General features: G+C 46.4%; 8 protein-coding genes and 5 pseudogenes across 10 annotated transcripts; 6 read left to right on the forward strand and 7 right to left on the reverse strand.

Moving 5' to 3' along the window:
* Positions 1-5074: 5074 nt before the first annotated feature.
* Positions 5075-7416, reverse strand: LOC120702193 (annotated as a pseudogene).
* A 6758-nt stretch (positions 7417-14174) lies between these two features.
* On the forward strand, positions 14175-15311 carry LOC120702195 (annotated as a pseudogene).
* Positions 15312-26662: 11351 nt separating this feature from the next.
* Positions 26663-28530, reverse strand: LOC120702196. The gene is made up of 3 exons (XM_039985933.1): positions 28181-28530; positions 26923-27164; positions 26663-26703 (listed from the first exon to the last, which is right to left on the reverse strand). Exons 1-3 carry the CDS (start codon positions 28528-28530, stop codon positions 26663-26665), a joined length of 633 nt encoding a protein of 210 aa, XP_039841867.1.
* Positions 28531-32536: 4006 nt separating this feature from the next.
* Positions 32537-33553, reverse strand: LOC120702197 (annotated as a pseudogene).
* Positions 33554-36300: 2747 nt separating this feature from the next.
* LOC120703906 (65-kDa microtubule-associated protein 1-like) lies at positions 36301-42089 on the forward strand. The gene is made up of 10 exons (XM_039988108.1): positions 36301-36440; positions 38570-38655; positions 38860-39063; positions 39371-39628; positions 39989-40204; positions 40308-40463; positions 40554-40865; positions 41065-41152; positions 41325-41473; positions 41561-42089. Exons 2-10 carry the CDS (start codon positions 38584-38586, stop codon positions 41864-41866), a joined length of 1761 nt encoding a protein of 586 aa, XP_039844042.1. The 5' UTR covers positions 36301-36440; positions 38570-38583; the 3' UTR covers positions 41867-42089.
* On the reverse strand, positions 36613-38160 carry LOC120702198 (annotated as a pseudogene).
* Positions 42090-42212: 123 nt separating the features above from the next.
* On the reverse strand, positions 42213-50261 carry LOC120703907 (protein IQ-DOMAIN 1-like). 3 transcript variants are annotated; one of them, XM_039988110.1, is made up of 12 exons: positions 47088-47343; positions 46760-46890; positions 46416-46566; positions 46151-46313; positions 45949-46073; positions 45325-45825; positions 45155-45220; positions 43707-44051; positions 43366-43584; positions 43145-43258; positions 42654-43046; positions 42247-42542 (listed from the first exon to the last, which is right to left on the reverse strand). In XM_039988110.1, the coding sequence occupies exons 8-12, from the start codon at positions 43983-43985 to the stop codon at positions 42438-42440; spliced, it is 1110 nt and encodes a 369-aa protein (XP_039844044.1). In that variant the 5' UTR covers positions 43986-44051; positions 45155-45220; positions 45325-45825; positions 45949-46073; positions 46151-46313; positions 46416-46566; positions 46760-46890; positions 47088-47343; the 3' UTR covers positions 42247-42437. The 3 variants fall into 3 exon arrangements, with proteins under 3 accessions (XP_039844045.1, XP_039844043.1, XP_039844044.1); XM_039988111.1 differs by having other exon boundaries at positions 42213-42542; positions 46151-46566; positions 47088-50261; XM_039988109.1 differs by lacking the exons at positions 45155-45220; positions 45325-45825; positions 45949-46073; ... (2 more) ...; positions 46760-46890; positions 47088-47343 and adding an exon at positions 44306-44751 and having other exon boundaries at positions 42213-42542.
* LOC120703908 (pentatricopeptide repeat-containing protein At1g03540-like) lies at positions 48072-50210 on the reverse strand. Its single transcript, XM_039988112.1, has 2 exons — positions 48386-50210; positions 48072-48230 (listed from the first exon to the last, which is right to left on the reverse strand). The coding sequence occupies exons 1-2, from the start codon at positions 50185-50187 to the stop codon at positions 48140-48142; spliced, it is 1893 nt and encodes a 630-aa protein (XP_039844046.1). The 5' UTR covers positions 50188-50210; the 3' UTR covers positions 48072-48139.
* Positions 50262-57707: 7446 nt separating the features above from the next.
* On the forward strand, positions 57708-59376 carry LOC120705207 (exopolygalacturonase-like). The gene has a single exon (XM_039989678.1). It carries the CDS (start codon positions 57715-57717, stop codon positions 58957-58959), a length of 1245 nt encoding a protein of 414 aa, XP_039845612.1. The 5' UTR covers positions 57708-57714; the 3' UTR covers positions 58960-59376.
* Positions 59377-65170: 5794 nt separating this feature from the next.
* On the forward strand, positions 65171-66585 carry LOC120705208 (exopolygalacturonase-like). The gene has a single exon (XM_039989680.1). It carries the CDS (start codon positions 65171-65173, stop codon positions 66413-66415), a length of 1245 nt encoding a protein of 414 aa, XP_039845614.1. The 3' UTR covers positions 66416-66585.
* A 2478-nt stretch (positions 66586-69063) lies between these two features.
* On the forward strand, positions 69064-70780 carry LOC120702200 (annotated as a pseudogene).
* A 14-nt stretch (positions 70781-70794) lies between these two features.
* LOC120703909 (lipid phosphate phosphatase 2-like) lies at positions 70795-72897 on the reverse strand. Its single transcript, XM_039988113.1, has 6 exons — positions 72334-72897; positions 72101-72210; positions 71870-71963; positions 71581-71769; positions 71385-71444; positions 70795-71198 (listed from the first exon to the last, which is right to left on the reverse strand). Exons 1-6 carry the CDS (start codon positions 72665-72667, stop codon positions 71014-71016), a joined length of 972 nt encoding a protein of 323 aa, XP_039844047.1. The 5' UTR covers positions 72668-72897; the 3' UTR covers positions 70795-71013.
* Positions 72898-76180: 3283 nt separating this feature from the next.
* Positions 76181-96852, forward strand: LOC120703911 (DNA-directed RNA polymerase I subunit 1). Its single transcript, XM_039988114.1, has 21 exons — positions 76181-76589; positions 77981-78150; positions 78766-78925; positions 79004-79300; positions 81244-81465; positions 81550-81729; positions 81797-81956; positions 82603-82790; positions 86452-86715; positions 87347-87435; positions 87513-87660; positions 87876-88085; positions 88191-88529; positions 91003-91147; positions 91266-91468; positions 91564-91766; positions 92970-93168; positions 93273-93571; positions 93792-93932; positions 94137-94980; positions 96057-96852. Exons 1-21 carry the CDS (start codon positions 76566-76568, stop codon positions 96603-96605), a joined length of 5034 nt encoding a protein of 1677 aa, XP_039844048.1. The 5' UTR covers positions 76181-76565; the 3' UTR covers positions 96606-96852.
* Positions 96853-117392: the final 20540 nt, after the last annotated feature.

Consider the following 117392-nt stretch of genomic DNA (forward strand, 5'->3'; position numbering starts at 1 on the left):
AGCCAAGAGTTAAAAGAAGACAACTTGGTTTTCCAGCCACAGAAAAATTCAGAATCACTGTATGGGAGTAGACTTGATCAAGAGCCATCTGACCTGACAAACACAATCCAACCCACTCCAAAATACCCAACCCGGTCAATGTATTGTACATAGGCTTGGCTGAGATTTGTAGCACACCATAAAAACCAGATCACACATGTGCCAAGGTTTTCTGACCAAATTATGAAAAACTAGAGCCAATCCAAAAACTATATGCACGAAAAGTTCAGTTTTACCTAACCTGACTAAACCCAGCCCAACCCGAGCACATGTCGAGCCACACTGATGCCATAATGCCTAGCCTGTCGATCGATTAGGATTCAGACTAAAGGAAAAGTGATGCCTATTTTTTGTCTAATCCAACCCAACCAATAATTAGGTCTATATAGAAGTGGGATGCTAAAACCAGAAGAGAAAGTATGAACTACTTTAAGCTAAGGAGGTGGTCCATAATTATGTGTTCGTGCCATTGATCATTGGATATGGACACATGGTGGGCGTGGTGATAGGGAGAAGGAGCAATAATGTCATAATGATGGTAGTAGCTCGTGGGTATAAGAGCATCTCTAGCAAATTACTCATATCTCTCCCTAATACTAAAAAATAGTTTTTTGGTTGGTTGGAGATGTTTCAATAGATTACTTTATTATCAAATTTTCTTTATGATAACCAAAACACACCTCGGGTTTACATAAATAAACGTCATTATTTATCTCTCTACTGTATCCTCCACCAGTCATTAAATTTTGGTAGTTTGCAACCATCACAAAAAACATAAAAATAGTTATTGATTACAAAGAGACGAAGTTTTTTTGTTACAAGATATGAATAATCTGCGGGAGATGCTCTAAGTGCTAATCGTTGGGCACAAGCAGAAAATAAAGGTGCTAAACTTGAGTGGTGGTAAGAGAAAGCACATCAGGTAGCATAAAGATACTGATTAGAGTATGTCCTAATCTAAGCAGAAGAATTTTAATTTTCTAACTTATCCTGATTATGAGACATTTTCATTGTAAAATAAAAAATATTAGATAAATAGGTACAAGTCTAGGAACTCCAAAATAATAAGGTAAAACAAGTGGACAAAAATAATATAGTACCCATACAAATATTGACGTTACAAGAGGCGAGGGCACCGAGGTGAATAGTATGCTATATATAATAATCAAAATATTAGAGCCCCATAAAATTAGCGTCTAAATGAATTGGTGTTCATAAAATTGGCAGGGTGCTCTAAATTTTCATCTTAACGGTGGGTAGTTGAACAAATAATAATAATAATAGAATGCAGTGTTGCATTATTTAATGATCTATATTAACCGAAATAATCTATGTCAAGTATGATTAGTAATAGCAAAAGTCAGAATTGTAAATAAAAAATTAATAGATGACAAAACTCCAATCTAATATGATTTATATATATTTCGACTTCCACTGAGATTGGGAAGCAAATTATTACTTCTGTAATCATAACTAAACTGATATTCAGTTTTAGCACATAAACGGTAAATGCTAAACAATCATCTACCATTTAGCTATTTATTTGGACTAAATGACCATTTAAACAGATTAAATAGCTATTAAACGGAATAAATGGCTGATATAACGAGCAAGGTTAGTCACTGATTAGAGTTTAAACGACATGTAAATGGGCTAAATGGTCGTGTAGATGAATAGTGTTAAATTAAATTAAATTAATAGGGAAAATAGTAATATTCTTTATGAATTTAGAAAAATAGTCAAAGAAGTAGTCAAAGTCAAATACTATAACTAAATACTTGAGAAATAAAATTAAGAGAAATTTTCATTGATATTAGAAGCAAATTATTTAAATTAAGAGCCCATGGAGAACTTTATTATTTTCACTAATAATAGGCTACCACGTCAATTGAAAAAATATATATTTTTAGTATTCATGTCAATTTATTTAGTAGATAGATTTTATAATAAAACTATTAAGCTACATGTCACTACTACAGAATATGCCTTTGTTCTAGGCCATTTGTCCCGGTTGCTTTTGGGCCCGGGACAATAGGTGCTTTTGTCCCGGGTCCAAAGGCTAGCCGGGCCAGGGGGGACAGGGGTCTTTTGTCCCGGTTGGAGGTACCAACCCGGACAAAAAGTTTCCCTTTTGTCCTGGTTGGTGGCTCCACCCGGGATAAAAAGGCCCCAGCCCTTTTATCCCGGTTGTTAACACCAACCCGGACAAAAAGGGTGACCATTTTATCCCGGTTGGTGGTACCAACCCGGACAAAAGGACCCTTTTGTCCCGGTTGGTGTTGCCAACCCGGACAAAAGACCCCTCCACGTGATAGTTCAAAATGGAGTTATTCTTTACTGAGTCACATATACTACTTAGGTCAGTTGGCAAGGAAGCCATGCGCTAGGCAATAGGTCTTGTGTTCGAATCCCGCAGGGCGCAAAGATTTTTTAGCGTGAGAAACATTTTGTCCCGGTTCTACCACCCGGGACAAGGGGCTTTTGTCCCGGCGGCCGAATCCCGGTTCCAAAACCGGGACAAATAGCCCTTTGGAACCGGGACAAATGGCCCGATCTGTAGTAGTGTGTTCATCTAGAAAAAAAACTAGCTATTACCACATTAAATGATGAATAAATAGAAAAATGAACATCATCGATAATAGTAGGTTTGTGTTATAACTATTTAATCTTTTAGAAGAATAGATGACGTATAGAAGATTAAAAAATAGATTGGATCCATATATGGATATTGCAACTCAGACCCCCCCCTGGTGGCAATTAAAATCTGTGTTGAATAGAATTGAAGCAACCCTAATTTGTATGGAAACAAGAGGAGAAACAAAATAAAGTTCAAGGAAAAAGTTATATTAAGTTCAATAACCCAAAAAATATGTTTCTACATAAGTACATACCCTTTATCCTGAAAAATGAATTCATGTTCCAAACCATATAATATGATGATAAGAAGAGAGAATGTCTTGGTCTGGGTCACTTAACAAAACAATGACATTAAAACAATAATGACAATGAAATAACTAAAAAAAATCTTATATAAATTTTCTTTTAAGTGAAAAACCTAAATTTTAGTGTGAAAAAAAAACTAGTTACCCGCGCTATTTGCGCGGGCGACCTTGCTAGTTTTTTTTTATTTTAGTGTCTTACATACCTGTTTCTTGGAACTTTTGCCTAACGTTGTAGCGGTCTTACTTTCTGTAATAATTATTATGATCTGATGTATTCCGGAGAGAGGATATGTCTGAAGCAGGAAGTACGTCATCTATTATTAAAAGAATTATGTCAAACCGTTTTAACAAAGAAATTTAAAAACATCTTCATTCACCATTTTGTTGACCGTGTTTGAAATTATGCTGAGAAACGTATTCTAAAAATGAAACATTTTGACCCCAAATACTTCTATGAAAAACATATTTGCTCTACTGCGTCCTGCTGCAGCAGTCGCTCGGTTTTTTTTAGCACGTGCAGGCGCTCGGCTGGCTGCCGTGTTCGGGTCGCCGGACGCGTGCTCGCCTGGACTCCTGCTTGCTTGGACCAGCTGGCCCGCTGCGCTGCTGCGGTACTTGGTCAACGGCGTCGCTGCGCGTGGCGGTGTGCTCGAGCCCCCTCCCCGACGTCAAGAACTCCTGCACAACAACAGAGAAAAAAACGCGGCTGGGGTGAATGGACCCTATCGTTTTACATTAAAAGGAAGCAACTGCAGCATTATCCGGTCGCGGAAAAACTTTCAAATTCTGATCTATGTTCGAGAGGGTCCAGCCTTGCGGCGAGCACAACGAGGAGATTTTTTACTTTTTTTCGAATAATTCGGGGGGGGGGGGTCCCGCCTACTCAATTAATCGAATAGGCAAAGTTCAGCCATACAAGTGCTCCCCGGTATCCCAGGGGTGCTACAAAAATTTTGGAGGGGAGAGAAAAAACGGGAGGGAGGGGAGGGTACATCAGAGTGATTACAAAAAACTTTGAATGAAAAGCTTCCAGGCCTCCATCTCAGGTTGACGCTTCTTGAAGCGGCATTGCCAGAGGTTGATGTCTTGAAGGGCGCCCCGCAGCGTCTGTTCCCAGTTTTCATCCTTATGGTCGAAAATCAAAGCATTTCGGGACAGCCAAACACGACGAGTTAACAGGAGCACAACCTCTACCCAAGTGTTAGGAGGAAGACCATCGGGGCAAGGATATTCCCACGGGGTACGAAAGCAATGCTCATTTGTGTGGATCCCAAGAGTAGACCAAAGCCGAGACGCCGCAGGGCAGTGAACAAAGATGTGAGCGTCGGTCTCAAGCTCATGGGCACATCGCTCACAGTCAGACTCATCTATGGTCCGGATGTTCTTGTGGTACAGGGCGGCCCTGGTATTCAGCCGCCCACGGAGGAGAAGCCAGGAGAAAAAACTGACTTTGGAGGGGAGAGCGCAAGACCAGATTGTACTCGCAGCCGGGAGAAGAGACCCGGTGGAGCGGAGCAAGGAGTATGCAGTGCGACTGTTGTATGGCAGGGGTGGGGAGGATGCAAGAAGGCGGCCGTCCGGAGTATCAGGTAGGGAGATGTGAGAAGTGAGGCGGCGGATGTCGGCAAGCTCTGTTGCAGCAGCATTGGTTAGACGGGGCCACAAGCCCAGATTGAAGCCATGACCAAGAACAGAATCGACAAAGCAGCCAGGGAAGGTGCAGTGCGAAAAAAGAGCTGGAAAGGAAGAGAACAAGGGGCCAGCGCCAACCCAGTGATCAAGCCAAAAAGCAGTGGTGTCGCCACGCCCAAGCTGCACGGAGGTGATGGAGCATAATGGGGGAGCTCGTCGTATATGAGCCGTGCAAGGAAGCTGTCAGGCCGGTGACGGAAAATATTTGGGTACATCCGTTGCACCCAAACTTTCCAGGGAGGGGAGCACGGGGAGAGGAACTTGTGCACAAATTTCATGAGCAGACAGTGATTTTGACATTCAAGATCCTTGATCCCGAGGCCCCCTTCGACAAATGGGTAGCAGACGCTGTCCCACGCCACCAGTGGCGGAGGACTACCGAAAATTTAGGTGTGGCGGTGTATTTATAGACTATAGTCATATATTATACGGAAATAAAAGTTCATAACAAGAACATCGTTCAGAAGTACCTTAAATAAAGAAAAATATGTAGAGTACTCATCAAATCAACAATTGGACCAAAATAAGCTGTGAAACAATGAGAAAATATCAATTAGTAGTGAAACATTAGAGTAAAAATATTAAATATAATACGAGATATACAATTAGAGTATAGAGTTATACCGATAAATTTATTAGTTGCGTCTAGGATACTTTGGCAATTTCATATTCATATCTTTCTTCTTTTGAAATGACTTTTTGATAGATTCAATATCAATTCCTTTAAATATCTCCCTCTCAATATACACAACCATTAAGTCATTAAGCCAACCATTAGACATCTTGTACTTATTATTAGACATGATCTGATGAAAAGATAAGATGAAAAAGAGTAGTTAGATAAGATGATGCCATCCTAACTAAAGCTGGTCCACAAAGCTTTACCACACTAAATGGTGGATTGCGATGTGTGAATTGGTATATTTGTATAACTCATGCCAGCATGACAGACACTGAGTTACCTATGCATAGTTGTGGAGTTGTGGTCAAATCAAAGACCAATGTCTAGAGCTTTATGTTCTGAGTTTTTGCTTGGAAGCTAACCAGCATTTCTATACATGGTTTCTGTCAGAAATCGAAATATCAAGTATTTAAACAGGCCAAGTAATACTAGAGTTGCATACTATGGAGCAATATGTTCCAACAATCCAACAGGCAAGGCTGTAACAACTATTTTACTTCCATGATTTGGCCAAGAAGTAAGTGTAACCAGCAATGGTGTACTTTTGCCGTTTGAATGCTTAAAAGCAGTACAAGAACTGAAGTATTTAGAACATTGGAGTTTTTGAGTGATGTGAAGTGAACTTATTTGAAGTACTTAGAGCCCACAAAGAGTTAATGGTACAAATTGAACTGAATTGGCAGAGGACCGAATTCAGATACTTCAGATATGACTTGATTCTGATCATACGGGTTGCAGTTGGATTAATTGGCTACTTTCAAAGTAACAACAATCTGATTGTACCTGCAAGAGGTCCCCAACGTTGATTACAAACGTACCGGGCACAGGCTTCACATCCACCCAGTAGCTCGTCTCGTCGTCATCGGTTTGCTACTTTGCTTCACCTGCAGGCCACCCGCACAATCCTGTGCGAGGACGGTGAGCACGCCGGGGTCTGTGTGCGAAACGAGGCCCATGGTGCGCTCGGGCTCGGGGCACACCGGGTAGTAGTGGCAGTCCCTGACCTTACCCTCGAGGCACGAAGCCTCCTCCAGCCTCGTGGGCCCGAGCGGCCGAGCCCAAGCCCCTCGGAGAGGAGCCCCAGCAGGGCGCGCCCCACGGCGGTAGCGTGCGCATCCCACTCGATGGCCTCGTCGCGGCAGACGGCTGGGATGCGCGCCGGCCGCCGGGTCGGGCCTCTCGGGCCCGAACGCTATCTGGATGGTGTCGCGCCAGCTCGCGGCGGGGCCCCGAAACAGGTTGACGTTGGAGGAGTAGGAGACCCCGCCGGGCATGGCGCGGCGCGCTCGGCGGCGGGGAGCTCGTTGAAGGCGCGCACGGCGGCGAGCGCCAGCGCGGGGTGCTCCTCGGGGACGCCGAGGGCCCGGTGGTGGTTGACCAGGTGGAAGAAGCCCCAGCTGCGGGCGGCCTCGGCGGCGGCGAGGGGCGCGGGGAGGGAGAGGTCGACGACGGGAATGGAGACCCCGGGGCGCGGAGGCGTAGGGGTCCGGCCGCGGCGCAGAGGCGGCTGTGGGGCGGGCGGCGGGCGGAACGTAGCGGGGGGAGAAAAAAAAATTTGGGCCTGGGCTTAGGTATGGCGCTCGCCATACTGGGCCATAACAGGCCCTCCGCCCCTGCACGCCACCAAGCTCTTAGCCCCGGAGCAGCGATCCTCGCCTGTCCAAAGGAAGGCACGACGCCGGCTATCTAACATTTCAAGGACAGTTGTAGGCAGCTTGAGGGAGCACATATAGTAAACAGCCAGACTGCTGAGAACAGCATTCGTAAGAACAAGCCGACCTCCAGCAGAGAGGAGCCGGGCGCGCCACCCGGAAAGATACTTGTCAAAAGCAGCAATGAGGAGAGCGTAGTCAGAAACCAAAAGCCGAGTAGGCGAGAGAGGAAGCCCCAAATAAGTCTGGGGAAGGAAGACAGAGAGCAGCCCAGCACCGAGGCAAGAGAATTCGCCACGGCCGCATCCACATGAAGAGGCACAAAGGTGGACTTGTGAAAATTAATTGTCAGGCCGGTCGCAATCGAGAAAGCAGAGAGGACGCCGTGGAGAGCTTGGATGGCCGTCATTGTGGCAGGAACTAGAATGAGAGTATCATCGGCGTATTGTAGTACAGGACAAGAGAGGTCAGGGACAATCGGGTGGCGAAGATCATCGCAGTCAAAGGCAAGGCGTTGTAGGACGTCAGCCACAACAATGAAAAGGAAGGGCGAGAGGGGGTCGCCTTGCCGAAGCCCGCGCCGATAGCTGAACCAGCGCCCAGGCACCCCGTTAAGGAGGATGCTAGTTTTCCCCGTGTTAAGAATGGTAGAAATCCAGCCAATCCATTTGGAGTCGAAGCCCCTGGTCTCGAGAATAGCAAGGAGACTGTCCCAAGGGACGGAGTCAAAGGCTTTGCGAAAATCCAATTTCAAGGCAACCGTGGGAATTTTCCTTTTGTGACAGCAAGCAAGGAGGTCAGCGGCGTAGACATAGTTCTCGGCGATGTTCCTGCCATGGACGAACCCGGTCTGGTCGCCATCCACAAGAGAAGTAATGTAAGGTCGGACACGGTTTGCCATCACTTTGGTGAAGAGCTTCATGGGACAGTTTTGAAGGGAAATAGGGCGGAAAGCATCGGGGTGCGTGCAGCTTCTTTTTTTGGCAGGAGCACAAGATGGGCACGGTTGAGAGCATCTAGGTCCAGAGAGCCATCATGGAAGGCAGCAAAGAGGTTGAGGACTGCCGGCTCGATCTTGGTCCAGAAGGAGCGGTAGAAGGAGGGACGAGGGGATTTTTTACTCACGAGAGAAAATTCGTTCCAGCTAGAATTCGAACTCACGACCTCGTGGGAGCGACACTACCGAACTGGGCTAATCAACTCGGCCGCCCAACCTTTCGCCAGACAGAAAGCAAAAGAGAAACAACGAAAACTCCAAACTTAAAACTTAAATTACTTCCTCCACGCTAAACAAAACGACGAGCAATTCAAACCACAGCTGATGCCAAGAACTCTGCACAAGAATAGAAGACAAGCAAAAGAGGAACAACAAAAACTCCAAACTTAAAACTTAAATTACTTCCTCCATGCTAAACAAAACAACAAGCAATTCAAACCACAGCTGCATCACAACAAGAGCCGGTCCAGGGGTGATCACAACGTTCAGGGGCGGTCGGATCAATTGGAGGACCGGATAGACAGTTCAGAACAATCTAATCTGAGTTAGGAATTGCATTTTCATATTTTGGCATAGAATTTTTAAGAGTTTTGATTCATAATGGGTATAGACCTTTCCACTCTATAAATATAAAGGGCTATGGCCGATTGAGATACACTCAATCGAACAAATCAACTATACATTTATTTTTTATCTTCTAAACCATAATTCTCTCTTTCTAACCTCTCCATGCTATTCGTCTAGATCTCCATGAGCATAGATGGCATCCTAAGGCTTGCTGGTCAACATATGGCACGCCCGGTGACGTTCACGCCCTGACGGGTCCCTCCCGGCTGATAGCTTCGATGGCTTTGTTAGTTTGCTCCTAAACTAGTTGTTCTTCGTCATGTAAATGTGTTGGTTATCCTTTGCTGGTTTGCTCATAAAACCTCGCTGTTATTTACCACGCAAGCGTCATAGTTACCCATTGAGACAACTATTCAGACGAAACTCTAGAAAACTGGTATGATCGGTTTGCGCGGTCTCATCGTCCTTCAGTCTGTTTGCGATCCACACGCTTGAATGCTCCCGTGTATTGATTGAAAACTTGCGTCACCACGCGGAGGGCGAAGAAGTCCTGCAGGCTCGTAAGCCACCTCGCGATATTGGGGACCAAATCAGGTGGGAAGTAGGGGTGGCGGCGTTGGCAGATTGGAGCAACTCGCAATTTCCGCAACTCCCGAAGAATGGCCTCCTTGCTGACACTACCTTGCAGATCTGCGTGAATAGGTATGAGAAATCAGGACGGAAAGGATTTGGGCAGCTAATGTTGTATTTTTGGTGATCTAATATTGTATTTTTGACGGAATATCTAGAAAAAGTGCAATGGATGAATTTTTCAACAAGAGTCCAAGGTTGTAAATATGGCGTACCAAAGAAGATTTTCATCTTCATCAACAAGAGTCCAAAGTTGTAAATGTGACGTACCTTATCAAAGAAGAAGATTTTCATCTTCATCGAGCGGCCACTGGTCTAAGAAGGAACACTTGACCTATAGCATAGTTGTTTTTGCTGCTTTTTTGGGTTTTCTTAGTAGGCTTGGTTTTTCAGTTGTGTTTTGCGGTTTAAAGTTGTTTGTACCTCTTTATTTTTTATTCTTCTAATAAAATTACGGTAAATTTCTTACCGTTCACTAAAAAAAGGATTTGAGCGGCTAAGTGCCCAACCGTATTCTCGTCCAAACCGAGAACGGCGCGGATCGATCTCGGCACCAGCACAAAGAAATGGAGAAAATCCGAGCGGGCTATGCTATGGTCCAAATCTAACTGACAGTTCTATTCCAGGCAGGGGCAAGGCCCATGACGCTCGCTAGTCTGGCCGTCTGGGCCGCCGGAGAAGTCGACTCCGACCCACACACTAGGCCCAAAAAAACCACACCAGGCCCACCACTACTACTGTCGTGTGTGTTCACCGAGCACACCAACAAGATTCAACGTTTCCCAAAAGCTGTGCTTATCCCTTCGCTTTCCCCTTGCGACAGTTCCAACAGGGCGAATCGAAGGCGATTCCCGTTCCGGCGGCCAAATCGGCGGGCTCTTCGCATCTCCAGCGGCTTCACCGGCGCTGGAGGATGGGGGAGCCTTCGATTTGGCCGTCCGGTATATATACTCTATACTACTAGGCTTAGTTTGAGTAGGTTAGGGATAGGTCTACCCAGACGGCTGCGGTTATGTGGGTTCTTCTACCTGCGTCGAGCTGCTTCCAGAGGACGACGACGTGAGGGTGTTGGGGAGGGCTTCAGTTTCGGCGTGGCCTTCTGCGACATCTCCGATGGCTTCCCTATCCTTGTCTGCGGCGATGGCGTGAGGTTTGTTTTCTACCAACTTGTGAAATTGGGTTGGTTTCCTCTTCCCACCTCTTCTGGTGGTTTACTTCCCCTTCGGTGTGTATTGTTGTCTGGCGAACTGGGGCTGTCAACTGCTGAGGTGTCAGATATCCAGTTCTCCGGCGATGTGATGGCCTTTGGCCATCTTGTTAGGCCCGCTCGTTCAGCGAGTAAAGTGTGCGTCGGTTTTGCCGGTGTACCGCTCTGGGTGCCGCTCAAAATCTGTGTTTTTTCGTCGGGAGGATGGTCGACTTCAACGAGACTGTTCCGGCCGTCGGCGACGAGGACATCCGGGAAAAGCTTGCAAGGATGTGGTTGTATTTTTTGTATTTCTCAAGGGTGCCTTTGTAAGCGTTGGGATGTAAAACATCAGAATTATGTGTGAAATAAAATCCCGGTTTCTCAAAAAAAAAATGCAACGTTTCCCCCTAAAAAAACAAGGTGCAACGTTTTGCTGTCTGCAGGTTATGTAAAAAGAGACACATTTAGCAATCTGCAGGTTGCAACTATCACGATTCCCCTGTCGAAATCCCTGCTCCAAAACATTTGACCAACATGGCAACATTGCAACAGCAGGGCCTTGCCTGAATTTCTTCACCGGTCAAAGCAACAACGTTACTACCTGTCTTTTAAACCATAGCATCCGCAAAACGAAAAGCAACACCAACAGTTCTGTAACTAAGGCTGCTTGATGTTTCATACAACATCTGTAACAGAGCACGCAGGACAGTAAGGACCGGCCACCCCTCTACTACCGCAGAGAGAGAGAGAGAGAGAGAGAGAGAGAGAGAGAGAGAGAGAGAGAGAGACTTTCTATTAAGAAACTAAGCATCCACCAGGTTACCAGTAAGGCAGGTTGATCCTGATCAGCCGAACCACCCAGATCTTGAGCATATCAGATTGCCATCCCCATCCATGCAATTTGCATCAGAATCGACGCCTGGTCTTGTTCAGCAATTTCTCTGCGGTAGAAGGGGCATCTCCTTAGCACGTCTATACGTCATTCCTTGGCACTTGTACATCATTCTTCAGCAACGTTGCTCAAAATTTCAAGTGCTACAACTTCTGCAAAAGGCGCATATGTCACATCCGGTTTATGAAGGCAAACCGAATGCATCTCATATGTGCGGCAGGATCAGTTTTCACACATATGATTAACCATAAAGTGAATATCACAACGAGTGCAAGCATAAAGAGAGTATTAAGTAACTTTATTACAAAACCGAATGTCTTAACCGAATAAATAAACGTCTATAGAGTAGCAGCGGAATCTTCTTCAGCACAGGCAGATGACTGGGAGACATACGCCTAGAAATCCTCGAAGTCTTCTGGAAACTCCGGACAGTTGTTATTATGGTCTGAGCAGCAAGTATGCAAGGGTGAGTACATTTATGGTTGGTACTCAACAAGTGGCAGGGAAACAACTATAATATATGCAAGGCTAATTCAATGAATAGCTGACACGATTTAACTGCACTCAGCAATTTTAGTTGATCAAATTTTATTAGCAAGCATTAACTAGATATAAGTATATACCATTAAACTCATAAGATAAACATATATATAGAGGTAAACAACAATTAACCATAAATTAGAGCATCGATTTAGATCAACTTCAAGTTCAATTATCATGTGAGGGTCCAAGCCGCTCTTGACCGTGAGCATGGCTAACCGGTTAGTTTTAACTCTGCAGAGGTTGTACACTTTACCCACAATTCGTGTTTCCCATGTCGCCCGGGTTTGCAAGGCCCTTAAACACTTCCTTTGGTGAGTGGCTAGAGATTCACTACGAGGCTTTTCCAAAGAATCACTATATGTACGCACTGGTCCCTTTTTCTGCGGTGCCTCGGAAGACGAAGCTTCCTTCACCCGCTCCTCAAAGCACGATAACCCGAAAAATCCACCAATCAAACGCCCCAGCACGACATATAGATCATCTAGTTACTTAGCCAAGACCAGAGCCATATAGTATTGTGGTTGCACTGTTTTCCTGGGTGGTTCTCCATGTTCCAATTAAATCATATACTCTTGATTAACAACATTAAGAATCATGAACATGGGATAAAAACAAGTATAACATTTGTATCATCATTAACCAACCATAACCCAAAGTATAGCAACTAGCATAGCTACCCAACATGAAATTAAACCCAAGTTGATCAAGGAATAAGGTAAACAATACTATGCATGCCCTTAACTCGGTTCCCATCATATTATAGACACATGCACGTACATAAAAGTAAATGTGATAGATTTGGTGATTTCATGGGTCAAAAACATGATCAAGGGTCCACTTGCCTTCCTCAAACTGCTGCTGGTCCGGCCCTCCGAAGCCTTGATCTTGCTGCTGCTCCTCGAACTGCGGATCGTCTATCGCATCGCACACGCACATACAAACAAACAAGTATAAACAATAAGAAACAGTACACCAGACAACATAAATAGTATAAAAAGAGGTTACTAAACTATACTACTCGTCGCAACGATCGCGTGAGCGCAAGAATCATCAAAAACGGATCTAAAACGAGAAAGTTATAGCTAAAACAAGATCTAAGGGCTAAAACTTAATTAAACCTTATACTCGGGGACTAAAACATAAAAGAAAGGGCTTTTCCGTAAATACTTTTCAATAGCAGTGGACGGCGGGTTAATTTTGAAAAAACAGAGGGGTTTATGTGCAAAAAGACCACGGTTGACCGGTTTCTAACTTAGTTGACTTGGATCCGATCTAATTTGGGCAGTTCGATTTAGATCCAACGGTTAGGGTTCTTTGGGGCGGGCTGGCGGCGGCGTGAGCGGCTGGCGATGAGCTAAGCGGCGGCGCGCGGCGGCGGGATGGCCAGAGTAGACCAAAACGGCCATCTGGGCTTGGGTTAGGCTCGGATTTGGGTCGGGGAGCATGTTCGCGAAGTCGCGAACTCGATTAGGGGATCTGGACAGCGAGACAACGACCGGAGCAGCGCTAGCGGCGGCGCATGGCGGAGTGAAAACTCCGGCAAGCTAATGCGCTGGCAAGAAGGCGAGATAGGAAAATAGACGGGGTCGGCGAGGTTCCTCTCACCACAGCGAAGCTCCGGAGCAGCGATGTCGTCGAGGAAACAGAGGGGAATGGTGGCGAGCTCCGAACTCGACAAAGGCGGCGGCTCTGGGAGCTAGGGTTAGCGAGGGCTAAGGCGGCGGCTGCGGGTTTGGCGAGGTCTAGGGGGGGTCTTGGGTTCCTTTTATAGGGGCGGGGCGCGGGCCTTGGCGTGCGGCCCAAGGGGGGCGCGGCAGCGCGCGGTCGGGTCGGACTCGAGCTTGAGTCCGGCTCGGTCGGGGGAGGGAGACGGTCCCGACGGGCGGGGCCCTCCTGGCGGTGAGGCAGGGAGGGGAGGGGGCGCTGGGCCGGATTGGGCCAGGGGCGGGGAAACGGGCCGGAGGGAAGGGAAAAAGAAAAGGGAGGAGGGATGGGCTGGGCTGGAAAGGGTTTAGGGGAAAGGAAAGAGTTTTCCATTTTCAGAAAAAGATTCAAGCACTTTCAATTCAAATTTAAATTCAAAGATTCGAATTTAGATTGAACAGCAAACAAAATAAGATGCAAAGGCAGCATGAAATGCAACAAAACCTATTTTCCTTATATTTCTTTTTATGGCTAAATATTTTATTTTAAGCTTGCGATAAATGCTCTAAATTCAAGATAAAATAAATAAAATCTTATCGAACCTACAGAAAACCTAATTAAATTTATTTAGGCTCCTAATTTGAAAATACGGGTGTTACAACATATGCATTTGGTCAAAGGGTTTGGAGATAAGGTTGGTCAAAGATGGCAGACAATTTCATGTTCGGAGATAAGGTACGGGTGAATGCACACTCCAAGGCCTCCGATGAACTGCGGGCGGGTGCTGACTGCTGAGCATGGATCCAAGCCTAGGGTGGAAAGTGGAAACGCTCTACTGTCACGGTCGTCTCTCGCCTCTTGCGTGGGCATCGAAACGGGTTTAGAGGGCGACTCCCGTTTCGACCGGAACAAGTGAACAGGGGGTTATAGTATTCTTCGCCTTGCACAGGACGGGAGGTTCATTAGCCACTTCTCCCACCCAGGGCACGAGCTCGTGAAGCGGCACTACGTCGGGCCGTTCCTCTGCGACATGTGCTGGGAGCACCTGTCCGGCCCCGCCTACGGCTGCGACTTCGGCATCCGCGAGTCGTGCGCCGGTCACCCGCAGGCGCTCACCTCCGAGGCGCACCACGCGCACCCGCTCGCGCTCGTCCAGACCCGCCGCGACGTCGCGGCGCACGTCTGCGCCGGGCGCTGCGCCGCGGGCAGCTTCCTCTACCGCTGCCCGCCGTGCGGGTTCGACATGCACCCGCGCTGCGCGCGCCTGCCCCAGGTCGTGCGCAGCGCGCGGCACCCGGAGCACGACCTCACGCTGGTGGTACTACCGCTGCGCCGCGTGCGACGTCGACTCCCACGTGTCGTGTGCGGCCACCGCCGGCGACAACCGCAATGGCGCTGGCCACGACGCCGACGCCGTTGTTGATCAGATACATCAGGCAAGTGCGGCGCAAATGAGAATTCAGGCTGCGATGATGCAAGCAAGGCTCGCTGTGCAGGGTTCCAGGAACGCGGTGGACCTAGTCAGCCCTTCCTGTAAGTTCCCCTCGCATCCGTATTTTGACTAGTGTTGCATTTCTTCATAGATTATATTTCGGCATATACTGATATACATTGTGTTCTGGGAGCCTGTTGCTTATAATGTTTCTAATATTTTTTTTACCATTATATTGACTGTGCAGATCCTGAGTCGTATACGGTACGAAGAGACTACTTCTTCTAGATCTGAAACTCTACGCACTTGCTTTGGAAGCCCACCAATAAAGTGCTTCAACATTCCGTCACAAAATATGTAGCATGTATAAGATTGGGTGTGTTTGTTATGTTTACAACTTCACATGTGTGTTTGTTTAACTGTCTGAAATGATATGGCTCAATTTGAATAATATGCTCTGAATTTGTATGAACTGAATTTTTTAATTGTAGCCTTGGCTGGCTGCAGAAAAAAGGCTAACAGTTGAAGTACATTCCATTGCATGTTGAAAAGTGGGGAACGAAATTAGCATTGAAATGAGCTGCTCAAACCTTTGTTTTAGAAATGATGACACTCAGACACGAGAAGCCAGTTGACTTTTAGTTCATTCCGGCGGTCGGGAACGACAGGAATTTAAACGGAGGCAGTAAAGTCTAAAGTGTAGTACTCCCTCCATCCTTTAAATGGTGATGTTAATGAAAGGGTGAAGCTCTTACCTTGTGGGTCTGGTCTGTTCGAGCTTCTGAAACATTTCCTTGCGTCTTTTAAAAGGGTGTGCAGGTAAGCAGTCAAAGAACGAGGGAAGCTTCTGTTAAATCAAGCAAACCAGAGTTTTTATCCCATCGAAATTTCTTGTTCATTCCTTGCCCCCTCGCCTCGAACCTAAATTTTTTTTACAGTACCCTGTACTAGTAAAAATTAACCCTAGTAAAAATTAACTAAGCCTAGAGGAGTACTACCGAGCATTACTGCGTGAGATTTGTCTAACCTAGATTTGTCAAGCCACGGGATTCGACCAAAATGGTCCGAATTTCACCGAAATTCGCCCATCACGGAATGGTTAGAAACGAATTTAGTATTTCAAAATTCGAATATTCCTCGGAATTTATCACTATTACAGAATATGTCTTTATTCCCCTATATTTGTCCCGACCACCATTTGACCTGGAACCAATGTAGAATTTTATCCCGGGTTCAACACCTAGGAGCCCGAGAGAGGGGAGGGGCCTTTGGTCCCGGTCCGCCGGGTCCAATGACCCCTTGGCCCACTGGTTCCGGTTGGAGCCACCAATCAGGACCAAAAGCTCCCGCACATACCCTTATCCCCGTCTTCCTCCCCTACCCGAGCCATTTAGTTGATCAATTGTTCTTGCTGTTCTTGGCTCGGATGGGGAAGTTCATGCCCAACTGCTCTAAAGGTTAAAAACTTGATCCTCATCTCTTATATTGCTTGTGTAGCTCGTTCCATGGTTTAGAAATAGAGACATTTGAGATTTTTTAGATGAAAAAATGTTGGAGTTTTTTTATTTATACACCATTTGAACTCAAATGTGATACTTAAGTTTATGTAGATATAATTAACTTGTATTAGTTGATTTAAATGAGTATATAGAGCAAATGTGTGTGGTGTTCTGTATCACCGGCTAGTAAATCTATCTACATGTTACTGGCTCGGATGGCAATGCAAGAAAGGACACAAGATTTATATTGGTTCGGACTGAATGTCCGTGCAGTTTGAGGTTCTCGTGTTCTTCCATTAGTTTAATAAGAAGAAAGTAGTTTACATGAAAAACCTACTTAGAAAGGTTCTAAATAGGTGGCGCACCGGAAAAAAAAAGGCAAAGAGATTACTCACTACTTGGGTTCACAACTAAAGCGGCTAGATGTTTTGCACCCGCCTGACAGCACAACTTCATTCTTGGTTTCCTCAACCAACCTATCAACCGTCTTCTCCGTGTTGTTAAAAACACGAGCATTCCGTTCCTTCCAGACGGACCAAGTTACCAGAATCTACATCATTTCTCAGCAACGCTGCACAAAATTTTAAGTGCTACAACTTTTGCAAAAGGCTCATATGCATTTGGTCAAAGGATTTGGAGATAAGGTTGGTCAAAGATGGCGAGTTTTTTTTCGTGACCGTCAAAGATGGCATACAAATTCATTTTCGGAGATAAGGTACGGGTGAACGCACTTCGATGTTTATTGTGATGCATCAGGTACGGGTCTGGGCTGCGTCCTCATGCAAGATCGGCGGGTGATTGCTTATGCTTCCAGAGCCCTCAGGCGACATGAGGAGAATTATACCACTCACGACTTGGAACTGGGAGCAGTGGTGCATGCTTTAAAGATCTGACGCCATTATCTTCTGGGTAATCCCGTTCATATATACTCAGACAACAAGAGTCTTAAGTATAATCTTCACTCAGAGCGAGCTTGCGCCAGAGACGGTGGTTAGAATTGATCAAAGATTATAACATGGAGATTCACTATCACCCGGGCAAGGCAAATGTTGTTGCCGTTGCACTGAGTCGCAAATCAAGTTGCAGTTGCGTCTCAGTTACAGTTTTATATGAAACTTTGTGCCAAGAAATGGAGAAGATGAATTTGGCTATTGTGTCTGAAGGTACTCTTGCTAACATCACCCTTACTCGAACACTTCGAGATCAAATTGTTGCTGCTCAGAAAGATAATGTGGGCATGAAAAAGATTAGACAACGGCTCATGGAAAATGATCCAAAGGCTGCATGTTTTCATCAGGATAACGAGGGTGTGTTATGGTTTAAGAACCGGTTGGTGATACCTAAGGAGTTGGAACTTCGGAAACAAATTCTTGATGAGGCTCACCTCTCTAGGTATTCCATTCACCCTAGCAGTAACAAAATGTATCAGGATCTCAAACAATAATTTTGGTGGACAAGAATGAAGCGGGAAATCGCCAAATATGTGTCTGAGTGCGACATTTGTAAAAGGGTTAAAACGAGCCACTTGAGATCAGCTGGTCTTCTTCAGCCGCTGGCTATTCCATCAAAAAAATAGGAAGATATTAGTATGGATTTCATTGTCGAACTTCCCAAAACTGCAAAAGGATATGACTCCATTTGGGTTGTAGTGGATCGCCTCACTAAGCTCACTAAGTCCGCTCATTTTATTCTAGTCATGACAGGGTATAAATCCCACCAATATGCTGAGCTATACATTGCACGGATTATGAGCCTTCATGGTATCCCTAAAACCATTATATCTGATAGAGGCTCACAATTTGTTGCATGTTTCGGAGAATAGCTGCATGCATCTCTTGGTACTCAGTTCATTCACAGTTCTGCTTATCATCCTCAGACCGATGGACAGACAGAGAGAATAAATCAAATTCAGGAAGATATGCTTAGAGCATGCGCATTATCTTATAGCGAGAAATGGGATGAATGTCTGCCATTGGCTGAATTTGCTTATAACAATAGTTATTAAGAAAGCATCAAAATGGCTCCTTTTGAGGCATTGTATGGGCGGAAATGTAGAACACCATTGAACTGGTTAGAAGCCAGTGAAAGAAATTTCTTTGGGCCTGATATGGTTAATGAAGCAGAAGAACAAGTTCGCCTCCTACAAGTAAATCTCAAGGCTGCCCAATCCCGCCAAAAGAACTATACAGATAAGAGACGCTGGCCTTTGGTATTCCAAGTTGGTGATCCTGTTTATCTTCGAGTGTCGCCAATGAAGGGTGTTCAACGATTTGGCGTGAGAGGAAAATTGGCACCTCGATACATTGGACCTTTTTCTATTGTTGAACAATGTGGACCGGTCGCATATCGCCTGGAACTTCCTTCGCATCTAACAGCGGTTTACAATATATTTCATGTCTCTCAACTCAAGAATTGCCTCCGTGTTCCAACAAAGGTAGTTGATATGGAGAACCTCCGGCTGGAACCTGACCTTGGTTATCCTGAACATCCTGTAAAAATTGTTGATCACAAGACTCGAATTACTCGGAATCAAGTCAGCTACTTTTATAAAGTTCAATGGAGTAATCACTCCGAGCGAGAAGCTACTTGGGAAATGGAGGAGTTTGTTCAATCAAAATATCCCGAGTTGCTACAGGCTCGTTAAGATACCTATCACCCTCACTTTCTTTTCAATTTAGCATTCACATCGTAAATCTCGGGATGAGATTTCTTGTAGTGGGGGAGGCTGCAACACCTCCAGGATAGATGATCATCAATCACTAAACACAATTTAGAAAATTCAAACTTGAACCAAAATTTAGTCAAATTGGCTTGACTTGGTCGAAACCGGTCCTACCGGTTTGTCAAACCGGTGACACCGGTTTTGCCACCGCTTAGGAGAGCAGTGCACGCATCGCGGCGTGCCCCGTGTCGGTGCCGGCGTGCGAGCGCCACACGCCAGCCATCCTCGGTACGGTGGGCGTACGTGCTCAGGGGAGGCCGCAGCCAACGGGCGGGCACCACCCGCCGTCGCCCATGCCGAGACTGAGCGCCGGTTCGGTCGTCGCCACGTGCCAGCCGCCCAGAGGCGAGTCCTCCCCTCTTTTCCAGCCATCGTCGGCATCCTGGACGTCCTCATTCATTCCCCCAGCCAACTTCAGCTCCTTTCCTTCTCCCACTCTCGCTCAGCTTCTTTTTCTACCTTTAGACATAAGAACAGAGCTAGCAGACCACTCTTGCGATCCAAAATCTGGCCACCAATCCTCCATGGATTCCAAATCCCTCACACCCGAAGCTCGCCCACCTCCCTAACTTCCTCCCCAACCCCTCCAACTGCAGCCTCGACCCCCACCTCGCCGGGAATCGAGGATTCCCCGGCCGCCAGCATCCAGTGCGCCCGAGATCCACCTCGACGTCGAACTCCCACCTCCGGCCACCTTTTCGATTGCCCAGCTGCTCAAATTGATGGTACGTGAGCTGTTGATGCTCATGATCTCCCCGTTCTTCCACATTCGCGTTGTTTCTGCGCTCGTTCCCGAGCCTCGCCGCCGGCCGAAGCTGCAGCTCGCCGCTGGCCATGGCAGGCCGATCCTTCTCATGCACAAAACCCATGGTGGGATTCTCCTCATCACGTAGATAGTGTAGGTGCCAGCCCAGTTGGCGAGCGGCCTCGCCGCCGGCATGAATGACGTGCCACGCCGCTGGCCCTGGCACTGCCTGGGCATGGCGTGCGTGCGTGCGTGGCCTGGGAAGGCAGGTGTAGGGTCGAGATGGCGGACTAGAGGGGGGGTGAATAGTCTTTTCTAAAACTAATTGTGCCGGCTAACTGAAACTTAAGCGGAATTGAAAATATTCGCTTAGCCAAGACTTCACCCCTCTAACTATGACTCTAAGGCACTTCCAAAAAGATCCTACACAAAGCAAATGGAGTGCCAAGCTAGCAAGAGCTCTCCTAACAATTCTAATGCCAAGCCACACAAGTCTAAGCACTAGTACTTCACAAACCGGTGGAGCTCCTACACAATTCTAATGAGCAAAAACACAAAGCCAAACCTAAGCTCACTAGATGCTCAAGGACAAGGATACACAATCCAAATCCAAGAGCTCAACTTGCTTAGCTACACAATCTAAGCAAGAGCAACTAATTAAGCTACACAAGCTAACTAGTTACACTACAGAGCAACTACACAAGCACAAGATATAGAAAAATGTAAATACAAGGCTTGTGATTTGGAGAATGCAAACCACCGAGAAAAGTAGACAAAATTGACACGGTAATTTTTATCCCGAGGTTCACTTGGTTGCCACCAAGCTAATCCCCGTTGAGACAAGCTCCAAGGTTGCCGCCGATCCTCTTGCTAGTGGTGACTCTCAAGTCACACTCTCCCACGTGGAGTGCTCACACCGAGCTCTAGCACATGATCCGGCCGAACCACTTGTTGCTCTTCACGTCTCGCTCAACTAGAGTTGCTCTTCGCGGCTCCCGCGGGGTGAGCACAATACCCCTCACAATCTCTTCTCCGGAGCACCGCACAATCTTCTTGCGGGCTTCAACGGAGCCTCTTGCCACCAAGCCGTCTAGGAGGTGGCAACCTCCAAGAGTAACAAGCACACCGGCTTGCAACACGATCACCTAGTGCCACTCGATGCAATCTCTCAAAGCAATCGCACTAGAATCGCTCTCTCACTCGATCGGATGATTACTATCAAGTTAGAGTGAGTAGAGGGCTCTCAAGCACTCTCACACATGGACACCAAGTCCCCAAGGTGCTCAGCAACCTCAAATGGCCGTCCACACCCTCTATTTATAGAGGGGGCCCCAAACTAGCCGTTACACTCAAATCCCGTGAAAACAGAGTTTTCGTGGACTGTCCGCCTCACAGAGACTGGACCGTCCGCCATTCAAAACCAACGACTAGAACTGCAATGATTATGTGTCAGAGTCGACCGTTAGAGCCCCGGGCGGACTGTCCGTACCCCTGGGGCGGACCGTCCGTAGTTCAAAACTTCGAACCAACCGATTTTGCAAACGTCTGACTAAATCTGGAAGTGACCGGCGGACTGTCCGCTCCCCAGGGGTGGACCGTCTGCCGTTCAAAAAGTGAGCACACATAGAAACCGCAGTGTTTCTATCTCAGAATTTTCAGTAGGAGGCGGACCATCCGCCCCCAAGGGCCGGACCGTCCGCAGTACAATTTGGACACCCAAGACAAAACTACCAAGTTTCTACACCCGTTTCAGCTTTTAAGGGCAGACCGTCCGCCCCCATGGACCGGACAGTCCGCAGTTCAGGACCACCAACAGAGCCAAAAACGGTTCTGTTCGAGCACATCCGAGATAACGGCGGACCGTCCTCCCCCCAGGTAAAACGGCCATAACTCTTAGCTCCAATGTCCAAATTTGGTGATCTTGGACTCTATGGAAAGCTTATTCAGAGGGCTACACAACCCAACTGAATATTTGATCTAAAACACAATGGATCAAAGCAGTATTTCACTCCAAGAGCCAACCTAATCTCCAAAGAACACCGAAAAGCCTTTCTTGCTTCCCCAAGTTGATAAACATCAACTCCAACTCTTTCTTCTTTGCAAATGTGCCAACAACACCACGTGAACACCATGTGCATGATGTGTTAGTATTTCACAAACATTTTCAAAGGATTTTCACTTGATCTCACCACGCCACTCGATCCTAGCAACATCGCAATGTTAGATCGCTCAAGTGGCACTAGATGACTGATATGCAAACAAGTTTGCCCCTCTTGATAGTACGGCCATCTATCCTAAATCCGGTCATGCACTTCTCTACACAACCTTTGACCGGCGAAATAAAATGCCCTACAAGGCATAGCTTTGCCTTGCGTATTCCATTTCATCTTCCCAAATGTTGATGCCATACAAGCACCAAACTCCATCAAGCCTTTTGATCATCATCATGAGTCAACACTTGGCTTGATCTTTCTTGAATGATATGATCCACTCCATATTATCACATGACCTCTTTGGTTCATCGATCTTGACCTCGCTCGCTCTTCACCGTTGCCTCGGTCCATCGGGGCCAAATCTTGCCCAAGCTTCACCGCCTCGCGGTCCCTCGCTTCAAAGCCTTGATTTGCCCTTCTCCATTGCAACCGGTCCATCAAGCCAAGCCTTGTCTTGATCTTCTCCACTTTGGTCACATAACTCCATGTCATGTCTCATATGTAATGAGCTCCTCGATCACACTATATGAGCATAGCATCAACTCTTAGTCATTTCTCCTCCATGGCACATATTGCTCATACTAGTGTCTTTGTGTGGACTAATCTCCTGTGTATCTCAACATAAACACTTATTAGTCCACCTAAATTGTCACTCAATTACCAAAACCAAACAAGGGCCTTTCAGCAGGCCCCTTCCACTGACCAGTGGGGCCGGCTGGTTAAGTAGTGGATTTGTTGAATTTTTAATTATTTCAGCTGAATGTTCTAAAATGTGTAACAAATCAACGAAAAATGGTAGAAATGCAAAGCCTATTTTGTTGGATTGATTATCTCCAGATCTACAATGGAAAAATGTTCATGCATGTGCGATGTCCTCTTTGCCCCTGGTAGAACTTAAATTGCGTTTAGGCTTATTTAATTAATTCTATAGATCTGGTAGTCCAAATATTATGAAATTTATGTTGTAGCTTACTTTAGGCATGAGTGACTCATTGTAGAATTCTCCGTATCCAGAACACATAGATTAGTATGTAAATATAAAATATATCTAAAACTAGTACATCTTACTAGGAGTGAATGATATCTTTACACACATAATTCTATAAAAATGTGAAAAAATGTTAATAGTACTCTTGCAGGTTAGGATCTGTCATAAATTGGTTCATGATCTAAGTCAAATATTTAGGTAACTTCAATGTCCCTAGCAATTAAGGATTAAGCTTGTATCACTCTATAGACATACGTTTATGTAAATCGTAGTTATTATATATATACCCGATCAATGTTTGCTTTTTGAGTTGTAAATCATGACTGCCTTTACTCATCATTCGCGTGCATGCATATAGAATCCGTAGCAGAGGAGGTCGTGTACGAAGTGGTCGCATAGCTGCAGGAGCAAACCCAGGAGGAGACTCACAAGGACTCGGCCCAAGGCCCAGTTCACCCTAGTGCGGAGCAGCAGCCCGAAGGCAAGCCCGGAGCATAACCCCTAATTTAAATTTATGTAATGTATTTAACTAAGTAATTGTGCATTAGGTTATAGAAGTTGAATGAAACCTTAGAATGCATAATTCCTAGGTTCCATGAGTCCGATATTAGTCATGCTATGCTAAATAGGGCTCGGTAGAAGTCGAGTAATTTACTGTTACTTGCGAGATATAGGATGTTTTGTTTTCCAATATATGAGTTACTCAATTCAAGAATGGAAGGCATGGAAATAGGAGACCAGACGTGGAATGTTAGCCTCGTCTGTGTCACTTAAGGAATGTTCGTTGTTGGCCCTGTTGATCGAGTTTGAATTGTACTAACTGCATGTCGAGAGTAGGAGATAGTCGGAACCGGTAAGCCTAGTGCTGCTCCACTTTGAAAGTACAGGAACCCGCACCCAACTCTTAGGGTAGTTGTGTGGCCGCGGAGAAAATGGTTGCATGTATTACTTTTGGTGGTCTCTCGTAGGGCTCGGCTGACTATATGTTGTTGGGCTGGTTCCTGTAGTTCGAGGCGGTAAGGGAAATGGTTGGCTCGTGAGGTCCGACGTGGCTTATGCGTGCCGTGTTGATTAGGTCCACCTTACAAGATTAAATCGAATCGATTCGCTGTCGCCCTTGGTTAAGGGAACATTGATCACCAAGTCGCATCATAGTATAATGAATGAGATATGGAAAAATATCAGATGGATGGTGCTGAAATTAAAAGTTGTACTCCACCATGTTTGTTTTAGAGAGGTTACTGCAAATACCTAGAGGATATTAATTTATATAGAATGTGAGCTAAAATTTTGAAACTAAGGATCTACCCTTAGATGTTTTTCTGCAAAACAAACCACCAGTCAAGATGGCAACGGGTAAAATCCACGCGGATAGTAACTTCACAAACCCGCACCCGCGCGCCCAAACCCGTGCCCGCAACCCGCCGCAGGTATAAAATGGTACCCGTACCCTCTATCTGCGGATATCCGCATACCCGCGGGCACGACCGTGTACCCGCAAAATTTAAAGAATCAAATATATAATTCAGTTTGAACAGCAAGCAAAAAAATAATATATAGCAACCAAGTAAATTCAAGCCAGCAAATAAATAGTCTGATACATACAAGCCAACAAATAAATAGTCTGATACATAATACATCCATCTTAAATCAAAGCAAATAAACAAATAGAATATTGCATCCTTTTTTTACTAGGAGCTGCAGCAACAGCTTCTTCCCCAGCTGGGCGCCGGCGTCGGGTCGGGGGAGCGCCGCCCGGCGGGGAGCGGCGGCCGGCCAAGAAGCGCCGCCCGGCGGGGAGCAGCGGCCGGCCGGGAAGCGCCGCTAGACTGGGCCACGGCCGGCCGGGAAGCGCCGCTAGATTGGGCCGCGGCGGCCGGCGGGGGCGCAGCCGAGCAGGAGGCTCGAGGCCGAGGAGGGATGAAGGGGGCCTGCCAGCTCGGGATGGCGCAGAGGGTGGCAGAGGAGGCCTCGCCGGCTCGGGAGGGCGCAGGGGGCGGCGGAGGGGGGCTCGCTGGCTCGGCTCGGGAGGGCGCTGGGGGCAGCGTGGTGCAGGTCTCAGGTGGGGGTGGCAGCTGGGAGCGGGGGGATTGGGAATGGGGGGAGAGAGAGAAACGAGTGAAACAGAAACTCTAGATGTTTTATATACAGAGGTGGTCCGGCGCACATGTCAACACGGGTTTGCGGGTTCGGATAGCAAATTTTTAAACCCGTTTCAAGATATCCATTGGGTTTAGGATTGTACCCGTGCCCGTGCCCGCGGGTACAAACCCAGACCCGAATCCGCGCCCACCGGGTTTGGTATCCGCGGATTAGCGAATTTTTTGTACCCGTTGCCATCTTGAACCACCAGCCAGAAACCCTTGCATGTCTAAATAATGGGCTAAGTATATCCACAGACGGGTAAGTCTTACTGAGTATTAGTTGCTCAGGGTTTTTGTTAAAAATATATTTCAGGACACGCTGGCATTGACTTCTGCCCCTGTTGTGTCAAGTTCATCCATCGTGATGTAGATGGGTGGGAGGTGGTGGAGCCAGACTCCTAGGCTAGACAGTAGTTGGATTACGCACTTGTGGGCAGAGTGTGTAATTCTCTCTCAGTGTTTGAGTTGGCCGGTCTGACCAGTTAGGTGAACCGGTCTGATCAGTTGTGTAAAGGCAGCATGGGAAGTAGTGTAGTTGTAGGTTCTTTCCGTTTGAACTTTGGTTTTAACTCTTTGTGAACTTGTAAATTATTTATGTAATAAATGCCGGTTTGTAAAATTTAATATTTCATAATACGTATTGTATTTGTATTTTTGTTGTATTCGTCGTGCTTGCACCATCTGCGCTCACCTTCGCGTGAGACTACCGGAGTTGTTTCAATCGGGCCGTAGGTTGTGAAAGAAATGTCAAATTAAATTATTAAGCTAATATGGCTTATGTGTTCAAATGATGACTATTACGTTTAATTTAGAGTTTTCGTTTGGTGTTACTGTCACAACCTAGCCGGCGGCGGCGAGGCAGCAAGCCAAAATCACAGCTTGCAAGGATAGAGCGAGGGCGAGGTTGGGGGCGGTGGGGAGGTGGCGTGCGCATGGCAAGCGAGGCGGTGGCGTGCGGCGAGCGAGGAGGCGGCGGTGGAGTGCGCGCGACGACGAGCGCCATCGTGCGCGCGGCGAGCGGCAGGAGTAGTTTCGTCTATCGGTTAGATGAAGATGTTATAATTTCGATATTTTTCGAGTCTGAATTATACTTTTCTAATATCAATGTTTTCATAATAAAAAATTCATCATTTCAGTACTAATTCCGTTCGCTTCTTTTTTCAACATGCAATGAAATGTACTTCAATTGTAAGCCACTTTTCTGCTGCCGGCCAAGGCTAGAATAATTCAGTGCATACAAATTCGATACGTAGTATTCAAACTAAACCACACGATGTGAGAGAATGAAACAAACACAAATGTGAAGTTGTAAATGGAACTCTAAAAAACGTGTAGTTGTAAACATAAACACACCCAATCTGACACATGCATGCTATAAATTTTGTGAGGAAATGTTGAAGCACTTTATTCACGTCGGCTTTTCCACGCAAATGCGTCGAGAATTTCAGATCTAGAAGAAGTAGTCTCTCCGTACCGTATACGACTCAGGATCTGCACAGTCAATGAAAAAAATTATTAGAAACATTGTAACTCAGGATCTCCCAGAACACAATGTATATGCCGAAATCTATGAAGAAATGCAACGTTAGTCAAAATATGGATGCAAGGGGAACTTACAGGAAGGGCTGAGTAGGTCCGACGCGCTTCTGAAACCCTTAGCAGCGATCCTTTCTTGCATCATCGCAGCCTGAATTTTCATTTGCGCCGCACCTGCACGATGTATCAGTTCAACAACGTTGTTGGCGTCGTGGCCAGCTTGACGAGCGCCATTATTGTCGTCGCCGACGGTCGCTGCACACGACACGTGGAAGTCGACGTTGCACGCGGTGCAGCGGTAGTACCACGCGCGCCCCGCGGCGCCGCCGCCGCACGCGGCGGCACAGCGGCCGTCATCGGCGACGACCAGCGTGAGGTCGTGCCCCGAGTGCCGCGAGCTACGCACGACTTGGGGCCAGGGAATTCAAAATCGGTCGATAATCGCGATTATCGGTAAAATTTATCGTTATCGATACTAGCTGAAAATAAAACCGACTGGAATTTCGATGGATTTCAATGCAAAATTAAAAAATTTAAAAAAATTCATAAAAAATAGAGAACTTATTTTTATAAAAATTAGAGCTTCTCTTGATTCCAAAATGCTGTCACATGATGAAAGCAATAATTATTTGGTGAGGGAAAAAATAATTTTATCTAACGATCCGTTACCATCCACTGGTTGTTGTGCGATTAAGGCCGATAATCAATAGATATGTGGCGATTATCGATGCTGCTGCAGCTGGGAGCGAGGGAGCTGTGATCGTGGCGTCGATATGTGTTCCCCTCTTATTTGAGTTCATTTAAATATTTAGGAATATTATTATGGATATCACACGTACTAGCAAGAAGAGAACGAAAAATGATTAAATTGATATGCCGAATGTCTTCATGTATAGTCTATGAGCTTGCTAGTTTGTATGTGGCTTGTACAGACTATGTACTCTTTTGTTTCTATGCACTATGAGGTTTGTATGAACTATGCATTCTTTTCTTTATGTGAACTATGAGGTTTGTATGGACTATGTACTCGTTTGTTTATATGGACTATGCACTTCGTGGTTTGTATATATGTGCAAATTCATGTGTTTCATGCAATTTCATGGGCAAAATATGTAAACATGTTTATTTCTTAGCCAATTCCATATGTAAAATTGTGCATTTATGTGTAATTTATCTAATAGAATATTATACATAACCTAAAAAATTAAATGCTATCAAACTTTTCTATTTTTTTCACTGCAAAAACATATTTTCAGTTGCCGAAGCGATAAATCATTCGGTTTGCATCGATTATCAACCGATTTTCGTTTTTTGAATTTGATTCCTCTTACCAATCGATTTTGGCGATTATTCACTGATTATCAATCGATTATCGTTACCGGAGATCACTGATAAATACTGTATCGCCAGTAAGGTAATCCTTGCTTGGGGCAGCCGCGCGCAGCGCGGGTGCATGTCGAACCCGCACGGCGGGCAGCGATAGAGGAAGCAGCCCGCGGCGCAGTCCCCGACACAGACGTCGCAGATGTGAGCCACGACGTCGCGGCGGGTCTGGACGAGCACGAGCGGGTGCGCGTGGTGCGCCTCGGAGCTGAGCGTCTGCGGGTCGGCGGCGCACGACTCGTGGATGCAGAAGTCGCAGCCGGCGCCGCAGCCGTAGGCGGGGCCGGACAGGTGCTCCCAGCACATGTCGCAGAGGAACGACGGCCCAGTGTAGTGCCGCTTCACGAGCTCGTGCCCTGGGTGGGAGAAGTGGCTAATGGTGTCCTCCTGCTGGGCCATCTCTCTCTCGCGCGCGTGCGCTCGCTCTCGCTCTCGCTCTCGATCTCGATCTCGATCTCGAGATTGTGTGCCGCGTGTTGTTTTCAGCGGTACCAGTACTGGGACTACATGAGTGCATCCAGCCATCCATGTTTATATATAGCTCTCAAGGATGAAGAAGATGCTGAGGATGAGGAAAAAAAGGTATCTTCTCTACTTGATTAGCCAACTGATCGCTTCTAGAATTGAGCATAATAAACAGTAGTATATAGAGTACGGGTTTGTCAAGCGTTTCAATTGGTCAGTTACCTACTTGCAAGAATCTCTGACTTTATAGGATTAGTTTCAGGTCAGAATATGGAAGTCAACTCCCTAATGACACAGCTCATTTCTAGGGGCTGATCAGCATTCTTTTTCGAAGGGGTTTTGAGTGAATTCCACAGTCACAGTAGCCAAACTATTTCCACATAGAGAGGCAGGAGTGTGAAAATTCCAACTATCTACCGTTCTGCTCCAGGTTTGTGCAATTGAAAAAACAAAATGCAATTTGTTTTGTCTTAAATTTCACGACTTCTAAAACAGAATGTGGACAATAAAAAAACTCGGAAAAACTGTCTCAATATGCTGAAGTCGGCGGTCCACAAGGAGAGCATGACCTGATTTGGTCCCGGTCCATGTAGAAATTGATGTCATTTGCGACTGGTCTTCTCAGTGGCTCGCTTGGCGTTGCTTTCCTGAGCGAGGTTGACGCATGGTTTTCAGATCGGGTTTTGAATAGACTAGAACATTAGGCACGCAATGCGCGCCCTACCGTTTAAACAATCAAATATAAGTAAATTAAAGTTAATAAAATATGCAAATAAATATAAGTAAACCGAAGTAATGAAATGTGACAAATGTCATACATAGTATATGATAATAATTCGACACAAAATCACACCATATGGTAATAAATACATCGTTAATATGCTAACATATGCACTGTTTTACTCAAATACAAGTTTTACATATGACAACATGTCGAATTGCAGGAACAATCCATGGGTTCATGACTTAGTGCTGCGGAAGACCAATAAAAGTAATGCCATCACAATATGTACTCTTAGATCACTGCCTTACTATTTGCTTCCCTAAATGCAAGGGGATAGCACATTAAAAGGTAGGTGTTGTTTCGTGGTCATTTTGTGGCAAAGTTTTCTAGTGCTAGTTGCCCTTATCACCCATATATGGGATCAGAATGATAACTGGATATAGCAGGTTCATGAGCATATCCGCCGTGCTGGCCGGCGCTCGTTGCTGTGCTTGAGCTCAAGCTCGACCAGGAGCATGTTGCCGCGCCGCCCCCTCGCCACCACCCGGGACTGACCCACCGCAACGTACCCATACGGCCTTGTCTGCCCGTGGCTCCAGGCTGTAGCAGCCCATGCTGCGTCTGAGCTTGGCTGGCACCGGCACCTTGCCACCTCGCTTAGAGCCTTTAAGGCCTGCAGATTTGATTCAAGGTCTTAGCACATTGCATCAATCATACACAGATTTCAGCAAGATATCATCCGGAAACATCATGCCCCCAAGATCCACAAAACCAAATTGAAACATCATAAGTTGTTCCAAACAAAAAAAAAGATCGAAACATCACAAAATAAAATCCCAGAAACCACAGGGTTTTCCTTCAGGAGAAGAGGTTCAGACGGTGGGAATCGGAAGGTTGCAGAACCACATATTCTTTTCTTTACTGGCTCCAAGATCAGTTCAATGTAGCATATGGAGATTGGGGAGGACATGTAATCTGCAATAGGTAGTTAGGCAGGGTTAAGCTTTGAGAAACAGTCACAGCGTAGCAGAAGGCAATAAACAAAATAAACTTCAACTTAAAATAGCCCTCTGATTGCCAGACCACCAGGCGCACACAGAACTTGCGCGCCGGCGGCGGCCGCGGCCACCACCACCGGAGCTTGCACCTGCCATAGTGCATGGAGGAGGGGCGAGGCTGGAGGAGAGAGCCGCCTCAAGATCCGGGAGGAGCGTGGCCACCGCCGTAGGGCGCGCCGCCGGGTCGAAGACGGCCTGGCGGAGCTGGGCCGCCGCGCCGGGTCGACATGATTCGGGCGGCCAGGCTGGAGACGAGCGTCATCGCACGACACGGGATGAGCATGGCCACCGCTGGGGCAAAGCCGATTGTGGTGGAGCAGGGCCGGGGCGGAGCAGGACCGCCGCGCCGAGTCGACATGGTTGGCGGCTGGCCACCGTCACCGTGGCCGGCTGGCACGCGCCCCCTCCCTCCGAGCCCTGCCCCGCACTGGATCCAGATCCCAGGGAGCGGGCAGAGGCGGGGAGCAGGAGGGGAGGAGACGGCGGCAGGAAGGCAGGGAGAAGAGAGGGAGAGAGGCGGAGGCGGGGAACATGAGAGAGGGAGAGGGCGGCGGGAACAGGGAGCAGGAGAGGAGGCGGGGTTAGGGTTCGGGGGCGCGGGAGGGGCTTTTCGCAAAAGTGACTGGGGGGAACAGCATTGGCGATTTTTTCTTCTTCACGTTGAATTAAACTTTAAGACGAGGACCTATATAAAAAAATATAAGAACGTGATTTCTGTACATTTAGGACGTGTTGTACTGATTTTCTATTACTAATAAAGTTGAGGGTGTTTTTGCAAAATAACCGAGCCTCGCACAGGTTGACACACATCCATTTTTTCGGTCGGATGTGGGGAGAGAAGCGCAGGGCAGTGGATTTTAACCATTCCGATTATGATATTGACGCATGGCACTCCACAATCTAGCTTCGCCCCTGTCCAGTGCATTTGCTAGTGGGACGGTAACTTTAGCTGTGGTCGGTTCTCAGCCACTCAAATACCATCCGACGGCCAAATACTATTGGAGAGTGTTTTTTTAAAAAAAATAAAGATGGGGAAGAGTGATTGGAAACGGGTACGGGTGAATGCACTACAGTCCAAGGCTCTAGGCAGTTCAGCAATTGTTGCTCTGCTCGTCGGCGGTCAATCTCCTTTCATCGAGTGAGTGTAGTACCAGTCCATATGAGCAAGTATTATGATGGGCGACTAGCTGACTGGCATCTATGTGGAGAGAAGTAGACCAGCGTCTCGCGACGTGCCCGCTCCAACCGGCGAAGAGAGGTTGCGATTGCTGGTACTGGCTGAGCAATCATCTGTGCATGGAATAGCAGTAGGGCCCGCCGCCACCACGCGCCAGCAGCCGGCGAGCAGCCATCGAAACTATTAACCTTGCTCTAAGGCCCCCAGCCAGCTCTGGCCCCAGCAGCACGGCAGGTGCAGTGCCAGCCATGGAGGGACACGCGGGCGCTGGCAGGAGCGACTCGCCTGCAGAGCGCATGTGCTAAGAGCAAGATTAGTAACCTAGCCGGTCGGCCGGCGGCATGCATGAGCTTTCGCCCACCAATGCGCCTGCTGCAGGCTGCGAGTGGGCGGCGAGGTGCATGCGGGGCCATCAGCAGAGGCGCATGCGCCTGAGTGAGTCGGCGGTAAGGGAAACGCCCACTTTTTTCTCTCTCCTCCACGTAAGATTTAGTCAGCTTCTAGCATGCCATAATACTTGCTCTAACGAGCAGCGGGCGGGGCGGCGTTGGGACGAGCTGGCGTTTGGGTGGAGGAAAAATAAAACAATTTTTGTCATCTTGGTACACGAAAATATAGGACCGGGTATTTTTTTGTCATCTTTAAGAATTTTCGTCTGATAGGCTATTTTCATCTACCAGTTAGACGAAGATGCTATAATTCTGATATTTTTCAAGCCCAGGTTATATTCTTATTATTTTACAATAATTAAAAAGATAGGAACCATCCATCTAATGAAATTCTATGGTGGTGAAGGTAGGAAGTACCCAGAAGTACCTAGGATAAAATACCTGGTACTTCTTCTAATATCAATGTTTTTTCGTAATAAAAAATTAAAAAGTCCTCATTTTGGTACTAATTCCGTTCCCTTCTTTTTCAACATGCAATGAAATGTACTTCAATTGTAAGCCAATTTTCTCCTGCCGGCCAAGGCTAGAATAATTCAGTGCATACAAATTCAATACGTAGTATTCGAATTAAACCACACAATGTGAGAGAGTGAAACAAACACAAATAATGTGAAGTTGTAAATGAAACTCTAAAAAAACGTGTACGTAGTTGTAAACATAAACACACCCAATCTGACACATGCATGCTATAGATTTTGTGACGAAATGTCGAGAGTTTCAGATCTAGAAGTAGACTCTCCGTTCAGGATCTGTACAATCAATGGAAAAAAAAAAGATTACAAACATTATAAGCAACAGGCTCCCAGAACACAATGTACTTAGGAAATCTATGAAGAAATGCAACGTTAGTCAAAATACTGATGCAAGGGGCCGGGAACTTACTGGAAGGGCTGGCTAGGGCCAACACGCTTCTGGCACCCTGCACTCGGATCCTTGCTAGCATCATCGCAGAATTAATTTTCATTTGCGCCTCACTTGCCCGATGTATCTGTTCAACAATGGTGTCGGCGTCGTCGTGGCCAGCTTGACCGGCGCCATTGTTGTCGTCGCCGACGGTGGCCGCACACGACACGTGGAAGTCGACGTCGCACGCGGCGCAGCGTTAGTACCACGCGCGCCCGGCCCCGACGCTGCCGCCGCACGCGGCTGCGCAGCGGCCGTCGTCGGCGACGACGACCAGCGTGAGGTCGTGCTCCGAGTGCCGCGCGCAGCGCGGGTGCATGTCAAACCCGCACGCCGGGCAGCGATAGAGGAAGCAGCCCGCGGCGCAGTCCCCGACACAGACGTCGCAGATGTGAGCCACGACGTCGCGGCGGGTCTGGACGAGCACGAGCGGGTGCGCGTGGTGCGCCTCGGAGCTGAGCGTCTGCGGGTCGGCGGCGCACGACTCGTGGATGCAGAAGTCGCAGCCGGCGCCGCAGCCGTAGGCGGGGCCGGACAGGTGCTCCCAGCACATGTCGCAGAGGAACGACGGCCCGGTGTAGTGCCGCTTCACGAGCTCGTGCCCTGGGTGGGAGAAGTGGCTAATGGTGTCCTCCTGCTGGGCTCTCTCTCTCTCTCTCTCTCTCCCTCTCCTCTCTCTCTCTCTCTCTCTCTCTCTCTCTCTCTCTCTCTCTCTCTCTCTCTCTCTCTCTCTCTCTCTCTCTCTCTCTCTCTCTCTCTCTCTCTTGTGTGCAGCGTGTTGTTTTCAGCAGTACCAGTACTGGGACTAGATGAGGGCATCCATCCATGTTTATAGTAGTTGTCAAGGATGATGAAGATGCATTATTTTCTTTTTTGAATAAAAGAAGATGCATTATTTTCAACAGCTGTTTGGTATGGTTGATCCGGGGTAAGCTGCATGCCTGCATCTGCATCTGGAGATCGGGCCCTAGAAATGATAGAGTACCGTGTTTGTCAAGCGTTTGAATTGGTCAGCTACCTACTTGATTAGCAACGATCACGGTTCACATGCAGCGCCGCCTCAGGTCTGTCATTGCATCGCAAATGCATGGATGGCCACGATCAATTATTTTACATAAATAAAGCCTTATCATTTGCAGAATTGCAGATGAGCACTCTTGTTCCTCCTCGATCTGCCGGCGGTGTGCAAGTCGAAGAATACTACAACCCCCTGTCGACTTCTTCTTCCGATCGAAACGGGAGTCGCCCTCTAATCCGGTACGGTGCCCAACCCACATCGCCAATCCGCCAGCCTCATCTGGACCCAACTGTTGAGAGTTGGCGAGCAGGGCTCCGTCATGCCGCTCTGGCTGCATCCATCATTCATGCCCATGCCGAGCTCGGAGCAGTGCTGCGGCGCACGCAATTGACGTCAATCCGCCGGCCCGGGAGCTGGAGGCGAGAGCCGACCATGAAAGTAGAGCGTTTCTACCCTACGCTTGGATCCTTGCTCGAATAAGCGCCTATTGAGCATATTAACCAAGCTGCAGTCACTATCAAGCCGATTTCTCTAGATTTAAGGAGGATTTTGGCTAATATGATTAAGACTAAGCTTGGGTCCGTCCCATAATATAATCATTTCTAGGTTTAGTCAAAGTTAAACCTGTTCAACTTTGATTATAAATAATAATTAATTTATAAAGATATATAAGATAAAAATAATATTGCTAGATTTGTTAGCAAAACAATTATCATAATGTATAAATGTTTATATTTAAAATAATTCATTAATAAGAATATTGATGGTCAAAGTTGGATAAATTGGACTTTGACTAAACCTAAAAATGCTTATATTATGGGACGAAGGGAGTAATTCACACTAGTATCGAGAATTTAATTGTTTTATGACCCCGCTGGTTGGCATGTTCCCGAGTTCACTAAATTTAATAGTGATGATCCTCGTACAGTTTGGAAACATTTGAGTCAATATATTCTGCAGTTGGGAGAAGCTGGTTTCAATGATACTTTGTGCATTTGCTTATTTTTATCATCTTTAACTATAACCGCTTTTTCTTGGTTTTCTTCACTAACTTCTAATTCTATTACATCATCGAATCAATTAGAGCGTAAGTTTTATGACCACTTTTTAGTGGAGAAAATAAAGCAAAACTGTCAGATTTGACATCATTTAGGTAAAGCCGAGATGAGTCTGCCTTTGATTGAAGATTAAAAAAAACAATGTTTTAATTTGATAGTTTCTGAAAAAGATTAGACGGATTTGACCTTTGCGGATTTGCATTCTTATTTAAAGGAAAAATTTGAAGATTTTAATTTTCTTTCGGTTAACCATTTGCAAATGAAATCCGTAGGTTTGGAGTTTAAGCTTAAAAATGCAAATGACACCTATAAAACTCTTCGGTCCAACACACACGTTGTTGATTATGATTCTGATAGTTCGAATGGAGAGGAACGGAGGTGTATGACGCCGAATTTGTTTGGCCATCTAAGGCTAAACCAAGCACCTGTCCTTCACTCACGCCGGCTCAAAAGAATCGGCAAGATGAAGTAGAATTTACTTTTAATGTTTCTAAATATGATCATATTTTCAATGAATCATTTAAGAATGAAAATATCAAGTTGTCTCATGCTATACCGCCACTTGAGGAGTTGAAACAATATGCATATTGTAAGTGGCATAACTCTACATCTCATGCGATTGATAATTGTAATATTTTTCGTCGACAGGTACAATCGGTCATTAACCTTATCTTCTTGTTCCTCACTTTCTTCCCCATCCCTCCATCTTTGTTGGAGCTCCTTCTCTGACTCCGGTGGCTGCGGCAAGCGCGCGGTGGGGCACCGAAACCAGGGCAGCATTGCGGGCTGCATTTGGCATCGGGAGCGGGCGGGATTGGTAGGGGCTGCGGCTGGGCACCCCAGCGTTGGGGATGGGGGGCGCCGGGACGAGGGCGGCGGCGCACCTGAGGCAGGGCGACGGAGTGGAGGAGCAGGCCGACAATGGTGGCGGGACAGAGTGAGGGGTAGGTTGGGGAGAGACGAAACTAGGGTTTGGGTGTGGATCCAACAATCGTTGTTGTATGCACGAATTTCAAATACTAGAAGGTTTAGAAGCTAAAATCTAAAATCTAAAAGTAAGTATTATAACAGGATACAAACAGACTAAATTCTATGCGGAGGGGAGAGAGAAGAAGAGAGAAGAAAGCCGCCGTTTCGCATGACCCTGCAGCCGGCTGGTGGGCTACATTATTAACCATGCCCTAATACAAGATGCTATTTGCTCCCTGTTACAAGCCCATTGGGCCAATCACACACAGTTGATCCAGTCACCCACGCCCCACGTAGTGCAGCGCAGATTGGGCTTCCTTTTGGATCTCCGACCCACTAGCTAGAGCCGCCGCCTCCGACCCAGCGCAGTGGCCTCCTTTTGGATCTCTCGGGCTTCCTCCCGCTAGCTGCGGCGACTACAGCGCGAGCGGCGCCGCCCTCCGCCGGGCCTTCCGTCGCGCGCTTCGCCGGCCACGAGCGTCCGGCAGGTATGCCCGTACCGTACATTCCCTTCCCCTCCTGCTGCGCGAGATCGAACACCCAGAACCCTAGCGTATGCCATTCGTGTTCGAATCTGACCGTTTATGTCGCCTACTGGCCTCGATTTTCCACAAAAAGTTGCATGTGTGCACCCGTGTCATGAACTCGGTGCACCCCCTGCTATCGGGTAGGTGGCGCATTCGGTGTAAATTTTTCATGCCCCGAACGGCCGATTTTCTCCGCGCGCGAGATGCGGGGCGTTTGGTTTTTAGCGTGGATCGTGTGGCTCGATGTAGCAATGCCTGGATGCGTCAACATTTTCAGGACATTCCTAGTAGGTAAGTAATTTGAAATTTGAATATATGCTTGTCGTCCCGCACGGCAATCTTTTTGTTCCTTTCTCTTGCCTTTTGATGGTAGGTCGGTGGATACCGCTAGTATCCTACGAGGCTCGTAAATGATGATTCCGTAGAAGATAGATGGGAAAATTAGGTGGAGGACACCGTTCAAAGGTGACTTTTGCCCATGGACACTAAAAAAAATGGTCTTTGCTCCATCACACTCAAATTTTGTGTTCATTTGCCACAGCACATCACCGTTGCTCGCCGTTCTCCGCTCCGTTTGCATCGACCCCATGCGGCCGCGGGGCACGTCGACGGCGACGGCGCACCGCGGGACCCAGTGGTCCGGGCGGAACGCGTCGGGGACCTCGACGCCGGCGTCCTTCCACAGCAGCTCGCAGAGCTGGGCGTGAGGCCCAGCAGCGCGGCGGAGGGCGTGGGCGCGAGGAAGAGCACGTTGTCGTTCGGGGAGGCGGTGGCGGAGGCCGGGAGCGTGGCGAGCGAGGAGAGCGCGAGCGGGAGCGGGTCGAGGCGGGACGCGAGAGCCCGGAGCGAGGTCCCGAGGTGGAGGAGCGGGTCCCCGGCGGCGCCGGTCCCGGGCAGCGGGGAGGTGGAGCAGCGGGAGGTGCGGGCGGGCGGCGGCGTCGATGAGGCGGGTGCCGAGGTGCCGCCGCGCCAGCGCGTTCCACGCCTTGAGCACCTGGTTCTCCAGCGCCGGGTCGAAGTAGAGCTCCACCGCGTAGTGGAACCTGACCGCCCCGGAGGAGGAGGGCGGGGCGGCGCGGGGCCGCGGGGCGTGCCCGGGGGAGTCGTGGAGGCGGCGGGGCAGCCGCCGGCGGCGGCGGAGGGCGCGGTGCCGGGCGAAGGAGGCGAGGTGCGGCACTGGCCGCCGCTGCCGCTTGAGCAAGAAGATAAGGATGGGGAGGGAGTGGATGACAGGTGGGCCCTTTATTACTGTAGCTGACGGAGGCAAAAAGACCGTGCTCTTAGTGTGCCGTGGCAAATAACCACGGAATTTCAATGTCCTCCAGCAAAGCCGATCTTTTTCAGTGGCCGGTGGCCAAAGCCACTAGCCACGTTTGAGTGTCCGTCGCCAAATTTTCCCAAGATAGATTGAGCTCTTTGTACTTTTTTGTTCTTTTCTGGTGGTTTGGTTGGCATTTGCGTCCTTATGGGAATATATGTTGAGCAGTGTTTCTGTACTATTTGTCTATTATTCGTTTGTTACTTAGCAAGTAGTGTCCCATAGGGTCAAGATGGCACAGTGGAATGTTATAAGGTGTAGACATCTGTTTGTGCATTTTTTTTTGGGAAATCTTTTGCCGAGGAAGGCAATCCATATATTTAGCATTTCTTGGCTGTTTATAAAGGTGTACCCAAGACTCATGGTTGAATCTTTGGTGTGGGATGGCCGTGGTATAGTATTGAAATTTATGTTTTCTGGTTTGTTTTGTGCTTGATATTGCTGCCTAAGATATTCAGGTTGCATTCTAAATATCTGATATAGTCTGAGTGCCTCTATTAGTGTTTACAGGATCAAAGAAGTCTAAGTCTTAGTAGTGTTTACTGTATTGAATAAACTAGGAGTGTTTCTTTAGCAGCCATAACTGATTTTTTTCGTACAGTGGTATAAAAATTGCAGCACATTGAATTTGAATTTGTATTTGCTTGGGTTCTGTTGCTTTCAGATTTATACATTGCGAACTGAAAATACATATTTCATGAGTCATGATATGCATACTTTAAATTTACCCTGAATAATTTTAACATATATAATCGCTTTCATTGTCATGCAGATTACTGAGCTAAAATGAGAGTGGCAGGTCACAATGATCCATTATTAGGTGAAACAACATGTGGATCCTTGCTACAGCAACTTCAGGTGCTTTGCTATTTTTGGAATAGTTCATTGTTCAATGCTCAATCATTAAATGCATTTTTTATTTTTATTTATGCTTTCTGAGGCTTAAAGCAGTGGCAGCATGTTACCATTCAAACTCGTAATCTACATCAGCTAAGAACTAATTTGTTTCTACAAGATTGGTTAGTATAGCATTGGGCAAGTGACTGATATGTGTTATTTCAGCTGATTTGGGATGAGGTTGGTGAAAGCGATGAAGATCGTGACAAGATGTTACTTCAGCTAGAGCAAGAGTGCTTAGATGTTTATAGGAGAAAGGTCGATCAGGCTTCTAGCTCCAGGGCACATCTCCTTCAACAGCTCGCCAACTCCAAGTCTGAGCTGACTAGACTCCTTTCTGCATTAGGAGAGCTATCTGTTTCTGGCATTGTAAGTATATGGGAAAATTATACGAATGCAGTGACCTTTTTCTTTGAAAGCAGAATATACTGCCCTTATTAGAACTTATAAGTGAGATTGTTGCAAGATAAACTGCAATGTATAACTGAAATATATTCCTGGGTAGCTTAAAACATATTCGTTTCCATTTATAATGACCCCTGTTTTACCTGATTCCCTAGTATAGAAGTATACTCAGTTGATAGATTGCTGGCTTTTATATTTTGGTAGATTTTATCTTCTATTAGAAATTCTTTCCCTAGTATAGGGCTGATGGATCTTTGCTCCAAATTTACAGCCTGACAAGACAACTGGTACAATCAAGGAGCAACTAGCAGCTATATCACCATCTTTGGATCTACTATGCAAGAAAAGGGATAGTAGGGTAAAAGAGTTTGCCGACGTACAACTTCAGATTCAGACACTTCGTGGTGAAATCGCCGGGAATCTACAATTTGGTGAACACTTGGAAACACCCCATGTTAATGAGGATGATCTTTCAGTAAAGAAATTAAATGAATTTCTTTTTGAACTACAAGCTCTACAAAAGGAAAAGGTTATTACTAATTTCAGATTTTGCTTTGCTTTGTGCAATCCTGCAATTGCTGTTTTTAGTTAAAGTGTCAATGCTTCAACCTCAAACTCCAACCATGGTCGAGGGATGATAACTTCTGTCACAGCACTTAACTTTGCACATTTTATCTGTTGGAAAAATTCTCTTCTATAACTTAACATGTCCAAATATTCACCATGACGGAGGATTCTGAATACTGGCATAATGTTACCATAATGCCGACCAAGGCACCAAGCCACTGATAGTCTGATACAGCTGATGATCATCTTACTTGTATCTTTTTGGATAAACAAAAATCAGTGGGCTCTAATAGTACTTCTAAATGTTTTTTCTGCATTGCAGAGTAATAGGCTCAACAAGATTCTTGAATCCGTGGGTTCAGTGCATGATCTTTGTTCTGTACTCGGCATGGATTTCGTAGGCACAGTTACTGAAGTTCATCCTAGCCTTGATGACGCTGTTGGTATTCAAGCCAAGAGCATTAGCGATGAAACTTTATCTAAGCTGTCTAAAATGGTGATTGGACTTCAAGAAGAAAAATCAAAGAGGTTTACAAAGGTAAATTTGCAAGGGGTTCTTGAGCTTGATTATCTTTCCCTTTCCAATCTCTGATATGTTTACACTGTTGATACTCTTTCCGGTTATCAATACGATTCCTCAGATCCAAGCCCTAGCATCCCAGCTATCTGATCTTTGGAACTTAATGGATGCCCCTATGGAGGAATGCCAACCTTTTCATCACATCACATGCAATATGTCCTTAACTTTGGATGAGGTGACAGTTCCAGGAGCTCTGGCTCTTGATGTCATTGAGCAGGTTAGAAAGTGGTTTCTTTTCAGTGTTCCTTGCACTTATGAAATAACATACTGTTGTTTGCCTGTCATTGATTAATTTTGCACTTTCAAGGCTGAACTTGAAGTTGAAAGGCTCGATCAGCTAAAAGCTAGTAGGATGAAGGACATCGCATTCAAGAAGCAAACTGAACTTGAAGATATATATGCCCGGGCTCATATTGCAATAGATTCTAGTGCTGCCAGAGATAGAATAATGTCTATTATTGAATCTAGTAGTTTCGAGCCTTCGGAACTACTGGCTGATATGGAGAACCAGATACTTAAAGCAAATGAAGAGGCATTAAGCAGAAAGGACATATTGGAGAGGGTTGATAGGTGGATGTTAGCATGTGAAGAAGAGAGCTGGCTTGAAGACTATAACCGGGTATTTAAAATTGATTCTTCTATTTATACTGCTTATTCAGTCTACTCAATTTTCTCATGGAAGAAATACCAAGTTTTGCTTTGGCTCCTGTACATATTGCCATACTTGAAACTGATTTTTTTGGTGTACACTTTTCATTAACTTCACTTCATTCATGTGCTATCACAATATTCTGACATTGATGCTTTCTTCATGGCAGGATGATAACAGGTACAGTGCAACTAGGGGTGCACATCTGAATCTTAAGCACGCGGAAAAGGCTCGTGTCTTGGTCAACAAGATTCCAGGTATGTTCTGTCCATTAAAAAAATTTTGGGTGTGCGAAACAGACCATGTTAGAGATTGGATTAAACTTTTTTCGCTGTTATACTCATATGACATTGGAACTTTTGTAAGAAAATATTCTTCATAACCTGAGCTAACTTTTCACGAATACCTTTGATGTTTTCATTGTGCTAGCGATCGTTGACACGCTGGTTGCAAAGACGCGGGCTTGGGAACAAGAGCACGGCATGGCATTCACCTATGATGGTGTTCCTCTCCTTGCGATGCTGGATGAATACAAAGTTCTGAGGCAGGAGAAGGAAGAAGAGAAGCGAAGAATGAGGGTATTTTTTTTGCTGTCCAATTCGATTTTTTCTATGATTGGTTCCTGAACAATAATCCATGCTCTGCACCTCTTCATAACCTTGCAGGAGCAGAAAAAGATCAATGATCAGCTAGCCGCAGAACAGGAGAAGCTGTTCAGTTCGAAGCTGACCCCAGTGCGGCCCCAGTCCTCAAGGAAGGTGGCTGGAGCCCGGGCTAATGGTGGCGGTGGTGCAGTTAATGGCACGCCGGTCCGGAGGCTCTCGGCCCTCCAGAGCGGGGGCAGGACTGCGAGCCGGGATGGGCGGAGGGACGTGAGCAGGCCGGTGGCTCCGGTGAACTACGTCGCCATTGCCAAGGATGATGCGGCCTCGCAGGCGTCCAGCAACCACACTGGGCCCTCCACGCCCTGACCATTGTTGGTAGGTACTACTAGGTAGCAACCATTGTGACGGTGCTAGAGATATACCAGTGCAGTAGTAAAGAGAGCTGGCCAGATTGGAACGGTGGCGGCGGCTGCGGGTTCCGTCGTCGGTGCTTCTTCTCAGGCGACGGTGGTGCGGTGTAGATTGGAATTGGGTGCAGGATATGGAATGGAAACAAACGATGCTGGATATGAATATGATCTCTCAGTCTCGCCCCCGTGTGTTTGTACGGTTGCTCGTCGTCCTATCAGCCCGGCGGACTCGTTCATCATGTAGCTTTTGCCTTACTGTTTGCTCGTCAGTAGCGAAGTAAGTTGGTGAAGCAGCAAGGACATTGCGCAGAAGGTTTTGTTTGGGAGGACCAGAAGAGCAAAGTTAAGAGACAGCGACGTCTGATGCAACATTTAGCGATGAACTTTACATGTGGCCCTGGCGGCATGTGGCAGTCTTTCAGACTAGCAAATCCCAAACAAATAGTCAGGTACTTGAGGTAGCAGCGCTGCCAATCCAGATCATAGCGTATGTGCAGCAGATCGTCGCAGAAGCTCCGGTGCCCGGCTCAGTAATCCGTCGGAGGCTGGCAAGAGGCGTCGTAGCCGTCGGCCTCGGCCTGGTCCTTGTGCGTCGGCGCCTGCTCCTGCCGCTGGTGCCCTTTCTTGCTCACCTTTGCATTACCCCAAAAGAGAGATCGCCGGCAAAGCGTTGCGTCAGCACATGGGATCGCTGAAGATCGGCGGCGAAATGACGGCAGTGAAGCGGGCCGGCAACTTTTTACCTTGTGCGATCTTGCCTGGTGGCGGTGGTCCGACGCCGCCGCCTTGCGGCGCGGCAGGCCCCGGGCGCCCTTGAGGCGGCTCCTGCCGGGCTTGTGGCAGCTGAGCCCGCTCCGGCCGCCGAGGCTGCTGGAGCCGTCAAAGCTGACGACGGACACATCGTTGGACCCGCAGCTCTCCTTCTCCTCGCCGGCGAGGTTGCCCCGCCTCCGGACGACCACCACCCGCCGCCCGGCCGAGCCCGCGTCCGCGTTCCGGCTCATGCAGTCGTCCGCCGCCGGCTCCCCCTGCCGCGTCGCCATCCACCGCTCCAGCCAGCTCCACCCCACGTTGAACTCCGCCTGGTCCGGCCGCGCCAACCGCTTCCTAGTGCCGCCGCCGCCGCCGCTCCGGAGCTGGCACCAATGGAGTTGGATTCCACCATCAGCGCAATGCATTCGGTTTAACGACACTGTCCGAAGGCACACGCAGCAGCACACTTCTCGGTTGTTACCTGCTGGGAGAAGGCGTAGGCGAGGGCTCTCTCGCGCCGCGTCGTCGCCGCGATCCTGCTCTGGATCCTCATCCTCGACACGTTGGAGCTCACCGTGCTGTCGTCCCACTCCTCCTGAGACCAGCACGCAGTTGCATCCATCGTCATCAGCAATGGCGAAGCGGATGCCTTTCAACTCTGCAACTCAAACCGCTGGCTTGGCGTGGAATAATAGACCGTACCTTCACTCTGAACGCCGCCGGCGGCGGCGGCCGCGACTTCTGGCTGCCCCGCTGCTGCACCGACGCGCTGTCGTCGCTTAGCCGGAGGTTGCTCAGCGACTCGCCGACCTGGACCACCACCGACGTGGCAACAGACGCCGAAGTGGGGCTCTTGGGCTCGCCGGCGCCACCGCCGTCCGTTTCTCTCCGGATCCTCAGCTCCCGCAGCTCCCTCCTCGCCTGCACGCGGTTCAGCAAACGGCACACAAATGTGAAATATATTTCTGCGTGAACAATGTCTCTTCTTTTCTGGTGAATTGGACTAACTGAACAACACTACTGAGGCTGCTAGGATGGCACACCATGAATCCTCTGAACGCAGACTGGATCAGCATCGCCGCCGCTCCTTCCTTCTCGTCCGGCTCTGTTGGCGTGATGGCGTGGCTGTGCCCGGCGGGGACCCTCTGATCTTCAGGCGGCTCCCCGGTGCTGTCGTCACCGTCGTGCACGCCGCCGCTCGGTTGAGGCGCCACCGCCGCCGGGACGTGCTCCTCCTGCGGTTGCGGCAGCGGCATCGCGCAGGTCTCGAAGCTCTTGACGGAGACCGTCTCGTTGTCGTCGTCCTCTGGGGCCGTGTTCATATCCTCGCCGCAAAGGTACAGCCGCAGCGAGCTCCATCTTCTCTGGTGAGCACCAGCGCCCTTCTCCTGCAACCATGCCCGTCATGCGCACAGCGTCAGTAGTTCAGCGTCACTGCAAGTGCAAGCTCCATTTTCCGACACCGTATGTACGTGCATCTCAAAACCTCGCGACATGGCAAGTACAGACGCAACGCAAAAGGTACATTAGCGGATTAGCCTCCTGGACAACTACTCATTATGCGTCAAGAGTGATCGATCTACAGAAACAGTGAAGCAGCAAGAACACGCTGCCGATCGACTGAAAGGGAAAAGGAACGAACACTGTGGGGACGACTGCCACCGCTGCCGGCCGACGAGCACGGGCTCTTGGAGAAGACTCTCCGTACAATGCCGCCAGTGAGACCCATCTCTCCGTGCGCCTGGATGCTAGACAGCCAGTGATCTTGCCATGACCACGGCTGTGCTTGTATAAAGGCCCTCAGTGGCTCCCAGTTCTTCTTCCTCCCTCCCTCGCTCACTCACTCCACAACACCACACGTACAGCCATCCGTCCTGCACCGGCGCCGCACTGGCTGCCCTTTATAGCTAGCAAGGTAGCAACATGCCAACCGCCACGGGCGAAATGGCTGAGCCCAAGATGGCTCGGCAAATGCTTTGAGCAAAGCTCCCCCGGGCGAGATGTGCTTTGGCGCAATGCAGCTTTGGTGTAAAAAGTGCACGCGCCTGATTGGTGGATCCGTGCAGAAAAATGTGCAGCACAGACCGTGGTTGTTTCCATGATGAGAGAGAGAGAGAGAGAGAGAGAGAGAGAGAGAGAGAGAGAGAGAGAGAGAGAGAGAGAGAGAGAGAGAGGAAAGAGGGGCCGGGAGAGGGAGAGAAAGGAGGCCACATGTGTTAGTTTTCTTTGGCCTGGCAGAGCCGTGAGGCTTTAGAGCTGGAGATGAGCATCTTGTTTTATACTACTGTTCCAAGTAAGCTGTTGAAAAGTAGTGTCATGCTATGCTCACACAGTGACACCGTCCAGTTGCACTTCATATGCAGTTGCTTGGGCTGATGGCTCAAAAACAGTACGAGTAACAATCAACCAACTTCTTTTCAAAAAAACAATCAACCAACTTCCTCAACTAAAAAAAAAAGCCTGATAATGCAAGTCCAGTTCAGTTTAGTACCTGTGATTTTCAGCCCACACACGCACAGTAGTGCTGAAAACCTCGGTGAGACGGGGAGACTGAAACCTGTCGGCAAGACGGGAAGTCCCTTGTCAAGCTAGCAATTCCAGCGACTTAGCAGGAAAAAGAATGCTGCGAGGGCCCGGAGAAAAAAGGTTCTAGACGCGCACCTTTTTTTTTCACTGAACTGTCACATGGCTTGCTTCATCCATCCGACCTAATCCGGTTCTTGCTTGCGCTTGGGTGCAGGCATATTGGCCGGCCATGGTCCCCTTCTCCCTCCCTCTCTCACCTGCAACCGCAAGTGTACAACACACTCAAGCATGCTGCATTGCTGCAGGTCCTCGACACAAAAGCACAGGAGCCAGCCACGCTAGATCCGACACCAGGCTATGAGCCCTAGCTCTAGCAGCATGGTCTCTGCTCCAGAGCTTGGTCCATCCTGCAACCGACGCGGCATGGCGCTGTCCCGGTCTCCGTTCCCCAGCAGCCGATGCAGCCAGTTCAACAGGAGGCGTCTGGCCATGAACTGAACCCAAACCCATGGCTGCAATGGCGGGGGGAGAGAGGTGGCCCGTCCATGTCTGCAGCAGTAATCACGTACGGAAGCTTGAGCAGGGAGCAATCACCAACAGCGAAATCACAGTACAACGACAGTACGAGCGATCATCCTGGACAGAAGAGATTAAGAAGGGCCAAGTACCGGGGAGGGATCAGATCAGCTGCTCCTTTCCGTATGATGTAGACGAAAGCAGAGTTAAGACGTTAAGTGCAATATTATATTTGGTGCTTACCTCAGCAAGGAATTTGATCTGTGCAAAAGGTCCAGATTAAAATGTGTTTTCCCTCGCTTTCCTGATTCGTGCACATGATTCCCATCAAGGGGATTGGGATCACCTCGCACGCTTCAGATGGACACCTGTCGATGTGTTAATATAAGAGTTCATCAGCTAAACTAAATTTCAGGACGGTTAAGAGTTGCATGAAACTGCCTACCTCTCCCCTGAAGGTGTCGGTGATGGTGCATCAAACCAAACAGCACAAGACCAGATCCGGATGGCCGCAACAACAAAAATTCACTGGATAAGGAGCTTACTCTGTTCCAAAATTACGGTAGGAGTGGCTAGGAATTGGGGCAGAGCATTTTTCAATTTGACTGCTACTCATCAAGTGCAACACATAAGTCAGCCCCTCAAATTGGAAACTGAGTGAATGAAAGTCAGCATGCTAAAGAACAGAACAATGTATTGCAGGTACTTACAGACAAGAAAAAGATAGGTTTGCCAGATGACTACAGCAGGATAGAGGTGGTAAAACCCATGATAAAGCATCATTGCAATATGATAAAGCATCATTGCAATAGGTAGGCCAGTAATGTCTTTTTAGGCTTTCTTTTGGGTACCTAATGGGATCTGCATCACAGAAATGACAATCAACCAAGAAGTAAAATTTCCAAGATCTTACAGCGGAATTGACAATGTGAACTGCAGTTAGCACGCGCGTGTGTGCTGCAGAGCTTGATTTTTGCAAATAATATATGATAGGTATTGTTGAATCATATTGAGAGCTTCTCTTATTATACTACATCCGGTTGAGGTTGAATACCGCAGAGTTTTGTGTCCTGGCATAGGAGCAGCATCTTCTTCTGCCATATAAATGGAGTATAACATCCTCATCAGTTGTCGCCAGTGTATGTGGCCAGATTAAGCTCATCAGAGTGAATCATATAAGAGGACCTGTAGATAAAGAGATTAGATAGTGTTAACGATCATATGCTAAACAGTAAACAGCATCTACTTTGATCCACGGTTCAAAAAGCACTTCCTGGAATATAGAAATTCTATCACATGCATGCACACCATCTGAATTTATAAATACACTAATACTCTAATAGCGATGATAAAAAAATCAGAAAACAAGGAAGAAACTTAACTTATCATAATGTGAGTAATTTGATCCTAATTGTTCCGCATAAATCTTAATTGCACTGCCTGTTATGCCTGTTACAAACAACAAAAATATTCGAAATTTTAGCTCTGTGAGGCCGCAGCAATATCAAAAGGCACTCAGCAATATTTTCTTGTTAACCCTAATAAAGAGTCATCTCTGAATAGATTCAATGCTATCAACAGTTTGCTAGATCAAACAGCACCATCATTGCATTTATTGTTCAACAAAGAACAGATTCTCGAAGGATGCATTATACTTCTCTGATTACTTCTCCCACACAGTTACAAAGGATAAAATTGCTGATTTATCTTTTTATGTATTAGGTCACTTGTAGACCGGAAGGTGCAAAATTTACTCAAATATTTAGTACAAATAAAAAAATAAAGTGTACAAAAAGTCAAGTAACATATATGATAGACAGTTTGAGACTCTATCCTAGAAGGTCTTAGAAACTGGAGTTACTTAACAGGAATAACGCATCTTGAATTCTGAAGGAACATTTTGACTGAAACTAGTTATGCTATCAGCTGGAAGCAAAGATCAGGTGAAAAACATGAAAACCCGGATTACTGATAACTATGCCTGGCACAGTTAAATATACTGGTCCTTACAAAAGGAAGCCTACAGCTGTGGACAGCTTGCTTGACAGATCCCTTTTGTCTCCATGGTGGCCAAGGGCAACTAGCCATTCTAAAAACCAGGGGAAACCTGGTATTATGCAATCTGGCTTTTATAAAACTTGAGATCCAAACAACCCCGTAGTCTGCAACCTCTAAGAGCCTCTGTTGTTGCGCCGACATTAATATATGCTGTAACTGTAAAGCACATACAATTATCTTTGCAAAGCAGATCGATCACATTTTCTATCAATTGATGGACTGGATTTCGCATGTTGCCAGCTGGTGCCAATTTGCAATGGCAATTCATAAAAGTACGGCCTTTTCAAAACAAGACCTGCTAAAATTCGTCCAGACAATTCAGAAATGACTTATTAGCATTATTTCTGATATCCAAATCACCACCATGCCAAACCAATTATATGGACTGTACTCCCTCATCTGCACTCATGTCCCCAGAGGCTACAAGTTGTGAAACTCCTTCCTTAGCCTTACACACGTACAGTTTGCTTCTCGTAGTGGCGGATCTAGAAAAAATATTAGGAGGGGCTTATTCACTTCATCTTCTACCTATAGCTACTCCTTTCAAGCTTCAATGGCTACAAATGTATAGAGGGGCTTCATGCTTCTAGCACGGGTAGGAGAGGCTCGAGCCCCGTCTGACCCGGTGCTAGATCCGCCGCTTCTGTTTGCATCAATCCAGCTTGTCCCAGGTTCTTTCTTCACCTTTCTTGACTTCATCAGCTTCCTTACCTCCACAGCATCTTCCCATCGCCCAATGGTTCTGTATACATTTTCAAGAAGAACGTAGCTCAAGTGGTATTGAGGCTTCAATTCCATCATTTTCTTTGCAACCCTTACTGCTACATCAGGGTTTGCATGTGTGGCGCAGGCACCAAGGATCGCTGCCCACAGTGATGAATTATCTCTAAATGGTGACTTGTTCACCAAATCTTCAGCCTCTTCCAGAAGCTCTACTCTACTGAGGAGGTCAACCATGCAATTGTAGTGTTCGATACCAGGGGCAATGTTGTAGTCCTTGGTCATCGAGTTGAAGTAGTTCCTTCCTTCCTCAACCATACCAGTATGACTACAGGCAAAAATAACACCAATGAAACTGATGTAGTCTGGCCTAACCCCTTCCCTGACCATCTTATTGAATAGACAGATAGCTCGCTCGCCATGGCCATTCTGAGCAAAACCACAAATCATGGCATTCCAAGTAATCATGTTGCGGACACTGCTCATTTCAAAAACCCTGTGCGCGTATTCTACCACACCACATTTCGCATACAGGTCGACAAGTGCTGACTCAACAATGACGTCTCTGCACCCTCTCATCCTGATAAAGCGGCAGTGGATTTCTTTTCCTAGCTTCACTGCAGACAGGCCAGCGCAAGACCGCAGGAGAGTTCCCAAGCTATACCAGTCATCGTCCGCCAAATCAATCTGTCGAAACAAAGAGAGAACCTTCTCATGCTCCCCGCTTTGGCAATACCCCCCAAGCAATGCGCACCATGAAACTGCATTCCTGACCTTCATCCTGTCGAACACCTTGTGTGCATCCACCATCATCCCGCACTTGGCATACATGTCGAGTGTGCTGCTCTCCACAATCACGTTCCCACAAAGGCCACGCGTCACAACCTGCGTGTGCGCCTCCTGGCCTTGCCTCGCCCTCTTCAAGTTCCCCAGTGCCGTCATCATGGAACCAAACGTGCAGCCATCTGGCCAGACCCCATTAGCCGCAACCATGGCACGGAACCACTGCAGGGCCTCCTCGAACCAGTCATTCCGCACGAATGCGGATATCAGCGACGTGTAGCATATCCCGTCCGGGGCGCGCATTTCCTCGAACGCCCTCCGCGCGTCGGTTGGGGAGCCCGCGTGGCCGTACATGTCCACGAGCGCACTCAGCACGACCCCGTCGTCGCCGAACCCTCGCACGACGATGGTCCCGTGCACGCAGGCGCCGGCGCGAAGGTCGCGCAGCGCGGCGCACGCCTTGGCGGCGGCGGAGAGCGCGTGCGCACTGGGGGCGACGCCCTCGTCGGCGACGCAGCCGCCGGAGGCCATGGTCCTGAGGTGGAGGAGCGCGCGCCGCGGGTGGCCCGCGCGGAGGAACGCGGCCAGGACGGAGGAGTGCGCGACGACGTCGCGGCGGGGCAGGTCGTCGAACGCCCTGAGCGCGTGCGGCAGGTGGCCCGGGAGGCGGACGTAGAAGGCGAGCAGCGCGTTGGCGAGGTAGCGGTCCGCGAGGAGGCCCGAGCGCGCGGCGCGGGCGTGGAGGCAGTAGCCGAGCCGCGGGGGCAGCTGGCGGTGGAGGAGCACCGCGGCGAGCGGGAGCGGGGAGGAGGAGGCGGCGGCCGCGGCGAGGCGCGCGGCGGCGGGGAGGTCGCCGGACCCGAGGAGGCGGACGACGGCGGCGACGCCCGGCGGCGCGGCGGGGGAGGGGAGCGAGGGCATCGCGTCATGGGGTGACACGGGGGCGGAGCGCGTCGCGCCGGCGGCGGGGAGTCGCCGGGTCGTGCTCGTTTCCTCGCGGGCGCGCGTGGCGTGACGGGCTGACGGCGGCGAGCTAATTCGCGTGGCGAGCTCCTCGCAGCCGTCCGATCTGGAATCCCGTGGTCAGGATGTCCTGCTGGGCCTCAGGTGGCCTTGTTCCACGGTGCGAACACATTGCATGAGTGGGGCAAGATCACTTCGAGAAATTTAGAATTATTATATGCCATTGTCCGAATGGAGCTTCCCCAAATACCATCCAAAATTATGTTTCGCAATATTATTATCTTTACTAGTAGGGTGCACGTGCGACACACACGTGTTACCAAAAAAATTATTTATATTTATTGAAAATATAATAGACACTACTTTTATATTTATATCAAAGATATATTTATATAGATGCAACAAGAATGTATTTAAAAAATGATCTGCCAGGAGCAAAATTCTATAAACAATTCAATATGAGAGTTCACAAGTACAATTACAGTTGCACATATTCCATTGAACCCAAGCTTCTCAGGTCACATAACCTACTAATAGTTCCCCACACTCTGTATTAGCACACACCATCTTAGTTTATTAATGGCCTCCTAGTTTGCTACGATGCTTTAATTGTGTGGCCAATGAAAACAAAAAAAATGAAGAATCTCGGTCAATATGGTAGTAAACCACAATATATAGTAATATAAATATTATATTGTTTATTATTATTAAATATATTGAATTGTTGGACTCATGCAAGCATGTAGTATTAAGGGAAATTGCACCAACCGAAAATATGGGCTGGCTATAAGCAATCTTTCAATAGCAGTTCACATAATTCATTATTAATAAAAATATTACTACCCTTATATCTTGAGGCAACATATCAACAATTGAAATAAAGAACTATTAAAATGTTAAACAATAAAACATGGCAAAACAGTGAATGCTGAATGTATATTACATCGTGCCATTGATGCAAGCTTCCAAGTCTAGATCATGATGAGCACGAACACGTATGGAAGCTCCTCTCTCTTCATTAGATCTCTTGCCCCCCTGCTTCAAGACAACCTCAGTAGAAGGCACATCTCAGCACTGGGAAGATGTAGTTACCTACAGCTTCACCTTTTCCAATATGATTACTTGCATTCAGGATGCACAAGGTCCTGGTAGCATAAACATTTCGATTGAGTATCTTTTACTTCCTTAAAACCTAGCATTGTATGAATAAACTGAGAGCACGTGTTGCATTCACAGCATATATTATCTGTTCAAACATTGCAAGAACTATTTAGCTTAAAGAACTTACTGAAAGGATACATGCATGATGCCTACGGTTGCTAGCCCAGACGGCAAAGGCTTCCTGATGGCACCCCCCTAGGTCGAGGGTTCGAGCCCCGTCGGGGACGGATTTCTCGGCCTGGGGGTCAAAAAAACCCCCTCGCTATCCTCCCGAAGTCCTTGGGCTGGCTGGTCCGACACTTGGACCGTGTACCCCGACCTAGTTGTGCGGTGCCGCCTGGGGGCTGGTCCGACGCTAGAGGGCGGTGGTCCGGCCCGGTGGAACGGTGCTGCCAGGCCCAAAGCCTCTGTTAAGTGTATAATAGTCAAGGGTAGTTTAGTCTTTTCCTATTCTAGGGTTTGGGTGCTCTCATGTACTATATGTATCCCCATTTGGGGCTGGTCAATGCATCATACATTTCAGCTTCTATTATTCCTAACAATCGATTTCGCGTTTCTCACCCTGGGTACCGGGGTTGTGTGCGTGTGTGCTGGGTGTGTGTGCGTGTGGTGGTGTGCGTCCTCGGTATGGCACGTTCCGAGACTACTCGGGTAGCCTCGTCTGCGTTGAGTCCGGTCAGTGTGGGCGCCCAGAAATCTTATATGACTCCCCAGTGCTCCTGGGTGCTTTCAAAAAAAAAATTCCTAATATGGTAACAGAGCTTCGATTCCTTTGATCCGGCCGTCTCTCTCGATCTTCCGCTGCGCTGCCCCTGGGAGCGTCGATCTTGCTCCTGGGGGCGGCCAATCCAGCCCCAAACCCATTTTTCCCTTACCCTCGTGTCGCAGCAGCAGCAGCAGCAAGATTCGCCGCCCCGCCAGTCTTCCGCCTCACCATCGTCGATCTGCTCGCGGGAGGGGAGCAGCAGCCCCTGCCCGTCATGGATCCGCCGCCGTCGCGGCTTAGCTCGTTGTCATCTCCGTCTCCGCCGGCCGTCTCCATCCGCGCGTGCGCCGCGCGGCCGGCCGCTCATCGCCGGCCGCCTGTCCGCACTATCCGCGTCCGGCGCGTGCTGTCCGCGCGCCCGTCGCGCCTCCCTCCGCCGCCGGTCGTCCACCCGTCATCACGCCTTCTTCTGCAGCAGCATCAAGTCTTCCCGTGGATCCGTCCGCCCGTCGCGCGGCCTACGTCCGCGCCCATCGCGCGGCTCCCATCCGCGCCATCTGCGCTCGTCGCGTAGCGCCCGTCCGCGCCGTCCGCGGGCCTCCATCCGCTCGTCCGCCCTCCGTCGCTGCCCGTTGCAGCCTCCTGCGCCGCCGTCGTGGCCTCCTTCTGCGCCACCATCGCGGCCGTCCGCCCGTTGCGGAGCCGTCCGCTTGCCCGTCGCGGAGCTCGTCCCCACCCATCGGCGGCTCTTCATCGCCCGTTTTTGGGCCATCTGCTCCGCGCGGCCGACGCGGACTGTCTGCTCCGTCCGTTGCAGACCGTCCGCTCCGCCTGCCTCACGCACGCACCTGCCCCTCCGCCCATAAGAAGACGTTCCTGCAGGAGCACAGCCACGGCAAGTCTGCTTAGCTTGTCCACTCGTCGCTGCTCCATTCATCCTTTGTTTGAAGCTGCCATCCATTAGGGCGTCTGCAGTGGGCGTCGACTTGTCTAGCGATTTGATTTCTTTAAGTGATGAACAGTGGTCGAACAGTGCTCGCTAGCGATTTGTTCATCGCTAGCTCGCACAGTCGCCGAGGGAACTTCTCTCACGCGCCCTCTTCCCAACGTCTACCGCTCTCCTCTCTCTCCTCCAAGTCGCCAGTGCAAATCGCCCACCCACTGCGGACGCCCTTAGTCCTCTTCTGCTGCACGGAGGGGGAGGAGCTCATGTCCCCTGTTTTTAGTAGCCAGAGGGAGCAACCCGTGCCTGGTTCTGTTCTGCTGCGGCTCTGCCTCTGCCCTGTTTTGTTGGTGCTGCGGCTGCTCTCTCACTCTCAAGCTCTCTGCCGTCTCCTCCACTCAAGCTCTCTGTTCTGCAGCTGGATCCAGGCCGTCTCCGCCATCCGCTCATTCCAATTCATGCTAGCCATCTTTTGTCGCTGTTGCTATCTATCTGTTGCTGCTGCTATGTTCTAACAGTATCAATCCAAGTCCAGATATATTTTTCCGGTTCGTCAAAGCCGTGCGTGCCTACATCCTACTTGCCAAATCAGCCATCATTTTCTTTTTCGGTTTTGCCATGATGTGTGGCAACCCATCTTCGTCGTCGTGGTTGATGCATCTTTGTCATTTTGGTCCTTTCGTAACCTTCTTGCTACACATCATGACCAAGTGGCCTTCATAGTCATCATCGCGATAGTATCACAGCTTTGCCGTCCTGCTGCTGTGATTTTATCTTCATCCCATTTGGCTTGATTTGGCACATCACTAATCTCGTCGGGTTCAAAATCTCCAAAACAGTTGTCTTGTGGAGGAGACCATTTGCTACATCGACAAGTTCAAGAGTTGCACGCTTTGATGATATCTTCATTTTGGACTTTGGATGTATCAATTTTACTTTGTTTGAGTCTAGTGCTTAGTGTCAACTCTCCAAATGCAATGTCATTGCATTCACGTTGCATTTGAGAGGGGGTGTTAAGTGTATTGTCAAGGGTAGTTTAGTCTTTTCCTATTCTAGGGTTTGGGTGCTCTCATGTACTATATGTATCCTCATTTGGGGCTGGTCAATGCATCATCCATTTCAGCTTCTATTATTCCTAACAGCCTCTTCTTAATAGAATGCCGCGGGTGCGGTCTTTCCCCCCGCCGACCAGTTTTTTACATGCATGATGAGAAAGCAGTAGCATGTTTCCTCTTTTGAGGTCTGTTAACAATTCCAATTTTGGAGATGTACATACCATTCCTTTGTAAGAAGAATTAAAATGAGAAAAAATAATGATGATCTCTTTGCAAGAGAACAAGGTCTTTTTAATTTCCTCTAGAAAAGCTATTGAAATTCTTTAGAAAAAATATAAAAATTATAGCTTATACTTACTGAGCAACAGCAATCTTTCAGAAGAACTGGAGATTCAGTTGCTCAGACACATGATTTTATTATTCTGGCTAAACATATCTTTAACAAAATATTTTGAAATTCAGTTTCTGGATGAAAAATACCAAATCGCTGGTTCAGTTTGTACACCTGCAAGGAAATAAGAAACCATTAAATTAATCAAAAGGGGATATATTGTTGCACAATATAATCCAATACGGTTGCTAGAAAGAAAAGAAATAAATGATTGGTAAATTAGGATATGATGTACTGCTCTAAATAATACTCTTCACTTTCTTTTTAAAAAGAAGAAGGACTTACTTCTTCACCTCTAATTGTATTTACATCCTCGGTAGAAGGCAATAAAGACATGTTCCACAAATATAGAATGCAAATAACTGTGTGTAATTTTTCTTATTTTTTGAGCTAAATCTTTCAGCTAGTTCGTTTCATAACTAAAGGCTTCTTACCCATGATCATACCCACCTGAGTCCTGGCTGTTTTTTAGCTCGTACCTTGTTACTCCAAAAATCCGCATGCATTTAGTTACAAAATCATGTCCGATGGCAAAAATTATCAAGAGTGTAAGATGATCATTGCAGGCATTTTATCAAGCATGTGGTGAGCATGAATGCAGTAGGCGGCGGCAGGGATGGAACGAACTGAATACAGCTAGCTGCAGCTTACCCACGAATTGGGAGGCGTTCAAGCGTCTCCACCAAATATCACTCCAGTGAAGAAGAGGAGGAGAACCAGTTCTTTAGCCGGAGCACCTCAAGGCCATTCCGGTGGTTCAGCATCAGGGCCGTGGCATTGGATGCACAAAGGAGGAGGCTTCCGTTCCTTCGCCGAGGGAGGGAGCTGCAGGGGAAGCCTGACAACTGCCCAGGCTGGCCTCATCATCCAAAAGCAAATAGCACCGGTCGCCGCCATCCCCACATTCGCTTTCCATCGATGATGGCGCTGCGTTCACCGTAGCCATCGTCATTCTCTGCCTATGAAAATTGGGGAAGCCGGCCCGACCGCCTCGTCCAGTGACAACAGCCACCACCGAAGCGATGTGAATGGAAGTAGAGGAGGACCAGGCCCCTCGCAGACGCCACCTCTGCTGCTCCGCTTCCGGCTCCGCGTACGTGCTCACACTTCGACAATGGGCAACGGCAAGGAACAATACGTGGAGAGCAACGGGATGGGGAGGGCGGCCGGCGGCGTGATGCAGATGGGTGAAAGTGATCAAGCAAAGCGTACTTGGTGAGCGGGATTGAACGCGGGGTACAGCGGGCAGGTGAGTGGAGGAGCAGTGAAATCGAGATGGGGACGAGCACCTGACATGCGTAACAGCGCCGGCGCGGTTCCCCCGGCTTCACGGCCGCGCTCAGCGACGCAGCTCGCCTGGCCTGCGCGGCCCGTAGCTGCCGCCAGGGAAGTCTGGCCTGCGCCCGCAGCCGAGGCCGCCGACGGGGACGGCCGCAGCTCTCTTGCCTGCACGGCCCGGCCCCGGAGCCGCCACTTTGATGTGAATGGGAGGGTGGGAGAGCACGACGCGGATGCAAGTGAATGGAGGGAGGCGGCGGAATCTCGCGGACGAGGAGCATGAAGCAGCGGATGGAGATAGTTGTGCGGGGAAAAGGGATGTGGGCGCTGCGGCGCATGGAAGGGGAAGGAAAGGGACGCTTGATTGGCGGGACAGGCGCGGTCCTCGCCGGCGGGATCGGAGTGGGGTAAACGGGCGGGTAAGAAATTTGCACGGTGAGAAAAGTAGCGGCAAAAAGGCAGAAGCATTTTGCATCCTACTGTTTTTTCTTGCCCCACAAAACTTTCTCCCAATTTAGTACTGACAGGTGGGGCTCTTGTGAGAGGTACATGGATGTTTTTTAGGTGAGAAGTGTTTTCAATTGTTTTGGTTCTTTATAGTGTAGATAAATAGATAGATAAATAAATCTATAATCCATCCATCCTAAAAGGAATATAACTCTGAGTTCCCGAGAAGTCAAATAACTTAAAATTTCACCAAATTCATAAAAAATTACTAACATTTATATCTCTATAAATAGATTTAGTACAAAAATATATTACATAATTAATTTAATAATACTTATTTTATAATACAAACATTAATACTATTTTATATAAATTTTATGAAATTTGAAATTATTTGACTTCTCGTGATACGAAAGTTGAATTCTTTTTAGTACGTAAGTAGTGGAAAAAATCGCTATAATATATTTTGAATATTTCTAAATTATTTTCTTATTTTTTTCCTACTATTTTTATATGAACCTGCTACAATGTCTCTACCATACCGGTTGCAGTAGCCGACCTGTTGCCGAAGAGCGGTCGTCGACCGCACCTAGCAGGCTGAAATTGGAAGGAAGGAACAGCACCATCTTGCACAATATCATGAGCAAAGGTAAAGAGCTCACGCATAGCCCAAGGTGGTAACGGATCATAGATTAATGGCTTTTCATAATCCAACATAGTTCTTATATATTTTTAGTACAAAATTATATAACATAAAAGTCCAGTCTTTAAATAATAATATTAAAACCCTTTACCACTTGTATCCCAAAAGCTCCTCGAGAGCAGGGAGCAGCCGGCCACACAACCGGCATGTAGATAGTGGCGGCACATTGGAGGTGGTTTGAAGATCCTCCTCCCGATATATTGTTGGGGCGCTGACAATATTTATGTGGGTATATTTGTGTGCATCTACCTATCTTTATTTTTTTAAAAAAAACATTCTAACTTAAAGTAACCCAAAAATTAACAAGAATGATTGTATTTGTGGACCAAGGGGCTCCAATGCATTCACAAGAGTTGCACGTTCAGTATATATCAACTTAAGTTGAGACTAGGTAGCAACTTATTGAACATGCGGATTTGAGGATTGGGATCTACGTTAAAACAAGATACGATATGAACTTGAAAATGAGTACTTGGTCACAAATGTTTGAAAAGCACACTTGTACTAAAAAACAGGTCCTACGTTTGGCTATTGATTAACCGACAAAATAAAAGTCTGGAACTAAAAAATGTTTGGTTTAATTTATTACTTATTACTATTTTTTTGCCAGAAATATAATAGCAAAGTGTTGGTGGGAGGATGGAACAAAAACCTGAGGCCGCGAGCGAAGCCTTGTCTCAAAATAGTGATTGGTCATGTGACCATGCCACAAACGTAGCAGCGAGAAGCCCGTGAGCAGTAGGTATATATATAGGCCGGAGCCATCAGCGAGCAATGCAAGAAACAAAGTTTCCTAGCAAAATGGCCTTCCCCAACAACAGCATGCTAAGAGCCCTCTTCCTCCTTGTGCTTGTCAGTGTTGCGCATGCTGGCGGGAAGGCGAAGGAGAGCTCGTCCGCTCCGGCAGAGGGTGGTGGTGGATCCTGTGATGGCGGGACATGCGACATCACCAAGATGGGCGCGACTGCCGGCGGCAAGACGGATTGCACCAAGGCTGTACAGGAGGCATGGACGTCGGCGTGTGGCGGCACAGGGAAGCAGAAGATCATGATCCCCAAGGGCGACTTCCTAGTCGGGCCGCTCAACTTCACGGGACCGTGCAAGGGTGATGTGACCATCCAGCTGGATGGCAATCTGCTTGCAACCACGGACCTCAGCCAGTACAAGGCTAACTGGATCGAGATCCTGCGCGTGGACAACCTAGTGATCACCGGCAAGGGCAAGCTCGACGGGCAGGGCCCCGCTGTGTGGGGAAAGAACTCCTGCGCCAAGAAGTACGACTGCAAGATCCTACCAAACTCGCTGGTTCTGGACTTCGTGAACAATGGCGAGGTGTCCGGCATCACGCTGCTCAACTCCAAGTTCTTCCACATGAACGTGTTCCAGTGCAAGGACATGGTGATCAAGGACGTGACGGTCACGGCGCCAGGGGACAGTCCCAACACGGATGGCATCCACATGGGTGACTCGTCCGGGGTCACAATCAGCAACACGGTCATCGGTGTCGGCGACGACTGCATCTCCATCGGCCCGGGTACCACCAAGGTCAACATCACCGGCGTCACCTGCGGCCCGGGACACGGCATCAGCATCGGCAGCCTTGGGCGGTACAAGGATGAGAAGGATGTGACCGACATCACGGTGAAGGATTGCACTCTCAAGAAGTCGACCAACGGCCTCCGGATCAAGGCGTACGAGGACGCCAAGTCCGTGCTCACGGCCTCCAAGATCCACTATGAGAACATCAAGATGGAGGATGCAGCGAACCCCATAATCATCGACATGAAGTACTGCCCCAACAAGATTTGCACCGCCAGCGGCGACTCCAAGGTCACCGTCAAGGATGTCTCCTTTAAGAACGTCACCGGCACCTCCTCCACCCCCGAGGCCGTCAGCCTGCTCTGCTCCGACAAGATCCCATGCAGCGGAGTCACCATGGACAATGTCAAGGTCGAGTACAGTGGCAAAAACAACAAGACCATGGCAGTCTGCAACAATGCCAAGGGCTCCTCCACGGGCTGTCTCAAGGAGCTTGCTTGCCTCTGAGCGATGCAAGCCAATTTGTTCCCTCCTTCGTTGTCATCCATTGATATGATGGTAAGTATTGGTAAATACTATAGCACACCTACATCTCCTACTTCCAGCTTCTCGTATGCGTGGATTTCATGAGATCGAGAAATTTAAATCCATACTGGAGCGATGGATACTCTTTCGCTTTCTTGATTTCTCTCAGTAGACATAACAATGTGTGCGGCCCTAAAACCGCGTGTAATGCACTGAGATGATGTATTCCATGTATGTATTTATGTACTCGAGCTCCGAGTCAGGCCAATTTTTATCTTTTTATTTTGGCAAAAGCTAGAAAGAACACTATGTATAACTAGCTAGTGCCTGTGAGTCGTCAAATAATGTATATGCGGCCGAATTTTGCTAGAAGTTGTTGTCATGTTATTTCCAAGTTCTCTTCAGAAACATTGCTTAGAATATTTTAACCTTCTTTTTGGGTGTGGGGCATCTATCACCTGAATTTTGATTGCACCATATCATAAGTATTAAAAATTACTTGAATTTTTCTTATATTCTTATCACCCCTAGCGCACAAACCTACTAATAAGGCATAAAAATTGATGTATTAGGGCCCTCTTTGCATGCATGATGGTGAACATTTATGAAATTGTTATTGCAAAGACTCTTATACAACAAACAAAAATGTACTACTTAGGGGATCGCGAACCTTCCATATCAGCTGGCATTCATCGTGTGTACATGGTGGTTGGTAGTAAGTTTAGGTGGTTTCTCATGTTTGTGGGCCCTTGAATCAATTTGACTGCCTCTGATTTATCATATGTGTGTTTCTTGGTTTCTTGGGCTGATTTGCTTCGAAATGTGTGCCCTCCATTTCTCGTGCTCGCCTAGAATGCTCTGAAATGTACTTTTCCCCTTGATTGAGCGTGGTTTTCCTCCGTATGTAGGTGTCGTCTCTTGGAAATAGTGATTCACCTAAACTCGTGAAAATAGTTATAGATAAACTCTTATATCTAGTATGGTGATGTTATTTCATTGTTCTCTGCAGTTGACGATCGGATTTTGTATTTAAGGACTGTTACAACACCCCCACGTACCGCCAACTAAGCAAAAATTATATATGGTTGTATAATTGATGCTATGGAAACCATCCTACATGGAGGGTTGAGGATACCCTTAGTACTCGGCCCTTTCATTTTGATACCTTATTGAGATGTATAAACTCAAATCTGACCAAGTCAAATTGTACAAATACTTAGCGTATACAAGTTACATGAATAGACTGTAGTACAACGTGGTTTTGTAACAGAAACTATCAATGGTTTTCTCCAAATCCCACGCCTACTAAAAATGAACAGAGATAGAACTGAGCCCCTATACGATCAATCCAAATAGTATCAAGCAAATCAATGGTCAAAATACACTTGAGCATGCAGGTGTCCAGGTACTGCAATCGGACGATAGTATGGTCTTATCAGACTCTGAGGTTGATGAACTCTGGAGAGATTTGTTGTTTTGGAAATGATATGATTTCGCGTGGTCTCTTGGCCCAAGCAAAGACTACCGGTGATTAGCAACTAGCTAGGATGAAACAGAGCCAACACCAGGATCCTGGAGATATATGACAAACAAACGGTTATACATATGTTTAGGCCTACCGAGAGGAGAGTAATACTCCTTTAAAAAAAGAGAGGAGATTAATACTCTTAAGTTCTGTCATGTGGATTCTATTGATTTCTATGCAAAGTATAGCCTATTACAATGACGTGTGCTTCTCGATCAGTTTTTTTTTATCAAAAGCTTCATCTCTCCTCTAAGTTTAGAGTACATATTTATACGCTTGAAACATGCCACCTTTTGCATAACGTTCCATGTTGACATGGTTTGCTCTACCCGTTTCAGTAGAATTATTGGTCTAACTAACATCCTAATAACACGCCACGGGGTTCTAAATATAACCCCGTTTTCCAAATGTGTCTCGCATTTCGGACCGTGGTGTGATATCATAGAAAATAGGAGACAAATAAGGTGTAAGTTCGGAGCATGCTGAATTGCTGATGGCGTGGTAGTGTTTACCATTACTGTGAGCTTTGAGAGATGGATCGGGACTTTGCATTGGGAGGATGATGTGACGGAACCGCCAAATTAAAACTCTAATTAAGCATAATGACCGTCATTTGAACGCATCGGGCTCATTAGCTTAACGGTTTAATTTGGCGATCCTTTCTCAACCCACGTCCCGATCGAAACATCACCGATAGTCCCACGCGAAGGTGGGCGCAGATGGTACAAGCACGGCACATATTTAAAAATACAACAAAAATACATAAGGCTTTACCCTAAGTTTTACAAACTAAGTTTGAATAAATACATAATTTACAAACTTTGCATTACTGGAATTCCGGGTCAACTAGAGGAAAGGGGCCTACAACTACCAAAAGTGTGCCCTAAGAAGATCCTTAACTAAACGTCCGGCTCCACAACCTCCCATCCCTCTACATCCCGGCGGATGAACTTGGCGCAGCAGGGACAGAAGTCTGCGTCTGCGTGCCCTGAAATAATTGTGGCAACAAACTCTGAGTATACTAATACTCAGCAAGGCTTACCCGACCAGTGGGTATAACTTAGCCCATATAGCTAGACATGCAAGGTTTTTGGCTGGTGATTATTTTGCAGAAAACAGCGACTAAAGTTATTCCTCACTTTCCTTATTTTAGCCCAAGTTCTATATAAATTAACATAGTCTAATATTTGCATAACCAGATTTAGAGCAAACATAATGGAACAATAAATGATATTTCATATGTTCATCAATATGGGTATAACCATTTTTCTCCAACACAACACTACGCTGCGACGTAGTGACCAAGGTGCTCATATCCGAAAGCGACTGACGGCGAATCGATTCGATTTAACCTTGCAAGGTGGACCTAACCAACACGGCACGCGTATGCCCCGCCGGACCACACGCACCAACAATTCCCCTCCCCGCCTCGAACTACAGGAACCAGCCCAACGACATATGGTCAGCCGAGCTCAACGTGAGACCACCAAAAGTAAACAATGCATCCATATTTCTCCGCGACTACTCGACTACCCCAGGAGTTGGGTGCGGGTTCCTGTACTTTCGAAGCAAGGCAGTACTCGGCTTACCGGTTTCGACTACCTCCTACTCCCGGTATGCGGTTAGTACAGTTCAAACATGATCAGCAGGGTCAACAACGGCTCGGTCCTTAACCGACACAGGCAGAACTACACTTCTCCCGCCTGGTCTCAAGTTCTAACCTTTCTTTCATTTCAAGACTTCCACCCAAAAATTAGTAACTCATATCTGGAAATATAAAACTATCCTATATCTCGCGAGTAACCAAGAATTACTCGTCTTCTACCGAACCCTATCTAGCATAGCATTGCTAACGTCCTATACATACTAGTACAACTCAAGGACTCATAGGGTTCATGCAACTAGGGTTTCAAACAACTCCTAAACGCAATGCATAAGTAATAAATACATATATAGGTGTCATAATTTAAATTAATAGGATGTGCACCGGGGCTTGCCTTCGGGCTGCTGCTCAAAGCTGGGGTCAGACGGGGCTTGGGCCGGGTGCTCACACCTCTCCTCCTGGGCTTGCGTCGGCTGCTCTTGTGGTGCCGCAATCACCTCAAATACGGCGCCCTCAGCTGCGGATGCTACACGTATGCATATGAAATAAATGAGTGCAGCTCAATGATGTAACTATTTTACTTCAACTGGAATGCCCTGCGGACTGTCCGCGCCCAAGTGGCGGACCGTCCACCGTACTATTCTACCGACCCACCAAAGACAACAATGTCTCTAGAACAATTTCTAATTCTACCTGCGGACTGTCCGGCCCCCCTTGGCGGACCGTCCGCAGTTCACGTATTCAATCCACCAGAGATGACGTCTTTGGACAAAATCCTAGACTCTACTGCGGACTGTCCGCGCCCAAGTGGCGGACCGTCCGCAGTTAAATCCTGCACACCCCCACCAGAGACATCATCTCTGGACAACTTTAAGTTCGACGGCGGACCGTCCGCTCCTCTATAGCGGACTGTCCGCAGTCAATTCTGCTAACCCACCAGAGACGACATCGTCTCTGGACGAAACCTAATCTGACTGGCAGACTGTCTGCGCCTTTCAGGCGGACCGTCCGCGATACCTAACTTCTGACCCGCGCCGCAAGCGGCAGCAAGTGTGGCGGTGACGGCGGCGGCCGTTCACCGGCGCCGGCGACACATCATGGAAGGGGAAAAGACCAGGGAGCACAAGGAACTCACCACAAATCCATTCCCGCGGTCGGTTCGAGCGGAGGACTACCGGAGAAGCGGATCGACGTGGAGCAAAGCTTCAAGCACCTCCAATGGCAACCGGCGGTGGCGGGGGATGATTCCGGCCGTAAGAAGCCGGTCTAGGGGTTTGGGAAGGTGGAGGAGGTGCTGAGAAAGGTTCCCGCGCGAGGAATCGAGGTTTGGTGGCCGGAGGAGGGAGATCGACGAAAGGGGCGCCGGCGGGGCGAGCGCACGAGCTCCGCTCGGCTCTGGACGAAGTGAGGAGGGAGAGAAGAATGACAGGTGGGTCCCACATCCATCCAGATAAATATCTGGGTGCTACATGGCGGACTGTCCGCCGACCCCGAGCGGACTGTCCGCGAGGCAGGCGTTACAGATGACAGCCCAGCAATAGCTGTAGCGTCAAGCAGGGTTCTGTTTCCCGCTTGGTGCATGGAAGACCTGTTGCTAGGCAGGGGTAGGGTGGCATTGTCGGGGTCACCACTTTAGAGCTTGTTCGGTTAATCCCCTCCGAAGGGGATTGGGAGGGTACCCGCAAAAAAAGGGGGGGATTGGGAGGGATTGTTGTGCAAATAAATTAAGTTTGAGACTTGAATGTGCCAAGGACTGGAGAGTTGAAGGTCCATATGGGAAGGAAACATTGCCAGCGAAGGCAGCATGAACTAACGGTCTGGGAGGAGAAGACAACTCCTATGTTCTTTTGCAGGTTATATATAAGAGATTAAGAGAGCAAAGCTAAAGATCAAAACTGGTAGAAGTGTATTCTCAAAAAAAAAACTCGTAGAAGTGTGAGCCAGACTTAAAGGATTTGAGCCTGCCTTCGATGGTGGAGTTTTGAACAAGGGCTCGAGTAAGTTCAAGGATGTTTAAAAGCGAGGAAGAAGATTCTTTTTAGGGGTCAATGGAGCGGGAGAGACCCCCCCCCCCTCCCCCCACCATTCATTTTCTATATTGCGTTGGCCCTGGATGATCAGATGGGATTTTGTTTCATTTTATAAAAGCGAGGAAGAAGATCGGATGAAACTTGTTCCAAAGTAATGGGACGGAAGGCGTGAATGGTGTGATCAAACCTTCGATGGTGTAGTTTGGATCTAGCAAGGAGCATGGAAGGCTCGAGCAAGTTCAAGGATGGTTAAACGAGAGGAAGATTGAGCAAAGGTAATTTGTTCAAAAGCAACCGGACACAGAAGGTGTAAATGGTGGCATCAAAGAAGTAGCAAAATTGGTTATCTCTTGTTTATTACCTTTTTGTAAATCATATTTTAGGAATGTACTCCCTCCATCCCAAATTAGTACCCATTTTGACTTTTCTAGATATATCAATTTTGCGAACTAGTCATGATATATATCTAGATGCATACTAAAAATTATCATCTAGAAAAGGCAAAGTGGCTAATAATTTAGGTTGGAGGGAGCAGTAGACATTCAATGCCAAATATAATTAGTCATATGAAAATCCCTGTCTTCCTATAAATAGGGAGCCATCCCTACGGATGATTTTTTTGACGAGAGAAGGAAGTGGGTCCCATTTTTTTCCAGCCTAAATCTTGTTATTGAGGAAGGAGAGCAGCCGAGGTGAAATTGCATGCAAAAGGCAGAAAATGGTTGAATGTAAGTGGCAATAGTTGACTGAGATTATCTGCCGATGCAAAAGAGGAGTGTACATGACCAGACGAGGGACTGGCCTATTTGTAGACTTCTATTTGTGGACAGAGGGGCTGCCATGTATGATGTAATTCAAGAAAATAGCCATCAGACAAAAACTTGAGGTCGTGAGACAAGCCTGGTCTGAAAATAGCATAGGCCAAATGACCATGCCACAAACATAGCTGCACGAACCCCATCAGCAGTAGGTATATATATATATATAGGCCGGAGCCATTAGCGAGCAATGCAAGAAACAAAGCTTCCTGGCAAAATGGCCTTCCCCAACAACACCGTCCTGAGAGCCATCTTCCTCCTTGTTCTTGTCAGCGTTGCGCATGCTGGCGGGAAGGCGAAGGAGAGCTCGTCCGCTCCGGCAGAGGGTGGTGGTGGATCCTGTGATGGCGGGACATGCGACATCACCAAGATGGGCGCGACTGCCGGCGGCAAGACGGATTGCACCAAGGCTGTACAGGAGGCATGGACGTCGGCGTGTGGCGGCACAGGGAAGCAGAAGATCATGATCCCCAAGGGCGACTTCCTAGTCGGGCCGCTCAACTTCACGGGCCCGTGCAAGGGTGATGTGACCATCCAGCTGGATGGAAATCTGCTTGCAACCACGGACCTCAGCCAGTACAAGGCTAACTGGATCGAGATCCTGCGCGTGGACAACCTAGTGATCACCGGCAAGGGCAAGCTCGACGGGCAGGGCCCCGCTGTGTGGGGAAAGAACTCCTGCGCCAAGAAGTACGACTGCAAGATCCTACCAAACTCGCTGGTTCTGGACTTCGTGAACAATGGCGAGGTGTCCGGCATCACGCTGCTCAACTCCAAGTTCTTCCACATGAACGTGTTCCAGTGCAAGGACATGGTGATCAAGGACGTGACGGTCACGGCGCCAGGGGACAGTCCCAACACGGATGGCATCCACATGGGTGACTCGTCCGGGGTCACAATCAGCAACACGGTCATCGGTGTCGGCGACGACTGCATCTCCATCGGCCCGGGTACCACCAAGGTCAACATCACCGGCGTCACCTGCGGCCCGGGACACGGCATCAGCATCGGCAGCCTTGGGCGGTACAAGGATGAGAAGGATGTGACCGACATCACGGTGAAGGATTGCACTCTCAAGAAGTCGACCAACGGCCTCCGGATCAAGGCGTACGAGGACGCCAAGTCCGTGCTCACGGCCTCCAAGATCCACTATGAGAACATCAAGATGGAGGATGCAGCGAACCCCATAATCATCGACATGAAGTACTGCCCCAACAAGATTTGCACCGCCAGCGGCGACTCCAAGGTCACCGTCAAGGATGTCTCCTTTAAGAACGTCACCGGCACCTCCTCCACCCCCGAGGCCGTCAGCCTGCTCTGCTCCGACAAGATCCCATGCAGCGGAGTCACCATGGACAATGTCAAGGTCGAGTACAGTGGCAAAAACAACAAGACCATGGCCGTCTGCAACAATGCCAAGGGCTCCTCCACGGGCTGCCTCAAGGAGCTCGCCTGCCTCTAAGGGATCAGATCCAGGCCATTTATTTCGTTCCCTCCTCCGTTGCTATCCATTGATATGATGGCAACTACTACCACTCCTACATCTCACTGCTTCCAGTTGCTCGTATATTTGAACCGATAGGGTCGAGCAATTTATTAGATCCAGACTCAATGGATACTCTTTTACTTTCTTGGTTTATTTCAAGAGTCAGTAGACATAGAATAACAGTGTGTGCGACCCTGGCAATGCATGTAAAGCACCGAGATGATGTATATTCCATGTGTGTACTCGAGCACCGAGTCATGCCGATTTTTGTTGTTTCCCCCTTTTAAGCTATACTATGTATAACTAGTGATTGTGAGCCGTCAAATAATGGATGCGACCACAGTCCACAAGAAGTAGTTCTTGTCATATTATTTTCAGGTTCTCTTGATAAGTATTGCTGAGTATATTTTGACATATATTGAGAGTGTTAAGTATTGGGGGACCTCTAGCACCTGAATTTTTATTACAACGTAATCATTAGTAAAAGGAATTGTAACTCCTTTGTAAAGTTACTAATTTCAATGTAAAAAAATACTTTTTTGCGGGTCCAGTGTAAAAAAATCATGCGTCAAGAGGATTTAAACACATTATTCTTTTTCTACCATGCTTTCTATCATCTGTAGTGCACAAATCTAAGGTGTAAAAAGTTCAGGTATTAGAACTCTAGCTGAGGCCCCTAATGGGGGCTGTCTCCATTCCCTTGTTGAGGCCCCTAAAAGTGACTCCAACTCTAGCTATATCCCACATTTCTAAGGAATTTGTATATGTAGTGCTTGTGAGTTGTGTCCGATCAATGTCATATCATTTCTAGGTTTCTCTTGAGACATATATTACTTAGAATATCTTAACTTATGTTCTAAGCAAATATTTCTCGACCTGTAAATATCCTAGGTCTCTTTATATGAATCCCCTTCTTCTACCAGTTCCATAGCTTGTAGGATTTTGATGCAGCCAGATTCCTTAGTTTTTGATTTCCCATCAAACCACCTACATTGCTTTAGTTGTTGCCTTATGATTGTCGCATTCTCCCGAGAAATATTACTTAGAAATATTTTAGAATAGGAAAAAATCTATATCCCCCCCCCACACACACACCCGATGAGGGGTGGACTACATAACCCTCCAACCAATGAAATGATCTATATCACCCCTGAACTTTCTAAAATCGGTCAAATTACCCCCCCTAAAGTAGTTTTGAAAAATTATAGTAAATCACAGAAAAAATAAAATGGAAAATCCAATTGCGTTAGACTCCAAATGAGTAGATCTACACAGTGTACATATAATATGGTATGCTTTAGTATTTTTTTTTTGTAGCTTTAGATCTATGCTTTTCTTCATAGTGTTAAAAAAGTACTAAAGCATACCATATTATATGATCGCTGTGTAGATCTACTCATTTGGAGTCCAACACTATTGGATTTTTCATTTTATGATTTTTTTTGATTTATTATGATTTTTTGAAACTGCTTTAGGGGATAATTTGACCGATTTTGGAAAGTTCAGGGGGTGATATAGAATGTTTCATAGGTTGGTGGGTAATGTAGTCCAGCCCCCATAGGTGGGGGTGATATAGACTTTTTCCTTTTAAATTATGTCGAAAACGTCAAGTGTCATTTTTTTGGGGTTGGGGGGGAGGCTGTAGCACCCGAGCTTTGATCACCATTATCATTAGTAAAAAGATTATCTTTATCTTTATTTATTTCTAAAGCAAAGATTGTTTCCTTGGTTCGTTTTAGGCTGGGGCCTTCCTGGGCCGAAATGTTTCCATGTCCCGCCTTCTTGGCCTGACACTTTCTGGGCTCTAGCTCATGCAAGAGAGAGCAAGAGGATAACACAACCAATCTAATGTGATGGACTCTTTAAATTTCCCCGTTGCAGCACATTGTTTCATGTCTCCGACTTTTCTCATCCATATGCGTATCACAAATTCATAATCGGACAATAGATATAGAGCTTTCTGGTAAAATCGGACTATAATTGATTATACACTCTAGTAAAACTCACGAGACTAAGATGTTATTTTGGAATGAAATCTTATGGTTATTGTGTTCTTTTTAAAATCTTTAAACTAAGCAGCATAGTTATATATTAACCGTGGCAATACACGGGCACTATGCTAGTTAGACAAAAAGAGGTAATTGCAACAACTCCTAGTATTATGTAGAGTAATTTTAATTCAAATATAAAATGCATGTGCCAAAGCGCCAAAAGAAATTATTTTTGGAAGGAATTGGTAAAAAAAACTCCTTTTGCTTGCAATCAGGAAACACACACACACGTTGCAACTTGCAAGGATTTTTTTGCCCCCATGCATGTTCTTTCTTCAAATGGCACTTTTTACATGACAGCCTCCTCGATCGGATTATTTCCTACCTACTTGGACCAACCGCCAGCAGACTCGTGATGCCGAGACAAATCAGCCATGAAACAAGGCAAAGACAAAGGCGCTCATGGCAAGAGCAGCTGCCTAACAGACAGCACCACACAACTACGCGTGCAGTTCCAAGAATTCGTTGGGGGAAAATGCCAGAATTTAAAAAAAAAAACAGATCGAACAGTGACACTACGTGCCATAAATCATGCTCCGCGCAATGCATCCCCTCCACATGCGGCCAGCAGCCATGGCGTCGCGCTTTGGTGGTGCTCTGCTTCTCCTCCTGGCCATGGCGGCGACGTGGCTCGCCGCCGGCGGCGGCCCGGTCTTCAACGTGACGGACTTCGGCGCGGTCGCGGACGGGAACAGGGGCGGATACAGGAGGGGGGCTAGGGGGGCTCAAGCCCCCTGAGCCCCCCTAAGCTCCCCTAATTACACGTAAAACACTGTAGCAAGACCTCCAAATCACCATTAAATTTTCACACAAATCAACATCTCTATTGTTTCAACTCCCTTGCCTCCAATCCTGCATCCGCCACTGGACGGGAAGACGGACGACTCCAGGGCGTTCCTGAGGGCGTGGATGAAGGCGTGCGCGACGCCCAGGAGGCCCGCCGTCGTCGTGCCCGGCGGCGGGAGCAACTACCTGCTGCACCCGCTGGTGTTCCGCGGCCCGTGCAGGGGGTACATGGAGGTGCGCGTCGCCGGCGTCCTCCGCGCGCCGGCCGGGCTCGCCGCCTTCCGCGGCTAGTGGGTCCACTTCTCCAACGTCGACGGGCTGCTCGTCACCGGCGGCGGCACGTTCGACGGCCGCGGCGCCACCGCGTGGCCGCTCAACGACTGCCCCAAGCGCCGCGACTGCAAGCTCCTCCCCACCGTAAGTTTAATTTGATCGATCGATTCAGAAGATGGATTTTTCAAAAAAAAAAAAGATTCAGAAGATGGAGAGATGGACGGCCCTGATTGATCTGATCGATCGATCGTCCGGTCCAGTCCATCAAGCTCGGGCGCGTGCGGAACGCGACCATCACGGACGTGACGTCGGTGGACAGCAAGTTCTTCCACGTGACGGTGGCCGGCAGCCGCGGCGTGCGCATCCGGGCGCCGCGCGACAGCCCCAACACGGACGGCGTGCACATCCAGGGCTCCTCCGACGTGCGCGTCACCGACTCGGCCGTGGCCACCGGCGACGACTGCGTCTCCGTGGGGCCCGGCACCTCCGACGTGGTGGTGTCCGGGGTGACCTGCGGCCCCGGGCACGGCATCAGCGTCGGCAGCCTCGGCAGGTACCCCGGCGAGGAGGACGTCCGGCGGCTGCGCGTCGCCAACTGCACCATCGCCGGCACGGCCAACGGCGTGCGCATCAAGACGTGGCGCGGCGGCTCCCGCCCCACCGCCGTCGCCGGGCTCATCTTCGAGGACATCGTCATGGTCAAGGTCCGCAACCCCATCATCATCGACCAGGAGTACTGCCCCTACGCCTCCTGCCGCCGCGAATCGGTCAGCACTCAGCAGACCAAAACTAACTGACTGAACTATTTCTTGCAAGCTACTGCTGGATTATAGTTATTATATATCACGAGACGACTGCTCACAGTTCCGGCGATCGCCGGCGTGCGTGCAGGAGCAGCGGCCGTCGGCGGTGAGGATAAGCGACGTCAAGTTCAGGAACATCCGGGGCGTGTCGGCGACGCAGGTGGCGGTGAAGCTGTCGTGCAGCGAGGCGAGCCCGTGCCGGGGGCTGGAGCTCAGGGACATCGACCTGCGCTACGTCAGGCGCGGGGTCGCCACCCAGTCGGAGTGCGCGCACGTCGCCGGCGGCGTGGTCGGCGGCACGCTTGTTCCTCCCTCCTGCATATGAACACGCTCTGGATCCAAAAACTAAGCGAGACAGGGCGAATTTTTGCTCGAGTAGTTCGTAATTGGTAGTAGCATAGCCACTAGCCAGAACATCGCTGTACTGTAAGCTCTAATCAAATTCGTTAAATTTCTTGACCCAAAAAGAAAGCTCATCAATTTTCTGACTACCAGGATGCCTTTGAGGCTATGATCCACTGAATGGTACACGCTGCAGGGATCTGAATCCCCTTGTTGCCGGTAAAATTAGCATACATTGATTTTTTTTAAACTAAAATTAGCATACAGTCTTCTTGAATGAAAAAAAGAAAAGGCAGTAGCCAGTAGCATTCTTCAGACACTAGGATCTACGGCCTGATTCCATGGTGTCCAATGCTTGGCTACTGGTTCTCATGTCGTTTCCAGCACGTCCGGGAGAGGAGTCAAGCGTCAGTGACAGGTGCCGACTCGAGCCGGCTGCTGACTGCACCTCGATCTCGCCCTCAAGGGTAAGCATGTGCTCAAAGTAGGAGTGAGGCCAGAATCCTGAAACCCAACCGGAAACAGCATCAGTTGTCTAGCATTGTGTCCATTCAGAGAATGAAACGTGACAGATACATTCTAATGTTCAGACATGGATGGCAAGGTAGTACAAACAAAGGTGCTTCGATCAGACAAGAATGTGCTGAATCTGAATGCAACTGTGCACCTACGCTGCCGGCAGGGCCATACCTTGTTCGCCGGAGGGTGGTGGGAAGAACTGCAGGTAGCAGAACGACGCGACCACCAATCCTGCAGGCGCAGAATTACAGAGAGCAGAGCGTGATAGACTGACAATACGATCTTCAGAAACCGGAAGAGAGCTTGGCAACAACCAACAACAGATGATGGGAGGCAATGCGATTCAGTTGAAACGGGACACGCGTACCAAGGACTCCAGCAGTGAACACGTCCTGCCAGTGGTGCCAGTAGTCGTCCACCCGCGACACGGCGACCATGGCCGCGAGGAGCAGCGGCATGGCGACGATGCAGAGCTTCGCGACATGGCCTCCCCGGTCGAACGCCTTGATCTTGCCAGCCAGGTACCATGACAGGAAGCCCAGCCCGGCGAAAGACCCTGCAAGGCGACAAGGAACGGGGCAGCTAGTTGCAACTGCAAACCTGAAAAGGAAATTGGCACAGCGAAATATACAGCAGAGAGTGTTCAGTGGAGTTACATGAAGTGTGGCCACTTGGGAAGCTCTTGTACCCTTCTTTGATCACGGCCGGGTCTCCGTGACAGATGACCTCTCTGGTGACGTTGTCGTACCTCTGATTGAAGAAGACTCATCGCGTTTAGTTAGTGAGCTGTCAGGCTTAGCTCTGAACAAGACAAGCAGCTACAGAGTACAGCCTGATGCCTGAACTCTGAAGCTCAGGAATTCAACCAATGGAACGGGTGAGCTCACCGGCATTCCGTCAGGAAAGCAGCGCCAGAAGAAGTTGGGCCGCGGCCGGCCGACGCCGTCCTTGATGGCGTCGGTCAGGACGGCGGTTATAAGCACGGAGAACAGAAGCCCTGCTCGACCGGGCACCATTGCATCAGAGCTTGTCAGCAACTAAGCCGACTACTGCCAATACCCGCCGGGCGCAGCTGCAGAGCAGGAACATGAACAGGAATGGCAGGTGCAAGAAAACTTGCCGAGGATGGCGTGGTGCAGGTCGTAGACGTTCCGCCTCCTCACGTACATCCCGGCGACGACGGCCACCGGCGCGGCGACGGCGAGCACCGGCACGGCCCAGACGGGCACGGTGTTGTCCTTGAGCGGGTAGCGGAGGCCCGGCACCGCGTCTTCCCCGACGAACCGGTGGAAGGGCTCGATGGCGTTGAGCGCGCCGTCGAGGGCGGCGAGGACGGCCAGCACGGCCCAGTCGAGCAGGTGCGGCCTCGCGACCCTGGCCCCGTGTGTCTTGAGGTAGAGGCGCGGCGGCGCTCCGCCCGGACCGGCGGCGGCCACCGCCGGCGGCGGCGGCATCGGGCTGCGGGACGGCCGACGGCGGAGAGATCTAAATCAGCCTGCGCGCAGATTGCCGGTCAAGCCATGGATGCAAAAGGGGATTGCAAATGCCAAACGCAGGGATGCTTGCAGTTGCAGAGATCCACACAAAGGCTAGCACGCAGCGAGGTGTTGATTCGAAGTTCGAACTGCCCTGACTAGCTCGGGAATCTCTGCAACTTGTTCGTCTGAGCCTCTGAGGAGAAGCGGGGGGGGGGGGGGGGGGGGGGGGGGGGGCTTTTCATGTGACTTCAACCTCGGAGTCCACCAAAATAAGTGGCGCGCTCTGACAAATGCGCGTGCTGGAGACCATTTTGTTTCTTTTTGTCTGCTCCCATGCATGGTCCCTTCAAATCAACGAGTTCAGTAACGAGGAAGGAAGGAGGACGATAGGAGATCAGACAACGTGGGCACCCATCCAAGATCACAAAGGAAACACGCATGGCCTACATGGATGGCACGCGAGGGGAAATAGTCACAAGACTCTCAAAGCCAGAGGATCAGAATCCGACCGTCCATTTCGTTTCTTCTATCTGATCCTAGGTCCCCTGTACAGCTTCACCTCCATGGCTCCTACAGCCGTCGGCCGGGGCGGACACCATGATTCCTCCGCCCTAGCAGCAGCACCCGTCGGGCGACCAACGACCGCGCGCATTTGTAAAACGTGTTTACTCATCTTCCCTCTTTTTTCCCCTTTTTTCCCCTCAGCTTCTACATTTTAGTTCATTTTAAAGAATCACTTTACAAATTAACTTTAGAAGTGATTCATTGCAAACCGGCAATTAGAATAGCTTCTCATATGAATCACACATTCATCCTTGTAACTGTGGCGGATCCACCCCTTACCTCCATGAAAACCCTCTTAACACCCCCCCCCCCCAAAAAAAAAGAGCCATATGGTTGAAAAGGAGGAGGAAGAAGAGAAAGCGAAGGAGGAGGAAATGTTCTCTCTGAGTCGTTATAGTTATTTTTAAGAGGTCGGACGTAATAGTTGTTATTACGTGTATAGATATGACTTATATCTAGAGGCAAAAAATTATATAAAAAATATAAACAATCTATAATTTTCGAACGGAAAATAGCAAGAGTCTCCGAGTTGCTCAATTTCTAGCGCAACAAGCATTCAACTCCTACAAGCTGAGATGAGAGACAAGTGGTTCGACGTTCCTTTACCTTGAGCCGGGTACCGGACGTCGGCATGCGCGTTGGGCCGCAGCACTGCTCAGGCCAACAAGGGCCAACGGCCCAAACACAATGCAACAACTCAAGTAGTTTTTTAATCGCGAAAGGGCTTATAGCCTAGTGGTTATAAGAGCATCGATAGCACCTGAGGTCCTGTGTTCGACTCTCCATGCGAGCGAATATTCTGAGATTTAACGGCATTGTGCATTAAGCGGTAGGCGACGTCTCCGTCGACAGCGAGACGCATGTGGTGACTTCGTCAATCTCTAGGATTTGCCGGCTCAGTCTTCAAACATGCTCGTAGGGGTAGGGTTTGCGTACGTGTGTTCATAGGGGTGTGAGTGTGCGTGCGTTGTGAGTGTCTGAGTTGTACTGTGTGATCTAAAAAAAGTAGTTTCTTAATCTTTCAATTCGAATCCTTTAAATGAACTAGTGATTGGTGAATTAGCTTGTTTGTTTTTGTTTGAGTTGTGTCCCTTACTTATGTTCTTTTCATCTTTTGTATACACGCGCATCAAGTGATTTTTAGACGTCTTGTTTCATAAGATCTAAGCCATATGCCCATATCTTATGCAAATTAGTCTAGAAAAATACGATCTGGTTACCAAAAGCAAAAGAACAGACAAAAATTGTGTTGTTCAAGTAAATACTACACAACTAAGAGTTGAATAGGTACAATATAATTTCTTTTATATATCCCACTATTTTTCTATTTTGCTAGACCAGTTTTAGAGTGTAGCACATAAGGGTCTGGATTTTAGGGGGGTGTCTATTCCTCATTGCGTGTGATTGGAATCGATATAATTGCAGTAGCTGAGCGCCTCGCCTCCGCCGCTGTGCCGCCGTCCACCGCCGGCCGAACTGTCGCCGCCGCCTATCCTCCACTGTCCCCGGCCACCTCTTTTTCTATAGCCAGAGGCCATTAGAATCTTCCAGATCTCGGCAACCCCAAACCTTAAAGCTATGCCGCCTGATCCACACCTCGGTCGCCGGCGATGCCCACTCCACCCCCTCCCCCCTCCTCTAGCTAAGGATGGTAGGGTTCGAGTCGGGTGGAGTGCCTGGGCACCCAAAATCAAAACCCGAACCCACCCCGAACACCTATTCGGGTAAAAATACATCCAAAAAACGAACCTGCGGATACCTGAAACCCAACCCAAAAATCATTTTATATGGTAATATAGTAGGAGCAATAAATACTTCCTATAAACATATACATGATATATATAGCATTCACATATATAAACAAGAGATAATAAATAGTAAATAATTTTCTAAGTCAACTTTGAATAAATTTAATAGTTTAAATAAACAAAATTATTATTAAGTATACTATAAAATAAGTTTCTATTCGACACAGTAATCCATTGGGTTTTATGGGTATCGACGGGTGAAAAACCAAATCCGAAACCGAAACCGATAGGTTTTGAGGCCCCGAACCCGAAAACCGTGGGTGATAAATCATCCTCGAGCCTGAATCCGCTAGATCCGAAACCTGCGAATATCCGATCCGAACCTATCCCGTTGCCATCCTTACTCCTAGCTCGTCGGAGGCCGCTCCCCCTCCCCTGACTCGAGGAAGAAGATAAACAAAGCCCTCTGTGATAGCATTGCACCCCACTTTGCGCGGATTTTGCCCTGCCATGATCAAACCATTTGTACACCAACCGACTTGTGCCCTGTGGAAGCGTGGACACGGCACGTACTACACTTAAAGCAAGACTAATAGCTGTGCCCGCTTGCCGGCGAGAACGAGTGCTGTGATGGTGGCGGAGCCCGCTAGATTTAATGCTCAGCGGCGAGCAAGCGACCGCGAGACGCCCGCTCTCTCCTTCGCTCTTAAACCGACCGTGTTCCTCAGCGATCAGTCAGTCCATCAGCCGTGGAGGGGAACAGCCAAAAGCCACTTGGGTCCTGTTTGGTTTGCTTCTTAGTACAAGTAGCACATATTTTGATTAATAATTAGAGATACTAAATAATGATATTTTACAAAACTAACTTCACAATCTTGCGCTACTTCACGAGACGAATTTAATGAGGTCTTTGACCGCATGATTCGAGGATGATTACTGTAGTATCACTGTAGCCAATCATCGATTAATTATCGTTATTAGATTTGTCGTGAAAAGTTACACTTATCTGTGAAAATATTTTTCAAATAAACTTCGTTTAGTATTCCATGCATACGAGATTTTTTTGAATACGTGTGCTAGGAATGCTAGGAGAAACCAAATAGGGCCTCGAACAGACAACTATTTACACGCACTGCCACATGCAAAAACACAAATAATTTGACGGTACGAAACCCCCGACCCCCGGGCCACTACCTCAACCCTAAACCCTGTGTCTCCCTCTCTCGACGGCGGCGCCGCCCTCCACTCTCCGGCCGGCCCCCTCTCCCTCTCGCCCGCCCACGTCCCTCCAGCGGGCCCCTGCGCAAGCCCGCCGCCTCCGCCGCCACTACCCCTCTCAACGCGCCGCCGCCGCTGCCTCCGACTCGAAAGCGCCGCTGCCGCCGCGCCACGCCGTCGGTCTCCCGGGTCGACAGACAGCCTCCTGCGCCGTCGCCATCGCGTCCCTCGGTTCGCCGCGGTGCCGCATCCGACAGACGCTCCGGCTGCCGTCCCTGTAGGTTCGGCCTGCTCGTGCCCTCGGGAATCCGGCGAGGAGGAAGGGCGCACGCGCGGGGTCTGGCATGGCCGACTTGCGGGGTATCGAGGTTGGTGTCTGGCCCTCCCACTCCTGCACTGGTTTCTTCATAGTACTACAGTGATTAAGCTCGCCGCGGCTACGATTTTCAAGCATCAGCAGGACTCGCAAGTCCTTGTCATCTTCTGAGGCTCACTTTTGTGCTCGGGGAACGATTTTAGTTTCAGCACAGCAGTGGAATAGCATGTTGTCGCGGTGGGCCTTGCGCTTTGATAACCTCCAAATTGGTCTCCCAGTGTGTTCTTGTTAATTGCTCTAGGATAAGTTCAGCTGAGGAAGCTTTCCATTCATGATTTAGTGAGGAGTAAGTGGTTTGAAAACTTTTCCAAATCGACGTGCTCGGCGATATAAAAACCTCTTCATTGCTAGGCGGTTAATTCATGTCACGTGACGTAAATCTAATGTGATGCATAGTTTTGAATCTTTACTCACAGGTGGTGATTGAAATCTTGCTTATCAGAAGTCATCAAAATTTTAAAATAGAAAATTGAGATTGGGATGGGGATTTTGGGTTAGGGTTTGGAGGTTTACTCTGTCCTGATGGCTGTGGAGGAAGCATGTGCTGGCTCATGGGCTGGCAGAAGCTGGCTGGTGGGTGGTAGAGGTGGTGGAGGCATCAGAAACTTGGGCATCGAATGGTTAGTGGAGCCATGTGGGAGAGCTTGGGAAGATGAGTCCGGGTAGGTCGGGGAGGAGAGGAGGCGCTCTGGAGGTGGGGATGGCGCCGGCGGGTACGATGAAGAGGCCCGCTATCTGAAACATTGGATTTTAGATTGGATGCTTAGAAAAAGTAACTAATGTATAAATCAAATTTCAATCAACTGTTATGGAGATAGCCCCATATATTTTTTACTGGATACGATGTGTTACCTTTGTTACCTATGTTACATTTACATTACAGTTCGCTTAAACAGTAGCAAATATATTGAAAAACAAAGGTCTCATCTTATCACTTGAGTATGACCTGTTACTTTTGCAATTGATATTAAATTTAAGTTGTTTACATTTATCTTGTTGTTAAGCTTCTTGACCTAGTACCATATTGGTTTTAGCTGCTATTTGAAAGGTTTGCGCAGGTTTGTTCTTTTATCTTTCAGTTTCCTGTTCACTGAATGTCGTGGACCTTTTTTTTTTCTTTACATGCTGTAAGATTTTTTTAATTGTTTATGTCACTATAACTAAAACAACAGGTATTGCATCATTCCAAACAATTACTGGATATTGAAAACTGAACAATTTTCGGAAGAGTTTTTTCTATCTTTTATTCTTTTTCTGTCTTTTCCTAGGCAGCAAATCACTTGTTTCGGTTTCTTTAGTCACACTATGGTGTCTTGTATTTGTGCGCCATATGCTTACCTTATAATTCATTCTATGCTGTAATATTATTTACTTCTTGAGCAGGCAACATCTGAGGAAGTGGATTCGATCCACTTCAGCTTCTATAGTGATGATGAAATTAAGAGGATCAGTGTTAAAAAGATCACCAAGTCAGAGCGCCTTGATGCCAAAAACCATCCTGTGCCAGGTGGATTACTTGATCCTGCAATGGGACCCATCAATGATAATGATACGTGAGTTCCCTATCCAACTTCTGAAACCTTGCTCTCAGACTTGCATCTTAATTACAGTGTCGAGTCCTAGGGATCAATTTACCAGGAAGTGAAACAGTGTATTTTCTTGTGTTTTGATACCAATTTCTATATTTTTTGGAAGGCAAATCATATGGCATTGCCTGTGTATCTTAGAAACTGAGTAACACCTTATTTAGCTTGCAAGATTATGATATGCTTAGATGTTGTTAAGACAAACACCGCCAGATGTGAGCTCCACTTCCGCTGGTGAAGGGAACAGCCACAAATTGGTTAGACAAACTTTTTGTTGGCCAAGCGCAAACCAATTCCATTAATTATATTTAGATTTTGTGTCTTGTTCTTTTTTATAGGGGTCAGTTGATGCCTGGTGAAGGAAACATACTCTATGTTATGGAATATGGTTGTGTATAGATCTGGGTAAACAATAGAAGTGACATTATTGCACGTTTTGGTAATTTAATTCAGTTTGGATATCATTTACTGATTTAGGTTGACCCAAGGGAACATTTAAAGCAAACCTTGTGGGCCTTGAATTTTTTTGTGGGGGTTAAAATACACTTCTAGATTCTCATTATGTCCAAATTTAATGGCCAGCTGCAAGAGTTGTGGTCAGCATTCTGGTCGTTGCCCTGGTCACTTCGGTCATATTGAGTTGGCAAAACCATTGTTCAACCCTTTGCTGTTTATGAGTCTGAGAAACCTTCTCCATGCCACATGCTTCCATTGTCACAAGTTCCGTTTGAACAATGAACAGGTGAGTCCTTGTTTTGCTCTTTAAGTACTAAGGTTTTGCATGCCACTACATGATCTTATGGTGATTTCACATTATTAGGTTGACAGATATGCAAATGAACTTGAACTGTTAGTAAAGGGTGATGTTGCTCGCGCTAAAAATTTGGAAGACTCAGGTAAAGAAGCATCTCTTTCAGAGAATGATGAAGACAGTACTGAGGCCACTTCAGGTGATAAATCATCTCCTGAGAAAGACAAGAAAACCTGGACATCAATCCAACTGAAAGAGATTTTGTCTATTTTTTCCAAGATAATGAAAAAGAGACAGAAGAAGTGCGCAAAATGCGACTATAAGAACCCATCAATCACAAGTCCTATATATGGCTGGCTGGTCAAGGTATATATGATTTCAGCAGTTTTTTTAGTGCTTAGTTGTTAGTTCAAATTTCTGTAAACATATTCAGAAACTAGATATTGTTTTTGCTATTTGCTTAATTTCCATGTTTCTGATTAAATTGGGGGCAGATAAGGATCAGTTACCTGGCACGTTTATGAGACTTAGACAACCATTTCAGTCTTTTTTAAACCACCTTCTATCTACTGTAAATGCCAATGCTCTATGTATCTTTAGCAATTACACAACTTAATCTCTAAATTGTCACTAAGGGGAAAAAAAACCTTCAACGTGTATCATCGTCTATTCCTCTCGTAGCACTCCTGCTTAATCTCTCATGTGTTAGTTTTAGAACCTATATAATTAAAAACTTAATCAGAGTTTTAGAACATGAGGAGGGGCGGAGCCTAGTGGAGGCCAAACCGGGCTCTCCTATCTGACTCAGCAAAATCACTGAGGATCTAAGAGTGCATCCATAACTACACGGCCTCAGTTTCTTTTAACCATTAGCCTAAGCCTGTGCCCTCCTTCTGTGAACAATTTCAAACAACCAGGTCAGGGAGACACATGACCGTGAGGAGCGCACGAATGCACACAGCTTGGTTGTGAGATCATGCCCTCCGCCCAACGCCTAGCGCCAAGCCTTATCAACTCAGCCTTGTCTCGTCACCCATAGCACAAGCTGCTGCACTCCTCACTCACTGGCAGCGCACAAGCACTCTGTCCGAATTCCTTGGCTAATGCCATGTCGGTTCTCTAAAAAGGTAATAGCTGCTAATGCTAATGCTATTTGCATAATAGAAATTGTAATCATATAGTGGTGTATTAGGTTATCAATGGACACTCCCCCTCCTCGTGTCACACTTCACAATTGAACATTAGTATACACATACTGGTCCACCCGACTTGTGTTCCTGCACGTGTTAGTAATTTTAAGAGACAAGTGTTAGAAGTTCATGTACATCTAATCAGAATTGCTTATATTTGCTCTCATTTGTTCATATCCTAACATTAACTCATACAGATACTTTTTGATAGACTTAAAGTTACAAATTACACTGTACGCTTTTCCATTAGCATTCGTAGTTTTTTCTCTTTGCATCATGTCTCCATGTGTGTCTAACATCTGTTTAGTTTTGTCCTTGCTATGTATTTCACATGGAAATCGGTATTCTTATAGCTGCGGTTAGATGGACCACATGGATATAAATTTAGTAGATTTCTCATCATAAGTATTTGTGTAAGCCTTTCTGTTAGGATGGATGGTACCGCGTAGGAAGTACTTGTGGGAGGTGGGAGGCCGGGACTCCGTGCTGGTCGTCGGCGTCTACGACGTGCGAGCGAGCATGGGAGCGGAAGAGATTACATCAATCTCCAGCTAGCTTCTCATTAATCAAGTGTTCGGGCTTTATAGCCAAATCCTAATAATTCTGACCTGACTAGCAACAAACTCTGAACTGACTAACATCTCCACTTGGGACCCTATGTTTAAGGGACGGCACCCATCCTGGGCGCGGTGACTACTCGGGCCGGCGTGTCGCACACGTAGCTCGCTGCTGAGCCTCAGCCCCGGCTTCTCTTGTTGCGTCGCTGGTAGACGCGGCCCACCATAAACCATAACACTTCCTCACAAACATTAGATGACATCCTATAACTTCTATGCTGTCCATACACAACGGATGCCTCACTGGCATGTAGACTAGGCCCCACATGGCAACCACACACTGGCATATTGTGCATAGTTTATATTTTCAGTGGCAAGTACTGACATGAAATTCCGTGAAACTTCTCAACAATGTCCATGGAGAGAGGACTTTACTAGCAATATCTGTTTTGTGTTGGGTATGGTTGGTTTTAAACTGGGTGTTGAAGTTTAATTTGAATTTCTTAATGGGATTGCATTTGCTGATTCTTCATTACTGGTGATTGCATCTTCTGATTTGTAGGACACAAGTGCTTCTGCTGTAAGAGCAAATGCAGTTGCCGACTTTAAACTTAAGGGAGATGGCAGTGCTCACAATTCAGGGGAAACTGGGGTTTCTGGTCTTGATGAAGAACTAACTTCGCCTCAATCCAAAGGATCAATCAATGAAGCTAGACGCCTTTCTGATGACACCATTAAAGAAATGGTGGCATCATCAGGAAAGAAGCATCTATTGCCTACAGAGGTATGTTTTGTTGTTTCTCAAGCTTAAAAGGGAAATGCAAGCTTTGGAAGCAGATCCTAAGCGTTTTCTTGTTAACTGCATCAGGTTGAATTTATTCTCAAGAACTTGTGGAAAAATGAAGCCAAGTTCTGCATGTTACTTTGTGACTTCCAGCAGAATACGTTAAGTGTATCAGAAAAAAGAAGGGGCTATGAGATGTTTTTCTTGAATAGTCTACTTGTTGCACCAAATAGATTCCGTCCGTCAACTAGCTCTAGTCTTGGAGTAAGTATCTCAGTTATTTGACCAACTGAATTTTGTTCTGAACTGACAGTTTTAGGTGCTGTTGTAGATTATGGAACATCCACAAAATGTTCTGCTAAGTAAAGTGCAAGAAGCCAATCTTTTGCTCCAGAATAACAGTGCTGGTTCTGATCATATGGATGTTCTTAGAAGATGGATGGATCTACAACGGAGTGTAAATGTGTTATATGATAGTAGCAAAGGCCTCGGTAAGTTTGTATTCTTTCCTTAATGATTTGGACTGGTGCCTTATTCTTTAGTACTTGGTAAGCACTAAAGAACAAGTAAACTCTGTGTATTTCTCTTTCTAAACCTTGGTGACTACTCCAATCAAGAGTCAGCACATAATACTAGGTGGTGTTGTGCATTCGTGCTGTACACTATTGTAATTTGGAAATTAAATTGTTCAAGCTAGTACAGTCAACTTACAAAATAAACACCGGTTGAAACAGTGTCACTTGTGCTGCCCCGAGGGGGCTCATAATATATGCTATTTTTTCTTGTTACTGGGCCTTGCATGACTGTTTGTGACAGTATGGATTATGGAAGAATTGCTTCAGTCCTAGGCCTTTTCTTTTTAATTGTGGGTGGTAGTCGACGGTTATTGATGTTATTTGCCAAGGGACCACCTTAGTCCTCAGCTTCAGGGTATTTGAGAGCTGCTTGAAAATAAGTTTGTGCGTTCATTTAAGATGCTGTCATCCTTGGGACGTGTTGGGTTTGGTATTATCTTTACCTCTACTCATTATCTTTGCTCTACTCTATGCTCTAAAGCTAAATATCTTGAGTTGATGACTCGTTTTATCTACACCCACTATAAAAAGTTTGATGGCTAAATGTTTATGTTGACAACAGTAAAAAGCGAGAAGAATGCTCATGGTATACGTCAATTGTTGGAAAAGAAAGAAGGGGTTCTTCGACAGAAGATGATGGGGAAGAGGGTTAATTATGCATGCCGATCTGTTATATCTCCAGATCCGTACTTGGCTGTTAATGAAATTGGCATTCCTCCTGTTTTTGCAACACGGTTGACGTATCCTGAGGTATGCTCCATGCATAGTTGTCAATTATTGTACATTATTCAATTTGGAACTGCTTTGTTTATGTTTGTGCTCTGACTTGTCTTGACACCTGTCCCCGCCCTCCCCCCCTTTTTACTACAACTCTCTTTGACCTTTACAACCCCTTTTTTAACAACTTTCCTTGAACCCATATGTAATCTAGGAGGTAAACCCAGCTAGCAAGAAACCTAATTATTCTTATCTGGTGTTTCAAATTTTTGTCTAACAATTTTTTGCAGAGCCGAAAGTAGTTTTTAGCCTAATGAGCAAGAATGAATGCTGTGCACTTCGATGTGCTGATATCCAGACTCAGGAGGTCCGCCCAGTTGTGACTTAGACAACCTATTCTTTAGTGCAATGGCCTACCTGGTTCCGTGCATTAAGTGCTCATCAGGAAGTAGCAGTTACAGTTACACACGTAATTAGCCAGTCCAAACCTTCATAACTTTTATGCACCTGGTAAACACCGGTATTGGCTCTTACGATTACCCCACTCAGGAAGTACCTGACAGACTGGAATGCTCTGGCTATTCTGGACAGAACTTCAAAAAGTTAGCCCCGACTGGTCTTGAACATCTGATTTGTTCAGACTTTATCATCCAGGTAGTGTCTCCAGCTGTTTGGCACTAGCTGGCAAAGGGTTCAACTGTGTCAAAGTGCATGATCTTTCTCTATGGATGCAAATAAACCAGATATATGGTTTCAAACCCTTAAGTGAAATGCATTCTAGTCTGAGTCTGAGACATTCAAGCAAATTGAAAGTACTGGCCAATCAGTCTCTTAGGCTCTGTTTGCCATGGCTTATCTACAGCTTATGCTTTTTTAAAGCTACGACAATTCCCAAATGCCTAGCTTATTTACTGCTGCTACGAGAAGCGCTTCTCCTTTTTAACTAGCGAAGTGGAGAAACATCCTTACCCAGATTTTTCCACAGCACTCGTGCTTCTCTTCTTCTGGGCTGTTCCTCACTGTGTCTCTCCCATGCTGCTCCTCACCTGCGTCTTCCCCTACCGCGCTGCTGACAGGTGCCAAAGCACGGTGGCGAGCAGCAGCTGACCTGAGCCTGATTCCCTCCCTGACCCTAGATCCGGTGAGAGTAAGCGCACAGCGGAGGATTCTCCTTCCATTAATTCGACGGCGGTGGGATGGGGACGATGAGCGACAGGTCCATTGAGGGTAGGGATGGCAACGGGTCGGGTATGGTGTGGGTAGAGTAAATACCCGCCCGCGACGATACCCGAAACTGTAAGGCATACCCGTACCCGCAAAGTCTAGCGGGTAGAATTTTATACCCGTACCTGTACCCACCGGGTATGGGTCGGGTTTCGGGTACCCATCGGGTCTACTAATGATAGCATAAATAACATGTCATTTGGTCCTATAGACTAGCATATTTTGAATTTATCGCCCATACAAGTGAATGCAAAGCATTAATAAAATAGAAAACTAATAAACGGTTCATCCTGCACCATTCTTTTTCTTATCTTCATCATCTTTTTGTAGTTGTATGTGAGTAAATGCACAATTCTAGCTAAGTATTTCATCTAAAAAATGCAATAATGATGCATACACTTCACTACAAACTATAAGCAAAATATGTGGCTTTCATATCTGTTACACAATCTCATTATTAATTTATATAGTTCATACAATCACAAGAAAATGAGGCATAAAATTTGAGAATGAATGAGTTCGCTAGGTTACAATTATTGTATTTCGGGTATCCAACGGGTATCCATACCCTCACCCATCAGATTGGGTACCCACGGGTACCCACATCCGCGGGTAAAATTGCCATCCCTAATTGAGGGATGACGAGGGTCTTCCTTGAGTGCATCGGAGCCTCCACCTTGGGCTAGCGAGGAGCAGCCTCATCGGAACCCTCCATGGAGAGTGACGGATTTGTTGATGACAAGATGCATGAGATGGTCCAGGGATTGCGGGGATGGGCGGTTAGCCCTTGCTCCTCTAGTGCAGCATCCCTTCCTCGTGACGACGAGCCCTTCTTCTTTTGGCGCAGCGGCCCTTCCCAGCATCCGCTTGCTATGGGCTGAGGTTTTAAAAAACGCTAGACGCTAGGTGAACGCTAGCCTATGGTTTAGAGTTTTTTGTGATTAAACGTAGATTAAACGTCTTTTGTGATTAAACGACACTGTGATTAAACGCAACGCTAGGCCAAAGTTTAGAGTTTAATCAAGATTAAACATAGTTTTAAAACGTTTTTTAAAACAGGGGCTGAGAACAGGAGGTGAGTCCCACAAGTGAAGCAATAGAAAAGCTAGGTGTGCCAAATGCCATGAGCTTTAATCTAGCAGCTTCAATAAGAAAGGGTTTGTGTGGGGCTGTGGGCAGCAGTAGAAAAGCTGGCTTAAAAATAATTTAAGCTGTGCCAAACAGGGCCTATTACTGCTGAAATTTTCAACGAAAATTGTAGCATCCTAGACTGTGATCCAAACTCTTGGATAGGTATGATGTTATGACGTCGGTACTCTAGAAGCAACATCATGAGATGTCCCTATAACACATCACTGGCGTCATGAATGCTTCCGCTGTCGAAGAGTACCATATGTTAATTTTTTTTTCCTTTGATTCTCATGTTTCAGCATGACCTTTCAATTTAGAGTAAAGTCCACCACCAGTCCTCAAACTGACACAACACTACAAGTTTGAGGAGAGGTGGTGGACTGTACTCTTCAGTTTACCTTTGACTTGAGGAATTTCCAAGAACCAGGATTTATTACTAGTTTTCTGGCAATCCTTTCATTTTGCTGGGACCATTCCTTCATATTCTCAATGAAATTGATCATCAATTGACCAACTAGGGGCTTAGATGCTTCTTTACTACAGTAGCATACAAACTGTATCCTTCTGTGCACTGCAGCATAGTGCGAAGCCGTACTGCTCTGCAATGGTCCCCAGCAGTGTGCCGATGGGTCATCTGGGTTGTGGTAGGACATTAAAGGGTGGGATATGTATGACTTGTAGGGAACATTGAGGGTTGAGATATAATTATACTGGATCCAGATACAAATGCCTCTTGAGACCAGTTGGTTCCCCAATGCAAGTCATGTAAGTGTAAGATTTCTTCAACCAGGTGTATTTGTACAGATAGACTTGTGGACTTGCTATCTTTATTGCACTTTTGGTAGCTTTTGTAGTGATTTCTTTTTTTGTTAGGATCACACTGAATTCCTAGACTTCCGTTTTTCTTCAAGATGCTACAGCTATAACAAAACAAATGCAGAAACTGTTTTCTATTATGCTATAGTATATTAGGCAACTCCGGATATGGTTAGTTTAGGATTCATTGTAATCCCAGGATAACCTTCCTTATCTCTAGGAGAGGCTACTTGCCATCCAAGCCATGTACTCCTATATGGGCTCATGCAATACATCCACATTGTACACCAATTCTATTATCTTACATGGTTTCACGAGTCTAGGTTCAAACCCTAGGCCTCCGGCTTCCGCTGCCCTAGCGCTGCCCCCATCTTACATACTAGAATAATCTTCTTTTTTTTCTTTTAAATACTCTTCTAGTAATAACTAAAGTTTAGCTGCTCTTTCCAGGAACTTGTTATCTAAATCGTTACTTAAGGGGACTTTTCATATTTTTTTGACATTGTTATCTTTTTCTCCACAGAAAGTAACACCCTGGAATGCAAAAAAACTACAAGAAGCTGTAAGGAATGGTGCTGATATTCACCCAGGTGCAACACATTACAGGGACAATGATAACATGTACAAGTTACAGGCAGCGCCTGACAAACGCAGTGCCATTTCTAGGAAGCTACCTGCATCCAGAGGATCAATTTCTCAGCTAGGGAAAGATCCAAATTGCAAATTTGAAAGCAAGGTTGTATATCGTCATCTTCAAGATGGTGACATTGTACTTGTCAATAGGCAGGTATGATATTCTTGCAGTTCTATATTCTCCAGCAGCAATGTCTAAAAAAAAAAAAATCTTCCTCCAGTCCCATTGAGACACCATTTCAGCAAAGTGGTGTTTGTTTGCGGTTACTTGTTGTTTTGTTTTTAATACGCAGCTCAGGTATGCAGATACCCATATTTGCTCATTCTTAGAAGTGGTATAGAAATCGATGGATGATTGTTGAGGGCAGAATCTTCTAAAAAGGGGTGCACAATTCTTTGTTCTATGTGCCTAGATAAAAGGACAAATCTAAGTTAGGGTGCAGAGGTAACACGTGATACATGATAGAGGTTGTGATTCCATGAGTTGATACTTAAATAATTATATTAGATCAAACATGAATTCAATGTTAACATATCTGAGCTCAGGCAGGTTCTTGCCTGCTCTCCCAAATGTTTGAAAGCACACATTTGGAAGCGACTGAAGTATTGGTTTTGCAATCAGTCACCATTCTACTCCTAACCATACTGATTATGATTCTGTACAATACAGTGGTGTTGTGGGCTATAGAGCTATTATTCAATTTATCAATCTGCCATGATGTAGATCTTCAAGTTCATGGATCACCTATTTCCCTAATCTCATTTTTCCTGCATGTGATCCAAAGCCTACGCTTCACAAGCCCAGCATGATGGCTCATTTTGTTCGTGTGTTGCCTGGAGAAAAGACAATACGAATGCACTATGCCAATTGCAGGTATTTGATTTTATTTATTCCACGCTGCAATGTCCTTTTGCCTATATCATGTTTAATTGCCTGCTGTCTCTTTTTAGCACGTACAATGCTGATTTTGATGGAGATGAGATGAATGTGCACTTCCCACAAGATGAAATATCTCGTTCTGAGGCTATGAATATTGTTGATGCAAACAAGCAATACATTGGTCCTAGGAGTGGGGATGCTGTCAGAGGTCTCATACAGGTATAGTATGCAGAAAAAATCGTGATATCTTGATTCTTTTGTGTACTATCATAATCGAATACACATTTAATTTGCTTATCCAGCAGTTTAATGTCAAATGCATCCTTCCTCTTTAGCGAACTAGTTCTCCATGCTAAACCTTATAACCATGTTTTCTTTGCTTTTTCAGTAACTAACGAATAGTTACTAAACTTGTTTTGTTTTGCATTTTGTAGGACCACATTGTTGGTGCTGTACTACTGACAAAACAGGACACCTTTCTAAGCCGTGAAGAATATAGTCAGCTTGTCTATGGGTCTTGTGTGCCCTCAAATTGTGGCCCTCGTCAACCTGGTGTAAAAGTGTCTGCTATTAAGGATGATGGTGCACTAGAACTTGTCCTTCCTGCTATTTTGAGGCCCAAGCCATTATGGACAGGAAAACAGGTTAAGTATTTCTGAGTTCTGATAACAATTCTCTGCTGCTACTGATGTTGTAACTCAATCTTGGGAATTGCTTAAGATCCATCTATGTAACTTTTTTGTTTACAGGTTATAACAACCATCTTGAATCATATAACAAAAGGCCGTCGTCCATTCACTGTGGAGCAGAAGGGAAAAATAACAGAAGAATTTCTAATCCCTCCTAAAGAAGAAACAGAAAAAAAGAGAAAAGTAGGAGAGGGAGAAAAGGAAAAAGAAGAAGAAAGAAAAAAAGATATTTCCGAACTGGTTTTATATGTTCGTGGTAATGAGCTCATAAAGGGAATGATAGATAAGGCCCAGTTCGGGAAGTACGGCATAGTACATACAGTTCATGAATTCTATGGTGCAGATACAGCTGGAATACTGCTCTCAACATTCAGCCGCTTGTTTACGCTTTTCTTGCAGGTAAATTTAGAATTAAGGCTACCATTTTTTAATTATTATCGGTGATTCACCAGTTACATCTTTAGTAGTTCTAAGTGTACTCTACTAATGCCTAATGTCTAACTGAACTAAAACATTTATATTGTGGAAATTTACTAGTAGTATGCTAGAACCTCTTTTCTTTATTGAATGCTTCTGCGCAACTAAGGCATTTACTGAATTTATGTGCCCAGGCTTAGTGTGCTCTGTATTTTTGGCCATAGGTCATAATTAGAGATGCTGATTTATCTTTATTTTGATTTAAAATAAAAAGACCACCCTGCAGCGGACATTAGAAACAGATCTCAATTGCCTTTGGGAATGTGGAATTTGGTGTGTGCGGTGCAAAATATGTTTATCTAGTATCACAACATTAAACTTCTAGATGGGCCATGTGGGCCACTATGGAAGGAAAAGAAAATAGGTTGGATGTGTGGTTCCGGGTTCAGACTGCTTTTAACTGGACAGAATCACCATCAAACTTGTTGATTATTTTAAACTACACTCGTTGAACCAATTGGAGCGCAGTCATATGGCAACACATAAGTCACTTTTGCAGTGATGCATATGTGGACTCTGTACATATGAGAATTTTGCTTATCTTACACAAAAGCTTTAATTGACTTATTTTGTGTTTCCCAATCAGTGCATACTACGTTCTCCATCCACAAATATAGGCATTCCTGGTATTTTTAGGACAGATTAAGATTGGAAGTAAATATTAATATCTTATTTAAAAGGAAGGAATAGCTGCTGCAGGTGCTTGGCTTAACAGCATGCATCGCCTGCTTTATTGAGTGTGCATGGCGTGCGAGCTGAGAGGGAAAGTTGTTGACGCGCATGACATGGAAAGAAAATCCCAGGCTATGTTGCACGGATACGCCAGGGAGGTGGCGTATCCGTATCCGGTACGTATCGGATACAGATACGCCATAGATACGTGTTGGATATGTTTCTGGCCGTATCCCAAAAAACTGGATACGTATTGGTCCAGATATGCGTACCGGACGCGGTTGGGCCGGATTGGATACGGCCCAGCGCCTCAGCCCCGCCTAGGAGGGAGCGCCGGGCAGGGCAACGACAGTCGCCGGGGTGCCGAGGCGGCCTCCGCAGAGGGCGCACCGGGATCTCGACGAGCGCGGAGGGGTCGCGCGGCAGTCGGTGGAGGCGTGGCTGCCTCCTCAGGCCTCGTCGCCATGGACTCGCCGATGTCCCCCCGGACCACCTCCCAGAAGCTCTTCCTGGTCCTGGCCCCGCTGCCGACGCCGGCGCCCTGCGGGAGGTTGTAGGGGAAGGCGAGGACAGCGAGCCCCGTGGTGACGAGCAGCGCGCAGGGGAGGAGGTAGGTGACACGCCAGGCGACGGTGACGGGGAGCCCATGGCCGATGGGATTTGGGGGAGAGAAGAAGAACGAAGAGATTGGGGAGGCCGGGAGGGTATGAGAGAAGGTCGAGAGGGAGAGAGACGCCTGGCAGCAGTTTGTGGGTGGAGGGTGGAACAGATTAGGTTTGGTCTATTTTTGTTTTGCCCCTTTATCTTTTCAATAATTATAGATCATATGAATATACGAATTTATAACGCATTCTAGCCCCTGAAACTTCTATATTCTCACATTCTAGTCCCTAGAACTTCTATTTTCTCACAAATGAACATATAAATATATGAATTAGTGATGCAAATCCATCAAATGCTGGACAAATGCCTTCTAATTATTAATTTTAAAAATGTCCTAGCCGTATCCCCGTATTAGTGTTTTTCGAGAAATGGCGTATCCGCGTATCCGATATGTATCGTATCCGATACCCGGATCTGTATCCGTGTAACATAGATCCCAGGAATGCTTATTTTCGTGGACAAATTTCAAACACTAGAGTGCTTGTATTTGCGGATGGAGTTTGTAGTTGTTTTAGTAACACAGTTTGCTGATTTTGCTTAGTCCTTGCATCCTTTTTTTGGCATATCATGTAGTATCAGCTGCTGCACTGGTGTAGTAGGTATGAGCTAAGTAAATGGTCTACTGGTACAGACCTTACTGAGTAATTCCGTATATGATATTTAAGATGTAACCACAATATATTTTAATCATAATAGTATCATCAGATCAGATGCTACTGTTATCAGGTCTACTGAAATTTGTTGGCACCAGATCTCCATTGGAGCTTGTAGTATGATATCTCTCGGTCCCACTGTTGAGGATGATCTTGTGATGCATATCTTGTTTTGAGTTTGAGTGCATTTGTGTTGATCAGCACTTCCACATAAGATAAGATGACTACTTTAATGTCCATTTTTTTTGAAAAGTATAATGTCCAGTTTGTATTATACTTTTTCTAAGAAGTTTTGTGGTTGTACACTTAATTTTCTTTTTTGCTTTGAGCCTACCACAGATTTTTTTTCTTTCAATATTGGTTTGTAATATTGTGATTGATGAAGTAAGACATTGTAAATTTTTCAGCTGCATGGGTTTACTTGTGGGATAGATGACCTGCTACTATCCCAACAATCCAATGAAACGAGAAGAAAAATTCTCGCTGAAAGTGAAGAGAGCGGTACAAATGTCCACATGGAATTTACACAAAAAACTAAAGTGGATCTTGAAGGTTTGTGGAATGATAAGCGAGGCATTTGCATGCAATAAAATCGTTGATTTATTGTATTTACCTTTCTTTTTGCCCCCTTAGCTTCATGTTTATTGTTTATTTGCTAACTTTGAAACAGACCTGGCATTGGAAATGAAGGTGGAGAAAGTTGTAAGAAGTAATGGTGAATTTGCCACTGTTACATTGGACAGAATGATGAGTAATAAACTGAACGAGATAACAACTACAGCCAATAAAGAATTATTGCCTCATGGTCTAGAAAAGCCTTTTCATAGAAATTGTCTCTCTCTTATGACTGCAACTGGTGCTAAAGGTGGCATGGTAAGTTTTTCTTTAGTCAGAACTTATACTGCATTATTAATTTACCTGGTAAGCAGACTGAGGCCAACATGGAGCCATTTTATTTGTCTTGATAGGTCAACATGACACAAATATCATCATTGTTAGGCCAGCAAGCGTTAGAAGGAAAGCGTGTTCCACGGATGGTTTCTGGGAAGACTTTGCCATGCTTTCCACCATGGGATACTTCTTCAAGAGCTGGTGGTTTCATCTGTGATCGATTTTTAACTGGTTTGCGCCCTCAAGAGTATTACTTTCACTGTATGGCAGGCAGAGAGGGGTATTGTTTCTCAACTATTTTCTGATACATAATAACCATGCATTTGCATCTGTACTGTCCTCGCATTAGGTTACTTAAACAAAGATGCATCATATGAGGAACCTGTGATAGCCATAAAACAGGCAGGTACTGGCGCTGCCTTTTCCACACTGTCGATTTGTTAGGCGTTCGTCTTTAACTTCCACAGGACCAGTGGTACCAAAATGCTTGAAAAGGGCTGGTTGGCTTTTGGGTCTGCAGGTCTAGCGCAAACATTCACTCTGTTCGGCTGGTTGCGCTGTGTCTGATAGGCTGCAGCAGCAACCGGATGGTGAGAATAGCATTCATTAGCCATAGTTCCCACATAACTGGTACCCACCCATGAGATGCCAAAATGTTTTAAAAATGCTGCTTGTTTTTTTGATCCATATAAATTTCCAATAGCCTGTTCGATTCTGTTTGGACTTTGGACGCTTGTGCCTGAATTCTTAAATTCCAGGCTATTCTTTAGTTTGCACATGGATTTATATGCTTTCTGTAAAAGCAGGGAAGCCTTTCTTTCTTTATAAAAAAAAGGTGTGCACATGGATATCCATAGATCTGGGGATATGTGTATTTGCCCAAAAACTGTGCTTACTTTCTTTGTGTACCTATTGATGATCATCAATGCTTGATAGCTGATAGCTCTTCCTACAACTGAACAGCATTTGCTTATTGGTGTAAGCAAGCATTAGATGTAGCATCTCGAGGTTGTATAGACACCGTACTCCCACTGAGGTTTGAACTAACGTGGGTATAAGTCAGTCGTTCATCTTAATAAACTGTATGGATATGAATTGGCTGACTACATTATTTTTGGTGTATATGGAGGTGATGATTGATTTGGGATCTGAAGTAGGTTGCTCCTAACAAAGATGCAAGCCATATGCATCTGTTATGACCTCTACTTGCATGTTGTGGCGAGTATATTTTATTTATTCTGAGTTTTGATGCCCACGAAAGGAATTTACATCTTTTTGACAAAATGATTTTCATATTGTAAAAGATGATAAGTTTCATACTCATTAGTAATTGGTACAGGATAATCCTACCATTAGAAAATGTGCATTAGTAATTAGTACAGGATAATCCTACCATTAGAAAATGTGCAAAATTCTGGATGCGTCTGCCACGTGTATGCTTTAGACTTACGAAAAATATTTAAATTTTGTGCATTCTTTGTAGGTTGGTTGACACAGCAGTCAAGACATCCCGCAGTGGATATCTTCAGCGCTGTCTTATTAAATGTCTGGAATCGTTGAAAGTCTCATACGATCACACTGTACGGGATGTTGATGGATCAATTGTACAGTTCCAGTATGGAGAAGATGGAGTTGATGTGCTGAAAACTAGCTTTCTCAACAAGTTCAAAGAACTTGCTGATGTAAGACATTCAATACTCAGCTATAAGCCACCTTGAATTAGAAGTACATCTTTGGTTTATTTGGTGGTCTTTCTAATTTTGTGCTAATTTGATCCAAATTGCAGAACAAAAGAGTTGTCCTTGACAACATAGGTGGCCGCAATCAGATACTGTTTGATCAGAAAGTAGAAAAGAAAAAGCTGTTACCAAACTTGAATTGCTACATTACTAAACTGCCTAAGAAGTTGCGTAAAGAAGCAGCCACATTTCTTAAGGTATCAAAGGAAAAGAAAAGCTGTGACATCGATGAGGAGGAACTACTGAAGTTACTGAAAATCAAATACATATATAGTCTTGTAGATCCTGGTGAGGCTGTTGGTGTGGTTGCTGCTCAGTCAATAGGAGAACCTTCAACGCAGATGACGTAAGGCGATCTCTAAATTTGTTATATACTTCTTGACGTTCCCATATATTGATTTCTCCAGTCTATGCTAGACCTTTCACGGGTGGACTTGTAAGGGAGTAGTATTTTGTGCTGACTGATTCCCCCCCCCCCTCTTTTTGGTACTGTTGCACTGCAAATTTTTTGTTACATTTCAATTTGGTGATAAAACAACTCAAATATTGTTTACTGCTCATTGCAGGCTCAACACTTTTCATCTTGCTGGAAGGGGTGAGATGAATGTAACCCTTGGTATACCTCGTTTAAAAGAAATTCTGATGACTGCATCAGCTAATATTAGTACGCCTTTTATGAAGGGTCCGCTGCTTAAAGGAAAGACTAGGTGAGCTTTATTTGTGGTTACTTTCTGGATAATTAGTGATCTTAGTTTGGTTGCTGCTGTCACTTGCTTAACTCTGTATCAAAGCCTGTCTTCCTAATATTCTATCAAACATGATTGTAATCTTCATCGAAATGTACTCATAACTTCATGTGCACTGAATTTTCAAGATATGGGCTTTCATTCGTTATTTATGTGAATGTCTAGGGAAGATGCTGAGCGGGTGGCTGCAAAGTTTAGAAGAGTTTGTGTGGCTCATATAGTGGAGAAAATTGAAGTATGCACAGTTCCCTTTTACAACAGTAATGGGCATGTTTCGACCCTGTACAAGCTACAAATGAAACTTTACCCTCAGGAGCAATACCCTCTGTCGGATCTTACTGTAGATGAGTGTCAGGCAACCTTGAGAACAGATTTTGTTGGTGCAATGGAAAATGCAATTGATAAGCATCTAGATCTGCTACGCAAAATTAATAAAATCCGTGCTGTTAAGGTAGAAGATACAGAGGGCTCTTTATCAGATGGTGGTGAAGAATCTGAAAGTGGACATGCTGACGGTGAAGACACTGGTATGAGTGATGGTGATGATGAAAATGATAATGAAGATGATTTGGGAACTGATGCAGAAAAGAGGAAACGACAAGAGAAAGATGAGATGGAGTATGATGATGATACTGAAAACGAAGAGGAAATAGATAGTGAATCTGAGGAAGAGACCAACATTAAACGTCAGAGCGATGAGGATCCTGCTGAGTCAGGTGATGATTTGCTAGAGGCTGAGGAAGAACACAAAACCTCAAAGTCTCAGATGACTTCAGTGGGCGAAGTGTCATATTCTTCCAAAAAGGGGGCAACTTCAAAAGATAAGCTAAAGGCAGCTAAACTTCAAGAAAAAAGTCAAACTGATGGTATATCAGATGAGAGTAAAGCGGATCAAATAACTTCCAAGCGTGGGAAAAAGTTAAAACGGACTGTCCATGTTGAATCCAAAGGTTTGGATTTTGAGATTCACTACGCCTTTCATGATGAACCTCACATTCTACTATCTCAGGTAACTTCTTCATACTCATGAAAAACTTCAATTTTATTTCTGTTATTAGTTACTGTGAAAAAGTCAAGATATCTCCTTATTTGATTGCTTACCTTTATAGTTAAATGGTGATCTTATACAATGTCTGCCAAAGCTGTAATTCTCATGTACATCTACTCCATGTTTTTTTACATGTCTCATTAGTTTTAAGTCAAACTTATCCAAATTTGACCAAGTTTATATATAAATATAACATCTATACTACCAAATATATGCGCTATCAAAATATATTCCGTCACTATTGAAAACTAAAATATTCACGCTGGTATTAATGCCACATTTTGATTCCACCAAGTAAAAGAGTCCCATCCTGTGCGAGTGCTGGCGGGCAGGCGGGAGCGCTGAAAAAAGAGTGCATGGGAGCACGGCTGGGAGGATATTTATGGAAGGGAATGTGGCTCCGAAGATGAAGCGGCCATGAGTGGCAGCTGTATCAATGGAGGTGGTTCCTGGTGAAATCAAGGATGCCACATACCAGGGTGAAGAGGACACTGGCTGTTGATTTCGCTATTCTCTGATGTGATATGGTGGTCAGTGCCGACTGTCGTTGTCCTGCAAGGAGAGTGGAGCGTTGAGGCGGGCCGGGGAGGGGGGGGGGGGGGAGTTGTGGCAGCGGCCAGTGGTGAGACCTAAGGGCTGTGTATGGAGTTGGGATCGAAGGGGGGTAAGGAAGCTTTGGGCAAGTGGCGATATCTCTTCCTAATTTCGTTCATTTTTCTTTTCTTTTTTCCTTTTATCTTTATTAAACCAGTAAATGCAGCATCAGTTTGGATGGTTGCACAACAATAAATGATTGCACAATAGAGTATCTTCTATGGTTGTCTATTTTTCCACAAGAAATCCAAAACTTAATATGTATCATGGCACCAATTAATGAATCCACAAACGCACAATCGTGTTTAATCTATGTTTGACCTAGAAGCTTTTTGGAACCTTGTCAGACAGCAATATTACCCCTTGTTCGCACAATAATATTACCTGGAATAGAGGGAGTGTAATTATAGCGATTTTTAATGTTTTTTTGTTACCCTGTTCAGATTGCCCAGAAGACAGCTAGGACTGTTTTTGTGAGGGCCTGCAATAACATTGGCAAATGTTCAGTCATGCCACCGAAAGGTATCCCTGAGCATCTGGAAACGTCCGGAGTGAACTTTGAAATTTTCTACAACCTTGAGGACTACATTAGCATCAATGAGATCAAGTCAAACGATATACATGCAATGCTGAAGACATATGGGGTGGAGGCTGCACAGGCCACCATCATCCAGGAAGTGAAAAGTGTGTTTACCGTCTACGGCATCGATGTGGACCCGAGGCACCTGAGCATGATTGCCGACTTCATGACCTTTGACGGCGGGTTCCGACCCATGAACAGGCTGGGGATGGGCCAGTTCAGCACCTCACCATTCGGCAAGATGACGTTCGAGACGGCGACCAAGTTCATCGTGGATGCGGCCACGCATGGGGAGGCGGACTCACTAGAGTGCCCCTCGGCCAGTGTCTGCCTCGGGAAGCCAGCGAAGGTGGGGACGGGGACCTTTAGTTTGCTACAGAACTTTAGTGTCGATCAGCCCATGGTGATGTAAGCCTGATTGGTTCCACAAATTTTGGTTCAAGCTGCTTGTAGGAAAGAAAACGGTAGGATTTTTTTTATGGTTGCTGGTCTTGCTGGTTCCGTGGTTGCACCGTGAACCTGATGACACCGTGCTCTATGATATAGAAAGCTGTGTTTTGTGGATTGAATATTTATGTGTAATCCTGGTGTTGACGGTGTAGGCTATCCCTGGAGTGTTTTGTGGAGTTGAAGTCTTGTTTTGCGCGAGTATTGTTTTCGATGTTGTCTTCTTAGGAACAGTTAATCTGATTGATCGTTTTCGGTGTTGTTTATTCGTACCGGTGCATTTGCATTCTGGTCAGTCGCCAGATGCGGAAGAGAAGCACCCATCTCCTGGGTCTGGCCAAAGGCAGATCACACGACGGCCCTGATGAGCCCGTCGTGCCCCGGGGCCATTCAGCCATCATCATTCACTGGCCCACTAGCGAAAGCACACGCGACCAGACGAACCCGCTCGGCGCACGCTCCGTGCGTGCGCGTACGCCAGATTCGTTCGTCTCGGGCGCGGGCGCAGGCGCCGCCGGTGCTCTTGCCCCAGCGATCGCGACGAGCCGCGGTGCCGACAGCGACGGCACGGCCGGGACAGCCTGCGGCGGCGAATCCCGCACAGCTCAGCAGCGTCCGACAGAGAAAGGGCAGACGAGCGGGGGCCCCGTCGCGCATATTTGCACGTTGCCGGCCTTTGTCCAGTCCGGGCCGGGTGCCCTGCAACAAGTCCGGCGAGCGATCCGTACTAGTACGAGTCGGCCATCCTTGCTGCTACTCTGCTATTTGCGTTGACGGTTGATCTATTCTTTGGGTGGCTCGTAAAGGCAACAGAGAAATATTCCAGACTCCGGCCACCTGAACCTGAAAGCAGGATGCTGCTATGTATGGATGGTATCAGGAGTGAGTATACGATGTCCACTTTGTTGCCTGGCTTTCAAACAAGCTGTCTAGAATCACACCGAGCCATGGCAACGGATCCAGGGGCAATTTAGGCTTTGAGGATCAATGAGCAACGATTGCTCGTTTTGTTTTGAAAAAAAAAAGAGAGAATCTTTTCCGTTTTCGGAGGAACAGTAAATCTGATTGATTGTTCAAGTCGAGAAACTGTCTCTCTTTTGAGGGGGGAAAAGGGAACAGGGAGTGGCGGATGCAATGTGCCCTCAGTGCATGATTGCACGCAGCGATTCACCAGCATCCAGCGGCGACCGGCCGGACTGTTCCCGTGCCGCCGCCGCGCGCGCTGCTCACCGCACGCTCTGATGGCCACACATGGGTCACCCCGGCCGCCGGCCGCGCATGATGGCGACCTGGTTCGGGTCAGAGGCCGGCCGGCTCCCCGGCGAGAATTCAATGCGCACGTACGCGGCGGTGCAGCTCGCGCCGGCGATGACCCGGCCGGCAACGATGTGGCCACCGGCATGCATGCTCATGTTCACCCACAGTGATCGCTTTGCTCTCCCCCCTGCTATGCAACTGCTAACAACGAAACGATCGCTTTGCTGCTTCTGCTGCTGCTGCTGGCAGCGATGTGCATGGCCCGGCCGATCCGGGCAACAGTCTCGCCGGGGCCGAGATCCAAGGCAGGCGGCCGGCGGCCGGCCATCCAGACAGGCACGGCTGCGCGCGCGCGCATGATTGCGCCGCGGATCCACGCGCGCCTGGCGTCGCCCTGGCGCGGGGGAGTAACTGCGTTGTCCCGCCGCGGCGGGGGCAGGCGCCCCTGTGCGCCAACAGTGGCCGCTGCGTGCCCAATTGAAACTACTCCCGCGCCGGCCGGCCGGCCCGGCCCGGCCTACCCTCTGATCGATCTCCAGCTTTCTCCCGGCGGCCTAACGGCCGGCGGATGAGTCGGACGACGGCGACCGGCCGGCCGGCCTGGGAGATTGATCAGGCGAGGTGGCCGGTCCTAGCCTCCTAGGCCGTGCGCGCACGCATCAGCATGCACGCACGGCGGCACGGGATGCCGGTGGCGACGCAGCGCGCGGCATGGGAGGCTGGGGGGGGGGGGGGATCGAATCGGACAGGGCGGAAGCGGACAGCCGCTAGAAGCTAGCGGCGGTGACGGTGCCATCGATGCACGGGTTGCAGGTTGCTGTCCTGCGGATGCGCGGGTGCGTGCTGCCGTGGCATGTGCATGATGGCCTAGATAATCCTATTCCTAAGCACAATGGTTAGAGGTTGGAAACAAGTACTAATGACGCAGCTTAATTACGGCAGCTCTTGGTCGTGGATGGCATGCATGCTGGCAACGATGACAAGTAGACTGACAACATATAAGAGATGTGTGTCGTATCTATGGGCATGCTTGGTCACGGACTCACGGTGGTGTCATCTCATCATTGGAGGGAGAAGGCACTGAGAGGTCGAAGCTGAGGTGGTGCAGTGCAGTTTGGGGCCAGCCGACGACAGGATTCAATCTTAAACATGAAAAAGGAGATCAGTAGTCAACCCTACACTGGTTGCAGTCCTACAGAAAAAATATATATGATCATCACCAAGCAGTAGAGCGACGGATTGGAATTTGTTGTATAATTGTGTCGAGTATTATATCGAGTCTCGTGAGCCGAATACAAGCAGGGCCTTGCTAATACATTACTCCCTCCGTCCTAGAAAGAATGCAACTCTCTTATGTTTATGTCGAGTCTCATGAGCTAATACATTACTCCCTCCGTCCTAGAAATAATGCAACTCTCACTTTCCGAAAAGAAGTCAAATAATTTCAAATTTGACCAAATTTATACAAAATAGCATTGACATTAACGTACAATCTCATCTGACTCATTGGTTTCATTACATCAAAATAGAGATCGATGGAAAATAATTGTACGCTACTAAAAAAATAGAAACCATCCCTGTGGATGTTTGAAGGAAAATCCCTCTACACACATACTCCATAATATAATTGAACTACAAATCTTTGGATAACGACCAATAATGGAATCGGTGCTTGAATTGAGCTAGTCCATCATCATCAGTCTGTCACTCTGCCCTACTTCTTCAGCTAACTCTCACAGCACTGCCGTGTAATTAACCTGTACTCGGCTGCTGGTCGTCTCATCTCATCTGGTGCTGAGCGATCACAATAATTCCAACTCCTGAACCTAAGGAGAGAGAGAGAGGAAAAAAAGCAACTCCGATCCGTCTCGTTGCAGCATGTGCACGCGAAGAGGGGGCATGCATGGAGGCTGCAGCTGATTGATGAGGCGAAGCCAGATGAAACCGAGACAGCATGGGTGCTAGCCCGGGCTACTGCAGCGGGCGCTGGTACGGCAACAGTGGCCTCGGCCATAAGATTCTTTTTGTATGGGAGGAGAGGACCACGGCGCCCCCGTCGTTCTCCATGGCCCCAGCTTGAAAGCATCGCATCGCTGCTATCTGTTCTGCTGTGTGTTCTCTCCGGCCAGCGTCCGTCGACGATGATGTCCTGATGCGTAGGCACGTTTTACTGCTGCCTGCTGGGTGCTGGCTCCCATGCTGCGAACTCCGAACCAACTGCAATTTCAGCTACGCATGCATTCACGTCTGCAGCACAGGACGGATCGCCACTGTGCGTCGTGGACGTGGACAGCGCTGTCTAAAGAGTCAGTTAAACAGCAGCGATTAGTAATAATACAGTACTCCCTCCGTCCTAAAAAAAATATAACCGGCCGGTTAATTCTAGTTTTATCGTAAGTTGAACTATTTTATGCTTGAACAAATATATACACGGAAATAATGAAGATCTATGATACTAAGTTAGTATGATAAGATAAGAACATACTGGATATATATTTTGACATAGGAAAAACTTAAAAGTAGATAGATGGATGGAGTAATTAGCTAGGTAGATACATGTGGAGCGTCTTTAATCAATTATCTATGATTCTTGATGGTTATTACATTGTGTGTTGATAGCAGCAACGACTACTTGCAATAAGCTAGCTAGAACCAGGTAGGGGCCGGGCCTCTGGCTCTGAGCATGGCCTGCAGTATGTTGCTGTTGTTGCAGCACGTACATACGTACAGCACTACAGCCACGCGATCAGCAATCTTGACGGTACAAATGTACACAAATTTATGTTGGTTGCTCAGAGATTGTTGCGCCCAAAACATTCCCCAAAATTCAGTGGTGTGGGGCTCCGGGGGATACTGTTGCTTCTTCATCATTCATGTAGGGACGAGTCATGGACTACATGTACTGGGCTGTAGAGACGTCCATGTTCGTATGTACGTGCATCATGGCCAGTAGCCCAGTAACCATTCATGTACATACCGTGTGGATTGCAAGATCGGGTACAGCATGGTCTGGTTGTGCGTTGTGCGATCAATGGCCATGTTTTTATGGCGATACTGACACTATATGGAAGAAATTGCAAGCCATCATAAACTCTGTTCTGCTGGCTGCTTCTCCAGCCAACCAACAGTATTTTTCTCTCACACCAAACCAGCACCAGCCAGTAGCCACCAGCTGCACCCAGCAGGCGAAACACAAGTGTAAATTCCTCAAGGCTCTCGAATATAATGTTGTATATATATTACCGCAAACTTCGTGTCACATTTTTTACATATGCAATGAATAATCGCCACAAAAGAGACTACCGATCATCCACCAACAACGTCGCCGAGTACGAGGACGACGAAATCTATATATCGACCTTCTTCCTTTGGTAATACACACCTAGAGCCACCACTTGGTAAGGCCAGAGGGGCCTTTGCTTGCAGCGAATGTGACGGTGATCAGGACTGCCGCTAGCTAGCTGCAGGCTGTCCCTGCATTGGTGCGAGCAAGCAGGGCTCTTCTCTGAATTTACTTCCATCGCCGTCGACGTGTACATCTGCCGTCGCCGAGCAGCGGGAGAACAGTGTCGCCATTGAATTCGGGCCACGCATCAAAGGTGAAAGAGAGAAGAAAGGGCCCATGATGATTATTCGCAGTACTTGATTGAGAGATGGCAGAAAAAGACTACGCATTCAGTTACAAGATCAGTACGTGGTAGCGAGCAGTTAGATCCAACACCTTTGCCATGATTATTCACAAGTAGTCTTTGGGTACAGGATCGATCGTCGCCGACCGGCCGTATCGAAAGGGCAAACCAAATTAACGGTGGCTAAATCTTGAGGCTAAAACGGGAAAGGAGAAAAGGCACAAAGCAAGCCATCCATGGAAAAGCAGCACGTTCATCGCTTTTGATCGACATACAAATCCTGAAGAGATCAGTAGTAGGATGGGATGCGTCGTCTGCATAGTCTAGCTGCGAGCGGTTTCATCTAGCATGGGGGAAGGATCTACCTGCAGCCAAAGGATAGACCCAGCAACCAAAAGAAATCGTCCACGTAAAAGGTACACCATTGATGGTCCGGGGAAGTTACACTGCAGAATTTGTCATGGGTCACTGTCTACAAAAAAGAAAATATACACATAGGTGTAGCCACGCCCATTTTAGGTAAATGCATTATTTACAAAAAAATAGAAAATCATACTTCCATGTTATTAGATTATCTATATACTTACAAATATTAATGCAGAATTATGTCACACTAGCATATCAACCGGTGCTCCCGCACGGGCCAATTAGAATTAATATAAAAATAAGAATTATAGCTAATAATTATGATTATCTACCTCACACCCTCTTTCATCTATTAAATATTCTAACACATACTCTAAAATACATATTTGTACGTTATTATTTAGTTGCAATAGATTTTATTTTGCATGACACCTCCACGTGTGTAGATATATATTTAATTGAACTATTTGTTTGTGAATTGATAATCTAGTCTCTTCCATCATATATGAATACATGGTGCCACATATCATTGGTAGTATTTTTATATAAATAATAATAATGATAGAAATAGTAATTTAGAATTTTATAGTGGTGCATTTTAATATTTTGTTATAATTATATAACTTAGATTCAAATTTAGGGATTAATTTAACTTTTAATAATGATATAATTAGATAATATATATGCAAATTTAGGGAGTTATTTGTATTATTTTTATAATGGCATAGGTGGGTAAGTTACACAATGATTACGGGGTACCTTATATTTTTTATATAGATGGATAATTAAGATACATATTTAAAGTGTTACTTTAGTCTATTTTCATAATAGCAGAGGTAGATAATTTATTAGAAAAGATAACAGATCCAATGATTATTTTAATTAATTAGAGTTGTCAGATTGATGACCGAATGTTTCTGATTTTGGTTAGAATTTCTCTATTTTTTAGAGTGACCACCTATGATTCTAGGTGGCTTCACGCGAGACTTCAAAAGGATTATCCAATTAGTAATAGTAAGATATGCATGTAAAGAGAAAAGTAAAGAATCGTTCTTTCCATAAAAGATATGCTTCACCTCGAGTGCACATGTGAAGGTATATTTGCATGCCTTCTTTAGCATTTACTCATATTTTAACATAATATGTACTATGCTGACCTAGGTATATGTGCGGTGAACGTGTGCGTTCACAAGGGTGAGTGGAGATGAGGGGTTTGCATCTTTATTGTGTTTTGTAGAAACATTGCACATGCCTTTATTGTGTATATTTAAAATACACTTAATCACCATAAAACAACATAAAATAATTGTTCATCATTAGAAAATATCTTAACTAGTTTTTCATCAACACAAATTAAAATAGCGGCTCATCACCATCTACCTACTTCATAGTTCATCATCACAAACTAAAATCATAATACCACAATTAGCCACTCGCTAACCAGGATCTAAATGAATTGTTCATAACACTGACGATTACCTCATTTATGATAGTATTACACCCTTGCTAGGGAGAGCAACAACGTCCTCACAATAATGATGATGCGAGACCAACCTTGCAGTGTATGCCACTACCACCCCGATGGGGGAGGGTGTCCACCATAGGGAAGTGGATAGAGGGAGTCCACGGCGAGGATGATACACCTCACACACCACCACAGTGCACCCTAACGCAACCATTGCTTCCTCTACTATCATGTGCCCTAGTGATTCTGCATCGACGCTCTCCTACTTTGTGCACTCTAGCGCCACAATGGTTTCATGCACATGGGAGTAGGAAGCTCATGAGAGAAGCGTGAAAACATGAAAGCTTCAAGTCCTTATTAGCAGAGATCAAACACACATCAACATCAGTGGGTCATGCCATAAGGCACAAGCAAGAGCATCTAATTATTTGGACCTCAAAACTGGACATGGATAGTTTTCCATTTTGATCCTACAAAACCCAGCATTGTCAATCTTCCAGTGTAGAGTTCAGATTTTAGACAACAAGCTGGAGGATGTGTGCTGTTGGAATATGGGGTAGCAAAAACAAAAATTTTCTACCACATAAACGGGATTACCGCAGTTCATCTGCGTGAATAGTAGCCAGGGTTAGGGTTTTTAGGCGCCCCCTCCTCTGTTTATATAGCCCCTTAGGTGGGCTGCCTTGGGCCCCACCTTGGGTGCTCCCTTTTGAGACTAAATGGCCCATTAATGCACCTAAGCCCAGTCTAATTCGGATCTCATCCTTATCATGCTTCTTTCCCTTAAGTGTGTGACCCTATGGGCTCACATGTGAATAGACATCGCCCGAGTACTCTTACTCGGCCCAATAGTAGACAGTGGTCTCTAGTAAGACATGTCAACTCCTATACGCACACAAAGATCATATCAGACGAGCCGCCACAATATCATATACATGCTGTTCCCTTTGCCTCACGATATTTGGTCTAGCTTAAAGCCGACCACTCTTTCTCGATCCTGTGATTCGGAATCCTTGGTTAACTCTTAAACCTAGCATGGACATGCATTTCCTGATCCGAATCACTCGAGGGGCCCAGAGATATCTCTCTCTTGTAGAGAGGGGCAAATCCCGTTTTGACCGACCATGTCTCACAGCATGCTTCTTGACAGACCCGAAAGCCACCTTTATAACTACCCAGTTACGGTGCAGTGTTTGATGGCTCCTAAGTAAGTCGGTTCACATCTTGAGTACATACGACGATCTCAGGTCTTAGGACACATCGTACATATTGTGTAATGAGAAGTCATCATCTCGTGTTAGGTCAGTTCAATCTCATGTCTCACATGAGCCCACATTATTAGTTTGTGTCGGTACCTCAAGACTGGGGTACCCCCTCTTGCTATGTCAAGACTCGTGTAGTTATATGTAACTACGCCATAAGGAGCTGAGCAGCCGGATCCCTGGGGTCCGGCTCCATCTCACCGGACCAACAGCCCCGGACCCGCTTCCCGCTCGGGACAGGTCCGGTGTCACCACGTGTTCTAGAGAAGGAAGCGCTCAGGGCCAAAACAGCCGGGGGCCCCGGACCCCCATATACTATCCTGACACCTCTCCGGGAGGGAACAGACACCCCGCCTGGGGGGTCCGAAGCCGCCACATGTCCGCAGGAGCAGGTACACATGTGGCCACCAAGCTCCCTCGGAAAGACTTGCCCACCTACCGCATTCAATGCGGGAGATGTTAAGTGCGCTCTGCCACAGCAGAGCCCGAGGAGACTTTTTGCCAGGCTGTACTATTGGTTGCGCGTTACCAAGGTGCACAGTACAGCCGCTGGAGCCACCCACGCCATTCACATCAGTCTGCTACGCCAGTTAGACACGACAGCTCGGCGACGGAGTATCATAACGCCTACGCGGTAGACCCAACAGTCTACGCCGCAACCTATACTGCCACAACGGGCGTCTCGTTGATGGGACAAGTGAAGACCCCCCTTTCGGTCAAAGAGTCTACAGTGCGATGAACCATATCCGGGAAGAGATTCTCAACCACTGTACCACCATTTATGTCTTTTTCGTAGTACACTATACATCTTTGTTGGGCCCACCTGTCGGGGTCCAACACCTGTGTACGCGCCTCCCTTGCGCTATAAAAGGGAGACGCCCGTTAGAAAAGGACTCAAGTCAAAAGAGAGACTTGGGGGCAGAGGATAGACTCATTCATACCTAGTGCAATACACCACACAGTGGATGTAGGGTATTATGCTCCGGCGGCCCGAACCACTCTAAATCCGTGTGTTCTTGCGTTCTTGCCCCGAAGCTAGATCGGCCTAATAGCTTAGCACTTCCCCGAGTACTCCCCCTCGGGGAATAGGCGGGTGCGTTCCGCCACCCGGCTGTGGGTACCCCCAAAAGCCCACGATAGTTTGACATCCCCATGTCCATGACTTGTAAAACATAGTCAATCAACTAATACATGTGGTAGTCTAATATTCATGTGTGTCCTCACAAGAACTCCGACGAGGAACACTTTAGAATATCAATACAAGTAAAGAGTTTCACAAATACTTCACATAAGCAATAATCAATACAAGTTGTCATCCATGTATATTCAAGAAACACTTTATTAATCATGAATACAAGGAAATATGATTGTCTCTAGGGCATATTTCCAACAGTCTCTTACTTGCACTAGAGTCAATCTAGAATGTATCTAATACCCATTGCTCTTGTGTGCCTCTCATGCTTGGGCTGTGGAAGGGGTTTTGTCAACGGATCTGAAATATTCAGGTCTGTGTGTATTTTGCATATCTTGATCTCACCCCGATCGATGAACTCTCGAATGAGATGAAATCGCCGCATAACGTGTTTACTCTTCTGATGATTCCTTGGCTCCTTGGCTTGCGCAATGACTCCACTATTGTCACAGTAGAGACCCAGCGGGTTAGAGGCATTAGGAAACACACCAAGCTCAATAAGGAACTTCCTTATCCAAACACCTTCCTTCGCAGCTTCCGAAGCTGAGATGTACTCGGCCTCTGTTGTAGAATCGGCCACCGTCTCCTGTTTGGAACTCTTCCAGCTAACAGCACCACCATTTATTGTGAACACGTAACCTGATTAGGACTTTGAATCATCTTTGTCAGTTTGGAAGCTAGCGTCGGTGTAACCCGTTACAACGAGCTCCTCTTCACCTCCATAGACTAGGAACACATCCTTAGTTCTTCTCAAGTACTTGAGGATATTTTTCACAGTTGTCTAGTGACTCTCACCCGGATCAGGCTGGTATCTTCTCGTAAAACTTAGAGCATAAGAAACATCTGGGTGTGTACTTATCATTGCATACATGATAGATCCAATTGCTGATGCATATGGAACTTTGTTCATGCGCTCTCGCTCATCAGTCGTCGTAGGACACTGAGTCTTGCTAAGATGTATGCCATGTGACATAGGCAAGAACCCTTTCTTTGCCTCTTTCATGTTGAACCGCTTCAACACTTTGTCAATGTAAGTATCTTGGCTTAATCCTATAAACCTCTTTGATCTATCTCTATAGATCTTGATGCCAGTATGTATGCTACTTCTCCTAAATCCTTCATCGAAAAACTATTTTTCAGTGAAGTCTTTACGGACTCAAGCATAGGAATATTATTTTCAATCAGTAGTATGTCATCTACATACAGGATTAGAAATGCAACATAACTCCCACTTTCCTTCTTGTAAACACAAGCTTCTTCTTCGTTTTTAATGAATCCAAACCCTTTGACTACTTCATCAAAACAAATATTCCAACTCCGAGATGCTTGCTTTCATCCATAAATGGATTTTTGAAGCTTGTATATCTTTCTAGAATTGGTCGGATCGACAAAACCCTCAAGCTGCATCATATACACATCCTCGGTCAAATTTCCATTAAGGAAAGCTGTTTTGACATCCATCTGCCATATTTCATAATCGAAATATGCAGTAATAGCTAGAATAATCCGAATAGATTTAAGCATCGCTACGGGCGAGAAAGTCTCGTCGTAGTCAACTCCTTGAACTTGTCGAAAACCTTTTGCGACAAGTCAAGCTTTATAAATGTGAACATTTCCATCCATATCCTTCTTCTTCTTATAGATCCATTAGCACTTTATGGTTCTCACACCATTAGGCGGGTCTATCAAGTTCCAAACTTGATTTTCTTTCATGGATTCTATTTCGGATTTCATGGCATCTTGCCATCTCTCAGAGTCAGGGTCTGTCATCGCCTCTGCATATGTCGCAGGCTCATCATTGTTCAACAATAATAATTCCCGCGCTGCGCGGAGCCTTGCTGACCTTCGTGGTTGCAGAGGTGCTTCTGTTGCCATAGGCATCTCAACTTGTTCAGCTACATTAGCGTCACTTGTAGAGTCTTGTCCTATTGGCTTATCTCGAACTTTTTCGAGTTGCACCGTTCTTCCACTTTTCTCTCATTTGAGAAACTCTTTCTCTAGAAAAACTCCGTTCCGAGCGACAAACACTTTGCCCTCGGATCGATTGTAGAAGTAATAACCTAAGGTCTCCTTTGGGTATCCCACGAATATGCACTTATCCGATTTGGGTGCAAGCTTGTCAGACTGGGGTCATTTGACAAATGCTTCACAACCCCAAATTTTTAGAAAAGACAAACTGGGAGACTTGCCAGTCCATATTTCATATGGTGTCTTGTCTATGAATTTTGACGGCACCCTGTTCAGTGTGAAAGCTGCTGTTTCTAGAACGTAACCCCAAAATGACAATGGTAATTCCGATTGGCTCATCATTGATCGAACCATATCCAACAGAGTTCGATTACGTCGCTCAGACACACCGTTTCTCTGAGGTGTTCCAGGCGGCGTAAGTTGTGGAACAATTCCGCAACTCTTTAGATGATTGCTAAACTCATGGCTTAGATATTCACCTCCACGATCAGATCGTAAAGCTTTAATTTTCTTGCCACACTGATTTTCAACTTCACTCTGAAATTCTTTGAATTTTTCAAAAGTTTCAGACTTATGCTTCATCAAGTAGACATAGCCATATCTACTCAAGTCATCAGCGAAAGTTATGACTTATTGGAATCCACCTCTAGCAATCGAGCTCATTGGTCCACATACATCAGTATGTATGAGTTCCAGTAAGTTTGATGCTCTCTCTGGAAAACATGTGAATAACGTCTTGGTCATCTTGCCTAGCAAACAAGCTTCGCATGTCTCGTATGACTCAAAATCAAACAAAGTTAGAAGTCCATCCGAATGGAGCTTCTTCATGCGTTTCTTGCTTATATGACCGAGACGACAATGCCACATGTAGGTAGGATTCAAATCAGCAAGCCGAGGCCTTTTAGCATTAATATTACAGATAGGTGAATCATCAAGATTTAAAACAAAAAGCCCATTCACAATGGACGCAAAAGCCACAAACATATTATTCTTAGAGATAGCACAACCATTGTTTTCACTCGCAAAAGAATAATCATCCTTCATCAAACATGAAGGAGACAGAATGTTTCGACTCAAACTAGGAACAAAGTAACAATTACTAAGCTCCAAGACAAATCCTGACGGTAGGTGAAGTTGCATCGTCCCGACGGCCACAGCAGCAACTCTTGCATTATTGCCGACGCGGAAGTCAACTTCTCCTCTTTCAACGCTTTTACTCTTTGTCATTCCCTGCATCGAATTGCATATATGAGCAACCGATCCGGTATCAAATACCCAAGAATTAACATAAGAGTCAGCGAGAAATATTTCTATAATATGAACAACAAGCGTACCCGAGGTGGAAGAACGGTTACAGTTCTTCAACGAGGCGAGGTACAGCTTGCAATTCCTCTTCCAGTGTCCCTTCTCGTGACAATAAAAGCACTCATTATCTGCAACTGGTCCAGGTTTAGCCTTGAGTATAGGGTTTGGCTGAGGGTTCGCAACCTTAGCTTGCCCTTCTTCTTCCAAGAAGAACCTTTCTTCTTGAAAGCAGGCTTGTTCTGGACAGCCATCACATGGCCGCCGCTTGTGCTCTTCTTGATGTCACTCTCTGCTGTCTTGAGCATTCCACAGAGTTCAGTCAGGCCCTTTTCAGCCCCATGCATATGGTAGTTCGAGATGAAATTCCCATAGCTTGGCGGTAAAGAGGCGAGAATGAAATCAGTGGCCAACTCTTGGCCAAGTGGGAAGCCCAGCTTCTCCAACCTCTGTGTGTAACCAACCATCTTGATTACATGCGGACCCACTGCAGCGCCTTCTGCCAGCTTGCTCTCGACAAAGGCCTTGGACACATTGAACCTTTCAGTCCTGGCCTGAGTTTGAAACATGTCCTGAAGCGCCACGATCATATCGTGTGGCTCATGGTTTGTCTCGAACTGCATCTGTATGTCAGGTTCCATGCAAGCGAGCATAAGGCAGCTTATTTCAAGGTTGCTGTCACAAGCCTTTCTGTAAGCAGTCTTTTTCTCAGCAGGTGCATCATCAGCAGGCTCTTCTGGTAATGGGGTATCTAGAATATCTTCCTTTTTCTCTGCCCTGAGAACAATTCTCAGGTTGCGGATCCAATCCGCATAGTTAGTCCCATTCAGTTTGTCCTTCTCAAGGACCGAACGCAATGAAAAGGATTGGGTGTTATTGCGGACCATGATCTACAACAAAATAATAATGCAAAATACTAAGACAAACATATTCATGATGGAGTAAACGACTTTAAGCAATTAATAGAATTTACTCCCACTAATATCAATATCCCTCTATTGATTCTTAGCAATTCAAGACCCACAACTATCAAGTCGACTAGTGAGCTTTAACATCACCGCTAGAAAACTAGATAGATCGATAAGCAACTCTTTGCTAATCATATCACATATGACTCTTGTTGTTGGGTGACATATCCATGTCTCGCTCCCAATCTTTATGCCCCTAGGTCCTTAACCGTTAAGATGACCTTGTCAAGCTAACCAATCCTTTATGCGTGCATGTATCCGATACAGCCTGTCTAGTCAAGGAAAACCAGTGGCGCCCTAATTTCATAGACCCACCACCAATCGTACAAGACATGTGACAGTGCAAGATTTAGTTGGTAGGGCATGATAGCTCGAAATTTGTGAGGGATCATTCTACTTCTACTCTGACGCACGTAGTAGTAAAACGTCAAAAACGGCAAGTACATAATTGTGAATCAGTATGACCCTTGTTCTTCTGGTGATCTCCATCTCCATAGAACTTGTTCGCCATGTAGATCTCCATCTTCATGGAACTTGTTCACCATGTTGATCTCCATCTCCATGTACATGTGCACCATTCTTCATGTGATGAAAACTCCAAGAACTAGAACTTACTATTACACCTAATAGCTAGTAAATAAAATTACATTCACGACTTGGATCATCACAGGTTGGCACGCAGGCCATTACATCAAATGCAACAATTCATATGGCTCTAGCCGAATTGTCATAATCACGACACGCAGGTCATGGAATAATTACACACATGCATCACATACACATAGGGGCCCTACCGATCACAAAACCTGTAAAACAGAGTTATGCGATTCCGACGTCCGAAATTAAAATGCCGAAAACTCTATCTTCTGGGCCGAATTTCGCAAATCTAAATTTCGCGAAAATAGAAATTCTATTCTGAACCAAGTATAACTTTTTCTGTAGATACAAATCGATATAAAATTCACCTAAATCCGAGTTCGTATGCAAAAGTTATGACTATTTTACTGTAAAACACGCTTTTGCCACAAAATGGATTTCACAGTAGATCCAATCTACTGCCCTATGCATCTCATGCATCTGGCTTATGCCCTAAGTTTTGATTCGACCAATCACATTGATCTCCAACCGCAGTGACCGGGTTTATGTGCATCACTTAACTCCGATGGCGGAAAACCGACCGGTAGGAGTATGTCGTTGCACAACCTTCGCAGCTAGTTTACGAAACTAGGTCATAGATTGATCTGAAACTACGCATATCTCCATATGCACATATCCAAATCTATAACGAGACATCTGATACCACTGTTGGAATATGGGGTAGCAAAAACAAAAATTTTCTACCACATAAACCAGGATTACCGCAGTTATCGATCACGGGATTACCACTAGACGCGCGGTTGCGGAACTTCTGTAGCGCGTCGGTGTAGTGTAGATGGAAGCCGGCAGTGCAGTTGCGTGAACCACCTCACGAACGGCTCGTCCTTGTGCAGCAAACGCAGCACCTCCACGAAATCCACAAGTACGGGAAGAAGCTTCGCACTCCAGATTGCTAGATCCGCGAGAACGAACTAGGGTTGTTTACAGGGAGGGGGGATACTGTAGCGCGCCGTTACCATCATGGTACTGTTCATCCGCGTGAATAGTGCCAAGGTTAGGGTTTTTAGGCGCCCCCTCCTCTATTTATATAGCCCCTTAGGTGGGCTGCCTTGGGACCCACCTTGGGTGCCCCCTTTTGGGCCTAAATGGCCCATTAGTGCACCTAAGCCCAGTCTAATTCGGATCTCATCCTTATCAGGCTTTTTTCCCTTAAGTGTGTGACCCTATGGGCTCACATGCGAATAGACATGGCCCGAGTACTCTTACTCGGCCCAATAGTAGACAGTGGCCTCTAGCAAGACATATCAACTCCTATGCGCACACAAAGATCATATCAGACGAGCCACCACAATATCATATACATGTTGTTCTGTTTGCCTCACGATATTTGGTCTAGCTTAAAGCCGTCCACTCTTTCTCGATCCTGTGATTCAGAATCCTTGGTTAACTCTTAACCCTAGCATGGCCATGCATTTTCTGATCCGAATCACTCGAGGGGCCCAGAGATATCTCTCTCTTGTAGAGAGGGGCAAATCCCGTCTTGACCGACCATGTCTCACAGCATGCTTCTTGACAGACCCGAAAGCCACCTTTATAACTACCCAGTTACGGTACAGCGTTTGATGGCTCCTAAGTAAGTCGGTTCACATCTTGAGTACATACGACGATCTCAGGTTTTAGGACACAGCGTACATATTGTGTAATGAGAACTCATCATCTCGTGTTGGGTCAGTTCAATCTCATGTCTCACATGAGCCCACATTATTAGTTTGACATCCCCATGTCCATAACTTGTGAAACGTAGTCAATCAACTAATACATGTGCTAGTCTAATATTTATGTGTGTCCTCACATGAACTCCGACTAGGAACACTTTAGAATATCAATACAAGTAAAGAGTTTCACAAATACTTCACATAAGCATTAATCAATACAAGTTGTCATCCATGGATATTCAAGGAACACTTTATTAATCATGAAGACAAGGAAATATGATTGTCTCTAGGGCATATTTCCAACATGTGCAACCATCGTGAACCATGAATCAAGACAAAATAAAATTGTGAAGGTACTAAGACACCAATGTCCAAAGAAGAAGTTTGACAGTTTTATCCTTGGGAGTATTTGGAGTGTGTGTTTCATGTAAGGTAATCTTGGGAATTATCCAAGTGGGTTTATCGTGGAGATGGCTGGTTGAAGACCAAGCAATTTTTTTGATGCCTTGGGCAGAGTCTTTCATTTGTGTAGTTGAGAGGCTAAGGTTAACGGGAAGGAAAACAGAGACATTTTGATCTAGCCTTTCGCCATTTTGTCATGTAATGTGTGAAGGAGTGGCTTGTAATACATCTTGAGCTTATCCAAAGATCATATTCATGAAAGATTGCCCTCTCCTTCTAATCTCAAATTTATTTTTTCACATTTTCAGTATGTCTTTGTGCTGCAATTTCAATTGAATTTGTAAAGACAAAATGGTGCTAGGATGATCGCAAACCGAATCACTTATAAGAGCCCCCTAGATTTGATGAGCTCTCTCTATGTTTGCTTAAATTTCAAGCTCAAAATTTTCATCTCAAGTTCATGCCATTTTGTATTCAAGAAATTTGTCTTTAAAAATTGGTACTTTTGGAAGACCTGCCAGGAAAATTTTTGTCATATTGTCTTAAGCCTATAGTAGTTAAAATTTCATCAAATTTCCGATAGGTTGCCTTTGCAATTTTAGAATTTTTTGACATTATTTTGAATTCCTAAACTTTATTTTTAGAAGTCATTTTGGAAGATCGATCCAGATATTGTCTCCAAAGTTTTGGGCCTTATTTGGAAGTTTATTTCAAAAGTTCGGTTCTCGGTCCGAAAGTTCTGGTGAACAGTAACTTCTTAGCTAGTGTCAACTTGGAATTTTTTATGGGTAGTGTTTTTCAGACAGTATGTCAGCTTGCTTTGCTTAGTTTGATTTCCACTTCGATTTCAAGTTTTATTTGCTAGCATCATTCCTAGATCCCGTGAGTTTGTTCTTCTATATATATTTCTAAAGCAAGCAACGAATCCTTCATGCGTTCTGTCAACTCCAATTTTTCGTTCGTCCTCAGGTGACTTGCTCGTGTCTGAGACTTGAGTTGGAGTCGAACATGGCCGCCGCACCGAGCTCTTGGCGCGCACGTCAAGGAGCGAGCTTGGCCCGTGCAGCAATAAAGCTGAGTCCGTGAGCGCGTGAACCTCCTACGCATCGGAAAAAATAGACATCCACTCAGCGTCCTATCTCCGCTCGGTATCTCTGTTCCTACCCTTGCCGTCACCGAGGTGCCCACTCCACCACCACTGTGGTGGTGGCGAGAAACCCTGACACCACAACACGCCGTGTCTAGCGTGTTATCAAAGGGGCAATTACATGCTCATGCTCAGCAAATCTAACTGCTGACTCCAATCTCCTTTGTGCTACTCACGATTTTGCTTGCATGGCGTGGTGTTAGTTCTACGTTGTTGCTCGGTGGTCATTGCTACGCCTGCTACTGTATGCACTTTAATAAGCTTGATTTCTGCACGAGAGCTTCAAATCTAAGTATTTTGGAAATAGTTGATGTGAATTAAATATTAGGCTATCACCTATGTTTCAGGGCATGTCTATTGAGGAGGGGCATGTGAAGTTTTTTCCCCATTGCAACCCAATGTTTCTAGCCCGTCAATCCGAATCCTAATCGGAGTCCGGACAAATCAATCTGAATTCTAATTGAAATTGGACAAATCAATCTGAATCTCAATCGGAACACGAACAATATAATCAATGTCTCATACAATCACGACAGGGCTTATACATGAAGTGAATGAACACAAAGTTGATAGTATTAAGTAGGTCTGTTATATTATCCATAGCAACGCACGGGCTCTATACTAGTAATTATAATGTGAACTTAACGGTTGCTAGCAGAGAGACCTCATTGGTAAATTTTAGATGCAGGCCAAAGTTTTTGTGAAGAATTTTTGTTGACTCCATCCCATTCACCAGTGCGATTGTCCATCCATCTATTGCTTGGCACGTGTATGTGTAGTTATCATTCACGCAAACCCATGTGTATCATGAAGAAAACAACAAAATTGTCACTGCACCTTACAGTACTTGAACCTGACGGTGACATTATGTAGGCAAAGGACTATATTATAGAGCACATTGCTATAATGGTTTAAGTATCGATCCCCAATGCCATTTGTATGTATTCAAAAGGAAAAGAACATGCATATATATCATTATATAAGGACAAACACAGAGCTATTCTTTGCTTGTCATGTTCCTTCTAAATTAAAAGGGACCAAAAAAAATTACATGGAGAGGTAATTATACACGTTTTTTTTAGTTTCGGAGAAGAGTGTGTGAGAGAAAATATAAACTCATATACTGTATGTCAATAGCTAGCGCGAAGACTCAGGATCCGCTGATCATCAGCAGCAGTATCCATGTAGTAACACATTTGTTTATGAATTTTGAGAAGCACCAGCCACCACATGCGTAGGACAAAATAGCCCTTTGTCCAGTCCCAAACTTAAAGTTAAATTTATCCCTTTTGTCGCACGCACTGACCATCATATCCCTTTTCTCGGATGAGAGAGAGAGAGATGGCCAGATCGATCGGTTGGGCTCCACCTCCATGGCAGCGTAGATAGATGAAGCAGGTAGCTAGCGTAGCGCGCGCAGCAGCAGCATAGCACGGATGGGATGAACAGCGGAAGAGGGCGAGCCGTCCCAATCGAGCCCATCAATGCGTGCTCGATGGATCTGATCGATCGAGCATAATCTATCTATCTATCTATGTATGGGTGTATTTAGATCCAAAAAAAACTCCAAACTTTCAATCACATCGAAATCACATCAAAACATTAAATATAGCAAATGACCCATGCATAGAGTACTAAATATAGGTAATAAAAAAACTAATTGCATAATTTTGATGTACGTTGCGAGACGAATCTTTTGAGCCTAGTTAAGTCATGGTATGACAATATTTACTACAAACAAATGAAATATACTACAATGTGCTACAGTGTCCGATGTGATTTTTTCTACCCGTTTTCCAAGTATCTAAACACAGCCTATCTATCGAACCAAGTAGTCTGCCTCTTCCCTTTCCCCGCCCTGCGCCCGCGCTGTTCCGCATTGACGCCCGCCACTGTTCATCTAGTCTGCCTCCCATTATACCTTTAACCTTGCTTGTCGGTTCCAAGTTACTGTGCACCATTACGCTGCGCTTCATTACCCTCTCGCAGTACACAGGGCGTGCTAGCTGTCCTCTCTCTCTGCGTATATAGCCCTGCAATGCATACACGGCGAGATCAGTGATTACTCAACGGTATATATAGTAATACTACTACTAGTATTGCACAATGCATATATGTATATGAATATAAATCTATGCTGTATATCAGAAGCAAATCAGTCTTTTCGTGCAACCGTGCAAACTTCTAATCTGGACCGCAGGATCAACATCTAAGTGGTAATGGGGGATTGAATAATTTTACACTTAACCACGCATCCCCTTGGATGTTGATCCCGTGGTTCAGATTAGAAGTTTGTACGGTTGCACGAAGAGGTCGGTTTACATCTGATAACGTTGCCTTACGTATATGCATATATACTATATTTATATTTATGATATATATTACCCATTGCTAAATTAACATGGCAAGCATTAAGCAAGCAACCTTGTGGTATGATCTATGATGTGTACAGCCGGCCGGCCATCACAGCCAGCAAGGGCCAAGGAGAAACAAACAGCACAGCAGCAGACTGCAGGAGGGCAACACTGTTTGGCATTAATTCAAAGGCCAAGGGGGGGCCGGTAAAACCAAAAAACCTACTGTGGAAGCCTAGCTAGGGTTTACCCTGCATCTGCATTGCCTCCCCCATGAATGGAACCATGGGCCCACCAGGCTGAGCCACCCATGGGCCTGCACGGGGGCCCAATGTGTAGTCGCCTGTCGTTTGGGCTCGGTTAGGTCTAGCATGCATGCTCGGGTGTCGTCGCTGGGTACGTGTGCCTTTTGCTTCTCTTCTTCTGGTTCCGAGTTGAGTTGGTCATCAGCTTCGTTGTCGCCTACTGTTCATCTGAGTCAGAGAAATCAACACACGCCAGCTCTTTTGCTGCTAGAACTGATTTTTTTAGGGCATTCATATTCGCTGATAAACTACTTTAAGGATCGACCTTTATTGTTTATAGAGCCTGAGCAACATTAGCTTAATCATGAAGTATCAAACCTCAAAGATCCCCACGACGAAATTTATGGGGAAAAAAATCCTCTGAAATAAAACGACGCTTATCGGAACATCTATATCTTGGTTCCCATATATACAGCCTTAAATTCAAACCAACTTGACGAAATGACAACATTTAAAAGTTAACTGGGCATGGTTAGAGCAACTCCAACAGATTAATCTTCTCATTTCCTCTTTCTCACCATATAGAGAAATCTCATTTCTCAATTTCAACATATATGAAAGAAGTGCTCCAGCAAATTGATTTTCCCCCCTTTATATATGGAAAGGGAGATGTGATGTCTCCCCTTTCTATTGGGGATTGGAGAGAAATTATTGGGGATTGAGAAAAAATAAAGGGAAAAGGGAGATGGAAAATCAATCTGTTAGAGTAGGTTTTTTCAACATCAATCCCCTATATTGAGAAAAAGTGGAAAGGGGAAAGGAGAAGATCAATCTGTTGGAGTTGCTCTAAGCCCAACTAATTAATAACAGGATGAGCTGAGAC

Source organism: Panicum virgatum, chromosome 4K (genome assembly GCF_016808335.1).
Source record: "Panicum virgatum strain AP13 chromosome 4K, P.virgatum_v5, whole genome shotgun sequence".
In the NCBI taxonomy this organism is placed as follows: domain Eukaryota; kingdom Viridiplantae; phylum Streptophyta; class Magnoliopsida; order Poales; family Poaceae; genus Panicum; species Panicum virgatum.

Bases quoted from the DNA above. Each gene is read 5' to 3' on its own strand.
- LOC120703909 (XM_039988113.1), bottom strand. From the start codon at position 72,667: ATGCCGCCGCCGCCGGCGGTGGCCGCCGCCGGTCCGGGCGGAGCGCCG. The intron at 71,445-71,580 runs GTACGCGTGTCC...CTGCGCCTGCAG, and splicing joins GTTCACTGCTGGAGTCCTTG to GATTGGTGGTCGCGTCGTTC. The intron at 71,199-71,384 runs GTATGGCCCTGC...GTTGGGTTTCAG, and splicing joins ACCACCCTCCGGCGAACAAG to GATTCTGGCCTCACTCCTAC.
- LOC120703908 (XM_039988112.1), bottom strand. From the start codon at position 50,187: ATGCCCTCGCTCCCCTCCCCCGCCGCGCCGCCGGGCGTCGCCGCCGTC. The intron at 48,231-48,385 runs GTCAGACGGGGC...CACTACGAGAAG, and splicing joins AGCGGCGGATCTAGCACCGG to CAAACTGTACGTGTGTAAGG.
- LOC120705207 (XM_039989678.1), top strand. From the start codon at position 57,715: ATGGCCTTCCCCAACAACAGCATGCTAAGAGCCCTCTTCCTCCTTGTG.
- LOC120702196 (XM_039985933.1), bottom strand. From the start codon at position 28,530: ATGGCCCAGCAGGAGGACACCATTAGCCACTTCTCCCACCCAGGGCAC. The intron at 27,165-28,180 runs GCCCCAAGCAAG...TTGAATTCCCTG, and splicing joins CACCCGCGCTGCGCGCGGCT to GCCCCAAGTCGTGCGTAGCT. The intron at 26,704-26,922 runs GTGCGGCGCAAA...TTGACTGTGCAG, and splicing joins TGAACTGATACATCGTGCAG to ATCCTGAGTCGTATACGGTA.
- LOC120705208 (XM_039989680.1), top strand. From the start codon at position 65,171: ATGGCCTTCCCCAACAACACCGTCCTGAGAGCCATCTTCCTCCTTGTT.
- LOC120703907 (XM_039988109.1), bottom strand. From the start codon at position 44,392: ATGGGTCTCACTGGCGGCATTGTACGGAGAGTCTTCTCCAAGAGCCCG. The intron at 44,052-44,305 runs GTTCGTTCCTTT...GCATGGTTGCAG, and splicing joins GTGGCAGTCGTCCCCACAGT to GAGAAGGGCGCTGGTGCTCA. The intron at 42,543-42,653 runs GTAAAAAGTTGC...GGTAATGCAAAG, and splicing joins ACCAGGCAAGATCGCACAAG to GTGAGCAAGAAAGGGCACCA.
- LOC120703911 (XM_039988114.1), top strand. From the start codon at position 76,566: ATGGCCGACTTGCGGGGTATCGAG. The intron at 81,730-81,796 runs GTAAGTATCTCA...GTGCTGTTGTAG, and splicing joins CAACTAGCTCTAGTCTTGGA to ATTATGGAACATCCACAAAA. The intron at 88,530-91,002 runs GTAAATTTAGAA...TAAATTTTTCAG, and splicing joins TGTTTACGCTTTTCTTGCAG to CTGCATGGGTTTACTTGTGG.
- LOC120703906 (XM_039988108.1), top strand. From the start codon at position 38,584: ATGAGAGTGGCAGGTCACAATGATCCATTATTAGGTGAAACAACATGT. The intron at 39,064-39,370 runs GTAAGTATATGG...CCAAATTTACAG, and splicing joins AGCTATCTGTTTCTGGCATT to CCTGACAAGACAACTGGTAC. The intron at 40,464-40,553 runs GTTAGAAAGTGG...TGCACTTTCAAG, and splicing joins CTCTTGATGTCATTGAGCAG to GCTGAACTTGAAGTTGAAAG.